Source organism: Xenopus laevis, chromosome 2S (genome assembly GCF_017654675.1).
Source record: "Xenopus laevis strain J_2021 chromosome 2S, Xenopus_laevis_v10.1, whole genome shotgun sequence".
NCBI lineage: Eukaryota > Metazoa > Chordata > Amphibia > Anura > Pipidae > Xenopus > Xenopus laevis.
Window position 1 is genome coordinate 38,629,747 of NC_054374.1, and position 141,940 is coordinate 38,771,686.

Genomic DNA, 141,940 nt, shown 5'->3' on the forward strand with positions numbered 1-141,940 from the left:
AGCATCATGTGACATGTGAAGTGTGTTAGTTGCAGCTGCAAATAAACTGTTAGATTTACAAATTCACAGATAAATCATTAAGTAATCATTAATAAATCATTAATTAAACAAAAGAAAAAAATAACGATTATTTATGACAGATTATAGCCTACTGGATTGTTGATCATTTTTGATAGTTTCTCTTTGAAGAGCTACTATAAAGTATATGTTGCTGCAGAATTTTGCATAGTAGTGTGGATTATATGCACTGCCATTGTTTTATGGTATCTCTGAGAACAAACTTTATGAAAATTCAGGGAATTGTGTCTGCTATGGAGTAATTAAAATATGAACCATAAAGGGACCACATCCTCTCCTGCCATATCAACTTGTTCTGCCAGGAGGATTGGGGACAGAAAGGATAAAATAGGTCAGCACTAAGAAGTCGATGAGATAAAAGACTAGAGAGGTGTTTTATTTCAGATGGTTGAGGTTTTTATTCTATATCCCTACCCCATTTTTTTTACCTCTGTGGTAATCATTGACCTATTTTTCCACTTTCTGTATCCATCATCAAAATATGGTCAGGTCTTCAGCAACAGGAATCAATACCCCCTGGGTTGGCCTTACTGCTAGGGGATCATAAAATTTTGATTTCGCCGAATCCAAAATAGCAGTCCTTCTTGAATGTAGCCTGAAGAAAATGGCACTGAAGAAAGGCAGCTCAAGTATCCCAAAAAAGTTCCACCCGGGCGGGAAACAGGCGTTTTAGTAGCTGTTGCAGTGAATGAGGGAGAAAAGTCCCAGCTGCCTGCCCCAGGGTTGATCTCTGGGATTGCCAAGGTGGGGGTGAAAGCAGCCTGTCTGTGATGTAATGAGGGATCATGTTGAAAAATATGACTGTTGGCTGCATCCTTTTCTGAAAGGCCATCTCAATGAAACTCTTTTTGGCTGCCCTTTGTTTTACAGGGGTTGGCCTTTTATACTACCCAGGTAGTATAGAAGGCTTCAGAGCTGGGGATCTCCACCTAGTACCTTGCTAGAAGCTTGAACTTACTAGATGCTAGAACTTTGGGGGGGGGGGTCCCCATATAGCATCCCCACCCTGCTGCCCTTTTCAGGGCTTGCCTAGCATCAGTCCACGCTTGACCTTGGTAAATCTTTTACTGTGGAAAGTGTTCTATACAAAGCTTGAAAAAAAATATTTGGGTAGCAAATTAGCAAAGGCAGATTTGGCGCTTTACCAAACCCTAAATATCAGTTATTCGTTAATGTAGCCTGACGTCCACTTGCTTGTCTTGCTGGGTGACCTATGATTTGTGGCTCAGTTTCTGGCACTATGAGGCCAATATTGTCCTCTAAAATTCATTTTATAATCTTCTGATTTTGTAATGCCATGCACACACAGCTGCTGGAGTGCCAAATATGGGGTGTGATTGGTTTTTGGTAGCCCCTATGTGGGCTGGCAGCCTACTACTAGCTTTGTTTGGCAGTACACTTTTTATTTCTTATGCAAAAAATGCCTTCAAACCAAGAATTCCAAAATAAGCACCTGCTTTGAGGGCACTGGGAACAAAATCCAGTAAGGTGGTGAGCAAGTTATTGCTCATGAGACGCTGGTTGGGGACCACTATGCCTAAAGCATAGAAAACCCTTTCACTTAAAGGACCAGTAATATAAAACACATTTAAAAAAAAATTTGTTTGTACTTAATGAAAAAAAACCCACGAAGACACTTAACTTCGCAAAGTCTTTATTAAGAAATAACTTACCGATTCTCTGCTTGCACTTGCATGCAGCAATTCATTCAGGCAGGTTGCAAAAGGCAAACATGGATTGCTTGTTAAATCCTGCCTTCCTAGTCTTAATAACACATTGGGGCAAATTTACTAAAGCGTAAAGTGGCTAACCCTAGCGTAAACTCGCCAGTGTGACGTCATTTTGTTACTTCGCTGATTTACTAACGGGTGTTGGCGTAAATTCGCTAGCGAAGTGGACCCTTACGCCAGGCGAAGTTGTGCTATGGCGAAGGGACGTAACTACGCTAATTCACTAACTTGTGCATTTTACTGAACGTTACCTCTTGCGCCAGACTTTACTTCGCCAGGTCAGACCAGGAGAAGTTCAATACAATTGAGTTTGTCCAAAAATAGTTGAAATTTTTTGGGGGATACCTTCCCCCCTACATTTCCTAACATATGGCAACTCAAGGATACAGTGGGCACATGTGTAGGGCAATAGAACAGCTTTATTTTATTTTTTAAAGGTTTCATGGACTTGTGTAGTGTAATGTAGTTGCTGCACCATATACATCCATTATATTTTAACTTCGCGCCGTATTCAAATTAGCCATGCTAGCGTAATTTCGCTTTGACGAAGTAACGGTAGCGCAACTTCACTACCAAATTATGGAATCGAGAAAACCCCAGGTCCAGAGCATTCTGGATAACAGGTGCCATACCTGTACCAACAAAATTATGTGAACAAAATGCAAAGCAGCTGCAGATGAGATGACCTCGATGATCCAGGGCTTAAGTCCTTTATCAGGAGGAGAAAAGACTTTAAAACTTCAGGGTATTCTCTACATTACCAACGTGTCTGCTTTGCATACATTTATTTATTTATAAATATAGATTTTTGCCATAGCAATTTTCTTTATTGTGGGTCTATATTATGGATGTGCATTGGATTTTGAACAAATATTTTGTTCCTCAGAACTGAATCTGATTTATAGGATGACCATTACCCGCACAGCCACTCCTGCCATGAGGTAAGGTGAGAACTTTGAGTTAGGCGGCATGGAGCGGACAGTTACCAGGAGCGGTAAAAAAAAAAAAAACCTCCGCTGGTAAAGAGCCGAATTTCTGTTTTTTAATACGAAAATTTGACTCTGCTAGTGCAGCAAGCACAATAGCGCTCACTGGACTTGTGATGTGGCCCCTCTCCGACGCTAAAAGTGGAAAGTTTGGAGCATGGTGGGGCGTAGCCTCTGAAACACTGCTGATTACCCATAGACTGCATTTTAATTAAGTAATTCTAATTTTTAAAAAAATTGATTTCCTTTACAATGGTATGACACAGAAATCCTAAAAGAACACCCACTTCTCATGGAAACATCTCACAGTGTCAACAGATTGTTGGCTACTCACCTACACTGAAAATCCAGCTCTCTGTAAAGTCTCTTTTGATAGAATTGGACAGATTTCCTCTTTTTCTGTAATAATAAAACAGTACCTTGTACTTGATCCCACCTAAGATATAATTAATCCTTACTGGAAGCAAAACCAACTTGATCGGTTTAAAACCACATAAGGACAGTGTCGGAGTGGCCCACCATGATACCAGGAAAACTCCCGGTGGGCCCAGGTGTCAGTGGGCCTCTTGCTTCTAAACATTTGGCCTATTTCATGGTCATTCCCTATTTCTTAGGCTTAATAATGGAAGAATAGAGTATAGTAAGTAGACTAGGAGAATAAAAAGGTTAAGTGAGGAGAGGAGAAATAATAGTTTGGAAAGTGGGCCCATGGTCTAAGGTTTTCTGTTGAGCCCCTGGTATCCCATAAGGATAATTGGGCATGGAGAGAGCACGGCTTTCCTGTCCAGTCATTGTCCAGTTTAACACATTTTGAATAAGGTTTGCAGCAAGTTTGATTGATCTGCTTTCGAGATTGTCGGCAGAGGATCCAGTGTGCGTATTTGAAGCTTCAGAAATTTTCCCCAGGAGCCAGAAGGGGAGTATTGTGATTCCGGCTGCTATGGCGAGCTCTTGTTTTTGCCATGCAACGTTTACCTTTGTTTTGTGAATTAAATGTTTTTTAATAGACTACGGTTTGAAGATCCAAATTACAGAAATATCCTTTATTCATTCTGATTCTGGAGAACAGGTCCCATACCTGTACCAACCTGCAATTCCTTTACAAGCTATTTGCTCTGTACTAGTAGCAGCAACACCACTGAATATGTTAAGGATGTTTTCCTTTAAAATAAGAGGGAAGGTGACAGTAAGGAAATGTTAAACTGCCTGTCTCAATCGTCCCTCGAATGAATCAATGTATATGATTTATTACACAATAAAGCAATTATTTTAGTCCTTTAAATAGGCACCAATGAATACATTAATATATTAAAGAAGTGAATAAATCACCTTATAAATAATACAATTTCTCCTAGCCTTTAAAGGGGTGTTTCACCTTTAAGGTCATTTTTAATATGTTATAGAATGACTATTTCTAAGCCGCTTTTTTCATTATTTATTCTTTATAGTTTTATAAATTGTCGTTCTCTCCTATTTACATTCTAGCCCCTTCTTTAAATCCATACATGGTTGCTAGGGTAATTTGGACATGGAGAGCTGCTGAATAAAAATCTAAAAAAACACAAATAAAAAAAATGAAAACCAATTGCAAACAATCTCTAGATCATACTAAAAGTTAACTTAAAGGTGAACAACCCCTTTAAAGAGTCAATAACAAGTACTATGATCTTAATGTTAAATCTATTTAAATGTATCTGTTGATGCAGAACTATTTTTTTTTGTCAGCAAAATTCCAATATGAAATTCTGTAGAGAGCATTTGGCACATTTATCTTCCTGTGTAAGATCTAAAACCATTGTATTTAACAGAGTGTGTCTATCTGCGTGTTCCTTTTTGCCATTATCAGTCTGAATGGCTGCCCCCATGGCTACACAGCAGCCTATACACTATATTAGAGCTTCTGAGCCAAACATATAATTTTTACCAATGCAGGGTACACGCTATGCAACAGTACATTCTATTTAAATGCATATAAAACTTTTTTGGTGTTACTGGCCTTTTAACGGATTTGCATCAACCATACGCCTCAGTCAGTTGCAATAATTCTTTCCTATTAATTGCAAGGTGCACTTGGCAAAAAGGCTCTATCTGTCAACATGTCGTGCATATATTTATATGGTGATCCATTATATTACACAAAGGCATGTGTGACCTGCCCTCAAAACAGGTTAGTTTACTATTATTGGAGGATATCACTGCAAATTTAAATTTTAGCCTCTACAAGTATAAGACTAATGACTTTTGGTTCAGTACAAAATACATTTATTTTTCTTTTCTAATTTTAAGTTCCTAAACTTGTAAGTTGAAACCTTCTGCTTCATCCACCATGTCACCACTTTGCCAGACTCACTTTTTAGAATCAGTAATGTCACGGCGGGTGGAGAAACAAATGCTGAATACTTTCTTATGTTTCAAGAAGAACCAAATGCAGAGTGTCCTTTACTTTGTGCTTGCCATATTTACAACCACTTCATTGTTTTTGCTATAAAGAGGCTGGGAATGCAATACATCATTGTGTGACTGCCCTACTGAATATGCGCTTTGTAAAGCTGGCCATAGATGCAAAGATAATGTTTATTTTAAGAACCATGTGTGGACCGTCCTTACATTTTTTGTCCCATTGTGATCCGTCTTTTAGTCGATCGGACAGGTTAAAATATTTATGTCGGCTGAAAAGAACATCTCTGCATGTATTGCATCAATGTGTGACTGTCACTGTGATTTGTCGGATATAACTTTCGTGCAATTGTTGTCACGGCCAGAACATCATCTGATTTGTTCTTTTACTACTTTATTTATTCTGAATGATTAGGGACAGGTCGGAAGATTGCGGAATACAATCGTTCATCGGATACAAAGGTGAAATCTGCACGTCTATGGCCTGCTTGAGTGTGCCTGAAAAATGATAACCAGTGTTTACTGGCCTATTAACAGTTTCTCTCATCCGGACAATGTTCCTTTTGCAATTTAAATGTTTCATCTACATAAAGTATTGAACTGATTTAGGATGTCAGCTTTCAGTTTAAAGAGGGTTAGATTAAGGGGGTTATTTATGAAAATCCAAATTTTTCTATTTCAATTTAGGAAAGGAAAGTCCGACCGTGCCACAATTTGACCTTATTTATTATTAATAAGCTCGATTTAATTGGATCGGGGGAAAAGTCGACAAAAATCGAGCGAGAATCATATGATTTTTCATGGTTTTTTTTCCCCCCAATTGTACAATTTTTTCGGCCTTTCCCCCTCCCCCAAAAATATTTTGTCCCGAAAAGACAGAGATAGTCGGATTTTCCGGCTAATTCCAGCGCAGACCACAGAAACTTCCTATAAATCAATATAATACTCCAATTGACTTATGTACAACATCGGCAGGTCTGGGTTGCCGGATTTTCAGATTGACTTTTTCCATCCTCGGAGTATAATACATCTATAAAAATTATAGGTTTTTTTCCACTAAAAATTTGGATTTTATAGTAAAAAAACCCCCCTCAAATTTTCACGATTTTGGCATTCGGACTTTAATAAATAACACCCTCAATTGAAGTTCTGATTAAACAACAAAATTCGAAAAGAAGCTCCTCTCGCACTCCCTGGCCTACGTGTTGATTGCCCAGTGCAAGGTGACGAAGGGATCGATCGGCACCCTCCAACTGTAGGTAAGAAAAGTAGGTAAGAAATCACTGGCACTCAAAGGGCAGGTGCATGAAGGGACAGTCCCTTGCGTTTTATTCGGTGTCAGGCCCTTGATAAACGTCGCATTTTCTGCTCATAAAACGCAAGGGACTGTCCCTGCTTGCACCTGCTCTTTAAATGCCAGTAATTTCTTACCTGATTAAACAACAAGCCATTTAGCTGGCAAATTACACAAGTGGCTTTGCATGAAATGTGCAAACTAAAAGTGTCAGCGACAGGCCCACTTAGAATCTCACTTTAATAATTCAATTCTAACCAGCTGTTAATAATGGACTTCAGACAGAAACGGATGATAAAACGTGACAATAAGAAATGGCAGAAAACAAACAAAAAAAAGTCAAAATAAATGGAAAGCTTGTTAAATAAATAAAGTGTTCATTATTTTTTTTTTTTTAAAGTAAGCACAATAAGCTTTTTGTACAGACAGTGGAAACTGAATTGTTGGTAAATTCATAGCAGTGATTACCCTGGCGCCCACCATTTTATTGACAGTAATGTTTCTCTATATCATTAGAACAAAATCACAGTGATTGTATTCTGTTACAATGATGCACAGGAATGTTTAACAAAATATATTTATACCTATAAATAAATAGCCTATATTTTTACATACATATGTATATACACATATATGTAAATGGATAATATCTAGTTATGGTTTTTCAATGAAAAAATAAACTTAATGTTTTTGGGGGTTTTTTTTTTGGAGTTAAATGTAAAAAATCAGAAGCTAAGAAGTGACTCGATGATTAACACACAAGTGGAACTGAAATATGGGTTGCATTATTTGATACTAGTTTAAACACCAGTAAAGTGAATGTTGACACAGAAAGGATGCACACATTAACCCACGGATTCATTCCGAATGGATGCAAGCTCTGGTAATTAGCTATATGAATGGTGGACACTCCAAAAGCAAAGACACAAATTAGAGTTTCAAAGCAATGACATTTTCTAGCTGAAGCGCAGTTTGTGGAGGGAAGATGCAACATTGTTTGGGTAAAAACCTGGCTGCCATTACCAATGCCAAGCCCCTGCTATCATGCATACAGCAACTTGTGTCCTGATAAACAAAGCGTCTGCGGATAACTTGTCTGGCCCAGTGCAAACACAGGGAAACCATCATGGAGAAAAGGTCATGGGCTGCAAATTGCGATGACTTTACTGAAACTAATTGTGTGTTTGTGTCCTTCCCCTTTTGGCTTATGTATAACATTTGTTAAGACAGCAGGGAACAGTTGGGTCAAACAGTGGTAGTTATACTCGGGCCAGACAAGTCGGATCTTGGCCTGTGGAAAAACGTGGGACAAAAATCCACTCCTCCGCTGCTGCCCTTCTGCCTGTACCCGGAAACATTACCCCCGCTCTGGTGGCGAAATGCAAAATCTCATGTTTTGGCAGCTAAATTCCCCAAATCTACCTGCAACCGAGTGTCAGTGTTCCCAGGTGCATGCACATCAGCAGACAAGTTGATTCTGGATCTGTGTTTCTCCACAGGCCAAGATCCAACTCGTGTGTCCCTAGCCTTGGGCTCTTATGTAGATTCTACTACTCAACTTGGTCACAATTCGCAACAAAACTAACCAAAAAAACAAAACCTCATACAGGAAAAAGCTAGTCTAGTCAGTTAGCGAGATCTTAAAGGATCAGTAACATAAATTTTTTGATTCGTTAGTATATAATAGAAAAAAAACCCACACAAATGAAACTTTGAAATCGCTAAGTCTTTATTAAGAAGTAACTTACCGAAACTCTGCTTGCGCTTCTCTTCAGAAAATGCGTCGGGGCAACGATCCATTGTGCGGCGCTCAATTTCTCCTCCCTGGCTATCTCCTATAAGGAAGACAGGGAGGAGAAATCGAGCGCCAACCGATGGATCGCCCTTTCTGAAGAAGAGCGCAAGCGGAAGTTATTTCTTAATAAAGTCTTCAAAGTTTCATTTGTCATTGTGTTTTTTTTTCATTGTATACCAACGAATTTTAAAAGAAAAAAATTTGATGTTACTGGTCCTTCTAAGCAGCAGCTTGGTTCATATTCATAAATGAGTAAACTGGCCTCAGGCCCTCAAGACTGAGCATGTTTATAAATGAACATAGAATTATGCAGATGAATGAATCACTAATCCACTTGATACGGTTTAATCTTCAAGGGTCTGAGCAGACTGATTGACCACTATTTGGCATTGACTGATATTCTGGTGTTTCCTAACCTGACCAGTGTGAAATCAGGAGATTTTAGGCCCTATTTCTTTTTCCTATTGAAACAGACTAAATATTGGACAACTGAAGGGACCAGTTTTGCATTCACAGATGATGCCGTTTAGTCCGTTGTCCTCACTTGGTAATATATTTTGTGAAGGATTCGGTATTAAACCCAATCATAGTACATTCCTAAACATATAAATATGACATGTCATTTAAAAGCACTGGTGGCTTTTGTACTTCACAGAGGTATAGGACTACATCAAAATCAAGGTGGAATTCTATGCTATAAAGCACACAAAATCTTTAAACTAGAACAAATAAATTTTGTCAGAAGCCAGCAAATAAGTTGTCTATATTGCATAGTAATTGAATCTAAATTTTACTATGACTTTTCCTAAATAAAGAAACAGTATTTCATAATGGAGATACTGGTATGCGTTGAGTTTTAATTTACACCGAAAGAGCATGTGGATTATAGCTTTGTGTCAATATTTTGTACAGGGGATGAAGATAGAATTTTAGTCATGAGATCTAATCAGTAAAAAGAAGTCTAAGGGCAAACTCAGCTGGACATAACAAAAATGCATTAAAAAAAACAAATCATATTAACAAAAATTAACAGGCATCAAAAGGAAAAAAAAAGATCAACTTTTTTTTAGGAATCAAATCAAATAAACAATAAATAAAGATTTTTCCCAAAATGGCATGACATGATACAATTATTCCACTTTGAAAGAGGAATTTTTAGTGCTTGTAGTTAATATTTTATGCTGGCTTCCCAGACTTCAATCCGGGGGTTCCAAAGAGAATATCAATGTGTTCATCTCAGTACAGTGCACTCCACCTTAACAAAATTATCTTTTCACATGGACAAATGGTAACATATGATGGAGCAAGGTAGGATCTAGTCTGTGTTACTAAATAAACAAAGATCCCTTTTGCTATGTAATCCTATGGGCATTGGTGCTAGATCCAAATTTGCATAAAGATGATTTTTGATGAACAGGAGAAAAGTTATAATCATCCATATTTAATAAAGTGTGCCCAGGTACGGTAGCCCATAACAACCAATATGATTTTTGCTTTTGAATGCAGCTTGCTGACTGGTTGCTCTAGGTGACTAAACTTTGCACAGTTTATTACATTTCCCCACAAGGTTTCAACATTAACACTCATTGCTTTCCTATAAATCAATATAATACTTAAGCCACACTACATCCCTTTATAAAAGGACCCTTTTACAGAGACATGGGGTGAAGGACGCAATCATCTTTGTAACCACCAATGTAAAAAGCACTAGCTTATGTCATCCCTTGATAACCTTTTGAAGCTGTTTTGCCGTTTAATACACAGTGTTCTAACATAGTAAACTGTGGGGATTTTATAATTTAAGAAATGAGTGGATTGACCACAGCCACTTGACATTACACCAGAAGGATAATTGCAAGGGAGGAGAGCACTAGCTAGAATACTGATGTTTCTGCTCCATTCTGATAGCATAGTCAGTGTGAATAGGATCATGCACTAGACTTTATTTTAAAAAATATATATTTTTATTTAAATGGTAAATAAGTATGGCCACTGGTTACTTAATTCAGTGATACTGCAAACTATGCATTCTGATAGCTGAAACATGTTAGGAACTGTTTTTTCTAGTACTTCATGAGGATGAGAAGTATAACAATAAGGTCCCATGATAAGCAGGCTGAAGGAGTCTTCTAGTATCCTCTGGAACTGTATGAAGGGATATGTGTTTGTATATATAATGTAGACTAGGCATAAACATGCGTGTAGTAGTTGTGCCCAACCCACTAGAGCAAAAGCATTTCATCTAAACCCTCTTAACAATGCTCTAGCAATTAATACTCACAGAGTAAAATAAGGACAGTCAACCTTTAGCCCTCCAGCTCTTACTGAGCTACAACTCCCAGCACCGAACAAAAGAATAATGCTGGAGTTTCATTTAAACAACAGCTGGAAGGCCACAGTTTGACTACCCCTTTGAAAAAAACGTTGAAAAGTTGTTTTTGTTTTCTTTCTCAGAGCCAATATGTTCATCCTTTCCATAAGACATTCTATAAAAGGAATAATGCACTGGTCCACCAAACCATATAACAGACCACTTTTTTCTGCAACATTCCACTTACTACCACAAAAGCCTGTACATTGTTTGCAAATTTTATTGACTTTTGTGGCAGCAAAGAAATCAGTTTTTCTGTGTTATCATGCTTACATCCACTGTTTGCTTAGGCTACCACAACAAAGATGGTGGTAATGCTTATTTTTATTGGTAAATGTTCCCTGTAGCGGTCACGGTTATGAAGATGTTCAACAACACTATGCATACGTTACCCACTTCATGCCTTACTTCTTTAAGAGATCATCAATTTGTATTCTACAAAGCAACATGTTTTAAAAAAAAAAAAAACAAAAGCAAAAAATTAAAAGTTTATGTTAAGTAAAAGAAATAAATGTCCCGTTCATATTTACTGATTACAAGTAAAAAGGAGAAAAATGAGACGTCACCACGAGTGGCTGCCACGGAGACAATGAAGAACCATAAAACTTCCAGCGCACTGGGCCCTTTAATGTCTGTTAAAGAGAAGGGAATGAGTCTTTTTCCAAAAGCCAATGACAGTGTGGGTGTAAAACCCTGTTTACAGAAATCTGCGCTTCTCTTCCTTGGAACATGACTTGGTAGGAATGTATGGAGTTTCAGGAGAAGTTGCTCGTCAGATAATTTACTTTGTTAATTAATTCTTACTTTATTAATTTGAGTATTTAGGCTAGCTTCAAAGTGCTGACAGGGAATGATGGCATGGTTACCATAGTCACCGGGTTTAGGACTGTTTGCCCAACTAACTGGGGGTGGTGGATGACTTGGGTCCCCACAGTTGGCTTTGTCATGACAGCCTGCTGACCCAGGTTTGTGGTTCCGTTAACTTGTGGGTGAGAGATGGTGTGAGCAATGTGGCTCATCATGGGTTGACTTACTGCAACTGATTGAGGATAAATGGGTAATTGCTGACCCAGATGGGTCATGTGATTAATGGTTGCTGGGTGCACAGTGATGTGGCCAATTGGCTGAGCAGCAGTGGTTAGCTGTACAGGGCTTGACGTGGAAGGTGCAATATGAGCAATGTGCTTGGTCTGCGGCCCTGGTATGACATGATTTAGAGTCTGAATGACTGACGCATGAGTAGTGGCCGTGTGAGCTATCACTGTCGACTGCACCGTAGATGCAGCCATAATATGAGTCTGCGCTGGAACCATGGCCTGTGTTGGAACCAGTGCTTGACTGGAGATCTGAGGCTGTGTGTGGTATGAAGGGACTTGTTTCTGCTGAATGGACACATGTTGAGGCAAAACAGTGGAATGGGGATTGTGGACTGCTGCACTTGATGGTACCATCTTCAGAAGACCAGGCTGCTGACGTTTTGCGTTTACGGGCCTGTCGTCATCCATGTCGTCATCAATATTGTCTTCACCTTCTGCAAAGTAAAATGGAATATTATTATTAACATTATTAAGTGCCAACATATCCTGCAGCACTGTGCAACTGTGTAAATGGGTCTACATAGTGAGAGTACAGTTTAAATATAAAAAAACAACTAATGTAAAGAGGGTCCAGCTCAAAAGAGCCTTCAATCTATGTAATTAAAGGCACATGTTTTGTCCCGGTGTAGTAACCAGATTTATGTTTTTAAATAGGTGATCATTAAATGCTACCTGCTGATTTGTTGCTCTAGGTGACTACACTTATAGTAAACGTTGCACCTTATAATGCATGAGCCCAACAGTACATTGTACTAGAGAGCAGAAGCAGACATCAGTGCCTACAATATAATATTTTATACACTGCAATGTATTTAAAAGAGAATTAAACCCTAAAAGTTAATATAGCTAAAAATGACATATTTTAAATATTGAACTTATTGTGCCAGCCTAAAGTTTCAGCTTGTCAATAGCAGCAATGATCCAGGACTTCAAACTTGTCACAGGGGGTCACCATCTTGTAAATTGTCTGTGACACTCACATGCTCAGTGGGCTCTGAGCAGCTGTTGAGAAGCTAAGCTTAGGTGTCGTTGCAAATTATCAAGCACAAACTGAGGTTGGCCTATAATATAAGATGATGCTACAAGACGAATTATTAAAATCTTATGCTAGTTGGTTTCTGTGCTGCTATGTAGTTATTTTCTGTATTACTAATCAGCCTTATATTGTGACATTTATATTCTATGTGTACTATATATTCTGAGTGGATCCCTACGCTCAGTAAGCAACAGCAACACAGAGCATGTGAAGTGAATCAGCAGAGAAGAAGACGGGGAGCTACTGGGGCATCTTTGGAGACAGATCTTTACTGCTAAAGGGCTGTTGCCTTGGGCTGGTACAGAAGAAAAAAACATAATGTACCACATTTCTATTTCTAGCCTAGTTCATTAGGCTTTAGTTGTCCTTTAAGGAGTGGCTCTATGGTCCGTTTTATAGGATTCATTCAGTATTCCACTATGCATTTTTACAGGGGCTGAGGGGCAAATTTATTTGCTCTTTATCAAAATTTTTCTGACGAGAAGGATTATAAGAAATTGGCACATGTATCAAAGCTGAAACCTGCACAGTCACAATATACTCTACTGCTCTGAACAATCAAATGTCAATTTGCTCTATGGCACAGAGATATATCGCTTTCCTCTTTGAAACAAATGACAATAATTTCAGCAAGGAAAATAATTTGAGAGAACAAAAACCTTTCAGTATTTTTTTTGTCAAAGGGTTACTATGGATATTGCTTAGGGATGATGGCTTAGCCCATAAGCTTTACCAAGGTCAAAGCTTATTAAAGGTTGCCACTTTGTTATGTACACAAAAGGGATCACCCAACAGATGTTGGGAATTAGGATGCACAAGAAGACGTTGACCACTGATGACTTACATATATTCAAAGAGTAAAAGTTATATTCACCAATAGGCATTCTCATTTGTAGCTTTTGGCAATAATGTATAGCAAGTAACACAGTTACATATGAAAAATAACATAAAAAAAAAACAATATTTGGAAAGAAACTACTACAAACATAATATTTATTTTTTGCCCGTGGTCTAACAAATTGTTTTACAGTGGCCCATGTCTACTTATTGGTTCCTGATGTGTTGTATCAAACATGTTTTTGCACACAGACATAAATATTAACCATAAATTCAAGATTTTTCTGCTGTTACCTTCCCCATATGTAATATTTCTCTTTAGATATATTTTTATTCTTATGAGTTTACAAAGTTGGCTGTTATTTTATTTTAAGTCACATGATTTTATTATAAAGAGTAACCAAGATAGAACCAGTCAACCTTTCTTGCAAAACCAGTTAATATTCTATAACTAGACAGCAGGGGGCAGCAGGTGTAGATATTAAATATTCTTAAAATGGACTCATACAAAATATGCATTTTATAGATGTTACAGCCAGGATTGGTCACAAGGTAAAACGCTTCATGTACAGTGTATTGGTCATGTGTGTACAAAATAAAATACAGTGTACAAAGCACAGTTGTCTTTTTACCTCCTGCCTGTTTGAAATATGGCTACAATCTTACCTTTCAGTGCACAGTTTGAGGCTGATATAAAAAAATATAAAAATATCAGAAATAATGGTCAGACTCGTCCCTACCCTACCTATAGCACTTTGTGTGACTGCATAGTCTGAATATCCCAAAGGCTGGCCATGAATTCAATGTCAGCTGTAATGTATTAAGAGTCCCATATTTCCAAATCCTCATATTTAATCAGCCTAGATAGGCTATTGTTTTCTTCTCCTCACTGGCTAAGGAGGAGAGCAGAGAAAAATAAAAAAATGATAAAGAGGAAATTAAACTGATTTCCTCAGTCAACTGGACAAGCACTGCTACATATATTAATGCCCATCAGAATAGAAATAATTTTAAAATCACATCTATAAACAGTACTGATGAGGTAGGGTTTAAAGCTGTGGAACAATTTCCGTGTTAGTATTATACACCAAAATGTACTATTAGTGCCAACACATATGCTAACCAATGATGTATGAGAAGAGCCATATACAAAAACTGCCAGCGTTATGTATGATATACCTGAGGCTGTCGAGGTAGAGGCCTGGTCGTCCTCTGGCTGAACTGTCTGACGAACAATTCGATCAATCTCCATGATGTCCATCCACTGACTGAGCTCATTCTTCAGATCTGCTAGCCGCTGTTGTGTGGCAATCTTCTCCCTTGCTAAGCGCTCCATTTCGTGCTCATATTCTTTCTCCTTCCTCTTCAAACTCTAAAAACACAAGATCAAAGTAGAAAACGAAGTTGTCACGTGGAAGAGCTTTCTACAACTTGTTTGCCTGGTTTCTAAAATTGATCAGATGACAAAGAAATTCAACAAAATGTATTTTTATTTTCTGCTCTCGTTGCTTTTAATTACTGAAAAGGGGGCACTTATAGATAGTTACATTATGACCACTAAGCATGTTATATATTTAATTCATTATACTTCTCTCTCGGACCAATTCTTTTGAATGTTGCACATACCCAACATTAAATGGTCCCTAGAAATCATATTCAGATGTTGACAATGATGCACCAAATATTTTTCTATTTTTTTCCTCGTATGTTAGATTTAACTGCACAGAATATATATCCTGGGGCATAAGATATAGATTATAAAGTTGGCTAACAAAAACATTTTTTTGCATCTCCATAACGAAAATTTGGCTGATCCACTAGCCACCAAAGCTGGCTGGCTAACTTATTTTCAATCTTGTTTGGCCAGTGTGGTTGCTCAGACACATGGTCCCTCGCTTGATGTGATGGATCAGCCCCAGGGAGTGTGGAAAAAAAATGCAATTTAGCCATTCCTGTGTCTCAAAACTGCACGAACATCCAGTTAACCTTCCTGCAGGACACTCTGTGATATTGGTTTACGAAACAGCGATGTGCTCTAAAATCATTGCGATGTCCCAAATACGCAAACATACCCATTTACTTAACGTTAAAGGAGAAGGAAAGGCAAATGTAAATACTTATCTCCCAGTAATGTACACCCCAATTCCTCTGAAATTGCTAAGGTAGCGAGTCACATATTCCACTCTAATCATCAGTAATCCTTGTCATCGTTCAGACAGGCGCCATCTTGGAAAGATAAAGGACGCTTCCTTCACCTCCTTCTCCGTATTTCGCATGCGCTAAAAAAAAAAAACAACTTGACCCCAGGAGCGCATCACTACAGACGTAGCGCTCATTAGGAATCAGCGCCAGCAGATCAGTAGTGGCAGCACGAAGGACTTGCACAGTAGATGTATATTACAGCAGGATACAAGAAGACTGTGTGCAGCGTGACGTCACCCGAGTCCACCGCTGCAGTCTGCCTATGAGCGCTACCCTTCCACATCATACTAGGGAGAAAACTTTTAAAAGGCTACGTAAGTTCCTTTTCCACAAGCCTTTGATTAGAAGCGTATTTATAATTTGCCTTTCCTTCTCCTTTAATTTCAGCGAGTTTCAAATTTTCTGGCGATCAGAATAAGTTTGCAGATATTTTTGCTATAAAATAGTGTTAATCTTTGCAAATTTTTTTGCGATACAATGGACTTATTTTATGTCAATTTTTAATGACAGAAATGTGGTTCTTCATTGAGAAAACTTTATTGAACATGCTGTATTGACAGCAATACTAGACAATAGAAATTTGATATGCTTTTTCAAAACTTGATAGATTGGTATGGCCTAGTATGATAGAAAGTATGGCCTGCCTATTCAATCAGAATAACTCTTGACATCACTGTCACGACTGACGAATCCTTCCATCCCTCCTGCAAATTATTCCCCTCTGAGCTGAAAAAACCTGCTGTAGCAGCAGACAATAGCAGGAACCACATCACTTCTCTCTCTTCGCCTGTCACGTCTCTCTCTTCTCCTGTCAGCAATGGTAACAGGAACAGGAAAGAATGATGGGTAAAACAAAGTGTGATATTTCCTGCCCCTTGAGAATTTTCTGGCGAAAAAAATACTTTTTCGCCACTACATAGGTGGCGGTAAAATTTTGCGAATATTCTTGTGTAAATTTTGTCTTTAAAAATATAAATCAGTGGAGTGCACTCCAATTTTCTCTCAAAAAAAGAGCGTTTTTTTAGCTACAATTAAATAGGTGCAATAAGCCCCAACACAGGCCTCCATATAAGAATGAGAATTACCCCAACGTTTCGGCAAAAAGGGGAAATCCCCTTGAGAAAGGCTTTTAGCCAAAACGTTGGGGTAATTCTCATTCTTTGGTCAGTATATCCGCTTCCTTAGCTTGTGATTGCGCCAAGGTGGTATGTACCTGTATTACAATACTTATCACATTGAATTGATTTTCATGATATTACTTGCCAAATCGACTTTCATATGTATTGTAATGTTATAATATTTTTGCATTATTGTCTTAATACAATCTTTTTAAAAATACCAACTTGTATGTTAATTTTTTTTTTGAGTGCAAACCCGTATTTCAATATTCTGTCAATTTTGTCTTTCGCACAGTTCGCTGTTTAGTAAACCCGGCATTAATATGTACATAGCGTTATTTTCAGCGGATTCGCTAACATGCGATCACATATTCTTAGGCAAAATAATTTGCAACTTAATATTTAACGCAAGTTAGTAAACCCGCGATAACATATTTGGCGAATATTCGGTCAATAATTCATGTGCATATATTTACTGCGCTTATATTGGCTAAATATATTATCTCCATCCAAAGGTGCGGGCTAATACAGTGCTAGCGCTAGGCCTCCCGCACCTGGAGTGAGCCGCTATTGTGTGGCAGTGTAGCCAACCATGAATACCATACACCAGGGCCAGGAACTAGGGGTAGCCAGAGTAGGCATGTGACTAGGGCACAAAGCTGGGGGGGGTGCAAGGCACGTACCTTCCCTAGTCCGGTCCCCTCTCTCATGCCAGACATTACCCTGCTGCAGGGCCGGACTGGCAATCTCTGGGTTCTGGCAAATGCCAGAGGGGCTGCCATAAGGTCCCATATAAAGTCAGTATTTAGTGGGCTGGTGGGGGCTGTTTGGGCCTCTATGTGGGCCGATTGGGCCTCTGTGTCCCTGAAATGCCAGGGCCCATTTTAATTCTCAGTCCGGACTTGCCCTGCTGTGAAGGACTAACGCCTGTCAGCGCGTACACGAGAGTGCGCCTGTTCGTGTGTCAGCGTGTGAGACTCTGCATGACCAGCCAGGTTGCCTAGTGTGCCTGGCCCAATGCCGGTATACACCTACAGATCTGCTTGTTTGGGGAGGTTGGGAGCTTTTATTAGGCCGTGTATGGCTACTGACAATATTCATATGTCGGCAAGAATTTTTTAAAACCAAATGGCATCTTGTTGAGGCTGCATAGTCACACAGGGGGGCAATGCAGCATACCTCCCAACTGTCCCGTTTTTAGAGGGACAGTCCCTCTTTTAACAGATCAACCCGCAGTCCCTCGTTTGTACTGGAAAGTCCAGATTTTCTCTGCGAAAGAAAGTTTCTAACTTAATTGGCTTTTGGCAGAGAGCCCAGAACAGCCACAGCTGCAGATAAGATACTTTTGTAACAATTTCGAGATAAGCAAATATGTAATTGTAACAATATAAGATAACAGGTCCCTTAGGAAAAGTTGGACTCACAGCTTAAAGGTCAATTCACTTTCATTAGCAAAATTGTAATAAATAAATATGGTCAAACTTTCATAACTGGACAAATTTTGTAAAATAAACATGGTAATTAGGGGATGTGGCCACAACAATGGGCGTGGTCAAAGAAAGATTTCTCCGTGCTACGCGCTGCAACTTTTTTGTCTCTCTTTTTATTTCCAAAATGTTGGTAGGTATGATGCAGCGACATTCTGGGGTAGTTCTAAATTTTGGGGCATGTGCATTTACCTGAGAACATACCAGAGCAAGACTGAAATAGGTAGGGAAACTTTGTTCCACATCAGTAACTGACATTGTCCAATGTGATTATGTGAGGAATGGTTGAGGTGATAAATGATTTACGAGGGAGAGGAAACCCACACGGACAAGATGGCAACATTCTAACCGGCTCGAAGCCCTAAGTGGGATTAAATCAAACAGTTCCGCAACTTCCGCTGTTTACTGCTGTCAAATATAGTTTATTGCCAAATAATGGACCGGCCTCAAATATGTGTTATTATTACGCAAGTGTCAGTGAGAAACACACACAGCGCTTGAAAGACTGGCGGCTTGCCGCTTTAAGAGCCTCCTCCCCTTTCCACGCCCCCCCCCCTTTGCTTTCACAGAAGTCACACACGTGTCCGCAGACACGTCAGGCTCTCCTAGTCCCTCCTCCCCCTTACTCCCTTTTTGCCGGGAAATGAACTGGAAGGCAGCCAGCTCCACAGCCGCCCCTGCTGCCAGCGTGCATTCCATTTAAGGCTCTCACACACAGCCTGCCACAACCCGTCACCCATGTGCTCGTAGAACAGATAGAGGGAGGGGACAGGCTGCTGCCAGGCTTCTCTATCTAATGGTAGCTGCCTACAATTCATACAATGAACGTGGAAGGTCACGAGATGGGTTAACCCTGCTGTTGCCGGGGAGTGGACTAGTTCACTGCAGAGAGAGGGAAACGCTGGGTTTGTGCTGCACCAGTGATGTAAAATAAAGTACAAACAAAGCCCGGGTAACGCAGTCTACAATAGAGTTGCGAGGTCTACTTTTCAAAATCAGCTGCAAAACCAGCCCAAAACTAGCCAAGAGTCACTTCAAAAGTAGCCCACAATTAGCCCATATGCAGTGGAAAAATCTAAAATAAATAAATATGTGAAAATTCACCTTTTTCAAATTTTCACTGATTTGCAAATTTTCCCATGAAGTAAAATGGGACAGATTCGCCCGTCACTAGGGGCTGCGTAAATACATAGGGAGGCCCAGGAGGTATAGGGACCCCACGAGGCCCTAATTCATGTACAATTTCAATAAATATTGGCAAAACAGGTCAACTTATAGACATTTTAGTGGCCAGCAGATTTTTGCCCCAAAATTGTCTGAAAAGTCACCAGAAAATGCCAGAATACTTAAGAGCGACGGGAGACTGAGGTACAGAGCCCAAAATCTGGTAACTCCCGACTTCTACACAAGTCAGTCCCATTGCATGCTGGGTATTGTAGTCTTACATTAAACTTGGCAGTCAGCAAATTGTTAAACAAAGACGACATTACCCAACATGCATTGGGAGACACAGGCTTGGCACATTAGGGCAAGAAAATAAAACTAAAAAAAAGTTGGTTGGTTTCCAAAGTACAAACTAGCCAAAGGCCCAAAAAGTAGCCCAAATATGTACCTTGGCTAGTTTGTACTTCCAAACCGTGTCTGGGCTTTAAATTTGGCTGGAAAGCCGCCAAACCCTGGCATGTGTTAGGAAATCTCAAGCAGCTCCTCGTCTGCTAAACTACACATTGTAGTATTATGAGCCGTTCTTATATGCTGCCACAGAATATGAGGTGTATTTCAGTTTGAGAGCTGCTGCACACTGGAATTGCTTGCTCTTAAGCACTCAGCACACTCCCCAAGGCCTGCTACACTATGTGCCTGGCCTGTGCTTCTCCATCACACCTCACTTGCTGCTGCACTCAACCATAATGCTGTTGGAACCTGATATATGGTATCCCTGTTGCTGTTTTTGCTCTCCCTACACTTGACTTGCTCTTTGCTGCTATTTCAGTTTAGAGGTGAAGGTACATTCTGTACGTGTGAGGCCTAATGCTAATTCTAGCGGGAATGAAGCAGCGGCGCAAAGGCATCTTGTTCAGGGGCAGATTCTGAAGGGTAGAATGAGAATAGAGGGCACATACAAGTAACATGTCAGCTCTAATGTGTGTTGCCTGTTAGAGGAACTAGGTCACACTCCCACTACACAAAGAAAGAGTAACATAATGGAAAGAAGCTCTGTATACAATAGTGTCTCCTACTCCTTTCTTCATGACGCCCTGCCCCATCTCCACTACAAGGCCTCTGCCATTATTATTCAGCGTAACATTTTGCGTGACAGTGAATATACATATTTGCATGCGGCACCGAACACAATGGGGGTCATTAAACAAGGCACCTGGGTAAAGTTTGCAACCTGGCCAGTATTTTACCGGCCTGGCCGGTAAAAATAACGGTTGATCCCAATGTTATTCATAGGGAAAAAAGATAAATACTGTATATAGGAAGGCCTGCAGCAGCACTAGAACTGTACTGCTCCGATCCTGGGATTCACTGGTGTCCTGACAATCTTAGACATCCAGAACTCCAGTGACAGAGCAAAATGATGTGAGTTATTGACAAGATTTTAGTTTTTATATAATCACTAATTTTATACAAAATGTATGCTATTTTATTACACTGAATTTTTCACTGGATGCAAAATTTTTATCACACTGGATGGACTATTTAGTATGAAGAGCTTTTGAGAAACTCATTTTATGGACACAATATTTCACGGATATTTCACTGAGACTGCTGGGAATTGTGTCTCATGATTGGGAGGTGGTGACTAATTGGTAAACCCTCCCCTTAATAACCTATTTGATCACGTTTATTACACGGTACACTTGGCTTGATAGTGGGCTGGTATAGCCCGAAACGTTGCCCCGTGTTAGTGGCACGAATAAAATCAATGATTGGAGTGCTGCTGCAGTTATTATTTTCATGTGGATTGAACCTGTGCAGAGAGGAGTGCATTGCACACCCGATGCTCCAAACAGCGGATTAGTGTGAGTGTGGCACTTTACTTTGACTTTTTACACATATAGGAAGGCTGGTATTTTTTTCCAGAAAAGGTGACAACCCTAACGCAGGGAGAAGTGCAAGCCAATAATAGTTTTCCCTGCCAGAGGTGAGGGCTAATACACTACATTTGGGGGAGGCAATAGCTTTTTCTCCACAAAAAAAAAGAAAAAAAACCCGTGAGTGCAACACTATTTTTACCTCTGGTGAGGGAAACAATTTTTGGGTGACAAATGGTCAGCCCAGTTATATAAATTCATAGCAGAAGTAGGGATACAACACTATTCATTTCAGGATAAGTAGCCCACAGGAATCAATCACTTTCCTTTCTTTATTCTGAATTCAGTAGAGTAGAAACAACTGCCAATTGCTTAGAATCATGTCCACAACTTCTCCAACCATCCTACCGCCTGCTTCTAGATGGATGCCTACATGCAACCAATGCCAGTGAAATACAAGATTAAGAAAATATACTATACAAATACATCATGGAGTGGTATGAAGAGGTACGAAAACACCAGCATTTGTATCAGGATTTTCATTTGTGCACATCTTTATAAGGCTTGCATGTAACAACACAATTAAAGAATAATCCAGGAGCTGACAAGGAACACAGAAGTCAAGAAATACAGAATCTGGCAACAAGTACAAATCAAACAGTTCTCATATTCTCTAGCCCAGATTTATTCATGCTATGAGTTTGGGTTTTTAATTCTCCTTTTAAAGCAATCACTGTTTCTCCAAATCCCCCCAACTAATTCTAGTTTTTCCCTATTCTCTGAAAAATGCTTGATAAAATCCTAGATGTACTTTCCTACAACATTACTCCTCCCTTCCACACACACAGAGGTTATTCCAAGAATGTTGTTTCGCAAACACCCTGTAATGCCAAAGAGAACTTCCTTGAAACGGCTCCACTTTATGTGGAACTGGAGATGCAGTGTGATGAAACAAACAGTGTACTATATATGAAGCAGAATTATCTGCAGGATTGATGAAGCATTATGGCCCCATAAATCAGTCTAATAATTACAATTTTAAAAAATGCATACAAGTACTGAACACATACAGATGTGTTTAGAATAATAGAAGCCGGACATCACTATACAGATCAATGTTTTTGGTAGAAATTATATTTTATATAAGATGTAGAATGGATAGAAGAATAGCCAAAAAAGGCAAAGACTCTGCCAATGATCAGTTCCAGGAAGATTTTAAAAGGTCTAAAGTTACCTGTGAGTACTGTTAAAATTAAAAGACGCCCAGCTGAAGCCAAGCTATTGGCAAGAAGCCCCTGCAAAGTCCCATTGTTGAGGGGAAAAAAGGTGCTGAAGAGGTTACAATTTGCCAAAGATCACATTGATTGGCCTAAAGAGAAATGGCACAACATTTTGTGGGTTGATTAAATCAAAATTGTTCTTTTTGGGTCTAGGAGCCGCAGACAGTTTGTCAGGCGACCCCCAAATACTGAATTCAAGTCACAGTACAGTGTGAAGACAGTGAAACATGGTGAGACAAGCATCATGATATGGGGATGTTTCTCATACTATGGCGTTGGGCCTATTTATCACATACCAGGGATCATGGATCCATTTCAATACATCAAAATATGTTGCCTTATACCAAAGAGGAAATGTCCTTGAAATGGACAACAAGACAATGACCCCAAACACACCAGTAAATGAGCAACATCTTGGTTCCAGACCAACAAGATTGACGTTATGGAGTGGCCAAACCAATTCCCGGACCTTAATCCAATAGAAAACTTGTGGGTGTCATCAAAAATGCTGTTTCTAAAGTAAAACCAAGAAATGCAAATGAATTGTGGAATGTAACAGGTGCCAGAAGTCGGTGGACTCCATACAACACAGATGAGCAGCAGTTCTCAGAAACACTGCTTATACAACTAAATATAAGTTCAGTGATTCAAAAGAAAGCAAAATCTAAAAAAAAAACTAGCATTCCCTTTTCTTCACTTTCTGTAAAGGAATAACACTAATTTGATACTTTTTTTGATTTGGAATAGAATGTGCAATGTTTGTAATGCATTTGCGTCTATGGAAATAAGTTATTATAAGGATTGTGAGCTTTATTCACTTTTTTAAATACACTGCTAGTATTCTGCTAGTATTCTGAACACAACAGTACATTTTATATGTAAAGAGCTAGGAAGTAACCCAATCCCCTACCAATACTTGTATATAGTGTTTTCCAAGCATCCTTTTAACTTTAAAGGCCCCCATACATGGGCCAATAAAAGCTGGCAACAGACCGAGTCGGCAGCTTAATGGCCCGTGTGTGGGGCCATCCGACAGGCTTCGGCAATCGATATCTGGCAAAAAGTTGCCAGATCTTGATCGGGCAGGTTAAAAAATCCATCTGTGCGTTTATGCGACCGTCCGTATTGGAATGCATTACGATCCGATCATTGGGCCCTAGGGCCTATGATTGGATCAGCCCAATATTGCCCACTTCAATGTGGCATATTTTATATTATTTTTTTTATTATTTTATATTATTAGAATAATAACACATTCTATGTTAAACAATGTAAAAACATGCATGAAATTGTATTTTGTTAGTTTTAGCAGGGACAAAATTCCCTGGAGTAAACCACATTAGGCTGTGAAAGAGTGTTGGATTGTCAAACTAATTCCAGTGTGCTGCCGCAGAACTTGGATATAATGTCTCACGTTCTTCTGGACTGAAGACGTAACAGTCCAACTAATAAAAGCTAGCCCTGTGGCCTGCCCATTGGTCAAGGTCAGATGAGGACAGTACACTGTAAAAGCTTTTAGACACGTGTGGGGGGAACTCGCGGTTCTCTCTAACCTGCATTCTTTTGGCATAAATAGGATAATCTGGTCTGTATTAAGGGGATTTGCCAAACTTGTTGCGCGTTCAGTATACTGCAATCGGTGTGCTGTCTCCCAAACACCAGTGTGTCCCTAGTGCAAGAATGTAACATTCTGTGAGAGATACAAACATCATATCTACAACGTTAAATTTAATTTAAAATCAATCCAAAAAGAGTGAATCTATAGTGAGATCATCATTGTTAATATCATTCTTTATTTAGTGTATATATGCCAAATGGTGAGAGTATGCGGGCTGATTTGGAATTATGTGCTAAAATAGATCAAGAGCCCATGACTAAGCACCCTGAAGGGTGTGAAACGCGTAGGGTGGATGGAGATGAAGCTATAATTTTAATTTTTCTACTCTACCAATAAATTAATTTTTTAACTGAATATCTCTGGTCTTGTGGATCCGTTTGAGTGCCGGTCAGCCCTGCTTCCGGCACTATGCAGTATAGCCCTATGTTTGTAAATTAGCTCTTAAGGTGGCCATACACGGGCAGATTTTTTACTTCCATGCGACTGATTCCAGAACGTTCCGATAATATCGATAACCAATCAGATGGTTGAAGGTGTACGAACGATCGTCTCGACATTATCGTTCGTAAAATTGATCGGATGAGTTTAAAAATTTTAGTCGTTCAGGGATAAAATCCCTCTTTGCGCATGTCAGGATTGTAGCACAAGCCAACGAACATATACAGAACAACGAACATATTTGGAAGGACCTGAACGTTCTTTGCTGAAAGCTTCATTTGTAACCATATGAACTATGTAAAGAAATAAATTGGTGCTGACTGCAGGAATATCACCCTATCACCTCATATGTGAAAGAAGTTTATTATGCCATAACAAGACATAAATCCATATGTCTGCATGGAGCAGGGAAGGGGAAACTGACTATATACTACAGACAGTGACACAATGCTAGCACCACTCCTCGTTTTTTGAACAACGTTCGTCCGTACACGAAGCAAACGATATGGTTATATCTGTTCATATAATCGTTCTCTGTGGATGGCATATCATATGGTAAAATAATCTTCAGACGATCCTTTAACGATAAAAGTATGCCCGTGTATGGCCATAAAGTATGCCAGTTAATGGACACCTTTATCCAGCAAACTTGTGGGTTAAACCGAAAAGGCATATCTTTGAAAAATCCAGTTGCACACATGAAATTTCTCTTCACATTTCCCCAAAAGACTTCAGAACCTTGGCCAGAAACCAAAATGGTCAAGCAAAAGCACCTCTGCATGTGGGAACAGAATCGCTGGCCAACTAGATTTCTGTATGGAGAGACATACTTATGCTTGCCAAAAATGAATGTGATGGAACGCCTAAAATAAAATTATTCATAAAGAAAGAAAATTTAATTTTAGGCACCTTTTGCATTTACATTAGTTAAAAAGTTAAATGCAGTGGCAATTGACAGCAGTGTCTTTCTAACCCTTTCTTCAGTGCTAATTGTGTCTCTTGTAGAAATCAACCATGTACAATTATTTACTAGACTGTTACATCACAGAAGGGGGCGGGGCACATCAAGCGCAAGTGTGTAAAATTGTGCGCAGTATCTCTGCCTAAAAGGCCTGAAAGTTAATAAGTGTTTCTATAAGCAGTCTGGCTGCTTAAGAGCATGCTCCTAAAATTCACAAAACTCACAGGGGCTTCACATATAAGTTTGTTGGCAGAGAAATTATTTGCTCTTAGAGTTGATGAACCTAAATGTCACATATAACATCAATATTTGTCATGGTGATTTACACCCTTGAGGGTTTGAAAAAAAAAAAAGGGAAAAAGAGGATTCCTAGAAATCTGTTTCCTGGAGGTATGAAAGGAAACAGGAAAGAAAGAACATTACTTTTATATTTCAAAGAGCTGAAGCACTAAATGAAAATAAAAAAGTTTCCACAAAAAGTAAAAAAAAATCTACCTGAATAAACATGCAAAACAGTGTGTAACTTTGCCAAAAGCCAGAAAAGGGTGTTTTTACGAAAAAGCCCCATTACATAGGATACTACAAACCATTTCCTATACAGGTTTGGGATCAATTATCCAGAGTGCTCTAGACCTGGGGTTTTCCTTATAACGGATATTTTCGTAATATCTAAATAGCTTAAAAAATACCTTAAATTCACAAAAAATTACAAATTGTAAGGGTTTTTTTTTTTTTATCAAAATCCAAATTTGTCTGGATCTTTTTCCCCGAATCGCCAGATTTTTTTTAGTTTTTTCCCGAAAAGCCAGAAGTTTTCAGATTTTTACCCGAAAAGGCTGAAATAGTTGGAGTTTTGGACTAAATGCAGTGCAGACCACACAAACTTCCAAATAAGATATGGACCTCTCCCATTAACTTATATACAACCTCAGCAGGTCTGAGATGATGGATTTTTGGATTCGAGTTACTGCAGCCTCGGGGTATAAAGTTGAGGGTTTTTTTCACCAAAATAGTGAATAATAGATAACCCCCTAAATAGTATGATTTAACTAAATAAAATATAGCAGTTTGGGTTGGGTGGTTATATACTTTAGTAGGATAAAGGTATAGAGGGAAGATATTTTAGGTTTTCTTCTCCTTTAAAACAGTCCTCATCACAGAGTGTGAAGGGTTTCCATATAGTTGGCCAATTATTCACTATATCTACACATTTATGGGCAAATTTACTAAAGGGCGAAGTCACTAACGATGGCGAAAATTCGCCAGCGTGACGTCATTTTGGAACTTCGCAGATTTATGGCCACCGGCGTAACTTCGCAAGCGAAGGTGATAGACTCTAGCAGTACTTCGCTCTGGTGAATGGACGTAACTACGCAAATTCACTAAGATGCGGATTTTACTGAATGTTACCTCTTGTGCCAGACTTGCCTTCGTCACTTCAGACCAGGCGAAGTGCAATAGATTAGATAGGTCTTCCTTAAAATATTGTTGAAAAAACGCTAGCGTCTTTTCATTTTTCAGGGTGATAGGCTTAAAAAGAGCATACATTTTTTTTTTTTGGGGTAAAATGAGTGCTAGATCAAGTGCTAGATATTATTAGGACTGCTTCCAATCTTAGTTATGAACCAAGATATGCCTTATTTACAACTGTAAATCCACCTGTGGTACTATCTGGAAATAGGAATGTACAATGTCTAGCACATACTCCTACAGAACCAGCCCACGCCACACACAAAGCAAAGGTTGCATTTTCAACAAGTCAGCTATTAACCACATTATAGTGACAAAGGTCTGGGGTTTCAATATTACTGGAAAGCATCAAGATTAAAATATGCCTTGTGGGAATACTATGATATAGTTTAGATAAGTTTAGCTTTTCTTTGATATTTTGTGTGTGTGCAAGCAGCACTTTAAGTTAACTTTTATCATAATGTAGACTATTTGCAAGTGGTTTTATTTTACATATTGTTGTGTTTTTTTAATTATTTAGCTTAAACCCAACTGATCTGTACCTGAAAACAGAAAGCAGCTTCTCTCTTCCAAAATTCCAGCAGCAACTAGTCCTTCTGGAATCTACATTAGTGTGGTATGGAAAACATGGAAAATAACCACAATGTGACAGTTCTAAAACATTATCTACTAAACATAAATCGGGCTGCTCCTTATTACAATACACAAAGGGGCAAAAGGGAAGCATTTGTTTATTTAGAGGGGTTCTTAGTGGACTGCTAATTTATTTTTGTGCCCTATTCATTGAAAAGAGGGGTTATACTGCCCGCTGGATGCAAGGTGCAATGCCTCTGAGCGGATAGCTCTTAATATCTCAGTATTTTTAACCAAGATCTCCTTGTCACTTGGTAATGAGTAATGGAGCCAAACTAAATTTTAGGGTTGATGGAACCATAGCTCTTTGTAATAGTGTATACACATGCTGGGAAAGATACAGTAACCATGAAAATATTTTTTTTGGTGTGCAGATTATTTCTTGGCATTTTAAATCAGGAAAGCAATTGTAATGCCATTCACTAACGGCAGCTCTGCAGTTTTCATCCGCCGAAATACTATAAGTGTAGAAATGCAAATCATTAAAATGCAAGCACTCAGGACATGCTTTGCGTTTCATATTCCATCAGCGACATCCCAGCTCGTTTCCACGGAGACTGAACTAGATGTCACCGTGGTAACTGCCTCGGCTGAGTTGCTTCTCACAGACAGAATAAATATGCCCCAATTTGGGCTTCCTTCGTTTATTTTCATAGGGTCACAATAAGCCCTTCTTCCACGTAACTGTGATACTACAGGTTTGGGATACATGTTTGGGATCTGGAATGCTTGGGACCTGGCTTTTTTTGGATAATAGGTAATTTGGATCATAATGCCACAGTCTACTAAAAAAAACCTGCAAGGCTCCTAGCTATGTCTCCCCTGGGCAGGCACATGAGCTGTAAAGAACTTTAATGGAGAAATATTCAATGAGGTTTCTAGCACATTGTGAGAGATAATAAAGCACTGTGTCATGCAGAAAACCCCCTTCCATGTTTGCTTCCCCTTACATTCCACATGACCCCCAGTGAGTCACTGAAAGGTTAACAGGAACGTAATGGCCAGTTTGAGGGAGAAAAAAATGTGCAGCACGAAAAAAGCAATATTTCCACTACCTAATGATTCTGAAGGTAAAACTATTCCTTAAAAGCACAAGATATGCAGAATATGACACCGCAAGAAAATTAAACAGTCACAACTATCCCCAATCAAAGCATCAATCAAATAAATAAGCCTCTCTTGTGAGTTTACTGAGAAATGTGGTATAGGCCTTTCAGTGCAAACATGGGATTTCAGCATAAAAAGGCACAGTTTAAGGTTTCTGTGCCAAAATCTGCCGTGTGTGGCATTATCAAACTTATTCCATGATTATCAGTGTGCAAACAAGATGGGGCGGACAGGAGCAGATCTTTTCCCATGCTTTCTGTTGCAACTATTTTTTTCTGTGCAACACCATTGCAATGGCAATTGTATGGCACATTAGCATAACTTTCAATCAGATACTTTTTTTATGTTACCAATCCAGAAAAAAACAACAGGCGCGGGGGGGGAGGGGTGTTGGTGGTTATTTACAGCCATAACTGCAACTGCCACCTCCGAACCATGCAGCAGCTTTGGAGTTCCCACAGCACCAGATGAAGATGTGACAAAAGAATCAGAGACAAGCATCACTGATACCAAATGCCAAAAATGCAAAATTGCTACATTGTGGCAAAAAAAACAAAAACCCCATCAATTGTGCTTGGAATTGCGCTTGCAGCCATTAAATGACCACTCATGTTCGTGGTATTAAGCTGGCTGGAGACGCTCTGATTGTTATTCTTTGTACGACAAAATATTGTTCATTTCAACGAACGATCTACAACTAACTATTCAGATTAAAATATGGTGGAAAAATAACTGATCAGTCAATGTTCTGTCTGAAAATTTACAGACAGCAACCAATCGCCATGGTATGAAAAATGTCGGTACGAATATTCTGAGCCCACAGACAATCCGAAAACTGCAAGAAACAAAGTTTTGTACGACTATATCCTTTGCATCTATGGCCAGCTTTAGTTTAAAGCAAATCCATGAGTAGGCGGCTGCATCAAACCTTACCTGCCAGAATAAGAGCTGATCATTGACTCCGTTTAGCCTGTGTATGAGAATATTCTATGGCACTTGCTTGAAGCTCTAAGCCTCAGATGTAGCCCATGGCAAATTCAATTTACTACAAAATTTTATACTATAATGTAATAATGCAATTATTATTTAAATCATGCATATGCAATTTATATCTTTGTCTCTCTCTATTTAAATAAACAAATACCTTCTCTTTTCATCCCACAAATATCTAAGATACTACAGATATGGGACCTTTTTTTCAGAATGCTCAATACCTGAGGCTTTTAGTATAATTTGGCTCTTCATACCTTAAGTCTAGTGAAAAATCATGTAATATAACATATACATTCAATAAGATGGTTCTGCTTTCAATAAGGATTAATTATATCTTAGTTTGGACCAAGTACAAGGTACTGTTTATTAGAAAGAAAAAGGAAATAATTTTTAAAAATTTGGATAAAATGGGAGATGGCCTTTCCATAATTCAGGGCTTTCTGCATAAAGGGTCTCTGGGTAATGGGGATTTCCTACACTGGGGGCAGGTAGCTGTACATCACTCACAGAATAATACACCCAATTCCACCCTTTTCATTCATAAATAAGACCTACATTACTGTTTGATTAGTTATAGAAAAAGAGAAAGTTCCCCGGTTATAAATATGACTAGAATGCCTGATGCTCCTCTTCATAACACAACAATAAACAGCATCACCTAGTAGTTGTGCAAATGTGCACTGCCAGTCAAGGTGTTGGATAACCTGCTACATATTCCAATCAGGTCACACAACGGGTAGGATTAATTTAGGCTGTAACCATATACATATTTATTAACTTCTAACAAATACTGTAAAGCGTTTCAGGAGGAAAAACAGGTGAAGAGAAGCAGGAGTTATTATGCAGAGCTAGACCTTCTACAATCCTCCAGGCTCAGTGACCCCTAAAACTTGAATTTGCAGCAGGCTAAAAACAGAGTAATTGAAAAAAAAAAAACAACCGGTAAAGGTGTTGGTTCATTATTAGGGATGGGCGAATTTGACCCGTTTCATTTCGCCAAAAATTCGCCACGGGCGAAATGTCGCAGACGCCCATTAAAGTCTATGGGCGTCAAAAAAACTTTGACACGTGGCAAAATTGTTTTGACGCGCGTCTTTTTTTTTTTGACGCACGGCGCCATACAAGTCTATGGGCGTCATTTTTTCGGCGAAACAAGGTGAAAAAATTCACCCATTCCTATTCATTATAAGTATCATTGTTCAAAACTGCACAGATCATAGCTTTCCACTGCTGCAAGTCTGGTTGCTGCTACAGAATGTGATCCATAGACCTTAGAGCTGCCATTGCTACACAATCACTTTATGAGGAGAACCATAGGCGGCATTTGCATGTAACTGAAATCGGAAATGAGTGTTGCTTGTCACTACTTTTAACAACAATCCAGTTGATCATTTATCAGGGCATATTTTGGCACCTTTTCAGCAGAAAAAAAAACTAATATTCTGAACTTTTTGCTACTTTGCACTAGCAGAAAGGGACAGGGGTTTCACACTATGCTTTGAAGCAGTGCTTAGTCAAGTACACTTTTATATTTCCATATAGCATACAAATAAGGGGAAGTAAAGTTTCATAACAACTATGTAAAAAAACAACATATAAATATCTTATTTTTAGTTTTGTGTCCTATGTCATATTTCTGTGATTAATTCAAGTCTGCTTTGGCAAGTGCCATGTTGCTATATTTATGCAATAATACACACGTATTATCATATTACAGTGGAACCTCAATTACATCCCCTGATTTTAAGTTTTCCCTCATTTTACATTGTTGTTTTGTGGTCCCACCTATATATTATGCATAATACATTTCACTGATTTTACATTTTCATGGATTTTACACCATTATTTTTCTGGTCCCCTGAAAAACGTAAAATGGGGGTTTTACTGTATATATACTGTACAAGTGGGGAGGCATATTTTGCTTTCTTCCCATACTGATGGCCACAGGAGAGAGATCATTGTGTAAGTGGCCTGCTGAGCTTTGTAATTGTCTTCCATTGTCTGCTAAACATTTCCAATTAAAGTAATAAAGAGAGTCAGCATAAAACCCACTTTTATAACTTCTACTGCATATCTTATGAACCCTGAGCATAAAGCCAACTTGCTACGGAGGGTTGATCGTCAGTTAACCCCTTCACAGTGACTGTTTTCCAGCCAACCTCACATGTACTTTGATTTATATCAAAGCTGCTTTATAATATCGAACAACCCTAAAGCATCTCGGAGAAGCCCACAGCACAGTATGGGCAGTATTGCTTATACTGGACAAACAAGATCAGGAAGAGCTGCTGTGGACAACTATGAAGGCATGGCCATTAAAGTTAAAGGGCTGTTAAACCTCTGTGCTGTTGATTCAGTGAACACAAGTTGCAATTTAGAAAACCCCTAGTTGATTTAGCAATAAGATTTTAATTCTATCGATTTAAATTAAGATGTTTATTTTGTTTTAACCGTCATTTGGCTTCTTAAATGTTTTTCACTGGTGGCTGAAAAAAAAAAAAGGGTAAACTATCTTCTTCAATGTTATTTTTGTATTTGTTGGGCCCAATCTCTGGGCAGGAGGAGAGAAAGGACAACATGTAATGCTAATACAACGTACACATTGGTAATGGGTATAGCCTACATTATTACATTTTGATAGGCATCTTGCTGATGTGTAATAAAACGTTCAAAGTTTGATACTGGTCTAATCACATAGTCGCAGGAAGCATTTATTGGCCAGCAAATTGGTTGCTGTGGAATATTGCAACTTTCCAACCCGAGTGCCCTTTGTTACCTGTTGAGGATCAAGTTGAAAAAAATGCATAAATTAACCAGTTTTAGCAAACTTAAAAAATAAAATGTGCATGCCTTTGGACTTAAAACATCAACCTAGACTTACAAGGGAGAGGTGAACCAAATTACCAGTTCCTACAGCTATAGCTTTCACTACCCACATCCCCAGTCTTGCATCCCAAACTGCTTATAGTAACATGTTCCAAAGAATGCTTTCCTTTAGGAGCCATGCTTTTTATTCCAACCTATTACACAAATTTTAAGTTGCCATCAAAAAATGGAAGACACGTAAGCTTCTTGAGACACTTTTGATCATGTTGATGAAGCAATGATACTGGAAAAGAGCATGCTGTTTATGAAACAGGCCCAAATTGTCAGTGCAAAGATAAATAATTGTGCTGCTCTTTAACATACTTTGCAATTTAGGTCATTGTTCAGATCTAAATGACACCGTGAATTATTTTTTGAAAGTAAAAGAACAATTCCCTAAGAAAAAAAAGATGCTAATTTTTCTGCTGAGCGCTTATGGGTGAGACTAGGAGGATCACTGGAGATGCACGTCTACTACATCACACATGCACCATCATCATAACTGCCCAGAGGATCAGTGTGCATGCACATGTCTTGTAACAAGGTAGTAGAACAATGGTAGGGAGCAATGAGTAGGGGTGATGGCACATTCTATTCTTCTCCAGAAGTGCATATGACAACGAGAGTCTAAAGGCATAGCCCAAAACCATCATGAGAATTAACATAACACTTTTATAAACATATAGCACAGAAATAGCCCATTATCACCTCTTCCCTTTACTACTGCTCCACTTTAAAACAAGGTTACCAACATACACATACATTTGTTAACATACCTGAATATACCGCAGGGCACTCCGTAATACACTGAGGTTGGATGTCTTTTTTTCATCTACATTAGGGATGTTCCTCTTTAGTGTCTCAAAACATTCTTTCAGGTGTGCTCTTCTGTGGAAACAGGGAGAAAATACTTCAGCTTGTAATAGTGAAAAATGGCCACAATTGTAGATCAGTGCTACATATCGGTAATAATTTCTGTTATGAGTCGCTTATTTATTCCCCCACCATAAACACACCCACAAACATTGTTATCGATTGTGACACGCAGAACAGGCATACATACACTGATTACAGACTCACAAGTTGACAGGGCCTTTAGCTACACTGTGCAGAGAAATGCACTTTAAATGAAGAAAAAAAACACTGCTTCATCATCCACACTCAAATGAGAAGAATAAAATGCATTTTAAGGGCCAAGTTCTTTACTAACATTATCTCATGGTATGTTACATTACTGGGCCTATGTAACAACGCAGTACGAATTTGCCCCAGTCCAGCAACCAAGAAGAAATTAGTTTTGAGTCACTGAGTGTATTTCTAGTAGAGACTGCATGTCATTCCCAAGAGAAGCTGGCCATTGCTCACATCTCTTTAACATAAGATCTTTTGGGCAGGGCTCCATTTACCTCTTGTATTGGATATCATTTGTTTTTGTATATATTCTTCTGTGTTCAATATATACACCAATTTATAGTCCAAAGCTGTGAAATACGTTAGTGTTTTATAAAAAAGTGTCAATAATAATGTCCAGCACTGATTACAGGTCAGTCAGGAACATCAGAACCTTACAGGAGTTCACCTTTGAGTTAACTTTTAGTATTATGCAGAGAGTAATATTCTGAGACAATCTGCAGTTGGGCTTAATTTTTATTGTTTGCGTTTTTTTTTTTTTAATAATTGCACTTTTTGTTCAATGGCGCTCCAGTTTGGAGTTTTGGCAGCAATCTTGTTGCTAGGGTCAAAATAACTCAGCAACCAGGGAGTGGAATGAATGAGAGACTGGTTTATGAATACTAGAGGACCTGAATAGAAAATAAGTTAAAAACAGAAATAATAACAAAATTGTAGCCCCACAGAACAATAGGTTTTGACTGCTAGGGTCATTGACCCAATTTGAATGCTGGAAAGAGCCAGAAGAAAAATGCAGATTATTGTAAAAAAAAAAAAAAAACATACAAAAATATTGAAGACCAATTGAAAAGTTGTTTATAACTGTCCATTCTATAACATACTAAAATTGTAAAGGTAAACCACCCCTTAATGCTCCCTTGTCTGTAACAAGGTAGGAGGATATAGTAAATGTAGATAAGGTGTGCTTCAAAAGCGGATCAAGCTCTTTGCAGCCCCGGGTGCACGCCGTACCCCCTGCCAGGGCAAAGTATACATGTAGTAAATAAAGCAGCAGCACTCCGGTATTTTTGAAAAATTTGTAAACCTTTACTTAAATGCCATAGGCAACGTTTTCGGGCTACGCAGGCCCTTTGTCAAGAATGGCTTGACAAAGGGCCTGCGTAGCCCGAAACGTTGCCTATGGCATTTAAGTAAAGGTTTACAAATTTTTCAAAAATACCGGAGTGCTGCTGCTTTATTTACTAAAGGTAGGAGGATATGCTCCCTTGTCTGTAACAAGGTAGGAGGATAGACTGTTATTTTGTTGTAGCCATGGACTAATCCTGCAGAGTATTTATGTAGCCTGTCCCCCTCCTTAGAATAACTACTGTAAATAATATTTTGGTTGCTCTGAATTAGTTGACTTCAGAAATTCATACCATGTTGCTAGTTAAGCCCAAAAGCATGTGAAAACTACCTCTACGGTGTTGAGATATCAATGCTTTTCCCATGAATGAGGAATAACTTTTATTCCGCATTCATAAATTGGGACATTAACCAGGTCAAATCGGCAGTCCACCAACAACTTCTAGCACCATAGGAAAGCATTTCGCTACCCATGGGATGCTGGGAGATGTTGAATAAATGCTGTATGGCTACAGGGTGGACATATAAAGTCTTATGTAACCCTAATCAGTGTAGAAAGTGCATCCCAGGTTCTACTACGAGAGCAGTGTTTGTGTAATACACAGAGGGCTAGTCCATTACTAGACATGGAGTCCAGCAACACTGCACAGCAATTAATTATAAGTGCCCTGCAGCAATTAATGGATTTAAACTCCAGCACAAGAAAAGCGTAGGTCAAGGTCACATGCATTTCTGCACGCAATCTGTTGAGAGAGGTAATTTAAGAGCAGGCAGAAAGATATGCTGAAATTGAATAGGAAGCTTAAACCAGAGACTAAACAAAACAGGGCCTGGCTTAAATACACACCTGTTCTTCTCCAGTTTATTATGGACTTCCCGGGTGCCTGCCCTGCACACAAAAGAAAAAAAAAATTTAGGACTTTATCAAATCTGAATTTGATGCTTTTCTTTTAATGAATTTATGCCCATAAGGAAGAGAAGCAAAGTCTTCTCTATATAATCTAAACTACTGAACTGATGGGAAAAAAAGAACCTCTTCCTTGTCAACAAATGAGAGTTAAAATAAACTATATAGACAGAATATGTTGCAACTCTGTATTATGTGACATTCATGAATATGAAAAAATATATATATGTATATATATTTTATGAGTTGTCTAGCTGGCTAAGTGGGATCAGTCTTTATGTTCCACAGCAATATGGTCTCTCTCACGGTAATGGCCTGCATTGCACTTTCTTAGGTTTACAATGGTTGAACTACAGCAATTCCATGTTCCTAAAACAAATGAGGAAAAAGCACTAACATATGTTGAAAGAAAATGAGCCCAATTCAAAAATTACAGGTTATATTCACTTTTGAGTGATATAGATATATATATATATATATATAGATATATATATATATATATATATATATATATATATACATATACACACACACACATATATATATATATATTGCATAATATCATCTCTGCAGCAACTAAAATTTCTGGTATTCTTCTTCAATAGAATTAAACCTAGCAATTGCCTTTGTGTTGCACTGAGCAGTCCCACTGTGTGCCCAAACAGCTAAATAGTGAACCCAAACCAGAGTGAAACAGACCCAGTACCACTGCATTGTTCATGCAGCTCTCCATCACATGATATAAACGAGTTACATCCTCAACAAATCCAGTGTTTTCCTATCAATTCTTAATACACACAGCCCCTTTCCCTTTATCAACAGCAGGTCCGGACTGAGAATTAAAATAGGCACTGGCATTTTAGGTACACAGAGGCCCAATCAGTCCACAGATAGGCCCAAACATCTCCCACCAGCCCACTAAATACTGACTTTCTATGGCACCTTATAGCAGCCCCTCTGGCCATTTGCCAGAACCCACAGATTGCCAGTCCGGGCCTGATCAACAGTACTAATTTGGAAGCAACAAAGTATAAGTCAGTAGAAGATCTATTACAACTGGTCTTTTCCTATACTTTTCCAGGGACATGGGGGGGGGCAGTTTGGGATATTGATTGTCTGGAGTAGGGATGCACCGAATCCAGGATTCGGCCTTTTTCAGCAGGATTTGGCCGAATCCTTCTGCCCAGCTGAACCGAATCTGAATCCTAATTTGCATATGAAAATTAGGGTGGGGAGGGAAATTGTGTGACTTTTTGTCACAAAACAAGGAAGTTAAAGATGTTTCCCCTTCCCACCCCTAATTAGCATATGCAAATTAGGGGCTGGATTCAGTTCGGTATTCGGCGAATCTTTCGTGAAGGATTCGAGGGTTTGGCCAAATCCAAAATAGTGGATTCGGTGCATCCCTAGTCTGCAGTAAGTATACTTCTTTATTCAGGATTCAGTAACCTCCTAAATTGTCAGGGTATTTGTAACATCACTATAAAAGTGAGTCAGCAAACGATTATACACACAAAAAACACTGTTTGCTAAGCACAATCACTCCCATCCAATATATGAAGTTCACTCTAGCACCAAGAAGGTGCATGCTGTATGAAAGCTAACTAATATGTGCTTTGCCCACACAGAATTTGGTACCTCTACAACCATCTTCAGCTCCATCAATACCTTAGGAATGTGCAGTTCCAAATCCTGCAAATCTGAATGGGTATGACATGTTTAATCTAAAGTGTAGATAAGGATTGCTTGCTTTATTTCTGTCAATCAGACTTGTCACTGCACAAACGTGGAACTGCTATAGATCTATTCTCTTTATGTGGGCTCAAACCAGGAGCCTTTGCTAAATATATGTAGATGGTATTATAGACAGCCAACCCTTACCAAATGTTCATCTTCAAGCAAGAATGCACGAAATAGTGGTCAAAAATCTGAAGTGCACCTTAGCAGGTTCTATGTTATATGTTATTATGCCATGTCAGTAAGTGTGTCCGTCTGTACCAGCAATAGTAAATGTATGTTTGAGATTTAGCTGTAGTAAAAATATTTGGTTTTTTTCTGTCATAGGCTAAATACAAGGAATGACTACTAGAAGTTTATATCAATGAGTTTTTCAAGAGACTCATCATGCTCAGTTCAGCTTTTCACAGCCGCAAAGTAGTTTTCCTTGTCAGTACAATAAAATAAATGATACGAAGCCCTGCCAAGGCATTCAACCCGAGGGCTACAGAAATAGGACACAAGTTAAATTTTATTAGAAGTAGAACTAAAGCCTTAACACAAAAAAATATTCTCTCCAAGCTGTTTAAATCAGATGCTCTAACCCAGCATTTTTTATCTGCCCACCCATGATGCACCTTAAAGACAGCCTTGCCTGTAGTAATAGAATACTTTCACCGTTGCCGGTAGGACTGTAAAACATTTTGTATTATTCCAGGCGAGGCTGGGAAAGGCTTTAGAGCAGAGACATATGCTCAGACTCGGGGGGGATTAGTCGCCCATGGACAAATCTCCTCTTCTTTGGGGCGACTAATCTCCCCGAACTGCCTCCCGCCAGCTAGAATGTAAATCGCCGGCGGGGTGGCAATTGGTGCGCTTCGTTTTCCAAAATCGCCCGAAGTTGCCTCACGAGGAAACTTCGGGCAACTTCGGAAAACTAATCGCTCCGAGTGCCGTCCTGCTGGCGATTTTGCTTCTAGCCGGCGGGAGGCAGTTCAGGGAGATTAGTCGCCCTGAAGACGAGGCTATTTATTGCCGGGCAACTAAATCTCCCTGAATCTGAGCATGTGTCTCTGCCCTTAAGGTGCATGGTGCATTTTTTCTCCAAACAAGGCGGGAACTGAAGGGGGGCATTGCTAATAAAGTTAGAAAAGCACTGAACTTAAGGTAGTAGTTATGTTCAGCAGCCCCATAACATTAATGACCTGTGTCTTTAGGCCTGAATTCCTCTTCGCACTAAATAACAACATGAAATAATGCCTCAAAAAAGCCTGATGAAAAAGGCCAGATCATGATCTATTGTCTTAGGGTTTGTAGACAGCTCTGTATATACATATATAGGGAGAGTTAGTTACTATGCTCAAGTAATTGGTAGCAGCACAGAGCATTTACTATGAATCTGCAGAAAAGAAGACAGGGAGTTACTGGGGCATCTTAAAGGGATCCTGTCATCGGAAAACATGTTTTTTTTCAAAACTCACTGAAATCCATTTCTCAAAAGAGCAAACAGATTTTTTTTTATTCAAATTTTGAAATCTGACATGGGGCTAGACATTTTGTCAATTTCCCAGCTGCCCCTGGTCATGTGACTTGTGCCTGCACTTTAGGAGAGAAATGCTTTCTGGCAGGTTGCTGTTTTTTCTTGTTAATGTAACTGAATGTGTCTCAGTGGGACATGGGTTTTTACTATTGAGTGCTGTTCTTAGATCTACCAGGCAGCTGTTATATTGTGTTAGGGAGCTGCTATCTGGTTACCTTCCCATTGTTCTTTTGTTTGGCTGCTGGGGGAAAAGGGGATGGGGTGATATCACTCCAACTTGCAGTACAGCAGTAAAGAGTGATTGAAGTTTATCAGAGCACAAGTCACATGGCTTGGGGCAGCTGGGAAATTGACACTATGTCTAGCCCCATGTCAGATTTCCAAATTGAATATAAATAAATCTGTTTGCTCTTTTGAGAAATGGATTTCAGTGCAGAATTCTGCTGGAGCAGCACTATTAACAGATTCATTTAACTGTCCCATGACAGTATCCCTTTAAGAGGCTCAGATCTTATTTTTAAAGGCCAGTGGTAGTCCCACCAAAAAAGTTAATCATTGACTAGTTGCTATGGGTAACTGCCAATTTTTAATTTTAATGTTAATGAATGAGTCCCAGCTGTTTTGTTCAGTACCATGGCACTGCCACTAGGCATGGGGCTGTACTACAGGTGTCACAGAAACCTAGGACCCTCTTTTAGTCCACCCCATTCTTTTTTCACGTTTTTTCTTATGTAATAAATATGTTATTTAATTTCATTAAATTGAGTGCGCAATACTTTCCTGATTTTCTATATGTGAGATTTGGAGACCCACATGGGGAGTCTACCAATGGATTAGCACCTCAAATTATATTTTTAAGAGTGTGCATCTTCTTTTTCAAATTCTAGTCAATGCTGGTCTGGCTGGCAGTGTAAAGAGGATACATCTTTGGTCATCTGCTCGGTATATAAGCAAAGCTTTACTTTTTATCTAGGTATTATTTATTTTCCATGATTTTTAGGATATGAATTCTAGACCTTTCACTTCTTCCTCCTTTTGTAGACTGGAAAAAAACTTTCACTCTGTACGGACGTGGATTCAAGTCTATACATTTTATATATCATGGGATACATATACTTTTAGGAGTAATTTTCTTACAGTTTTCTTTCTAGTATCAAACACAAGAAACACCTCCATTTTAAGAGCCTCCCTGGAATTTTCTTAGTATTTCATAGTTACACAGATATGGTTTTCTGTATAAATATATTTAGTGTCAACAAAAGACATTTCTCTAATGATATACAATACAATTTTATAGCCACACTTACCTACTGCCACAAAGAGTTTATGAGTCCCTGCCAGAAGATCTTACACAATCATTTTGCAATTTGTGATGAGTTGGAAAGGGATGCAATGCAGCTAGGTGACTAATGTGAAAAATAAAAAACAAATCACCCCTACATCTACTTCCCAACCTTTAAACCTTGTTGGAACATTTTTAGAACTAGAGTTAGAAAGGGTGTAGGTTGGTCTTGCTATGTAAATATTTAAAAAAAACAAAAAAAAAAACTTGTAAACAACGGTATTACCACGGATATTTTGTGTTCAAAGTGCTGCTAGAATTACCCTCTCATACATTATGTGGGTTGAGGAGCTTAGATATTGTGTTGTTGTATCTCACTAAGAGGTCCTTACCCTCCAGGCCTCCGCCGCTGCTCATTGGGCCTTCCATCATCTGTTACTGGAAGTCTAAGGGCACCCAGGGGTTGAGGATGAGGCTGTGGTGAAGGCTGTAGAGCTGTAGGCTGAGGCTGTATATGCTGCTGCTGTTGTTGTTGCGGTTGCATAAGGTGATGATGTGTAATGGCCAATACGGGAGCTTGATAATGATGTATTGGCTTGGGGCTTCCCATGCACAGAGGGGTAGTTTTGATTTCAGGTAGCACTGTGCTTGGTGGCCTCTGAATGACAGGTGGCAGGGACACTTCCTTGTTGAGCACAGGAGGACTAACAATGGGTGCATAATGCTGTACAACAGGAGGTGACACTGATGTCTGAACTATTGGCTGAGGAGTGCTGCTTACTACAGAAAGGGGGATGACAGTCACAGGAGCAGATGGGGGAGGTGGTGGTGGAGGTGCAGGAGCTGGGGGGGATACAGGATCAGGAGGGAGCTGTTTTATAAGTTCTTCAGTTCTTGATACACTTTTAACTTCCTCTACATCTTCTTCCTCCTCCTCTTCTTCCTCTTGTTCCACCAAAATCTTATCATTTTCCTCTGCAATAAACCAAAAAAACAGCATGAAATAACAGGCAGTATTCTTCATATATTCTTTTTTTCAGGTCTTTTTCAGCTATTTTCCCTCAGTAATAACCTACTTCAGTATTGTGCAAGAGAACACAGGCAGTACAAATCATAATCAGAACATTCTATTCAATAATTACAACTCACTGCCAACACAAGGCCATTAAATACGTATCTACAGATACCATGACATTTATTTGTATTATTTCCTATTTATTGTTTATGCTGAATATGGGCTTACACTTAACATACCGGTATGTCTTTATAGTTTTTCATTAAGGAAATATCTCCTGATGGCTTCTTGGAGCTTTAACCGTACATCTTTTACCTGTGTTTTCCTATTAAAGTATCAGACAAATGTTGCTTTTTAAATGAGTATAACACACTTGTACATTCTTGTTTTTTTACGCATATGGGGATCCAAATTATGGAAAGACTCCTTATCCAGAAAACCCAGGTAACTATTCCAGATAATAAATCCTGCAACTGATTAACAATCAGCCTTTTCCTGCTTATGATACAGGTAAGCAGTGTTACAAAAAGAGCAACATAAATACCACTAAGTTTAATTCAAGGGATTTTCACCATCACAATACTGCTGCCGACCCAATGTATTTCTAGCTATGCCTTGCACACACTATTGGAGGGGCGTAACTACAGAGGAAGCAGACCCTGCGGCTGCAGTGGGCCCAGGAGGTATAGGGGCCCCATAAGGCACTAATCATTTACAATTTCAATAAATATTGGTAAAACAGGTCATCCTTTAGACATTTTAGGGGCCAGAAAAATAATTTGCTGTGGAGCCACTGCTGGGATGAATTGGTGTGAATATGACCAACAGAGAAGACTAGTTAATTATACTTTAATAAAGCAGATTGCCCCAAGGCCCCTTTCTGCTCTTATAAAATGACTAATGGAAAAGAATAGTTAAGAGGGTCCCATGGGAAGTACACACACTATAGGTTCTGGCACCATTACAGCATTGGATGTCAATACGACTGTTTCATTACAGATCTGAATCGTTACAATGCACTGTTTTGTCTCATTGTTAAGGTAAACTATTCATTCTATACAGTTTTTTCTTCCTCACAAGCACTCTTTTAGCCAACAGAAACTGTGCCTCTACTCTTCTGCAACCCTGGCAAGCGGCTCCCTGCCAATCACACAAAACCGGATGATTCTCATGTGCCAGTCTAGTGATTCATGGTCACGTTAAAGAGTTTCAGTGGAGAACAAAACACACATTCTTTCTGTACTTTGAAGGGGAAGTAAATCTATTAAAGCAGTTGTTCCCAAACTCTTGATCTGTCCTACAGGGACTAGAGCAATAGCTGGGCAGGTCAAGTTAGGGTGAGATTTGTGGAGAATAACTGCGCTAAATTAAAATCAGCAGCGAATACATTTGCTGCCCTAGATTTTGTTGAAACCATAAATATGATGGTGTTTATATATATCCATAACACAGCCTGAAGGTGGCCATAGACATAGAGATCACCAGACAAGCGGATCTCCCCAATATGCCCACATTGAAGTGGGCAATATCGGGCTGATCTGATTGTGGGCCCTAGGGCCCAACAATCGGATCATAATTCATTTGATACAGGCGGTCGGATCGCAGCCGCATCTGTTGGTTTATGCCGTCCCGTGATCCGACCGCCTGTATCGAATGCATTATGATCTGGAATTTTTTTTTTTTTAGACAGGATTTTTTAACCTGCCCGTCGCCGGATGGCCCCACACACGGGCCAATAAGCTGCCACCTCGGTCTGTCGGCAGCTTTTATTGGCCTGTGTATGGGGGCCTTTACAGTAGTAAAGTACAGAGTAAAGTTTTAAAAAAAAATCATTTAAACCTTAAATCATTTAGACCTACAATCCTCCAGCATTTGTTAAACTGCAACTGCATGTTCCACAAACCTTGCTATATACAAACACATGGGCTCAATATATGCATTTTAAACAAGGCCCAAAACTACTATGGGCAGCTCAGCACATGAATGGAGGAAGAGGAAGACATCTTGTTGCAATATTATATAGTTCAGTCTGGGAATACTTTAATTCACTCGAATCATTCATTTATAACCTCCAGCAGTCCAGAGAAGGCTAAATGATGTAAATGACGCTGGGTTCCATTCATCTATAAACACTAAGGGCAGGATTACACGGCCGATTCCACCCCGATCTGCCGTGCTGAACAAAATCGCAGGCGTCACATCGGATGCAACGGAAATAAGGTAAGTAATTCAATTGTCAGATCGTGTCGCAGAAGCTGCATGCTGCGTCTGCATCCGACAGTCGTGTTGCATCAACAATGAGACAGGATCCGACACTGGCATTACTTACCTTATTTCCGTCGCATCCGATGTGATGCCTGCAATTTTACATTTGGGGTGTGCAAAAAATTGCATATATTGCATATATGCATTTTTTTTTTATATTCAACGAAGTTCACCAATGTGGTTCTCACCTAAAAGGATTTTCAGACCTGATATCTATCGGGTAGGCTATCGGGGTGGGCCCATACATGGGCAGAGAAGTTGCCTGCTCAGTTCGAATGGGCCAAAATGCCAGCTTGATTTAGCCTGTGTATAACCTACCTAAAATCTGATATATATTTTCCAAGCAAACAGAAGGATAATCAATTAGATTTGGTTTCACAAGACATTTAAGTACCGTGCACAGTAGATTTGCATTAATATAACATTAAAGCTATGCTTAAACTAAATGTATACTAAAAAGCAAATCAAATTAGCTAATAAGCATAATAAAGAGACACCCGAAGCTTCATTTACAAATTACAGTGCAATTTCTGGCAGCAAATCAACATGTTTTATTTTTTTTTACCCACAATGAAGGATTTTCACCCAGAATTCCAATGTAAAAGCAGCCTGTGAACAAAGTTGCATCTGGTGCAACTAGGAAACATTGCAACAATACATGCACTATCTAGCCCTTGCATTTTGTAAGTAGTGCACAACTTGTAGCAACAATTTTTGGCTGAGAAATGGCGCACATTGTTAAGGACAGCATTAGTAGTCAATTAGCTTGGAGCATACCAGTAGCAGCTATTGATGCTACCCACTACAACTTCTAGACCAATCATGGTAACTATACTTCCCAACATTTGAAAAACAAAAAGAGGGACAAAAACGTGTGCCCCGAGACAAACATTTTTGGTCACGCCCATTTTATGGCCCCATCCCCTAATTACAGTGAACTATTTTACAAAATTTGTCAGGTTATGAAAGTTTGAACACATTTCTAGGAGTTTTAGTTCAATGTTTTATGTGTTTTAATAGTTTTGCTAATGAAATTGAATTGCCCTTTAAGCTTAGTCTCAGTTCTCCCAAGAGACCTGCTTATCTTAAAGCTACAATTGTTTCTTTGCTTATCTTAAATTGTTACAAAAGATCTAAGTGCAGCTGCTGGCTGTTCTGGGCTCTCTGCTAAAAAGCCTCTTATTTTAATCAAGAAACGTATCTTTTTCTGGCGTCAGTGCAGGAGATCAAAGAGAAAGTCAGGATATTTCAGTAACAAACCCTGGGACTGCGGGCTGAGTTTTCAAAATCGGGACTGTCCTGCAGAAAATGGGACAGTTGGGAGGTATGCAAATGTATTCAGATCCTTGGCCAGCAATTTTTTTTTTTTACCGAATAAAAAATCCAGCATGGAGACTCTAGTCTGTGATTTATTTCAAATCCCTGAAATTCCAGTTTGTTTTTAATGTAACATTTTATTATAAAAAAAAATCTTAGGAAAAAATTTAATATGATTAATCCTTTACTAAAAGGGGCAGTGTACCCCTTTGTTCAACATAAGCGCAATAAATAGTGCTTGTAGAGAACAGAGTTTTTTGCCTATTGTTTTAAATCACAAAGCATTTGTTGAGCTAAACAGGAATATTGTAGCAAGGTAATTACCGGTCTCGCAAAAACCAGGAGTAGCTTCAATTTTCCGATTTGCTCCAGAAATAACACAAATCCTATATTTTAAATTAAATAAAATAAAATAAAACAATAAGCCTTTAATATGTTCTGCACAAGCCATAGCCATTACATTCAGTTAAAGTAGTTGATATACTGTCCTTTTCGGCCTACATACACCCACTGTCAGCCGACTGTTACCTACTCTTGTTATGGAAACTGACACAGGCAGGTTTTTTTTTTGTTTTGTTTTTTTTACATCAAAACACACACATTTCAGCATTGTAGGGCTTACTTACACCATTGCTAACAGGCAGTTTCCATAAATGTCAATGAGAGGTGGCGTGGGCAGTTTGGGAATTTCTCCATCTAAGGAAATTTACAAGCAGAAAAACTACCTTTCTGTGATATTAGCCCAATCCTATTTTAATCAGAATCTTGAAACTTTCTGATAATTTTCGGAAAAATAGTCCGACCAAATCCGCAGTTTTTTTCCCCTTATCAATACATTTCTCCACAAATTTCCTGTGCGGGAAAAACAATCAAATCATGAAAAATTCTAATCATATGAATTTTTCGGAGTTTACACCCAAAAACTTTTTTTGGATTTTTGCCCAAAAACCACTAAATCTTCGGATTGGTAGGTCTGACTTGGAGTACTTTTTTTTTTTCTTTTTCCTTTTAACACCCTCAGGGTTTAATAAATTTTCCACCCAAAATTCAGATTTTATAGTAAAAAAAAAAAAAACTAAACTCGGGACAGCAGAAGTAAATGATGTATAGGGATATGTCATAATTGCACTGACCCAGATGGATACATCTGAATTGGTTAAAGATGCAAGAGTACCTGTTGAGCATCTCCCGGCGTCCTCCCTCTGTCTTATTTTCATCGGGCCACGCCTGCGCTTTTCTAGGGCACAGGGACATGAAGAGGCGTGGGGGAGGGGGGGATTAGCTGTTCAACAGGCACGTGGATACCCAAACACTCGGCATTGAAATGTTTAAAGAACTAGAATTGTGCATATTCATCTAAGTAAACACTCTGTGCCTAAGTCATATTATGTGCACATAGCAGTTTTGTTTTTAAATATTTGTAAGTTGCTCAAGGACACCAAGTAAAAGTTAAAACAAATTAATATTTGGAGGGTTTAAATTCCCTTTACTATGTCAATATTATTGAAATTATCACATACTTTTACTGAGCAGTACAGCAGGTTGGTAGGTAGCACTTCTGCACTGCAAACTCGATGGTCCAACGTTTGATTCCTGTTTGGCCGCTAGCTGCACAAAATTGGTATGTTGTCAGGGTTTCCTCCAGGTACTTCAGCTCCCTCCCACACCCAAAAAATATACAGGCCTCTGATAAAATTGACACGATTATAAAAGAATGTGATGGGGACATCAGACTGTAATGGGGAAGGACTGATGTGAATACTGTATTACTTAACAGTATTGAATTACTGTATTGAATTACTGTTGTAAAAATGTGCCGGAGCTACCTAAATAACAGATAATAGATGAAAGAAATTGTGGGAAATATAGTAGATTGAGCTAGAGCTTTCGCCCAACAACATATTTTGTTATTACATAGATTTTAATTAAATCTCCCCTTTGCTATGATATAATCATTGAATGGAAACACTGTCTCTCAGCAGCAATTTGCATAAATATTTCCAAGACTCCATACAACATGGTTGCAACTTTGGCCAAAATTGGTAGCCTATTGGCAAATCTTGGGAGACACATGATGGCCTCAAAATTACTTTATCAAAAGAGAGCTGGAAATGCTCCAAATTACGCAAAGGCAGTCTCCCATAGACTCCATTTTATCCAAATAATCCACTTTTTTTTTAAAAAAAATGTTTTCCTTTTTCTCTATAATGATAAAACAGTACATTGTGCATGATCCAAACTAATATATAATTAATCCTTATTGGAAGCAGAACCATCCTATTGGGTTTATTTAATATTTACATGTTTTTTTTGAAGATCCAAATTAAGGAAAGATCCATTATCCGGAAAGCCCCAGGGCCTGAGCATTCTGGATAACAGGTCCCATACCTGTACATGAGGAGGTGCTTTGTCAAGGTCTGCATAAGCCCCCTTTAAATATCCATTTTTTTTTTTTTTAAAAATCAGAATCAAGGTTACAAATTATACCGGGTTATTAATTATTTGTTTCTCTTAGAGCTGTTGCTGAACTGAAAACTCTAGAATCCAAAAGTTGCTAGAGGATCCTGAAAATTATAGTTCAACCAGGAAGGGCTGCAGGTAGGATATTGCTCATCCCCAACTTTGTACTTTTGCAGTTGTGATCAGAATATCACTGTGTTTTAAAAAACAAATAAAGCTTAAAATCCTTATAATAGCTTTTATTTCCATACACGCAAATGCAATGGGAATAGTGAAAATTTTTATGAATTTCCTGTGAAATCTGCGAAGCGGCGGATATATTCACGAAACGCCGCCGGCATCTCGTTTTTGACGCCGGCAAATTTTCGCAACAGATTGCGGATTTATTCACTGGCGGCAAAACGCGGGAATTTGCGCCTGGCGAATAAATTCGCCCATCACTAATTGGAAACACTGCATATTCTATTCCAAATCAAAAAATGAAGAAAAATGTATGAAATTTGTGTTGTTCCTTCAGTGAAGAAAAGGGAATATTAACATTCACTGTATAAACTGTTAAATGCTTTGAATCCTTTGAATCACTGAACTAATATTTAGTTGTATAATCAGTGTTTCTGAGAACTGCTGCACAACTGTGTTGTATGGAGTCCACCAACTTTTGTCACTTGTTACATTCCACAATTCTTCTGCATTTCTTGGTTTTGCCTCAGATACAGCATTTTTGATGTCAACTTACAATTTTCTATTCGATTAAAGGAGAAGGAAAGTCATTAACCACTTGGGGGTGCCAAATGTTAGCAGTAATGTAACTAGAGGGGGCTGGGCCCTGGCGCGGGACGTGCAGCCGGGCCCCAAGCCCCCTCCGTACGCCCGGAACTCCGTCGAAGTCAGTGGCGCGTGACCCGGGGTTATTCCAGCGAGCACCATGGAGCGATCCTCTTCCGGCTTCTTCTGTCATCTCGTGGCTGCGCATTAGAGCAAAAAGCCGAACTTTAACTACAAATTCGGCTTTTTCATTTTACTGCGCATGCATCTGCCCCGGGAGATTTGAAGACAGAAGAAGCCGGAAGAGAAGTGCTCCATGGTGTTCGCTGGAATAACCCCAGGTAAGTAAATACATTCACTTGGGGGTTCCTAACATTTGGCACCCCCAAGTGGTTAAGACTTTCCTTCTCCTTTAAGGTCCCATGGATCGGGCTGGCCACTCCATAACTTAAATCTTGTTGGTCTGGAACCAAGATGTTGCATAGTTAAATTGGGTTGAAAAAAGACAAAGTCCATCAAGTTCAACCCCTCCAAATGAAAACCCAGCATCCATACACACACCCCTCCTTACTTTTACATAAATTCTATATACCCATACCTATACTAAATATAGAGTTCACAATAGAGTATCACAATAGCCTTTGATATTATGTCTGTCCAAAAATCATCCAAGCCATTCTTAAAGGCATTAACTGAAACAGCCATCACAACATCACCCGGCAGTGCATTCCACAACCTTACTGTCCTGACTGTGAAGAACCCCCTACGTTGCTTCAAATCAAAGTTTGCACTGCCGGGTGATGTTGCTCATTTATTGGTGTGTTTGGGGTCGTTGTCTTGTTGAAACCCCCATTTCAAGGGCATTTCCTCTTCAGCATAACCTCTTGATGTATTGAAACGAACCATAACCCCTGGTATGCAATAAATAGGCCCAACACCACAGTATGAGAAACATCCCCAAATCATGATACTTGCGCCACCATGCGTCACGGTCTTCACAGTGTATTGTGACTTGAATTCAGTGTTTGGGGTTCGACAAACTGTCTGCGGCCCCTAGACCAACAGTAGTCCACAAAATCCGGGACTTTTGTGGACTATCCGGGAGATGGTCGAAGGGGTATGTGAGAGTCATTGGTGTAAGACAGCTTTTACTAGCTGCTGCGGCTAATTGTTCACCCAGTGCATTTTCTGTTTTTGTAGTATGTGTGTTAGAGGAACATTTCCTGAGGACAGCCCAAGGAGCTGTGATGTGTAGGTGTTTGCCTGATAGATCCTTCCAGTAACTAATGATTTATCCACAAAAGTGTTGTATTTGTGAACAAGATCAAAGGCAGTGTGCAATAACTGCTCTTACCACATTTTAGACATGTGTCCAAATGATTGTTTTTTTTTAAATGGGAATGAAGTAATCCGGGGTCTGTGTGTTGTAATCGTAGGGCTTCTCCTAGGTTTATTTGAAAACCCGCTGTGTTACCAAAGTCTTATTTTCTTTAGAATCATTGGTAGCCCATTCTTTAGTTTGTTAACAAAGAGGAGGATATCATCAACATATGCTATATGTTTTTGATAGTAGCCACCTATCGTTATACCATTTAATGTTTTGTCAGATAGGATATGTCTAAATAGAGAATCTAGTGCCACATTGAAGAGTACGGGTGAAAGCGGACAACTGTCTGGTTCTGTGTTTTATTATGAATCTTTCTGCGTTAGGGCCATTAGCTGTGACTTGAGTGTGTGGTTGTGTATAGAGGGCACAAAATAGGTTGAGCATTTGTATTTGTAAGGACCAGGACTGAGTGCCGTTGCTTCAAGAAGCTTACTTGATGTGTGTTCTATACGTGCGGGAGAATGTTTTACAGTCCGGCTGCCATTATTTTGGTTTGATTTTTAGATGTTGATTAAGTAGGGAGATGGGCCTATATGATGATAAGGTTGGCCACCAAAATGGCACAGTGGCTGATTTTTGGTAATTGACCAAACTGTAAAAATTATAATTAGCCCAACAAAAATCCCTACAGTTAGAAATATGACTGCATCAGGCAAACAATGTCAACTGGCAGACAACAGACAAAGAATTCACTCTGAAAATCATTTTAAATCTTGAGTTGAAGAAACTAATAACGGAAACTTGTTACACCAAGAAAAGGTGAACTATGTTGGCAGCAAGCAAAATTCAATAGTTGTAAAATGGCTTTTAAAAATCAATATAAAAAGAGACACCAAATTGTTAGAGGCCATCTTTTATGAACTGTTGCTTTATTAATTGCCACAGGTTTGTCCCCACTTGTCCTGCCTGCCATTGACTTGAATGTCAACTGCCTTTCACCAGTTTGGTGTCATAAGTAAAATGTTGCATGATGCTGCCACTTTTCCAATTGCCATATGGGTATAACCACAATGGCTTTGAAAATCCATGAAGAGATTGACAGAGTGTTCTCCTGCAGAGCTAGCATTTACCTGATCCTGAATTGCTATCTGCGCACATGTGGCATTGAGATACAAAGAGCAAAAATAAATAAGGCTGTACCAGTTCAGGACAGGTAAAGCCAATGCAAGCTTACATACTGTAGCTATAACCTAATATGTGCTGATGTCCATGGCACATAACTAAGCTGCAGGGCAATTGCTCACCACAATAGGTGTGACTTAAGAGCTGTTTTTGAAAAAAAAGCAAAAAAAAAAAAATGTTGTTTCGTCTGAAACAATTCTCAGGAATCAATGAGTAGCCAAAGCCCAATACAAGATCAAATTGATGGCTAACATGCATTACAAACACACACAATGCCACCAGGAATCAATATGTTGCTACTGATGAAGCAGGAGTTGCCCTGGTTGACCTTCCTAGTACAAGTGCCAAGGCTTTGCCTAAAGAGGAAGAAGCTTTCAAGCTGAAAAACACATGACAAGGTCTTTGCTGTAGGTGAACGTGAAATTTACCTTGCCCATCTATGAGGTGTGATTCAATACAATCACTATTAGAATAGCAGCATTCACTAACCAGTTGGGAAGCAATGTATCTACATTTTAATTGCTCCTACTTGTAAATTTTTTAGAAGTACCAGTAAAGCCAAATAATACCCCTAATTTGAAGCAATTATGCCTTTAAAACCACAGTCTTTTTTTGCATGACAAAGGGTTTTCATCATATACTGGTGTGTAAGGGCACTGGTACATATGGCTAATTTGGACACTTTAATCAAGGTGTGCCCATACTTTACTAATGAGAGGTCTACTTTTAGTGATGTTGTCCCATTATGATCTACATCCATAAAAACATTGTTGTCATTCTGTTCTAATGAAAACAGTTAAATATTGTATTGATTTATGAGCAAATGTATTTTGCTAGGTTTAACTAACAACTATTTATTATGTAACTTTAATAAATAAACTGTAATACAAATTTTAATGAAAATAATTAAACTAGTAATTAAGGGTAATTAAGTCAAGCTGTTTGTTGACAGTGCCTTAGATCTACTCATCACCAGCTAAAAGTCTACTGGTAGATCCCAATCTACCTTTTGGGCACCCCTGCTTTAATCTTTAACCAGGCTGAAAATGTGGCATTAAAGCATGAACAGTGGCATCTATAGTCTTGAACTAAAATCATCTGTGTTTGTGTTAGGAAATAGTAGGTTTAAGTTCAAGACTGTGGGATGTCGCTTTGTGATTTGGTGCCATGTTTTTAGGTTTATAATAGCAGTTGGAAACACTCACAAACGCAGCATAACTGCAATTAGGCTTTTTATTCCATTACCACACAACATGTTTCGGGCACCTGGCCCTTTCTCATGTTTTTAGGTTAACCTGGCACTTCAATCACTCAAAACAGAAGTATGAACCACTGATCTAAGGGAACAATAAATTAACATGTCATCATTATTACTATTAACACATATTTATATAGCATCAACATATTCAGCAGTGCTGTACAATAAATGGTTGCATATAGATGAAGTACAAAATAGCGGATTACCGATACAAGAAGCAAAGAGGGTACCCAAAAGCACTTACAATAAGAAAGGGGTATGAGAAACAGGGTGTGGGGTTGGGCAAGATCAGGAGTCGTAAAGTGAGATTAACAGGATACAGTGCACATTGTGGCTATGCTAAGCATCTCTAAAGCAATGCTTTTTAAGAGATCCTCTGAAGGCAGAATAATTGTGAGAAGTGACACTTGACCCCTGTTTAATATTGACTAATGAACTGAAACAATTCCATTCAAAAGAGTTTACCATGTCCTATGCAAACATGGGCCATACGGTCCTTCTAAAATTGTAGAAGACAGCACCATCAAAAGACATACGTTGAAAAAGCCTTTATTAACTTTACATAGCTTTGATCTGAAAAATGCAACTTTTCAGGCCAGAACTCAGCCCTTTATCAATACAAAGAGCCGTCTCAAACTCAAACACAGATGCTTACTTAAATAAACTACGTTTAAGCCTCTGGGGCACACACAACTTTAAACACTGCAGGGCAGTAGACAGTTCTAATATACTTATAAGTTTTGGATAATAAAAGCAAAGCTTTTCTGCCATAGGGGTTATTGGGTTATTCTGACAAATTAAGCAACCTCTTCTTTCACTCAAGCAACTGCTTGAATAGGCATTTTTTCAGGTTAAATTGGAACTTTCTGGCATTTTCTCTATCTAATTAAGTTTTATTAGCACTAATTATGTTGCCCTTTCCTCAGTCAGCAATGTTTAATAATTGGCTCATTTATCAAGCACTTCCCCCTTTTCCCAATGTGATCATTCGTCTAAGTGTTTGTCACCCAAAAGGAGTTGAATTCCACTGTTTCATATGAGCTGTCACCTTTGAAGGCAGTTCAGAAGTAACTCCATAGTAATCATCAGCTGAGATACCCACCTACTTTAACCTCCCTATGACATGTGTCACTTCCAGCCAGAAGGTTTCTATGTTAGAGGTCACATTGTGGTGTCAAATCTCCCACCGGACATTACTCCAGGCATATACCAGCATCAGCACATTTGCAATAAATCAACTGACTCCTTTCCTCAATCCTCTGTGCAGAATATGGATCCAGTGCAGATAATGAATGCTAGCTCTTCTCTTCACCAAGTTGCACAAAGAACAAAAATTCACTTATTGAACATTAAAGTAGTCATTTATCTACTTGGAGATCTTGCCATAAAACCAGTCTTCCTGAGAATCACTACAGAGTTTGCCCCAGGTTTAGAATACATAAATCCTAGAGATTATCTGTATGGATTGTTTGGGAGCAATTAGCCCCAGCAGCTGACATGCAAATCCGTATGCACATTTTCATTCATTAGATAATAATCAGCTGCTTCAAAGAGATGAATTTGAGCCCAAATATGAATTATTTAATCTTATTTAATGCCGACAAGAACAGCTGGATACACTGCACAGACTGCTGTGGATTGTGTATGCATTTCAAGCAGTTACGCTGTGCGCAAAAGTGATGGATCACTTGAAACCACACGGCAGATTTACTACGAAATTACAGAACTCAAAAAAAAAAAAAAAAAAATTATATATATATATATATATATATATATATATATATATATATATATATATATATATATATATATATATATATATATATATATATATATATATATATATTCCTGTGCAGCTTTTAGTGATATAATCTTAAGGAAAATGATGTTGTCATATAGTTCCCCACCAGGAAATTCCACTTTAAATGAATTACAATTTGTGGCATAAATAAGATTAGCATTTAGCACACCTAAACTAAAGGGGCTGCAGAAGCCAGGTTCAGATGTGTTTTTACAGCTCTTGGAGGCTCTTTCATACATTAAAACGCAAGTAAATGCACGAGTTACTGCATCCCATTCTTTGCACCGACTGTGTCACAATGAAGAGCTAAACAGGTGGGGTACATCAAGTTGCGAGCTTAGGCTACTGCTGCATGTCTTTTTTTTTTTTTCAGCTGACCTATATGTGTGTGTGAACCAATAGGACTATATTCTGCATGCACATGGAGCAGATTCTGGCCAGGAATGCATATTTGAAGGTTCTGGATGGAATTGGCTCCTTATGCACTCTGACAGGCAGACTACAGTCTTGTCCGTGGCCACACATGGAGCAAATGGAGCTTAAACCAGGTATATAAACAGCAATAATTTGCCTGCGACTGGGTATTTAGGCATAACAAAAGAACGTAATGTGATAAAAGTCCCCAAATTTGCACGGGGTCTAGAGAGCCATAACAAACATCTGATTGGTTACTATTAATTACAAGATCTGGCATAAAACCTGACAACTTTTATCAAAGGTGCAGCAATCGTCTTCCAATCACTGAAACAAATCTTAAACTTGCTCTGTGTAATATATAGCAAAATTAAAGGGGTTGTTCGCCTTCCAAACACTTTTTTTCAGTTCAGCTGTTTTCAGACTTGTTTCAATTACTTTCCATTGTTTATTCTTTACAGTTTTTCCAAAATCTAAGTTTAAAGTTGAATGTTCCTGTCTCTGTTACAATTTTGCAACATTTAGTTGATACATTTATCAGCAGCATCTCTGGAGTATTAGCAACTATTGTTTCAATTCTGACAGTTGCCTGTAATGAAACCCAAAGATTCTGCTCAGCAGTGACAACGATATTTAATATTTAGAACAGTTTACAGGGTCAGCAACCCCCCCCCCCTTCCCAGAGCTGCTTTAGGGAGCTAGCACACGGGCACATTCGGGGAGATTTAGTCGCCTGGCGACCACGGCCGGATTTACATAGTGTGCGCCCCTAGGCCCACTGCCGTTTGTCATCCCTGTCCCCTCCCCTTTATTCGTGCAAATTTTCATCATGTAGACAGGAGCAATGGGGATTTAAAAAATTATTGTATCTCCAGCGCATCCCCAGTGTTTTTGAACCAATGTGGCTGTGGTTGGGCAGCATACCGCCCCCCTAAAATCCTGCCACCCTAGGCCTGGGCCTAGATGGTCTTTCCACAAATCCAGGCCTGCTGGCACCTAATTGCCTTTTCTGCTGGGCGACAATCTCCCTGAACTGCCTTCCCCCTGCTATAATGAAAAAACAATCCTACACTTCGATTTCCGAAGTCACCTGAAGTTGCCCCACGAGGAAACTTTGGGCGACTTAGGAAACCGAAGCGTCGCGAGTGCATTGGCGCTGGAGTTTTCTCATTATAGCAGGCGGAAGGCAGTTTGTGGAGATTGTCGCCCCGCAGAAGAGGCTATTAGTCACCAGGCGACTAAATCGCCCAGAATCTGCCCGTGTGCTTCAACCCTTAGGGTAGAGACACATGGTCAGATTCGGGGAGATTAGTCGCCCAGCGACAAATCTTCTCTTCTTCGGTGCAACTAATCTCCCCGCACTGCCTTCCCTTGGCTATAATGAAAATCGCAGCTGGGATGGCTCTCTGAGCACTTTGTTTTCCGAAGTTGCCTCCTCGGAAAACGAAATGCTCCAAGTGCCATCCCGCTGGCGATTTTCATTATAGCCAGTGGGAAGGCAGGGGAAGGCAGTTCAGGGAGATTCGTTGCCCCAAAGAAGAGGAGATTTGTCGCCGGGCGAATAATCTCCCCGAATCTGACCATGTGTCTCTGCACTTAGAAGATGAAAAATGACACTTTACACTTCAATATTAGAAAAACGCTGACACATAGAAAATTGGAAGTTACATAGAAGTAATTGGAAAAAGCCGTTATTTCTGGTGATCTATCTGAAAACAACTTGTCATGAGGTTGTACTACATGACAAAAAACTTCTAAGACTCTTGTCTGCTCAGGTCAGCAGCAGAATAACATGCTCAGAGGGACGGAAAAAAAGAGGCGATTTTATCAGCACTGTACAATAGTCGAAACTTTGAAGCCGCCATAATCACAGCACAAAATAAGCATATACTGAGGAAAACCTGTGCTTGAATCCTGTTCTTTCCAATCAGTGTTAAGTGCTGTAGGAATCTGGCGCCTATCTGTATTACAGAGTGTGCATCACTAAGCACCAGCAAGTGGTAATAGCTCCGATTTCTACACTCAGTTTGAGCAGAAAGCTGGTTCAGAAGGATTGCCCTATACTGTCTGCCCTTCCCCCATCTGTGTACTCAGGAGGGCTCTCCCAAGAACCAGACACAGCATCCGTATAGGACAGAAGGGGAAATAAAAATCTCCTCCCACTTTTACACGCCACCCCCAACACATCTGTACATGGAGGGGGGGGCAGCATGATTAAGCATTGTCTGGAAGGTGAAAATATATACACAACCCCCTCCCCTGTATGCAGCAATGCGTCTGCATGAAAAATAAAAAGTATTATGCTGGCTTAACAGAAAATGTAATAAAGGCAGAGCTGTTCTGCAGGGGGGCGGCACGGAGTGAGCAGCACACGGGATTAGCAAGCACATGCTGAGAATGTGTTGTGTTAGGCTGTCAACACAAGTTCACGCTGCCTGTCCTGATGACATACAGAGAGGATGAGCGTGAGATAATGATCAGGCAAGTGTCTGTGTGCTTCTGTGGAATATATATATGATCCTCCTCTGGAGTGTGCCCAACACCAGTTATCGATTCGTTTCCCGAAGTTTCCTTGTGAGGCAACTTCAGGCGACTGAAAACCGAAGGCATTTGGGGAGATTAGTCGTCTGCAGTGGAGAAGACTTATTGCTTGGCGACTAATCTACCCGTGTGCCAACACATTAATGGTGGTCATACACTGGCAGATTAAAGCTGTTGATAGTTAGACTGATTTGGCAGCTTATCTGCCAGTGTATGGGGGCTTCCGATGGGTCCTCCCCGATAGATATCTGGCCGAGCGTTTGCGTGTCTACTCCCACTGCAGGCAGCATAGCTCTATATAGGCATTACATGAAATACTGGCGATACAGTTGCATAGTAACCATCACCTGGATACCATCTTATATGTATGCATACGTAAAAGGAGAAGGAAAGCTACAGCTATAGCTAGACGCTATATATTATTCCGTGGAATGCTTTTCCATACATGATTAAACAGCTTTAGACACGGTCTCTGTTTGTTTAGGATTGCAGATGCCATATTAGCTTGGTGTGACATCACTTCCTGCCAGAGGGGGAGAGGAGCAAACTGAGCATGCTCAAGTCCAAGCCCTGGAGGTTTAAGCTGAAAACAGGAAGCTCATGTGTAGAAGGAAAGAAATGCTGTGATTCTTTTGACAGAGGACTCAGAGCAGCATTACGTTGAGGGTTTTCTAGTGTATTTATATAGACCTTTCTGATATAGCTTACTTAGTTTTCGCCTTTCCTTCTCCTTTAAAGAAGTGCCCTGAAAGGCATATGTGCACATAGCTATCCTCACTGAAAGAAAGTACCCTGTGTGAGCCACCACAATACCTGGCATGGGGTGCACTGCAGTTTCAATTGCCCCATGTTGAGTGCAGCCCACAGCTGCAGTGGAGGAAACCATTTTTATAAATAGTTGCTCATTAAGTTCTATCTAATAAAACCTTGTTAAAATAAATGAAAAATGGAGGCCCATGCGAGTAACTGGAGCAAACCAGAGGTAACATGTATGAGCCAAAACCATTCCAATACAGTGTGCAAACCCATACACAGTGACCCAGCATGCGTAAATGAAAACATCTAAAGCAGGTAGTGAATATATAAAACAACTCCTGGTGCATGTAATTAATAGCAGTGGCAATTCTGATCACTTGATCTCTGATGAAGCGCCCAACAGCACGAAACGCGTCAGGAGTGGCTGACACAAGGTAGGCATAGACACTGCACTGTGGTGTGTTTTTGAATGTATTAACATGAATTTTTGTTGTGGATAAAATGCACAAGTAAATGATTTAAGTAAGAAGCTGTGCATGTCTCTAATTTATATGTAGCATTTGGAAGTGCACAGTTCTTACTATAAAGGTAGCATATACCCCAAAACTTTATAATTAAAATTCTGATCACTTGCACTGTTGGAGCTCCTTGCACACTCCGGTTTTGACAGGCCCTTCATTATTGATTTGTCCATTCCTGCCCTTTTGATCAATGGTTATCAACGGGCACTTCTGCGTGTATATTAACAAATCACAGATGCCAAAAGGGTGGAGCCAAGTGACATTAGTAAGATAGAACTTCCTGGTGTTTTCCCCAGTCAGCCTCGTCCAGTAACCAGCAGTACTACGTGACACAATAATCACACTGTGCCCCACTGAAGCATAAAGACACAGAGCTAGTATTGTGTAAATATACACAGCTTAAAATATTCTCAGCAGCACTAGAGCAAGGAGAATGGTATCATTAAAGTGCTATGTTCTATGCTGCTGTCCCTGTTATAACAAAACAGGAATATTGTGACAAGCAATTGAAGCAAAGCCTAAAGTCACAATAGCCAGAGAATTAGAGGCTTGTGCTAGAGTCAATGGCTGAGCCGTACAAACAGCAGCAGCGCTGCGGGGGTGGCGTGTAAATGAACGTAAACGCTGCACAACACATGCAAATTAAAGCACTATAAAGGACGCTTATACAAAACAAGTCACTAATAAAGAGCTTAAAGGGGAACTTTCACAAAAATGTAACATTAGCTTCAGCATATCAATCAATCAATTAAAAATTCTGTACCATTTCTGAAATAATCAAATTTGTCTTCATACTGTTTCTCTTTAGTGATGGGTGAATTTATTCGCGGGAAATTCCCGAAAATTCGCATAAAATATTTTGCGGGAAATTCGCTAATTTTTCTGCAAAACGGGACAAATTCGCCCATCACTATTTCTCTTCATTCTCTCTTCATGTAGCAGTTGGGTGTCCGATAATCATTGACAGTTAGATCCAATATATCTTATAGGGGGGCTCCTTTTGCCTAGAAGATATATTACAGCACACTCTATTAATATCACCTGACATTAGTGATGTGCGGGTCGGGCTTTTTCCCAACCCGCACCCATCCGCCCTCCCCCCGCGCCCAACTTCCGGTCTCTTTTATAGACCGGCGCCAACCCACCCCGCTGATGGCATCACAAAAGGGGTGGGGCGAGAGGCTTGAGTCTATAAAAACGCAACCCGGAAGACGGAAGTGAGATGTGAGGTTGGCCCAAACCGCGGATATCGGGTCGGCCTGCACATCACTACCAGACATCATGTCTCTCTACATGCAGAATTTGTGCAAAAGGCAGTTATTTTGTTAGATTTTGTTTGTACTGGAATCAGTTATGTGAATGATCTCTAATACATCTGCTAGGAAAGGAAGCTCCCTATAAGATATATTGGATCATTCATCTGACCCCCAGCTGCTGCATGAAGACAGAACGAAGAGAAACAGACGCTGAGAGAGGAATAGTAAAGATGAACTTGATTATATCAGATGCAGAATATTTAATTGATTGTATTCAGAAAGTTTATTATTTTCATAGGACGAAGCTTATATAAAATTTTCATTTTTGCGATATATATGGATACTATTGCCCATATAATCCATAAACAGAAGTGTCACTGCTAACTGGATTGTGTGAGTCAGGGGAAGAGTATTCCATAGACTCTATTGAAATAATACTGTGTTCCACATTATATGAAACCCCCCCCCCCCCCCAATACCCAACCATTAGCCAGTGCCCTAAGCTTCAATGTAAAGGCATTATGTTGGCATGTGCAGCTCTCCGCCTATCATATTGTTTTTTTACCCCTTCCCATCAGGGTGTGAACGCCATAGGTCATGCTGTGTGCGTGCAGTCACGCCTCCTTCCCCCCACGTCACCGCCCTGTCTGCCTCAGTCCCGCTCAACCCCAACCTCTCCCGCTGAGGGCGTGTCCTCAGTGCACGTGGGGGGAGGGGCGGAGCCTGACACGTCACCAACGCAGAGTAACCCGCGGACTGCCAGCCTTTTCCAAGCAAACCCCTCTCTCAGATTGATAGAACTCGTAGCGATATCGGCAGTCCCTATTAGCACCAATCGCACCAACGTAAAAAAGGGGAAAATGTCATTTGGAAACCTTAGGCTGTGTGAAAAGCTCCAGCAGTGGCACTAAAGCGGTTAAGGGGCGGTGCTACTGCGGGAAGTCATATGACGGGCCATGTCAGGGTATTAGCAAAGGCTGGAGGATTGCCACCGCCCTGATTATGGACAGCTCAAGGCTCAGACCCAAAGGGGAAAATCTATCCTCGACCCGGCATCGATTTTAGCGAGATAACTGACATATATATACCTTACAGTCACTCACAATGAACAACCGATTCAGGCAGCGCCAATAGATGCTCAGAATGCAGAGGGAACGTACTAAACACCTAAGTTAAAGCCAAACGAGAGTCTGAATGATCCTGTAGCAGTAGGAGGATATTGGAGGATAACAGGAGGTGTAGTTTATCTGCAGCAGCACATGAGTGTGATGAAAAAAACATAAACAGGCAACACGTCCCCCTGTCACTTATGGATCGCCCCTGCTAAGCCCCATCATCCCCAAAAAGCTTCCTTACCACGTGTTCTCTGCTGTTGTTGCTGGGCTTGCCATTCCAGGAACAGGGCTGCTTGCAACAGTGTCTCCAGGCTCATTTCTCAGCAGCTCCCCTAAAATCTTTCGCTTTAATTCTTTATCTTCCCCCCCTCCCCCCCAGTCCAGCAAAATAAAAAGATCCAAAAACAGAGGATGGCTGCGCGATTCTCCTCAACCTCCGGGAATTGTTGGGGGGGGGAAATTGACTGAATCAATGAAATGCAATGGGAAAAAATAAATCCAACCCAGGTTCCCCCCCACGGATCCTCCAGACAAGAAAAGGGTTGCAACAAGATGGCGATGAGTAACAGAAACACAACAAGAAAAAAAGGGACTCACAGAGCCCTCGGCTACTCTCGGCTGGAAGGAAAAGCCGGTGTGTGGACTGACTGGCCCTGGTGTGTGACTCACAGGGAGGGGGAGGAGAAGGGGGAGGATGTGGGGCTTCTGCTCTGCTTTTGCTTTCTGCTCACTCACTAATAGGAATCACACCCTGCTCTGCTGCACAGGAACCTGAAGGGACGGACTGACTAAGCAGCCAAAACACTGGCACTACTGGGAATCAAAATAGGCCCTGGCATTCCAAGTACACAGAGAGGCCCAAATAGTACTCAACCAGCCCACTAATTAGTGATTGTCTATGGGACCTTACAGCATTTGCCTGAACCCACAGATTGCCAGTCTGGGCCTGGGCACTGCCATAAGTACAGCTATTCATTTTCTTGCGTTGTGACAGGGAGTCCAAAATGGCTGTACATTATAAGATACACACACACACACACAAGGTGCTCCCATCCACACCACATTTTGATCTGCATGCGCATTAGGGTTGCCACCTTTTCTGGAAAAAAATACCAGCCTTCTTATGTATTTATCTATATTTAACATTTGGGATCAACCATCCTTTTTACCAGCCAGGTGGCAACCCTACTGCTCATATAACCACGCAAGCATTTGGGGGATTTTCATGCTATAGAAAAAACTGACCCCATGGTCTGAGCTCCCCTTTTTTCCCTGCGTGTTGCCTCAATGATCGCGGGGGTCGGCTACCTCTATAGTTCCGCAGATGGTTTTAACCAATATGTCCACCTTGAGGTCAGAAATATTGGGTTGATCCGATTGTTTGGCATTATTGTCTGCAGCTGCAAACCTCGATCTGAAGGGATCAAAGCCCAATCAACATCTGGACAATTTTCGTTTAGATATTGGTCAATGGGCCCATCCAGGCCTGGATTTCTAAGGCCAGCACTCAGTACCCACTCCGCCCCCCTTCCCCACAAGTGTATTAGTGATGTGCAGGTTGGGATTTCCCCGACACTCACCTGACCCTAACCAGCCCTCCCTTAGCGCGCGCCCACCAACATTCACGCTTCTGGTTGCTCTTAAAGACCCGCGTGACCCGCCCAGCCGCCGTCATAAAAGGGGCAGGACAAGCAGGCGCATCGTGTCTAAAACTCAAACGTGGAATTAGGAAGCCCATGATTCATACTGCGGGCAGAAGCACTCCCCACCTCCCTCTTGGCTGCTGCTGGCACAGGTAAACAGATGATTAGGGGCAATATGATGGATTTTTGGCTGCTGCTGGCACAGATAAATATTTGGGGGCAATATGATGGATTTTTGGCTCCTGCTGGCACAAGTATATATTTGGGGGCAATATTGCGGATTTTTCGGCTGCTGCTGGCATAGGTACAGATTGGGGGTAACAATATGATGGATGTTTTGTCTTATGCTGGCACAATGTACAGATTGGGGGCAATCTGAGGGATTGACTGCCGGTGGCACAGGTACACAAATAGGGGCAATATGATAGGTGCTGGTACAGGTACATGGGGCAATATGATTGGCAAAGTGGGAAATGGTAATGCAGGACCGGGCGGGGGGCACTGATTGAAGCCCTTGCTTAGGGTGCCAAAATACCTTGGCCCGGCCCTGGTATCAAGGCTGAGACAACTGTCTTCTTGAGTGCCAAAGCATGCTGGGCATGCTGGGAAAGCAGGAAATGGAGTGACTTGTCCAGACACACAGGAAATTAACATGGGGAAATGACTCTGACAGTGGTTTAACTAGCAGGGTCCCTCCTGCAGTGAGGCAAGGTGAAACCCTACGGCAACAGCCCCATAAACATTGCCGTTATATAGATGTTACAGGGCCCCCTGAACCCCAAGAATAAAACAGTTATCATAAATTGCAAGTGCTTATTAGTTAGTGCCCTCCAGCTGTCACAGGTAGAGATGCAAAGCTTATCCCGCTCTCACCCAGCCCAACCTGCTGTGCCCTGATTCTTTATATACCCGTCCATGACTGATGTCACTGAAGGGGCACACAGGTTATAAATAACAACCAGCAGATACTTATCACTGTTTGCATAAAGTCAGGCCACCAAGGAACTAGTTGGTGGTACCAAACCCTCCTGATCTACAGACAAACTCGTGGGCCCACCCGTGTACACTAGTCACAGAGTCTGCAGCCTCTATAGTTACATCCTTGAACTCTGGTTTGAGAGGCAAACTAAATGTGAACAACAGAAATGTACAAAACAAAGCTTTCAGTTTGTACATGTATGGCACCACTCTAATCCGATCTCCATGTATTGTGGTTTGGGGATCAGACATTGTACTGGGATGCACTGCATCCAGATATATGAGCCTCTTTACGCAGGATTCAGTCAAATTCAAGCGCTGGGCTGAGCTCAATCCAAATCTCAGGCTTGGATTTATGGAAAGTTACAAAGGCTCAGGCCTAGGGCTGCAAGCAGGTCACTAGTACTGTGGTAGCACAAGCCCAGGGGACAAGAAAGGTAAGTTAGTGTGCTGTGCATTGGCAAAAGTGGAGCTGCATCTTCTATTCACTGCTAATCTTTCAGCAGTGGTTTAACTACCAGGGGTGCAACTACACCTGGGGCGCAAGTCCTTGTGGTCAACCGGAGCTGTGATAAAGCTTATAGCGGGCATCAGAACATGGGAAACATTTCGGTGTGCCCCTCAGAACAGCGTGTGTGATTCCAGGATAGGGGGGATAGATGACTTGTAGACAACAACATAGATACAGTATATTAGATTATATAGACAGACAGAATTTGCAGTTCAATCACAGTATTGGGTCAGCAGGTATGAGATTCCAGTACCTAAATAGGGCAGACATATATGGGAGGGGGCGGGCAGAAATCTGATATAGAGAAGCTATGCCTTCATGACATTCCCAGGGAAGCCGACACCTCACCGTCCACTGTTTATTCCACAGCAGACAAATGACAATTAGAATATATGAAGCATGGTGCTATTGCCTCTGTAAGTCTTGCCTACAGCTTCTTGTACTACTTGCGTGTAGGGTCGCCACCTTTTCTGGAAAAAATACAGGCCTACCTATATATTTATCTTTTTTCCCCTATTAATAACATTGGGATCAACCATCATTTTTACTGGCCAGGCTGGTAAAATACTGGCCAGGCAGCAACCCTACTTGCGTGCCGCGTAAAAAGAACAAGCAGCACAAGGACTTGGGGGCGGTTAGAGGAGAGACAGGCAGAGGCTTGTACCTCTCCCCCTCCCCAGCCCTACACAATATGCTGCTATTCTCTGTGCATTTCCTCCCAGCAGACGTGACTACTCCTCCTCCAAATCCAGTCCGCATGTTCCACTTGCACCGCCCCTCCTGCAATGGGTTTGCATCTCATTAAAATATGTCATTCCTAGTTCATCCAATGAGATACTGGCACAACAAGGCATGGAGCTGCTCCACATGTGCACCCTGCGCTACCTGACACCGACAGCCGGCCATTTAAAGAGATAGGAGCAGTGAATCACCAGACACTGATTTCAGTCACTCTCCCTGCTCTTAGCCTTATTTACCTTTTTAGTAGTTGGCTGATTACGGAGGACACGTGCTTGTAAACAATAATTAACCAAAGCCCCAAGTTGAATAACGCTTGCTTGGCAGCACACTGCAGCACCTTAAATGGGTTGTTCACCTTTGAATTAACTTTTAATATGATGTAGAGAGTGATATTCTTGCAATTGGTTTTCATTTTTGATCATTTGTGGTTTTATTTAGCTTTTTATTCAGTAGCTCTCCAGTTTGCAATTTCAGCAATCTGGTTGCTAGGATCCAAATAACCCTAACAACCATGCACTGATTTGAATAAGACTGAAATATGAATAAGAGAGGACCCCAATAAAAAAATCAGCGATAAAAAGAAGCAAAAAAATAAAATAAAATTGTAGCTTTATGGAGCATTTGCTTTTAGATGAGGTCAGTGACCCCCATTTGAAAGCTGGAAAATTGTCAGAAGAAGGCGGCAAATAATTAAAAAAACTATAGAAAATAAAGAATGAAGACCAATTGAAAAGTTGCAGAATTGGCCATTCTATGACATACTAAAAGTTAACTTATGGAGGCGCATGCGTGTGCAACCCAAGATGGTCGCACCTTGAGGCTGCTCCGCACACAACCAGGGACTTTTAAGATATCGGCAGCGGATCACCTGGATATTTACCGGCGTTTGGATTGACGGGCGGTCACAGATTGTTCGGGGAGGCGTGGAGGTAGCAGCGGTCGACGGGCGGCAGTCGGACGCCGCACTGCCAGAGATCGTGAGGCGGCTCCGGATCCCGGATGTGCTCGGGTCCTGGGCGAGGAGTGGAAGTCGGTGGCGTCTGGGTCCTTGGCTTCGCGAAAGTAGCCCCCAGAGGTAGGAGAGAAAGGAGAGGTTTTCTCCCTTTAGTAGCTGTGAGCGTTCTTGTCCAGCTCTATGGCGAGTCGAAAGCCACGTGGGATGCGAGCAGGTCATCCTGCTGCATCGCCGACTACAGTTACACAACAGCAGCGCTCGGTAGTAGAGCTGCTTAATACACCTAAAAGTAGTATGCCTTCTCCTGAAGCTAGCGTCTTGGACTCTCAACCGGATATATTTGATAGCCAACCCCCAGGACAAAGTACGCAAACCCAGCAGGAGTTTTCTCCAGAGGAAGCTTTACTGGGCAAATTTAAGATACTATTGCAGGGGGAATTAGACTTAATGGCAAATAAAATCTCGGTTGATCTGTCTAAACAGGTGGCGGATTTGGGCCAAAGGATTGCGGAAACTGAATCTAAAATGGATGATTGTATTACAGTCATTGACGCTCATGAACAGGATATTATTACACTCCAAACTCAATTAAAGGAGGTCCAAGACCAGATTGAGGACTCTGATAACAGATCTAGACGAAACAATATTCGGATCAGGGGCCTTCCAGAAAGTATCCTGGACATAAAAACGGCCGCTCTGGATCTATTGCAAACTTTAGTCCCTGATTTGTCTGTGGCTAGGTTTGAGATGGACAGAATCCACCGGGCCCTCCGGCCTCGTCGACCAGAGGATCCTCCGCGAGATATTATTATCCGCTTTCACTATCATCAAACCCAGGTGGCGGTTTTGGTGGCGGCCCGAGCTCAGAGCAAGTTATCTTACCAATCCTATCCTCTCCAGCTCTATGCCGACTTGTCCCCAACTACTTTGCAAAAAAGGAGGAATATGGGGCCTATTACTAAAATTCTGCAGCAGCGTAAAATACCATATCGTTGGCTGTTTCCGTTCCGCCTGCAGTTCACTCATAATAACAAGCAACATTCAGTTACCTCCCCAGAAGAGGGTAGAGATTTATTTATTAAATTGGGGCTAGCGGATGTTTCCCTGAAAGAAATTCCCAGAGTATCCGAATCTGCTCGCAAAATTTTGCCGATGTGGGAAAAAGTAAAATCCTTCTCCCAGAGGTCCTCACTTTCCATGCCCCAGGGTTCGAGAGCCTGATAGAACTATGGCTTTGCGGGGCCTAGGGAGATGAATGTGACTGCTTTAAAATGTACCTATTTTTATAGGTCACTTACTTGGACTATCTCATTTTTTTTTTAAGTTAACTTAAAGGTGAACCACCCTTTCAATTCTTATTATTACAGAGGGAAAGGGAAACTCCAAAATATATAGACCAGTGGCTTGTCCTTTCTGTAACAGCATTACTCTATATTGCATACCTCCTAACATTTGAAAAATGTAAAGAGGGACAAAAAAATTCTGGCATACTACATGCGGCGAAAGCTTTTTGACCGTGTCCATTTATGGGATATACCAAATAATTACCATGTCCATTTTACTAAATCTGGCAGGTGTCTGAACACATGAGTTTTAGTGCAATGTTTTATGTGTTATAACAGTTTTGAAATAGGCATCCCATTAAAAAGCATTAAAGAAGAAGGAAAGGCTTGGTGCACTTTGGGGTGCCAAATGTTAGGCACCCCAAGTGATTGTATTGACTTACCAGAAATCCCAGGTCGATGCTCCTATCAGCAGAAAACGGCACCAGGCCGTGGTTATACCAGTGAGCACCACAGAGTGATCCTCTTCCGTCTACCTCTTTGTTCGTGAGGCTGCGCATGCACAGTAGAGCGAAAAGCCAAACTTTAACTAAAAAGTCGGCTATTTTGTTCAACTGTGCATGCGTCAGCCCCGGGAAATTTGAAGAAAGAGGAAGCAGGAAGAGGATCAATCCGTGCTGCTCACTGGTATAACCCCAAGGCCGGTGCAGTTTTCTGCTGATAGGAACACCTGCCCGGGGTTTCAGGTAAGTCAATACAATCACTTGGGGGGTGGTTAACATTTGGCACCCCCAAGTGCACAAAGCCTTTCCTTCTCCTTTAAGCACAAGGTTGCCTTGCATCATCCAGTACTGAACTCTTTACCTTGTGTCTGTTTATTACAATGGCCCAAGTCTTACTTTAATTAACACTTTGAATTCCTTGCATCATTAATGATCACTAATGTGTTGCCAGGGTCAGTGACCCAGACAACCAGGTAAAAGTTTTACAGCATTATTTGAAATGCAGGTCAGAAGAACAATTTCATCAGCTTCTTGTGCTCTCCACAGATTATTATTAATATTTTAATGGTTTGATTTAAGGAAAATGTACTTTTGAACACTTTGCAACCTGTGGAGATGGCACATTTCCACTGGCGCCATCAATCTTGGGGCGAGTTTTGGAAATAATGCATATTTTGTGCTCCTAGATACCCCAGCATGAAGGTTAGGGTAAACTCTTATTTGCAGGCCTATGGCTGATACACCAATGATTTCCTTTATCTGTATCTTTGTTATAAGTTAAGGGGGCATGGGTAAAGGTTGGCCCTCCAAGGGGAGCTTGATACCACAAATGTCTCTTATAGGCACCATACTGCATTGCTGGTGCTCCTCTTCCTCAAAACATGCACCATCCCTTGATACTGTTTTGTTGTATGCCACAACACCATCTTCTTATGCTCGTCCGGGCATCTTGAGCAAAGCATACAACTTTTTACAAGATTTCTTTACTGCACATGGACCCTCCTATATCTTGCACAGAGGTCATCTGGGAGAATAATAAGAATATGGTGTCGCAACTCTCGGCAAACTGTACCCAAAACTGGTGCATTTTTACAAAAAAAAAAGTACCTCGGCTCAGGGAAGTAAGTAAGCAACTAAAATCAGCCAAGGACGACTAACACCTTGGCAAGTTCGTGGGATGCACTAATTGTATTTAAAGATATTCTGTCACTTGAAAACATGTTTTTTTAAAATGTTAATAGTACTGGTCCAGCAGAAATCTGCACTGAAATCAGTTTTTCAAAAGAGCAAACAGATTATTAAAGGGGTTGTTCACCTTTGAGATAACTTTGAGTATGATGTAGAGGCTGATATTCTGAGACAACTTGCAATTGGTTTAAATTTTTTTATTATTATTGTATAATAAATTATTATTGAAGGTTTTTGAGTTATTTAGCTTTTTATTCAGCAGCTCTTCAATTTGCATCTTAAGCAATCTGGTAACCAGGGTTCTAAATTACCCTAGCAACCATGCATTTGAATAAGAGACTGGAAAATGAATAGGAGAGGACATGAATAGAAAGATTCGGAATAGAAGGAGTCAGCGTCGACCATTTGAAAGCTGCAAAGAGTCCGAAGAAAAAGGCAAATAACTATAAAAAATAAATATTGAAAACCAATTGAAAAGTTGCTTAGAATTGGCTGTACTATAACATAATAAAAGTTACCTTAAAGGTGAACCACCCTTCTAAATATTTTTTATTTTGAAATCTGACATGGTCTAGACATATTGGGGCGAATTCACCGAAGCACCTAACGCTAGCGTTAATTCGTTAGCGTAGCGCATTTTTGTTAATTCGCCGATTCACTAACGGACACTGGCGTAAATTCGCTAGTGTTACTTCGCACCCTTATGGCTGGCTAATTTGCGAACCGGACGAAACTACGCAAATTCACTCACGTGCGCATTTTTCTGAACGCTACCTTTTACGCCAGACTTCCTTCGCCACCTCAGACCAGGAGAAGTGCAATAGAGTAGATAGGGATTGCTTCAAAAAAGTAAAAATATTTTCTAAGTCCCGAAAAACGCTGGCGTTTTTTCTTTTTTTATGGATGATAGGCTGAAAAAGATCGAAAAATTTTTGGGGGCTACCCTCCTTCCACCCTACATTTCCTAACTCATGGCACCTTAACTATACAGTGGGCACATGTGTAAGGCAAAATAAAAATTTTATTTGCTGTTTTGAAGGTTTCCCAGGCTTGTGTAGTGATGCTTCATATACCACCATTGTAACTTCAATTTTTGCGCCGTATGCAAATTAAGCATTGCTAGCGTAACTTCGCTTTGCTTGGTGAATTAACGCTAGCGCAACTTCGCAACCTTACACTTCCCCTGAGCGCAACTTCGGATTTTAGTGAATTTGCGTAGCGCTGGCGAAAATACGCCTGGCGAAGCGGACGCTGGCGCAACTACGAATCTTAGTGAATTTGCCCCATTGTGCATTACCCATGTTCCCGCAGTCATGTGACATGCCACATGTGATAAACTTCAGTCACTCTTTACTGCTGCACTGCAAGTTGAAGTGATATCACAGCCTCCCTCCCCCCCCCCCAGCAGCCCATCAGCAGAACAATGGGAAGGTAACCAGATAACAGCTCCCGGAAAAAAGATAACAGCATCTTGACGCATATGGGAATAGCACTGAATATTAAAAATCCATGTGACTCCTTCAGTTACATTGAGTAGGAAAAGCAACAGCCTGCCAGAAAGCAGTTCCATCCTAAAGTGCTGGCTCTTTCTGAAAGCACATGACCAGGCAAAATGACCTGAGATGCCTGCCTACACTCCAATATTACAACCAAGGGTCTGGCCACACGAGCAGATTCAGGGAAATTAATCGCCCCAGCGACAAATCTCCTCTTCTTCGGGGCGACAATTTCCACAAACTGCCTTCCCCCTCCCCTCCGCAAGCTAAAATGAAAATCGCCTGTGGCAATTCACATGCGTCGCTTCGTTTTCCGCAGTCGCCCGAAGCTTCCTCATGAGGCGACTTTGAAAAACTGAGCGCCGTGTGTGCATTGCCGCAGGCGATTTTCATTTTAGCTGGCAGGAAGGCAGTTCGGGGAGATTGTCGCCCCGAAGAAGAGGAGATTTGTCGACTAATCTCCCCAAATCTGCCCGTGTGGCGTGACCCTAAAAAATATATATTTTGCAGTGTAAACAATGTAATTTAGAAATAAAAACTACACCATGAAAAGCATGATAGTATCCCTTTAAATTAAAAACTGTGTAGCCTTTATAGTTGAGTATCTACAAGTCTCCCCACATCATTTGGTAAGCTTATCAGGTCCTCGTGTTCTATATATATATTTTTTTTTAACATAGCCAATATATGGCCTTTAGTATGTATCTGATACTGTGAGGAACAATGTAACTGTATACAGGCATGGAATCTGTTATCCAGAAAGCTCAAAATGACATGAAGGCCATTTCCCATAAACTCCATTTTAAAATTTTAATAAATAATACATTTTAATAAATTAAGTCACATTTTTTAAAATGATTTCCTTTTTCTCTGTAATAATAAAAGAGTAGCTTTTGCTTGATTCAGACTAAGATATAATTTGTATTGCCTCTAATAACCCTTATTTAGTTTAATTAATGATATTTTAGTAGACCTAAGGTATGGAGATTCGAATTACAGAGAGATCCCTTTTTCAGAAATTCCCAGGTCCTGAGCATTCATGGATAGCAGGTCCCATACATGTATTTCTTTGCAGATTTGTTTTGTAGAAATTAAACAAAATAAAAACACATATACATGCTCAACAATAGTCAAGAGAGAGTTCCTGCGTGACACCAATATTTTCAGTGGAGATTTGTGATCAGAACCCCACCATTTCCTGAGAGAATATTGAGGATTTGGGGTATAGCTTGATGGCAGCAGTTAAATGCACAGCCAATATACAAGGGATTGAGAGCCGGACCATCAATCACTGCTGCATCACGTTGTCATGCACACCAGCAGTACAGCAATGGATACCTGTTTCCTAGGATGGTCTGCACAAAGTGAGCTCTTACTTTCTCAAGTCACATCTAATTTCAGTCAATGGCCAGTAGCACCAGTGCAACTGTCACAGTACTCTGTGGGCTAAAATAGATTAATCATTTTATTACCTGGAATGCAAGGTTTCTGTAAATCTGTCTTTTAAAAATCTCTCTTTATTTAATTGTCTATTAGAAATAGGCTATTGGATATATTTGAGGTTTCTTTTTTAGCATGTTGATTGTAAGCCATTTTGCTAGTAACATCCTGCTGTGTCCTATATACACATATACTCTATGGGCTCTTACACAAGAGCTTTTTTTCATGTGATGCCATGTGATGGCTTTGTAGTCTGTTGTGGTGGGTACTGTCACAAAAAGCTTCAAATATACCAACTCATTCATTCCCCGCTGGTTAAAACACATTAAAAATCCACCATATCATAAAGAAACACATTTTTATGCATACATGGGCTAATATAAGATAGTCACTGCAGGGCCGCCATTAGAAATAATGTGGCCCCGTACAACAAAATTTTCAAGGTCCCCTGTGCCCCGCCCAGATCCCACCCACTCTACATCACAGTTGAAAGACCACACAGACATCAGCGCTAAAAAAGGTAACCCCAACACACACACAAGTTCTAAAAAGTTATTGGTGACCAGGGCCCCCCTATAAGTGAAAAAGAAACCATTGGCGCCAGGGCCCCCCTTACAAGTTAAAAAAAATTGGGGACCCAAAGAATATTTTTAAAAAAAAGATTGGTATAGAGTATTAAAATCATACATTGGTGGGCAGGGGATTAAAAAAAATAAAAAAACACACATTGGTGTTCAGAGGAATTGAACTTGTGGCTTCAGGACATCAACTTCGCCTCCTTTCGTGACTTTGGGTCTTTTCGCCGCTTCAGGACTTCAATTTCAGATGTTTTCGTGACTTCGGGTCTTTTCGCCTCTTCGGGACTTAAATTCCGGCTGTTTTCATGACTTCGGGTATTTTCACTGCTTCGGGACTTCGGCTGTTTTCGTGACTTTGGGTCTTTTCGCCACTTCCGCATTCAGGACTTCGGAAAGGAGGCGGCACATCTTCGGCGCTGTCAAGGGGGGCCCGGCTCTTTCAAAATTTCAGCACTGCCAGGCCCCCCTTCAGGCCTGGGCCAGGTACACTCGTACCCCCTGCGCCCCCCGGATGGTGGCCCTGGGCCCATGTATGAGACCCTCCCAACCACCCGTGCTTCATTCATTCACACAAAGACTACCCTCTCCCAATAGGCCTTCATTATCATTATATTGCTGGTCCAAGGCATCTGTGTCGGTACCTGGGGGACTGCCCCCACCCACAAAATGTTGCCTGCCCTGCCCACAACATCCCCTCCAAGCCCAAAATTCACTGTTTCAAAAGGTGACACCCCACCTGGTCCCCCCTGCCAAAAGTAGGGTTGCCACCTTTTAGCAGTTTATTTCTAAAAGTGTCTCTGATATATCACTAAATGTGGTGAGTTTAGGAATAGCTACAAAGATCTCAGGGATAAAAGTGTAAACAGCATATAGTGAGGCTGTGTTGCTGAGTTAAACCAACTAAAGACCAACGGATATCAAATTATGGTCTCGTTCACACTATAATATTGGCACACATAGAGTGATTTTCAGCTGGCTGGAAAGTACCGTATTTACCATAAGATTTATGTTTGATAAATATTTTTTCTAAAATCAGGCAGCCACAAAACAGATATTTGCAGTGGAAAGCATGAAAGCTCTATTGCAAAAAATTGCAGGAGCAAACATCCTTACTAGGGATGCACCGAATCCAGGATTCGGTTCGGGATTCGGCCAGGATTCGGCCTTTTTCAGCAGGATTCGGATTCGGCCAAATCCTTCTGCCCGGCCGAATCCGAATCCTAATTTGCATATGCAAATTAGGGGCAGGGAGGGAAATTGCGTGACTTTTTGTCAGAAAACAAGGAAGTAAAAAATGTTTTCCCCTTCCCACCCCTAATTTGCATATGCAAATTAGGGTTCGGATTCGGTTCGGTATTCGGCCGTATCCTTTGTGAAGGATTCAGGGGTTCGGCCGAATCCAAAAAGGTGGATTCGGTGCATCCCTAATCCTTACACACAAGCTTTAACTCTTCTGTTTATGTTCTGTAAATCGATGTGCTTTCCTGGGGTCCTGTATAAAGGGGACGACGGTGAAGTTCTGAATAGACAAGATGCTGCATTAAGTGCTGAACATACATGAGACACATTGGTCCTGTTGCTACAGACATAATTGAGAATGGGTCCTGTTGGGAGATGTTGTCACACAAGGTGTATTCTCCACCTGCATACCTACACGGGGTGGGGGGAATTGGGGTGTCGAATTGGGGTGCATGGGCCACTGGAGCTACTAACTCAGTCGCCAAGTCTGCAGTGTACACACGTGGTGAACATCCATCGCCCCACACGTCAGCCACCACACAGAAATGCAGAAATGGCCACTCATGTGCAAGGGCCCTAATATTAGACGAAATCAACATACTGAATGTATAAATTCAGGGGCAAGAAAGCAGACCCTTTGGCTGCAGGGGGCCACAAAAGGTATAGGGGGCCCCATGAAGCCCCCTATAATTAATGAGCAAGTTTAATATACAGTATATTGGTGAAATAGGACAACCTCTGGATATATTGTGTGGCCTTAAGTTAATTTGCTGTGAGGCACAGCATACCTCCCAACATATGAAAAATGAAACGAGGGACAAAAAGACCTGCTGCGCACAGCGTGGCCAAATTTTATTGACCAAGCCAATTTTGTGACCACACCCCTAATTGTAAATTTTAAAAAATTTGGCAGGTTATAAAAGTTTAAACACATTTCTGGGAGTTTTAGGGCAATGTTTTATGTGTTATGACAATTTTGCTAATGAAGATTAAATTGGGAAGATTAAATTGGTGGGACATGGGGTGTTTAGGCATAAGCGATAAATCATCACTATTTTGGGCTACTAATCTCCCCGAAATGCCTTCCCACCAGCAAGAATGTGAATCACGGTGGGATGGTATAAATGTTGCTTCGATTTTCAAAAGTCGCCTCACAAGGAAACTTCAGGCGATTTCGGAAAAAGAAGTGGTGGTGTGCATGTCATCTTCCGGCAATTCACATTTTTGTATCTTTGCTTATTTTAATTTATTACAAATGTATCTAAGTGCAGGTTCTGAGCATTCTCAGCTCTCCAAAGCCTCTTCATTTAATTAAGTTTCAGAAACTTTGTATCTTTTTCTGGCGTCAGTGCAGGAGGTCAACAAGGACTTTTAATAAAAATCCAGGACTGCTGGTTGAGCAAAATTGGGGACTATCCCAAAGAAAATGGAACAGTGGGGAGGAATGGCCTGGTAACATCTAGTTATGTCAATGTATAAATAACAGGCAATTTAAATGAATACTGGGTGGCTGCACAATAACCAGTGCCATGTGAAGATAAGTTAAGGGTGCCTACACACATTTGAAATTGTTTTTTTGTGTGTTACACCACAGAGGAGTAGATAACTGACCCCAGTCTTGTCTATACCACCTGTACTCTTTCCATGTCCTTTAAGCATTTATATCAGTATGTAAGAAATAGCCATTTTGGGCATTCCGCTATTTTATGTGATATTTATGCGTTTGTGTCATATTCATATTTATGTGTCGTCCACTGTATATACAAGTACAGTAGGTGGGTTTTATATGTGTATAGTAAATAATATATATTCACAATCAGAGAATACAGTGCACCACATACAACTTTTTTTTGCAATGAAATTACAAAGTGGTAGGTTACACGTTATGTAGCTTTGTGCTGTAAGCAAATGCAATCACCAACATACAGTTTGGTCCATAAAGATCTGGACAGAGAGAATTTTTTTCTAATTTTGGTTCTGTACGTTACCACAATGAATTTTAAATGAAACAACTCAGATGCAGTTGAACTGCAGACTTTCAGCTTTAATTCAGTGGGTTGAACAAAAAGATTGCATAAAAATGTGAGGAACTAAAGCCTTTTTTTTTTTTTTAACACAATCACTTCATTTCAGGGGCTCAAAAGCAATTGGACAATTTACTCAAAGGCCATTTCATGGGCAGGTGTGGGCAATTCCTAAAGCTGGCCATAGATGTTGAGATTTTTAAAAGATCAGATCCTGATCGTGAGACCACGATCTTCTCAGAACGATCGTACGATCGTACGAATCTACCATCAACTAAAAAGACCAATTTACCAGGAAAACAAAGGGGAGCTGCCTGCTTGGCCCTGCAAACATAGAGAGATTGCACTGGGACCGACAAAGATTTTTTGACCTGGCCGATCAATTTCCCGACAGATGTCGGCCGAAAAATCGTAAGATGTACGATCGTTTGAATACCACTAACTGCAACGATAATTCCGAAGGATTGGTCGGGCTTCTCTAAAATCGGTCGTTCGGCAAGAAGAATCGTCGCGTCTATGGGGACCTTTAGTCATAATGTCATTATCAATGAAGCAGATAAAAGCCCTGGAGTTGATTTGAGGGGAGGGGGATGCTTGTATGTAGTAGATTTTGCTGTAAATAGACAACATGTGGGCAAAGGAGCTCTCCATGCAGGTGAAACAAGCCATCCATAAGCTGCAAAACAGAAAAAAAAACATCCGAGAAAATGCTACAATATAAGGAGTGGCAAAATCTACAGTTTGGTACATCCTGAGAAAGAAAAAAAGCACTGGTGAACTCAGCAACGCAAAAAGACCTGGACGTCCACGGAAGACAACAGTGGTGGATGATCGCAGAATCATTTCCATGGTGAAGAGAAACCCCTTCATAACATTGAAACAAGTGAACAACACTCTCCAGGAGGCAGGTGTATCGATATTCAAGTCTACCATAAAGAGAAGACTGCATGAAAGTAAATACAGCGGGAGCACTGCAAGGTGCAAGCCACTCATAAGCATCAAGAATAGAAAGGCTACATTGGACTTTGCTAAAAAAACATCTAAAAAAGCCAGCACAGTTCTGGAAAAACATTCTTTGGAAAGATGAAACCAAGATCAACCGCTACCAGAATGATGGCAAGAAAAAAGTATGGAAAAGGCGTGGAACAGCTCATGATCCAAAGCATACCACATCATCTATAAAACATGGCGGAGGCAGTGTGATGGCTTGGGCGTGCATGGCTGCCAGTGGCACTGGGACACTAGTGTTTATCCATGATGTGACACAGGACAGAAGACACTGTCTGCTCAAATCCAACTAAATGCAGTCAAATTGATTGGGAGGCGTTTCATAAAACAGATGGACAATGACCCAAAACATACAGCCAAAGCAACCCAGTAGTTTATTAAAGCAAAGAAGTGGAATATTCTTGAATGGCCAAGTCAGTCACCTGATCTGAACCCAATTGAGCTGCATTTCACTTGTTGAAGTCTAAACTTCGGACAGAAAGGCTACAAACAAACAGCAACTGAAAGCCGCTGCAGTAAAGGCCTGGCAGAGCATTAAAAAGGAGGAAACCCAGAATCTGGTGATGTTCATGAGTTCAAGACTTCAGGCTGTCATTGCCAGCAAAGGGGTTTCAAACAAGTATTAGAAATTAAGTGATTGTGTTAAAAAAAGACTTTAGTTCCTCACATTTTTATGCAATCTTTTTGTTCAACCCCACCAAAATTCATTGGTAATGTAGAGAACCAAAATTATAAAAAAGTTGTCTCTGTCCAAAGATTTATGGACCTAACTGTATGTCAGTATATGTAACAATACTATGTCCTACCATGATGCAATATTTAGGGATCCTGGGTTCCATTCCTGCCAGGGCAATATTTGCAAGGAGTTAGTATGTTCTACCTGTGTCCTTGGGTTTCCTTCAACTATACAAAAACATACAGGCAGATTAACTGACCTTTTCTAAAATTGATTATAGTGTATTTGAAGGAACTTAGGGCTGTCATATATGAGCATTTTTTTTGTATTCATAAACACATGCTTTAGACAACTAAATGTGTTTTTATAAGTCCAAACACGTCTCTATTCTAATGTATTATGAATGCATGTCAATCGCACAAAAATGCAGCATGTTACATGTAGGAGACTTGAAGGCAGTTCTGAATGTACGTGAGTAAAAACACCCAGCTTACATGTGTTTTAATGTTCTCAAATCTGTGTGTTAAGCACACATAAAACACTCAAAATAAAAAATGTCTGTGTGTTAGAGACTGCCGTCAACTCCACTGAGGAAAGGACTGATGTGAATTATATCTAATATCTGTAAAGCTCTGCAGTATACAACAGTGATATATATATATATATATATATATATATATATATATATATATATATATATATAAAATGTACTCAAAATACCTAATCAAGGTTGCATTCCGGCACTGAAAGGGTTACAGTTACAGCTAGGAGGGTGCGTCCCCTTCTCTGCTGGATCAGTGTGTTTTCCCCACATGCTGTTGGCTAGGGGTGTGTGGGGGTGAGGCCACGTTTCACAATAATCCAGGGGGAGGAGGTACAAGGATGGCTGAAAAAAACAACGTGGAGGGGGAGGAGCCTGGGGATTACACAAACGCGTGATGTGAGGAGGGAGATCCTGCCTAATGACTGCTGCTGTTTTTTGGCTCCTTAAAGGGGCAACGCGTGAGCCGCTCTGGCTCATTTCTTTCTTTTCCACTAGGGTTTGGTTGGATATTTAGAGTTTGGAGCTGGCTCTGTGTACAGGACTGCATTGCATAGATTGTGGGCCTTTTTACCTCCTGTATTGGTCAGTATCTTATTTAATGTTATTGTCGGACTGGCCCACCAGGATACCAGGAAAACTCCCGGTGGCCCAGGTGTCAGTGGGTCCTCCTGCTTCTAAACATTTGGCCTATTTCATGGCCATCCCCTATTTTTATGAGTACAAAGAAGCTAAATAGATGGGATAATAGATTATAGTATGTAAAGAAAAGAGACTAGGAGAATAGAGGTTGAGGTGAATGTATACACCCATATCTCCTCCGGGTTTGTTTGTTTTTGTTGTTGAGTGACCCAGTTTTGGACTTCCTTTCATCACTATATGTCATTTCCATGGGTTTTCCAGTTTTTTTCCAGCTACATTGAAGGAGCGTGTGGGCATGTGCATTGGCTGGAACATGGAAAATATTTGCAGCAGCATACACAGTTTCCCCCAAAATTGTAGGCCTTGGAGTTGACGTCTCTGCACACATTCCTATTAAACAGCTCTGCAGAATATGCTGGCACTTAAAATCAGAACTAGGGGTAGGCAGAAGAAGCACGTACCAAGGACACAAATCTTGGTGGGAGCCAGGCACGTACCTATCCTGTTGCCAGTACCAGTGTTGATTGTGCAACATAATATTTAGGATGTGGGGCCCCTCATAGTACTTGCATTGTCTTACGTTTTTACGGCTTAGGTTTTTTTTAACTGTGCCAGCAGAATTATTTTGGTAATAAATAATGTCTTTTTATATGATATTTTGAGTAATTGAGTATAATACAATATCACATTTTCTCAGCGCTATATGTCCTCTTTTATTTCCCTATAACACAGCGAAGTAACATTTCACACAGCAGTGTAACACTGTACTCAAAGTAGACCCTGCCTCAATACGTTTGAGCGCCCCTGCTTTTAATCAACCCTGTCCAGTCTTGCTTGTGTGTATTGGTTACTATCAGCAGTTATCCGGTAATCTCTAATTATTATAGACATGGAGTTGATGTGGGTGAGGCTGATGCAAACCTGAAAAGCAGGAACAGTGCTACACTGTCTATAAAGCTCTGCCAAAAGCCCCTCCTTTATTACGTCTTGTCAACAAGTTTGTGCTCTCAGCCAAAGAACGGTGGATTTTACAAACGTGTGTATATTATTTCAACAGTACAGAATATGTTTAAAGCTCTAACTATCAGGGAAATCGGTAAGGCACCAAATAGTTCAAATTATTATTAGTATTTTTAAATAAGGTGCCAACATATTCCATGTTTGGAGTTGGTTTAACTTCAACGAAAATTAATGAATATTACATAGGTTTTGGAAAAATAAACATTGGGTCTGAAATATCCTGCTGATAACATGAAAAGGACTTCTAATCTTACATTTGGGAGGGTCTGTTTAAATTTACACTATTGATTAATGGCCTGAATCTGTACAAACTGCTCTGTGGAGATGGAAGAGGAAAAACTGCACCCCACCTCATCCCAGCTGAACAACTGTGGAATGAACTGTAATGCCGACTAAGTGCCAGGTCTGATCACCCAATATCAGTGCCCAACTTCACTAATCTATCCATACTAATGAAAACAAATCCCACCAACAGCATCCCAACGTCTAGTGGAAGGTTTTCTAGAGCAGAGGCTGGGAAAGCAAAGGGAGCACCGAGTTAAATATCCTTGGTTTGCAAGCCAGATTGGTGTTAGAGAGTTATCCCCTCGAGTTCCAGTGAGCAGCAAACTGATGTTAGAGTGTTCAATGGCTCTGCACAATTCATATTGGTCATTTTAGTAGATTCAACCACACCTCTGGTTTCCTGGTTCAGCAATCTGACATAAATATTAATTATGTAATAATACATTGTCTTATGTTTATTGTACTTTTACATTTGCATAATCAATGTGTCACTTGCTGCTATTTGAATTGTCTGCACCTATGTACAAAGAGGTTAGACAGGTTATTTGTGCTCCATTTGCACTTGCCTCTCCTAGGTTCATTTCTAAGTTGGTTGTACACAGACAAACCACCAGAAGACAGGAACACAAACCTAAGGGCAGCCTTTGAAAAAGAATCTTTAAATGTATATGTTGTTTTAAATAAAAACACCTCAGGAGGTAATACATATCTAGATATTTTTTCTGTAGCTCAACAATCTACGGCAAAAGCTTGGAAAACACCTGCATTAGACAAACAGTCGGTAAACACCTTGGATAACTTACATATATAATTCAGTGGTAAGCTGGCACAGAAACTGGACTTCACCTCCTCACATCTCAGAGGGTGTCCTTATGCGTTTCGTGCCTTATGGGTACTTAGTCATAGGCCTATGGCTAAGTGCCCATAAGGCGTAAAGCCATCCTCAGAGATGTTCCTTTTTGCGTAATAAAAACGTTTTATTTGTATCTATTTTGGAGTGAAGTCCAGTTTCTGTGCCAGCTTACCACTGAATTCCATATGTCTGATATTACCTCCCCAAGCTGAAGGTCTGGTGCTTGAGCACCTGCACCCCCTGTTAGCATTGGTAAGGTGATTAAACATGTCATAGAGTAGGAAGTACATCTGTAACTAATGCCTGCTTGTTATTTTAATATTATTAAAATAAAGTCTTCTTTGATTTTAACTTCCACTTGCGGAATATTTTCTCATCCACTAAATCCCAATAGCATTGTTAAGTGTACCTTACTGCTCACAAGTTTTGCAATACTGGATATTTATCCTTACTGCCCATCCCATGTTACCCTTGCAAAATTTACCTTGGATAACTGTCAGGCTTTGTTGGAATTCGAGACAGGGACCTTTGGGTTTCTGGCTCTGCACCTTAACCATTGGGCCAGGTGAGTAGCCTGCAGAGTTGCTCACTGTATGTTACCTGGCCTTTGCAACCCCAGCCCAGCAGCAGAATGATTGGTTTGCAGTCAGCCAATCAGGGCTGCTCTGCCCTATATAAACCCAGCCCTCCTAACTTGAGCATTGGCTACCCATACTAGGCATCGTCCCTAACTAAGGGTTCCTGCTCTTGCCTTACCTTGAACCTTGACTTGTTACCTTGCCTTATTCTGATCCTGTCTTGCCCTAACCTATTTCTGCCTTGTCCTGACCTTGCCTGTTCCTGATTCCAGTCTTGTCCTTCTGGTTCACAAGTCATCCAGAGAGTTTTATCTGGAGAGTACAAGTAGCTCTTCCAAATTCAGGCTTCCCTTAGACAAGCTGCCATATGGACATCTATGGACAATTACTATACAGATATCCCTAGCAGTACAAGAGCATCACCACTCCCAGCATTCCAGAGGCCACCATTCACATCTGCTGGAGTGCTCCAAGTGTGACATCCCAGGTATGAAATGCAGGTTCATTCTTTGTATAGTGTAAACCAGCGCCACGTGCTTTGTACTGTATTAGTGATCACATGCCATCTAGTGGGCAGAATCCAAATACTGTTCTTCATCCTTTTTTTAAGCAAAATATAGGTTTTCAGCCATGGGCACCCGGAGGGTAATGGAAAAGCTGCAGATACCAGGCCTGTTTCGAATACTCACAGAAGGTGAATATGTGTTTAGGCTGCAAGTGCAAGTCTTAAGTCACTGATTGCTTCTCTACATACAGGTATGGGATCCATTATCTGGAAACCCGTTACCTAGAAAGTTCTGTATTACAGAGAGTCCATATCCCATAGACTCCAATTTATCAAAATAATCCAAATGTATACAAATAATTGCCTTTTTCTCTGTAATAATAAAACAATACCTTGTACTTGATCCAAACAAAGATCTTTAGTGAAAGCAAAACCAACCTACTGAGTTTATTAAATGTTTAAATGATTTTCTAGTAGACTTCAGGTATGAAGAGCCAAATTACAGAAAGCTCCATTATCTGGAAAACCCCCAGGTCTTGAGCAATCTGGATAACAGGTTTCATACCTGTATAGATGTATATTTGTATAACTGTATTTAGATATTGCTACTAGGATATACAGTGCTAATGTAGAAATGTACACAACCCTTGTATTTGTGTGCTAATAAGCTGGTGCTGGGAGATCAGGTGACTGTTGAGTTGCCTGCTGGGAAGCAGTGACGCATGAAAGTAGCCGGGCTAATGAGTCACACTTCACAGGAATCAGCAGAGAGAAGCTAAACTGGGTCACAGAGCCCAGCGTGCAGCAATGTAACAAATATTTATTGGAAAGAGTCACTGAAAATGTATTGTGCCGAACTGGAAAACACAAGTGAGTGGTTCTGTTCTGTTTAAATGGGAAATAGACCTGTTAATTTGTGTGGCTTCCCTTCACTTTAATTTCTGTAGGTAGCCATTAGCTCTATCCCCTCCAGTGAAGTTACTTCTTCTTAATGGCAGACATGGTGTAGCCTTTGCAGCCTTTGAAAAACAATCTTTAAATGTCTATGTTGTCTTAAATAAAAACACCTAAGGAGGTAATACATATCTATATTTTTTTTTTTGTAGCTAAACAATCTACGGCAAAAGCTTGGAAAACACCTGCATTAGACAAACAGTCGGTAAACACCTTGGATAACTGACATAAGGAATTCAGTAGTAAGCTGGCACAGAAACTGGACTTCACTCCAAAATAGATGCAAATAAAAAGTTTTTATTACGCAAAAAGGAACATCTCAGAGAGTGGCCTTACGCGTTTCGTGCCTTATGGGCACTTAGTCATAGGCCCATAGTCATAGTCATAATTTGTGTGGCTTCCCTTCACTTTAATTTCTATATGTGGCCATTAGCTCTATCCCCTCCAGTGAAGTTATTTCTGCTTAATGGCAGATATGGTGTAAACAGAGACACATTTCAGATCAAGTGGTTGAAATGCAGTAGTGCAACTACAATTCAATGGTTTGGCTACATGAGTGTTACAGCCTGCCCCAACTGCCTCCCCATCTTTTTCAACCTCCCATAAGCCCCTATCACTTCACACACATAGCCGTAGAAGGCTTTTCAATATAGACAAAACAGTTTGTTGTGCTTTCTGTTGGGCCTCAGGTCTGTCATCTTCCCAGCATGCTTACTTCTTAGGATACTGTACTGCCCCAAGCCATTAATGACAGTTGTATAATGATTGTATAGAATAGTTTGTACATCTTGCTATGGCACATTACCAGCAAGGGCAATGGAAATTATATTCCATCAAAAACAGACAAATGTCATACCATGTAGACAAACCAATAGAAGTAGAACTGACAGTTGGTGTCCCACCTCTGTCATTATTGCACACAAAATACTCACTAACAACATTAGAGCAATTAAGCGTTGTTAGTGCACACTAAGGGGGTATTTTGGATTTAGACTTTTAGCAGCTCCAGGGCATAAGAAATCTTGAAAAATTCTAATTTTTTTCCTCTTAAAAGTTTTTTTTTGTGAAAAAACTCAAATTAGTAGGGGGGAGAAAAATCAAGTTTTAATAAATATCCCCTAATAGTCAAAATCTGAAAATACTCCATATAAAACCTGCTAAATTCATGTAAAAGTCAAAGGCAGCTGCCCCTTTTATTTAATGGGTTTAAGCCTATAAACTTGAAAAATTAGACATATTCATAAAAAACTAGTTTTTAATTAATTTAATTATTAGTAAATTAGAGTTTTAGTAAATTATTAATCAGATGAACTTGTGTATGAATATATGTTTAAAGGAGAAGGAAAGCTACCAAGGCAGTTTATTGCCAATAGATTAGCCACAACAGTCCAAGCTAGAATGCCAATTTTAATCTTTAGAATGCTTTTCCATACCTGAGTAAACAGTTCTAGACATTGACTCTATTTAGGATAGCAGCTGCCATATTAGCTTGCTGTGACATCACTTCCTGCCTGAGTCTCCCTGCTCCTTATAACTCTGGGATTACAGCAGGGAGGGGAGGAGGGAGAGGAGCAAACTGAGCATGCTCATGCCCTGGAGGTTTAAAGGAACAGTTCAGTGTAAAAATAACTGGGTAAATAGACAGGCTGTGCAAAATAAAACATGTTTCTAATATAGTTAGTTAGCCAAAAATGTAATATATAAAGACTGGAGTGACTCTAACATAACAGCCAAAATCCTGCTTTCCAGCTCTCTAACTCTGAGTTAGTCAGTGACTTGAAGGGGGGCCACATGGACATAACTGTTCAGTGAGTTTGTAATTGATCCTCAGCATTCAGCTCAGATTCAAAAGCAACAGATATGGCCCATGTGCCCCCCCTCAAGTCACGGATTGGTTACTGCTTGGTCACCAGGGTAACCAATCAGTGGAAACCAAGAGAGCTGCATAGCAGGAAGTAGTGTTCTGGCTATTATGCTAGACATCCTTTCACTCCAGCCTTTATACATTACAACTAAAGCTCCCCATAGATGCAACGATTCTTCTTGCCGAACGACCGATTTTAAGGAAGCCCGACCAATCCTTTGAAATTCTCTTGCGGTTAATGGGATTCGAATGATCGTACATCTTACGATTTTTCGGCCGACATCTGTCAGGAAATTGATCGCCAGGTTAAAAAAATCTTTGTCGGTCCCAGTGCAATCTATATATGTTTGCAGGGCCAAGCAGGCAGCTCCCCTTTGTTTTCCTGGCAAATTGGTCTTTTTAGTTGATGGTAAATTCGTACGATCGTTCTGAGAAGATCGTGGTCTCACGATCAGGATCTGATCTTTTAAAAATCTCAACATCTATGGCCAGCTTAACTATATTAGAAACATTTTTTATTTTGCACAGCCTATTTAGCCAGTTTTTATTTTTGTACTGAACAATTCCTTTAAGCTTAAAGTAGGAAGTCTGATATAGAAGCCCGTGTGTACACAATAGAAGGAAAGAAATGTGGTGTTTCTTTTGACAGAGGACTCAGAGCAGCATTACTTTGAAGGTTTACTGGTATATTTATAAAGACCTTTCTGATAAAGCTTACTTAGTTTTAACCTTTCCTTCTCCTTTAAGCTTTGGAGCACGTGATCTTTAGGCGACTTCCTAACATTACATTGGACATGTTTTAATTTCTAGCTATAGTTAAAATGCAATGCCCAGAGCCCCCTGATATCTTATGTTAAGAACAGGGCCGGATTTACATAGTGGGCGCATCTAGGCCCACTGCCGTTCGTCGCCCCTCTCCCCTCCAGGGGGACAGAAGCAATGGGGATTGGCGCATGGGAAATTTAAAAAATGGTTGTATCTCCAGCGCATCCCCAGTGTTTTTGAACCAATGTGGGTGTGGTTGGGCAGCATGCCGCCCCCCTAAAATCCTGGCCCGGGCCTAGATGGCCTTTCCACAAATCCGGGCCTGGTTAAGAACCACAATGGTAATTGCACCAGGTACAGTAGCAACTAGGATTATTGAGTACAAGTGTGATACTACAATTGGACTGGCCGACTGCAGTTATTTTTATAATCTATAGCAAAGGAATTTTTTTACAGTTTGACTTTATTCCTACAGATTAATCCCAGTTCAACATAACAGTGCAAAGGTTGTTGGTTTTCTAAGCATCGTAGCAGCTACTGATACCCAAACCCCACATTTCTATACAGCCCCTTTCAATCAATGTTCCAAAGCATCTAAAAACCCGACTACTAAAGTGCAGTGTCAATCATCTCTTTCAATAAATTGTCACTGACACATTTGCACTCACGACTCTCTTAGACAGTGGAAAATGGATTAAAATGGGAGGAATCCATCTTGCACACACTCCGTTATCATTACAGTATGTGTATGTGCAGCTCCGTAAATGTAAAATTACTATTAGCCTCTTTTTGATACAATTCTTTTTTTTTTTCCCACCATAATGCACTGCAGGTACAAGTCCACTTAAATAGTTTTAAAGAAACAATGAAATAAAAAAGAATATCCTAACCACGCCCGTCCCCCAAAACAAATAGAAAATACCAGTACCCTGTCAACTCAATGCTGCTGCTCTTCTCATCACCGTATACCCAACAGTCTAGAACTGTGTCATACTGATCCCCTGAACAACATCTGCCGCTGCCTGACAATCTTCTTGGAACCCATAATGCCAACAGAATCTCTAAAATTCCACCAGGCAGTAGGACATGGGGATCAGTGTTGATTCCGCTGCCTAAAACTGGAAGGCTATGTACATGCAATAGACTCACTGGCTGCAACTACTTCTAGGTGCTACAGATACTTATCATTGAACTCCCCATGTATGCAGTGCAACGTCACTGACTGGCATAGATTTTAGACTTGATGTACATAATATTTGGTCATTATACTGGATCTGTCAAGTACATACAGTAGCTTGGCTTATGTCAGTTAATGTTCTTGATTATACAACCAGGTACTGAAAGTTTTTCCAGGGACCCTTTGTTCCAGAGGAATCTCCACCTGCTAGTCAACCAACCAGATTTGGAGAAACTGCATCACTCCTCCACTGATTCCCTTTTTTCCATTAAACTTAATACTCCCCTTAAGAAAAAAAAAAGCACACACCTACCACTGTACTCTACATACCATTCTGGCTACTAAGGGACTGGAAGACTGGCCCACTTAGGTATGTACCATTGCTCTGTGATTAGAGAGGGATATTACTGACAGCTGTATAGTACATCCAACATCTCCACAGGAGTGATCAAGCACTAGGACTGCTCCCAGAGATATTGGCAGGTGTTTTAGCTATTTTAAATGGCAATTCTTATAATAAATTTGTTTCTTGCCTTACAGGAGTGGTTCACCTATAAGTAAACATTTAAGTTGTTATAGAATGCAGTATTCCTAGCAACTTTGCAATTGGTTTTCATTATAGTTTATTTTATAGTTTTTTAATTATTTGCCTTCTTCTTCTGCCTCTTTCCATCTTTTGAATGGGGGTCACTGACCCCCAGCAGCCAAAAAACTATTGCTCTGTGAGGCTACAATTTTATTGTTAGTTTTATTATTTATCTCTACTATTCATAATCCTGTTTCTCACTGAGACCACTCCCTGCTGGTTGCTAAAGGTTATTTGGACCCTACCAACCAGTTAGCTGCTAAAATACCAAAATGAAGAGCTGCTGAACAGAAAGATAAATAACTGAAAAAACAAAATATTGAAGATAAATTGCATATAGTTTTAATATATCAATGTCTGCCTCATACTAAAATGCAAACTACCCCTTTAATAGTAATTGGAGCACAAATGAATAATAAACAGCGCCAATGCTTCACATTTTGCAGGCTTTTCCATAAGATTTTAGATTTAGAGGTTTCATGTTTTAAATACTTATTCATTTAGCTATTCTACTGTTTAAAGAGGTTGCAAATATGATTCCATATTTTAACTAAAGGAATATTGCTAAACAAAACTGCCACCTGCTGGCTGAGAGGGGAACAATGCTGTTAAAATGAAAAGATATTTGGGTGCCTGGTTGCTAGTCACTTTCCCTGTGTACCAGGAATTTGTGTGAAGGTCAGAAGAAAGATGCACAGGAGTGGGCCTGAACATAGAGGAAAATAATAATATAGATCTTACTTTACGATTGTTTGCTGGTTACTGAATGTGAGGGGTCACACACTCTAGCAACCAATGTCCTAAGAAAATGAAGAGGTATCAGAACTGCTTAGTTTACAACATAACAGAATTTAATCTTAAAGTATATATCTGTGATACATATTGAAATTGCAGGTAAAATTCACCTATACAACTACTTTGCCCAACCAAAAGTAGAAGGTATTTCCCTATAGAACAGAGAGCAATGTACAATTACATGGGTGCAGAGCTCAGCATTTGCTGTCTATGATATAATGGTGGTTGCGCATCTATTGTCAGCCCCTTTTCAGACTTAAAATGGTACGAAGAAAGTTTTTGGAGGAAACATTTATGTTCGTGGATAAATACACAAAGTGACAAGTATTCTGAGTGAGCAGCAGCAACATACTGATTTGAAAGTCCTATAGGGACTGATACATTGGGTGACCTAGCCTGAGTGCTGACATTAAGTCAGGCATGTCCAAACTCTAGCCTGCAGCCAATTGCAGTCTGTTTTCAATTTCAGACTGGCCCGCAGCCTTAAACAAGAATACGTCCATTCAAGGGCAGGCCTGGATAAAAATTAGCACCCAACTGGGCAGCCCGAGCAGAGATGAGTAGAGGCCTCTATCTTCTTTTCGCGCCGGCTGCGCACAGTGACGCAATCGCACGTGCTTATGACATCACTGGATTAGACGTCATCCAAGGGGGCCCAGTACCGCACGCTGACTATGCCGGCTAACTAAACACCTAAATACAGCGGAACAAGTTCTTTGAAGCTGGGAATACCCACGGAGTGACTGATATACATGCAAACTTCAAGAATTTTATTGTGAGTGTAATTTTAAACTTGTAAAGATTTAATCAAACTGTTTTACACAATGTCAAGCATATTTTCCTACAGAAAATTTCCAGACAGAGGGGAGTGAACTACAGAACCTGGACATTTTTTTATGTTTTGATCACTGGATTAGGCGCTAGTTTTCGCCAGAGGCTGCGACGAAGCAGTGCGCAAGCTGTTCATCCAGTTTTGCTGCAGGACTTGTCTCCTAACAGGATGACTCCCCCCACCATGACAGACTGCTGGCAGCTTACTACTTTGGATGGCTGGTCTCAACATTTGAAGAACCCAGAATGTACAACATGCCCACTCTATTTACAGTGTAAAGCTTGTCTGAATGTTTTGGAGCCAGATACATCTCTGGTGATGAAAACGTATCTTTATTTTAAGTACATGTTATGTCACCTATTTGCTTTTATCAGCGCCATTGTCTCCTATGACTAAATATGTCAAGACCGACTTGGAGTGATTTCATTCTAGAGAAAGTATCAGAATATAATGCCATTTCACCTACTCCCTCTAGAACCCAATGCATTGGCCACTTTGCTGCCATCTCATGATGGATATCCATGGTCAGTCGTTTCATTTCAACGCTAGTGGGTAAAGAACACCTGAAGGGCACCCATCCCCCTGGGAACTTGGAAAGCCTTGAATAGTTTCCTATACGGGAGCTTGGGGCAGTCCTAGATATATTAACATGGCCAAATGCTTCCAGGGGTTAGTCACAAAACTACTCAGTAACAAAGAATGTCACGCTGAATGGTCGGCCCACAAATTTTCACCTCACCAAATCTGGCCCTCAATGCAAAAAGTTTGGACACCTCTGAATTAAGTGAAAAACATACCAGACAAGGTCAAATGTAAAGTAATTGAAATTTTTTATTAAAAGATAGATTACATTAGTTCATAAAAAGAATCACTGCTCTGGTTAAGAGAACAAACTATAGAGAAAAACTGCAATAGCATGTCAGTTTCTGCAATAAATTTTACATTTGAAGCAAAGTGAGCTTTATATGCTTGATTTAGCCCTTTAAGATTCCTCTGCTCCTTTTCTATCCACTGTCACTTAGCTAAGGCTTTTGCCAAAATCATTTCAGCCCTGTTGCCACTTTAAAGTAAAATGCTTTGGCTGTAGTTATACAAAAAGCCACACAAGTGGTATAACAAGCTATAGCTATAGATCCCATCAAAAGAACCGTTATTCCAAAGATGGCTATTCCCAAATGATACACGAGGAGGGAATGGAGAACCTTAAAAGGGAAGAAAAAAAATGTATTTTAATTTTTGCAATTTCCCAAGAGAGATCTTGGTTGTGGGCAATATATCAGATTTTGGGAGGCTAGCTGGTAGCAAGTTTGCAGATGTGGTTGCGAAGGTATGTGCAGAGTTGGTTCATTAAGTCTCTGTTCTGACCCTCAACATAGTGCATCTCAACCAGCATATCAGATTTCTCCTTCTTAACAGTCAACACACACTTGAAAAGGAAAGGAACGCTGCTTTGGGGAGCTGAGGATGCTTCTCCACAAGACTGTTTCATATCTTCCCCCAAGTCTTGTTCCTCTTCATCAAGTGAAGGGACCTCATCTGGTTTGGAAGCTGCACCTTCAGCTTCCATAAGTTCACAGTGAGAAGGAGTGGTACCAGCAGAACTGGATAATGTATGTAGCACACAAGTCTCACTCTGGGTAACAGACTCACTCTCCTTTGTGGTTTGTTGTTCAGAAGAGTTTTGCCCTTGTAGTGCAGTCTCCTTGTGGAGTGCAGTCTTCTTGTGGAGTGTAGTCTCCTTGTTAATTGCACTTTCAAGCTTGTTTGACTGTAGGAAATCATCCGGGGCACGGGGAAGCTCTCTTAGTTGCCTCGTCCTGTCCCTTTTCTTCCTGCGAATATGAATCCATGAGTTTTCAACTGCTGTTAGGAACAGGCTCTCTTCGTCCCTCCCACATGGGACAATTTTATGCAGAACCTGGTCAGACATAATATATTATATAAGCCATCCAAGAGCAGTAATTCAGCAGAGCAGGTCAGTCCTATTGCCTACTTCATTTGTCACTTTACTAACGTCTCAGTTGGCTTCACATCTCCATCAATCAGATTACTGTGTTTACAGATAGCATTATCACTCAGCCAATAAACTGAGGTCACAGGAATAGCCAGTGTCCAGAAAGTACAGGTATGGGACCTGTTATACAGAATGCCCGGAACATTGGGTTTTCTGGATAATGGATCATTCCTTAAAGAGCACCAATCATAACTAAAATAATTTACTATACATTATGTGAAAGTTCAAGAAATCCGATTTTTAAAACAGAATTGTTTGTATAATGTAAATCATCAGCTCACTATACCTTCTGCAAGATCTCCCCTATCTTCACTGCAGTTCTAGCTGAGGCAGGCATCTTAGATTTCACTGGCTCCTCCTACCTATATCTTCCCAGCCAACACCAGCTCTGAAATCTCGCACATGCTCAGTTGAAATTTCTTGCTTGCTTATCAACCCTTCTAAGCTATTTACAAATCAGCCAAACCTCTGTGTTAGCTGCTGTTCAGTAGTGCTGCCACCTGCTGGAAGTTAGTGTGTCCTTCATTTGCATAATAACTTTACCAGCGGGACAGATAGGGAAATCTCGTGATACTTCTAGTGGAGGAGTTTACTAAAACAAGGCATTCTGGGTAGAATACTCAAGGCAGTGCTACAATCTGAGCATGCTCCTGAAATTTGCATGTTATGGTCACTGTTATAGTCACTGTATGGACTCCCTCAGTGAAAGAACCCATTTGACAAAGTAAGGGATTTTTTTAAAACCTGCCGTTTTTTTCAAAAAATATATATATGTAGTTTGAGTAAACGTGTTTAGGTTGTACTGGTCAGATTGTTAATGTGTGTTTGATTTTGTCTGTGATAGGTGCCCTATAACTCTACTATAAAATCATGTAAACATTAAATAAACCCAATAGGCTGGATTTGCTTCCAATAAGGATTAATTATATCTTAGTTAGGATCATGTACAAGGTACTGTTTTATTATTACAGAGAAAAAGGATTTTTTTCTTTTTAAATTTGGCTTAGTTAAAGAAAATGGAGTTTAGGTGAGACATCCTTTCTGTAATTCGGAGCTTTCTAGATAATGGATCCCATAGCTACTATGTAAGATTAGTGATGGGCGAATATTGCGTGAAATTCGCGAAACGGCGAAAAATTCGCAAAATGGCGCCGGTGTCTCGTTTTTGACGCCGAAACCCGTTTTTTTGATGCCGGCTCCCGTTTTTGACGCCGGCGTCCGTTTTTTCGGAATTTTTTTTTCCGATGCCGGCGAATTTTTTACGCGATTTTCGCGGGCGTTTCGCGAATTTATTCGCTGCCGGTGAATCGCGCAAATTCGCCATGAATTCGCACCTGCCGAATAAATTCGCCCATCACTATGTAAGATAACACAAAAGAAACTTTGCACAATGTTGTCATCTAGCAGAAAACCTCACGGTTCCTTATGCTATTTAATGGCAAGGCACATGGAGCTCTGACAAGTGAACTTCACAGTGTTTGCACTGAAATCTGCCTGTCACCGCTTCATGTCACCAATCAATAACACCAGGAACAGTGACAGGCAGACAGGGGAGTTTTATCTTTTGCTGTTTTCTGCTTCCAGTTATTATGCTCCATGTGCCATTGGCCTTAGCGCAGTTCATTAGATAAAGTACACTAGATAAAGTAAATTAGATAAAGTAGGCTATGAACACAATCTTCTAGTAAAAGATCTAACAACTAAATGGGTTATTTATTTTCATCGGAAGGACAGTAACAAATAATATATTAATGCATTTGCGTTTGGGGAAATAAAAGCTATAATAAGGATTTTGAGTTTTATTCAAAATTTTTAAACACAACTATATGTATATGTTATTTATATAGCACTCTTTATGTAGGCGGCACTGTACAGCAGAGCAATACATTAATAGAACAAACAGGGGTCATTAAAATAATAAATACAAATAAATGCAAAGTACACTAAAGATTAAAGGGATCCTGTAATCGGAAAACATGTTTTTTTTTCAAAACACATCAGTTCATAGTGCTACTCCAGCAGAATTCTGCACTGAAATCCATTTCTCAAAAGAGCAAAGATTTTTTTATATTCAATTTTGAAATCTGACATGGGGCTAGACATTTTGTCAATTTCCCAGCTGCCCCCAGTCATGTGACTTGTGCCTGCACTTTAGGAGAGAAATGCTTTCTGGCAGGCTGCTGTTTTTCCTTCTCAATGTAACTGAATGTGTCTCAGTGGGACATGGATTTTTACTATTGAGTGTTGTTCTTACATCTACCAGGCAGCTGGTATCTTGTGTTAGGGAGCTGCTATCTGGTTACCTTCCCATTGTTCTTTTGTTTGGCTGCTGGGGGGGGGGAATAGGGAGGGGGTGATATCACTCTAACTTGCAGTACAGCAGTAAAGTGATTGAAGTTTATCAGAGCACAAGTCACATGACTTGGGGCAGCTGGGAAATTGACAATATGTCTAGCCCCATGTCAAAATTCAAAATTGAATATAAAAAAATCTGTTTGCTCTTTTGAGAAATGGATTTCAGTGCAGAATTCTGCTGGAGCAGCAATATTGACTGGTTAATTTTGAGAATTTTTTTTTTTTTTCCCATGATAGTATCGCTTTAACCTTTAGGCTGGTTCAATAAGTTCAGTATATTGAATGTTTCTAGCCATATTCATTTTTAGGGTTTAGCTCTCCTTTAAGCCATAGCTCAAAATAGTCTGGCAAATTAGCTTTTTGTAGTTCCAGTGAATACTGAAGAAGCTGTTCATTGTTCCCATTGCCCTGAACTCAACACCATTCTTGATTTCATCCAACAGTGATGGAGCCTACAAATCAAGCACCTTTTAATTGCTGTACGAGATCTTAGAAAGTCAGCTGGATTTAGCCACTTGGCAAACAACGTCAGATGATACGTGATGCCCCAGCAGTCTAACAGCCACTGCTTGTTGAACTTGAAACAATTCATATTTTATATGTTTCCTACTGATTTAATGACAACAGAACAAATCTTTAAGGTGGCAGTTGAGTGTTGTGATGTGCCTTTGTCTCCTAACATTTCCTCCTGAGCTGCTCATCTCTGTCCCTATGTCAGGTTTCCATTTGTGCTTCTACAACCATACCTTTAAATCCGTAAGTATTTTCTTTATGCAGTCTGTAACCACAGTGATGCTTTCTGGGACTTCAGAACCACTTGGTAACTTGTCTGTCAACAGTTTTATCACTGATTCCAGCACAGTGAATACCACTGGTTTATGGGGTTTTTCCAGCTCTTTTTTTCTGAGGATTCTGATTAAGATTAAAGAAAAGTAGTCCATTAATAGGTTAACAGTTGAAAATAAAATGTGTTGTTTTAAGCTTAGATCATTAGGAATTTGAAATATTGCATATTTCTGTATACATTCACTATAACATTTTCTGAAGGTTTCGTTTAAAACAAAAAAATAAACTTCCCAGTGTTTTTACATATAAAATATATAGTATGGTACTGTATATAAATATAGGGAAGGCAAACATTGTGCGAATTGATTATACTGCTGGCTACCACTTAAAAGGAAGTAAAGCTTTATGATGAGATACACATACATAATTATCTGTACCAGCCCAACCTGAACCCCTTTCTGGTGCAGCACATTCAATAAAAATCTATTAGTATTCTAGCCCACAGCTTCCAGCATCTGCAGAAGATTTTCCAGCTAGTGCTCTAATCTCCCTTTTCTACTCAAAGCATAATGCACAAGCATAAGTGTATAGCATAAGCACAAAAGTCTTTAAAGAAAACATAACTTTCTGTCACTGGAACTCCAACCACTAATATCATAGGCAGAGCTACAATCTAAGAGGTAATAAAAGTGAGCAACATCATCTACAGTCATATGAAAAAGTTTGCGAACCACTCTTAATTCTTTGGAGTTTTGTTTATCATTGGCTGAGCAACTTCCTTTTAATATATAACATGCCTTATGGAAACAGTAGTATTTCAGCAGTGACATAAACCTTATTGGATTAACAGAAAATATGCAATATGCATCATAACAAAATTAGACAGGTGCAAACATTTGGGCACCCCAACAGAGATATTACATCAATATTTAGTTGAGCCTCTTTTTGCAAATGTAACAGCCTCTAGACGCCTCCTATAGCCTTTGATGAATGTCTGGATTCTGGATGGCGGTATTTTTGAACTTTTGTCCATGCAAATTCTCTCCAGTTCAGTTAAATTTGATGGCTGCTGAGCATGGACAACCTGCTTCAAATCATCCCATAGATTTTCCAAGTAATTCAAGTCGACGGACTTTGATGGCCATTCCAGAATATTGAACTTCACCCTCTGCATAAATGCCTTTGTAGATTTCGAAGTGTGTTTAGGGTCATTGTCTTGTTGGAATATCCAACCCCTGCGTAACTTCAACTTTGTGACTGATGCTTGAACATTATCCTGAAGAGTTTGTTGATATTGGGTTGAATTCATCCGACCCTCGACTTTAACAAGGGCCCCAGTCCCTGAACTAGCCACAAAGCCCCACAGCTTGATGGAACCTCCACCAAATTTGACAGTAGGTAGCAGGTGTTTTTCTTGGAATGCTGTGTTCTTCTTCCGCCATGTAAAGCGCTTTTTGTTATGACCAAATAATAAATTTTTTGTCTCATCAGTTCCAAAATGACTGAGGCTTATCTAAATGAGCTTTTGCATACAAGTGACTGTTTGTGGTGTGATTGCAGAAAGGGCTTCTTTCACCCTGCCATCCAGATGTTCTTTGTGCAAATTGCGCTTAATTGTAAAACGATGTGCAGATACTCCATCTGCAGCAAGAAGATCTTGCAGGTCTTTGGAGCTGATCTTTGGGTTGTCTGTAACCATTCTCACAATCCTCCGCATATGCTGCTCCTGTATTTTTCTTGGCCTGCCAGACCTGGGTTTTACAGCAACTGTGCCTGTGGCCTTCCATTTCCTTTTTACATTCCTTCCTTACAGATAAAACTTGACAGTTTAAACCTCTGAGATAGCTTTTTGTAGCCATCCCCTAAACCATGATACTGAACAATCTTTGTTTTCAGATCTTTTGAGAGTTGCTTTGAGGATCCAATGCTGTCACTCTTCAGAGGAGAGTCAAACAGAAGTACAACTTGCAATTGGCCACCTTAAATACCTTTTCTCGTGATTGGACACACCTGCCTATGAAGTTCAAGGCTTAACGAGCTAATACAATCAATTTGGTGTTGCCAGTAATCAGTATTGAGCAGTTACATGAATTCAAATTAGCAAAATTACAAGGGTACCCAATTTTTTGCACAGCCAGTTTTTCACATAAAAAGCTGTATAATAAATATCCTTTTCAAATTAAACCCAATTTTTTTTGTTATTAAAACATCCATACCAGCTATAAACTTGTCTGAAAGTCTCAGCTGTGCCTCAGGCATAGAGGCGGGGTAGGCAATTACTTTCGCTTTCCATTCTGCACTTTCTAGACTTCACTGTACTCCCATACACCCCCGCCCTATTTACCATCTAATTGTGTAGCCAGTGCATGGACATGGGTATCAGGTCTCCCATTCTGGACATAAACAAGATTTTGGGATGATGCAGAGCTTGACTTATTAACAGCGTCTTCAAAATGGCACCTGCCTGTCTGCTGTGATTATGAATACCAAGACTAAAAAACACAAGATTTCATTAATTTTTATAGAGGAAGTGAAATGTATTTTGCTTGACTAACATCATAGAAAAGGATTTGGGATTATTTCTAAGGCGACCTGTGCTATTTAAGAAAGAGGCTGAAATTTTGCACAAGTGCCTAATCTGCTCTAGTATACTAGTGACCTGAACCACATGTAAACAATTCTAATCAATGTCATCCAACAGTTTTGAAGAAGTGGCCCAATTTCTTCTATACTAGCCCAAGGATTTCCACGTTGTGGGCCTGATTACTATAAAAACATGACATAGTAGTGTTCTATACAACATCTGATAATTAAACAATAATATCAAATATAAATCAATTGTGTCGCTGGGCAGGTAGTATGCATTAAAAATCTCTAATTGATCTTGTAAATCTCCAGTTGTGCTCCCTAGAAAGAAATATTTATTCCCATTGTAGTATTGATTTTTAAGAACCGTACTAGTAATTCACCACTAGGTGGATTCCTATAACTGCAGGAAATGTTCATTGAGCTGTAGCACACTCTTCTACCAAATACCAGATATGAGGAAGATATAAAAGGAGCTTTTAAATTCTGCCAATGTCTCCTGTGTGAGTTTATTCTGGTTTATTGCCACCATCCAAAAGCATACAGCAGGTTAAAGCGGTAAAAATTACCATAATGTGTGTGTGAATATGATAGGGGCCTTTATCCCAAACTTCATATGGGCAACATCATTTTAAATAACAGGAGATAAATTAAAAAATAATAAAATCCACTAATGCAGGGTAACATATATACAATAACAAGTGTGCTTCTTTTCATTATTCACCTTTCTATTCAGGCCTCTACTATCCATATGCCAGTCTCTTATTCAAATCAATATTTGGTTACTAGGGTAATGTGGACCCTAGCAACCAAATTACATCATACTACATCATACTAAGGGGCAGATTTATCAAGGGTCGAAGTGAATTCGAGGGAATTTTCAAAGTAAAAAAATTCGAAGTAATTTTTTGGATACTTCGACCATCGAATAGGATACTACGACTTCGAATTTACTTCGGCTTCAATTCGAAGTACAAATCGTTCCAATATTCAACCATTCGATAATCTAATCTAAGTACTGTCTCTTTGAGAAAAACTTTGATTTCAATACTTCGCAAAATTAAACCTGCCGAATTGCTATGTTAGCCTATGGGGACCTTCTACAAACTTTTTCTAAGTCTTTACACATCGAATAAGAATCCTTCGATCGTACTCTAAAACCGTTCGGTTCAAACGATTTAATTGTTCGTTCAAACTATTTTTATTTGATCGCAGGATTGCCAAATTCGGTGAAAAAACGTCGAATTCGATATTCGAAATTTTTCAAATCGATGTTCGGATTTTGAAGTTTTTTGTACTTCGAAATTCGACCCTTGATAAATCTACCCCTAAAAGTTAAAGGTGAACTAGAATTATCGCCAATAAGAGATGACAGTATGTTAATCTTTGATGAACAGTGACTTTCTCAAATGTGACTCAATTATAATTTCCAACTATTTTAAAGTGTGGCCATGGTTGATTGCAGCTCCTTGTTTCAATTCTTCACTCCTACTCTACAACCATTAAGGTCAGTTACTATATTGATGGAGGAGAGGAGGGAAAATCAACCAAACTGTGATGTCTATAGAACGTTGGAATTTATTATCTACAGGATTAGTAACAAATGGACCCAGGTTTGACTGGCTGCAATGGAGCAAAAAGTAATTTGCCAAAATGCTTAAAATTGCCTTTGACTACAACTGCATGAAAGTGCTAGTCCAAGCTCTTGTAATATAATAAGAATGCAATATCACTAATTTGTATACACCATGATAGCAATTGAGGTGTTTTTGATTTGTAAGGGCCTTAACATACAGGACTAATAATTCCTAACATTTAATTTATTGTCCATGTGGCATTCTCAGCCATAAGGAACATGAAAGATTTCAAATGGAAAACATGCACAAAGGCAAATCCACCATCGCATCTTATTTGAACACAAACTCCCAGGTTAGGATGCCTGAATATTGAATATTTTCAGTGTTACTATTTAAAGTTATTAGGGGTCGACTCCAGATACCCCAAATATGCTTAGACTCCGACTCCACAGCTCTGGCTATAAGTCAGTGCTATTAAAATGATTCTACATAGTGGGTTGTGTATGGACTAGGGATGCACCGAATCCACTATTTTGGATTCGGCCGAACCCCCGAATCCTTTGTTAAAGATTTGGCCGAATACTGAACCGAACCCTAATTTGTATATGCAAATTAGGGGTGGAAAGGGGAAAAAAATTACTTCCTTGTTCGGTGGCAAAAAGTTATGTAATTTCCCTCCCCGCCCCTTATTTGCATATGCAAATTAGGATTCATTTCGGCCTGGCAGAAGTATTCGGCCGAATCCGAATCCTGCTGAAAAAGGCCGAATCCCGAACCGAATCCTGGATTCGGTGCATCCCTAGTGTGGACCCAAAACTATAAATGAGATCAGGACTTGATAACTTATATGTAGTACTAGAGGCACAAATCCTCAGAACACCCCGAGTTTACTTACTAGGTATTTGATTTAAAGAACTATTCACACTAGACCAATGTATTTTCGTAGACATTTTTATTATTGACTAAAAAAATGTATTACACAAAAAGTAAAACTTTCACTACCTCCATCACCTGCTCAATAGATCTCAGAGGGTTAAACACCTTGTTATACCAGAGAGCTTAATATCTAATACAGGTATGGGACCTGTTATCCAGAATGCTCGGGACCTGGGGTTTTCCAGATAACGGATGTTTCCGTAATTTGGGTCTTCATGCCTTAAGTCTACTAGAAATTAATTTAAACATTAAATAAACCCAATAGGCTGGTTTTGCTTCCAATAAGGATTCATTATATCTTAGTTGGGATCAAGTACAAGCTACCGTTTTATTATTACAGAGAAAAAGGAAATCATTTTAAAAAATTTGGATTATTTGGATAAAATGAAGTCTATGGGAGACAGCCATTCCGTAATTCGGAGTTTTCTGGATATCAGGTTTCCGGATAAGGGATCCTATACCTGTACAAAAAAATATTGCTTGTTTGTTCACCACTGCTTCCATATTTCCTGTTTTCAACAGATTCATAGTCAGTCAACTGATTCATAGTTAATCAACTGATTCATAGTCAATCAACTGATCCAGGGACTGGTCTAATGGGTTTTATTGCCTTTCTCTAGATCAACTAGCAGTTAAGCAGGTTATATGTAGATTTAAAAGGTTGAACTTGATGGACGTGTCTTTTTTCAATTTAACTTGCTACGTTAATACATAACTGCCCATGGCTGTAGTATCTATATAATATCTGTGTCAATACCTTTGTATTTATAATCTCAAAAAACTGATGAACTACCCCTTAAACAAAAAATATGAACACTTTCCTTTGTTCATATAAAAATAGTCACTACAAAACGGACAAATTCCTTCAGTCAACATGACTCCCCCCTCTGGAACAAAGTAGAGCACAAGTTATCTGTTTACTTTCCTAGAACACACAAAATAGTCTTCATGACACTAGGAGACATCACTTGGTGCTAAGTGTGTATGTAGTTATGAAAAGCCAAATATGACTGCTACAAATTCAGTTTTTGGGTTGCACCTAAATCCTCTATTCTCTCCATTACACTACATCTATAGCAGATAGTTAAAAAGGAATATTAAAGGGCAGATTTTTTAACGGTCGAATGGTAATTTCGAATTTAAAGTTGGATTTTTGGTCAAAACTCACAAATTGGAGTTGGGAATAATCCAAACTCAAATTTAAATTTATCATACCTGGATCCTGGGAACAACTTGATTTCGACTATTTGCCACCTAAAACCTGTCGAGTTCATGTAGAAGTCAATGGCAGAGGTCGAGGGACCCATTTAAAGATGTTAATAGGCTTCCTTATATTCACCTTTTTTTTCGGAGTTGAATTCGATTTCAGTTTCGAGTTTTCGGTAATATTCGTAATATTCGTTTGAGGTTTTTCTTAAATAACGTCCCATTTGAGTTGTGAGTATATTCTAATTTATTAGAGAAAAAAATTCACACAAATTCAAAATTCAACAAAATCTGCCCGTAAGTGTCTACAGAACAAAGTGCTTAAATTTACTGGGGATACATATGATATCCAGTACTACTGCTAGCTAAGCAGAAGTCTATACCAAAAGATACATACAGTATTAGTCCATGTCTGGGACCAGGCTACACTGGTGATTTTCTTCTGCTACAGATATGTGCCCATACTGTTATTGACTTGTGTAGAGCTAAGGAAGCATTTAGCAGAGGTGGCTTAACGCATTTTGAACACAGCCAAAATTATTATCTGTCTCATGCAGTGAGAACTGCACCGCTAAGCCGAGAGGGACAACAGCGTTTCTTTTCATTGCTTGCAGCCAATATACTGATAATGGAATGCAATAACTGCAAAGCTGCAATTGTACCTTTTTAAAAATCAATTTTTCACATAAAAATGAGCCTGAAAAATCCCTACTAACAACTTATTCCTTTTATTGAAACCTGCAGGGGACAAACTCATGGCGTGCAGCTTTGTCTCAGTACTGGCTGCCTTAATAACAAGTGGTGCTGCACTGCACAAGCTTAACATAGCCACAATATTTTATATTAAGCACTTTTCTTTTTTTTCCCTGTGTTTAAATATCAATTTGTATTCTTAAACCCGAAGCAATAATAAGAACATATTTATTCTGAGGAAGCGAAGGAGCAAAAATAAGACACTGGCCCTTTAAGTGGGGAAAAGCTTGAAAGCGAATCAATTCTCTCCAGCCACGCTCAGCTTGATATCACAGTTAGTCATCATTTAAGACCTTTCAGTGGCTGCTTACAATCATACCTATATAATTCTAGCCCTCTGCATTGTAATTGCCAGGCGAGACTTCAGTATTTAGCCCCCGGCCTCTGGCAAAGGGAGGGGAAAGGCAAATCGATAGAAAACTATTTTGACAGCCTAAACCAAGAGGGGAAACAGGTTCAATTGGTTAAAATAATACAAAAGTAATATCAAGCGCATGCCACACATTTCAAGTCAAGATCTTACTTTTCAATGCCAATCACTTGATGGGAGATGTCAGCTGATGCCTCTTTAATTTGTTAAGCCCAGAGAAATCAGTGTGCATGTCTAATCCTTCAGACAAATGGGCATTAGCAGGCTGGTCTGTCGCATGGAGGCTGCAATAGAGATATTTATCATGGGCAGGGCAAGGAGCTTGTTTCCCTACAGGGTACAGCTTTGAAACTCTAACCCTCATCAGCTACATGCATGTCTCCTGTATTTTATATATTAGCTTGTCTACAAATCTATTGTGTGGTTGCGAAGGATTGAGATAACATTGGATGGAGCAACCTGTGTCCTTTCCAATAAATTAATAATAATCATAATAGTAATATTAGAAATGTAATGCTGCTTTTGGAGGAGAACTAGTCTGTTCATGAAACGCTAAAACTTTCTAATCAAACACGACATCTATGCAGCAAGTGGTCTATCCTGTGGATTGGTTTTATCGGTTAGTCTTATTTTATATACCGTGATTTAGGTTTTCCCTCACTTTCCACTGTTTTTTGCAGCCCCATTGATATACAAAGCATACTGCACTTCCCCAATTTTACACCATTTTTTTCTACTGTACATGTTTCATATTCAGATATTTGCACTGCAATTTTAAACCAGGCCTTCAACTAAGATGAAAATCAGCAACCCTAGGGTTCATTGAATACAAGAAGTGAATAGATAGGGTCAATGACATTATGGCCTTTAATGACAGCTGTTGATTTAAAATGCCTAGTAGTCGCCTAAAAATGGAATAAAACTGCCAATATCTCAAACCACTAAAGACAGAAAATGAATGTAACTTGCACAATTGCAAGACAATCACTGTGAGAAGTTTTCACTAATTCATTGTTTGGATTTAGATCCTTTCTACAGAACTGATCACAAAAATCTTTTTATATACAGTCTATAATTCCCCTTAGCCTTTCTGTATCCCAGACTAGCCATTATTTTGGCTAAAATAACAGCTGAAGATTCAGGTAATGATACTTGCAAATGTTGTTTGGATCTAAAAAAACTGGCATATTCATCCTATTTGCCAGCAGGATTGATTCTACTACCGAAAGAATTCATTTTCATCAATAAACTTTATCTAATTTATCTGTCTATTCAGCAATAAGCATTTTATGAACTCCCCTAGAGAATATCACTTTTACAAAACGGACATCTTTACTCCAGGTTGTATACATTTTAAAACAACTATTGCCTCACACAATCTGGCACACTTGCAGGCAATTCACATGCAAATGAAACGTTTTGGGCATCGTGTTTTTGACGTTTTTAAAAAGTGCTTAAAGGAGAACTATTAAAGTTTATTAAAGTTATTGAACCAGCCTAAGAGTTTGGCATCTCTATAGCAGTAATGATTCAAGCCTTCAAAATTGTCACAGGATTTTCCCATCTTGGATTTTGTTAGTGTCTACGACATGCACATGCTCAGTAGGCTTTGAGCAGATGAGAGAAGCTAAGCTTAGGGGTTGTTGCAAATCATCAAGTAGAAAATGAGGTTTGCCTATCATATATGCTCATGCCACAGGGCTGATTATTACATTCTAATGTTAATTGTGCTGGTTTCTAAGCTGCCATGTACCAATAGAGGAAGCAGACCCTGCGGCTGCAAGGCAGCTCAAGAGGTACCGGGGGCTCCAGGATGTCCTAATTAATGTGTAATTTCAATACATATTTGTAAAACATGACAACCTCTGGATATTTTGAGGCTCTAAAATGATTTTGCTATGGGGCCTAGTAAGACCTGGTTACTCCACTGTACCAATAATTGTTTTGCAATCAGCCTCAGGCTTATCTTGTGTCACCCCTAAATGAGACAACAGCACAGAGCACATGTAGTAAAACAGCAGAAAAGAAGATGGGGAGCTACAGGGTCACCTCTGGTGGACCAGATCTTTGCTGCTAAAGGGCTGTGGTTTCCTTGGGCTGGTACAGAAGTCCAAATCATAATGTACAACATTTTTGCCCTACCTTTTTAGTTAGAGGGGTTGTTCATCTTCAAACACTTTTTAGTTCAGTTGGTTTACGATAGTTCATCAGAAATAAAGACTTTTGCCAATTACTTTGTATTTGTTACTGTTTTTCTAATATTGAAGTGTAACGTTTTATTTTACACCTTCAAAAGCAGCTCTGGGAGGGTCACCGACTCTTTAACTGTTCTAATTTGATACATTTAGTTGATACATTTGTTATCTTTGTCCCTGCTGAGCAGAATCCCTGAGCTTCATTAAAGGCAGCTGTTAGAATTGATACAATAGTTGCTAATATTCCACAGATACTGATGAGAAATGTATCAACTAATTGTATCAACTAATTGTATCAACTAATTGTATCAACTAATTGTATCAACTAATTGTATCAACTAATGTAGCAAATAGTAACAGTTCAGATGCTCCTGGATCACTGAGCAGCCAGACTGAAACACCAGAGACTGGAACATTGGAACTTTTAACGTACATTTTGAGAAAACAGTAAAAAAATAATAAATAGAAAGCAATTGAATAAGTCTTTGTTTATGGTGAACTATGTGAAAACAAATTCAAATGAAAAAAATGTTTGGAATGTGAAGAATCCCTTTAAACTTTAGTTCTCCTTTTTGTCCCAGTATGCAGAGGGAAGCTGCAGTAGTTTTATAGAGCATGTAAAGGCAAACAAAATAAAATCCCATTTTTACTTTCTTTAATGAAAAAGAAACCTATCTCCAATATACTTAAATTAAAAAATGTGTACCGTTTTTATAAGAAACCTGACTGTTTGCAGTGAAATTCTCCCTTCATTTACTGCTGTGGATAGGAATTGTCAGATGGTTCCTAACTGCTGAGCAGGGAAACAATCATACTTATGAACAGCAGGGGGAGCCCCCGCCTTACTTCCCAGCCATCCAGAACTCAAGCAGCTTTGTTTATGATGATCCCTAAGCAGCCCAGACCACACTGAGAATGTGCACAGTCTTAGTCTTGCAAAGATGTGTAACAAAGTTACAAGATCGTGACTCCCTGTAGCCAGTTTTGAAAGCATAAATTATTTGTTTGATTAGACTTGTGGTGCAGTAAGTTTATATTTAGTATACAAAATACAGCATTTCTAGCCTTATTCTATTGTAGACTTTATATGCCCTTTAAAATGTTGAAAACTGAGAAATAAAGTAGAATCATTTTATTTCAAGCATAAATTATACCTTTTGATACTGGTATCAGCTCCATTATGAACAACATACAATAATGTATCCTAAAGTAGTTTAATTTGACAAAATACGCTGGGATTAGGCACATTAACAGAGATCAAGAAAGCGAAGCAAACTGGAGTTAAGTGCACTACACTACAGATGTACCAGGTTTACTTTGGTGTCATAGTTTTAGGTATGTGCAATAAGCTAGTTAAGCTTTTAGGAAATGTGGCTGATAAAGTTTTATAGGCATTCTAGACTCTGATAATATGGGAAAAACTGCAGAACAGCAGTTTCTAGGAGCAAAAGTATTGTATTGAATTTATTCCCTAGAGGCTTTTATATAAACAGGTAGCTGTGCAAGGAATGTTCATACTACAGGTATGGAATCGGTTATCCAGAAACCCACCTTCTCCTTTAAAGTCCATTTCAATTAAATGTCAAATTTTTTCTCTGTAACTATAAAAGAGTGCCTATGTGCTTCATGTTATATCAGAAAGAATCCTCAATGTAAAAGCCTGCTCTGTGTCAGAAATCTGAGAGGGAGGCAGCAATCCAGGCATCTGTTTAGGGAACCTTGCTTCAGTTGTATCTTTGTGATGTTATACTTTTTTATACTTACTGGAATGATAAGCTCTTTATAGAAACTCCAGGCCAAACTCCAACGCATTGTGCGTCCCTGGTAAAACTCTGTGTGTGCAACTTTAGGAACCTGCAGTAACAAATATAAATATAATTCAATATCACACAATATTGTTTAAACCCAATCCTGCCCCGAAAATGTGTTCTGTAACAAAAGTAGTTCAGAATGATGTCCACAAATTTGGCATGACATCTGTGCATACAAAGTACAAATCTTACCCCTTGTATTCGTAATTCCTCCTTCAAGGGAGCCAAACTGCATTTCTTCCCCAGCATGCAACTGTACCATCTGGAATGAAAAGATCAATAGGTGAGTTAGCTGTAATTGCAGGCAAGTATTTTGTGATTTCACAACTGGTAACAGTAAAGGAAAATGTGTAAACAAGTACAAAGGAAAAACAAAAGACTGTAATCCAATGATAAGTGACATCTGAGCTACAGATATTCACATACTGTTCTTCAGATAAGCTGACAGGCCAATGCAAAAAGGTTAAAATCTCATACCAATTGAAAAACTAAAAGCTACTAATACCTCCTATGAGGTACTGGGCAAAGTCCTCTACGTATTACAGCACTCCCTAGCCCTACTTGTCTCAAGCAGTCTTTGATAGGATTAAAAAGCTGAGTCCCCTTTTCATCTGCCACAATAGATAAATGGTTTTATGTAGAAGAGACTGACTTCATGAGGATGGAGGGCTTGATCTTCTGAACATGCAGGTCTACTTCTTGTCTCCCTAATAAAAATATCTGGGACAGTGGCTTAGCTCTTACCTTGAAAAACAAAATACCACCCTTGTGGACATGAATGTGGCTCAATGCTGTGACTTGTAATTGTAGGGACCTATTTAACAGCCATTATAATCCAAAGCGGAGCTTGATATTCATCAATTAAAGTGTTACAACTATTTTACTATGAGATCACTCCTATTTCTCACACTTCACGCACCACCTGACAAAAAATATTGTGGAATTTAGCCTTTAAATTTGGGTCTATTAACAAGGAATTCTAGCTGGTGGTGACATCATCTTTGGTACACTAGTGGAGTAATTCAAAGCAGACCTAATAATTAAATAAAAATAAAGAATTGGCTGTCCCAATATAGAAGCCAAGTATTCATAATCTAGAGCAAAAGAAATAGATATAATCAAGACAAAGTTACCAGGGTCAATAAATATATCAACATTAATAGTTGGTCAATACATTGCTGCTATAGATCAAGACCAAAGCAAAAAAAATGACTCAGTGGCAGCACAAAATGCGCGCAGTAAACCCATGTGAAAATAAAATCCATTATCTTAGTTCCCAAAAGTACTGCCGATTGATTCTACACGTTCTGAGTAGTGTGTTTTTCTTTACTCTACTGGATATCTTTTTTGAACTGCACCCATGCTCAACTGATCTACTATATGCAGGGGTGCTTGCCTACCTGTGACTGTTACATTGTAGTAGTACATATATGGAATACCCAATGTACCTAAAGCAGTGTGGATTCTGCATCTGAAACTTTATGGGGCACATTTACTATTGGTCGAATATCGAGGGTTAATTAACCCTCGATATTCGACCCTCGAAGTTATATCCTTCGACTTCGAATATCGAAAGATTTAGTTCGATCGAACGATTAAATCCTTAGAATCAACCGTTTAGAAGGATTTTAATCCATCGATCGAACGATTTTCCTTCGATCAGAAATTGGTTAGAAAGCCTATGGGGACCTTCCCCATAGGCTAACATTGGTGATCGGTAGTTTTTAGTTGGCGAAGTAGGTGGTCAAAGTTTTTTTTAAAGAGACAGTACATCGAATGGTCGAATAGTCGAACGTTTTTTAGTTCGAATCGTTCAATTCGAAGGTCGAAGTAGCCAATTCCTTGGTCGAAGTAGCCAAAAAAACTTTTGAAATTCGAAATATTTTTTATTCTAATCCTTCACTCGAGCTAAGTAAATGTGCCCCTATGTGTCAGTGTAAATAAGTCAGTTGGTTTATATCAAATGTTTCTATCACTCTCTAAATAAGATCATTTATCACCCAAGATACTGCCAAAATTCTTATTCACTCATATCGTCATATCACGTCTAGACTACTGTAACTCTCTTTTAATTGGTCTTCCCCTACAGAGACTGTCACCTCTCCAGTCCATAATGAATACTGCTGCGAGGCTCATACACCTCACTACTCCTCCTCTGCCTCGCCATTCTGTCAATCCCTGCACTGGCTTCCACTACCTCTCAGAATTAAATTCAAATTAATGACCCTGACATTCAAAGCACTTCATAACTCTGCCCCACCCTACATCTCTGAACTCATCTCTATATACTCACCCAACCACTTACTACGCTCCTCTACTGACCTGCTACTCAACTCTTCTCTCATTACCTTCTCACATGCTCGCATTCAAGATTTTGCATGGGCTGCAACCCTCCTCTGAAATTCTCTCCCACGGTCTGTCCGACTTTCTCCCAACCTTTCTGCTTTCAAGAAATCTCTTAAAACACACTTCTTTCAAGAAGCCTACCCTCACTCTGCTTAACTACCAAATGCAACACCACATACAGTACCACATTTCTCACCCACTTAATAGACCTTGCCCACTCCCACACCTTGTGTATTAATCACTTCACTTTAGAGTGTAAGCTCTTTCTGCATAGGGCCTTCCTCACCTTTTGTACCGGTGTTGATTGTGATGTATGTAACTCCATATGTTCTATGTATATAATTCATGTGATTTAGTTGTATAAACACATTTACTTTACAGCGCTATGCAATTTGTTGGCGCTATATAAATACATGTTAATAATAATAATATCACACTGATGAAGAGGTTTCAGTGAAAAGTGAAAGACAATCTGTTCAAATCTGCTCATCACAGGTAGGCAGTGTGAAATAATTAGCTCTCAAATGCAGATGCCCTAAAATCCTCATGGAATGTGGTTAGTTTTGTTGGTTTCCCTTGATCAAGCTTTTGACAGCTCCATGTTCTTGTACCTGGTTGTGTTGTCTAGGCTCTTACCAAAATGACAGGAACCAGTTGAGGATTTATCCCTTGGTGCAGACATGCTCAGGAGAGCCAGTGGCCCCATCTGTTAACTAATAACAAAACATCTGAATGTGTTGTGCTTGCCGTCATGGAAAGGCTGTGTCAGGAGGAAGACACCCTTCCCAATTCTCGCTTTAAATAGTAGTTGATTACTATGATTGAACATAGATTAGGGGAGATCAGGAAGGCTCTAAATATTTTAAAGGTTATATATTGTCCTGCTATTAGACTAGCAAAAAGAACTTTAGACATTTCCTTCAGCTCTCAAAGCAACAGCATTTCTGTCAGATTCTGACATATAGTATATACTTTTTATGAAGGTCATTATTTATGCTCCCACAAAAAGGTGGAAGAAATCGAAAAACGACCATCCATATGGATAGAAAAATATCCAAAACGGCAAAGATTAGCACCAGGAAGATCAAAGAAGTTGTAAAGTTACCTGTGAGTACTGTTACAATTAGAAGACGCCTATGTAAGGTCAAGCTATTGGCAAGAAGCCCCTGCAAAGTCCCATTGTTGGAAAAAGACATGTGCTGAAGATCTTACAATCTGCCAAAGATCACATTGACTGGCCTAAAGAGAAATGGTGCAAGATTGTTCTTTTTTAGCACCCAAGTTGGACTGAAAGGATCTTGTTAATAAAGCCCTCCCTTACTATAAAGCATATATATGCTATATATATATATGTCTAGAGGATGCACCGACAAATTTATAGCTATATGGATGATATGGGTTTTGAACTCTGACACTAATAGCCCGCATGTGTTTTAAAAGCTGATATATGCTAGCACCACTAGATTCATGTCTAATGCTCACTCCCTCCTCACTCCACACCTTACTTAGCTTTCTCTCTCTCTCTTCTCCTTCCTTTCTTCTTTCCTTTATTGCTTTTATTGTTTATGTATGGTTTTTTTTCTGGAACGCTATGTGTTCTATTTTCTTTTGTGTGACGAAAACCAATAACACTTTAAAAAAAAAAAAAGATTGTTCTTTTTGGGTCTAGAGGCCGCAGACGGTTTGTCAGACCACTCCCAAACATTGAATTCAAGTCAAAATACACTGTGAAGACAGTGAAACATGGTGACACAAGTATAATGATATGGGGATGTTTCTCACACTATGGTGTTGGGCCTATTTATCACAAATCAGGGATCATGGATCAGTTTCAGTTAATCAGAATATTTGAAGAAGTCATGTTGCCTTATGCTGAAGAGGAAATGACCTTGAAATGGGGGTTACAACAAGACAATGACCCCAAACACACCAGTAAACAAGCAACATCTTGGTTCCAGACCAACAAGATTGACGTGAGTGGCCAGCCCATTCCCAGGACCTTAATCCAATAGAAAACTTATGGGGTGACATTAAAAGTGCTGTTTCTGAGGCAAAACCAAGAAATGCAGAAGAATTGTGGAATGTATCAGATGCCAGAAGTTGGTGGACTCCATACAACACAGATGTGCAGCAGTTCTCAGAAACACTGATTATACAACTAAAAATTAGTTCAGTGATTCCAAGGAAAGCAAAATCTTGAAACATTTTTCAGTTGATACAGTGAATGTTTGAGTTGGTAAAGAAGGATGCAGACACTGCTATTTTTTGTAACGAAGGTCAACTTAAAACGAAGGTCAACTTAAAACTTACAGAACTTTTCTTCCTTCCAACCCCTAGCATGAATTCAATTTTGCTCTTTCTATTTCCTAGAATAAGCTGTATTAGATAGGTAAACTAAATGGAAAGCTAAATTGCCATGGGTGTGGGCTTCAACCCAATCTATGCAAAATTGTAGTTTACTCACCTTAATCTTTTCTTTAGTTTAAGACTATCATGGATGATTCTCTTGACAAACTCCAACTCTCCCCCCTCAGCCATAATCTCTGTAATGCCTCCAGTGGTCACTGAGCTCGGGGGAGGCTGATGAGGGTTTGCGAGAGTTAACTCCCTAGGGGGAAAATTCAGTTCTTGAAATAAATAAAACAATAGGGTTGAAATTTATGCTTTTTAGAGGAAACCCAGTGCCCATAAAGCTCTGTATATATTCCCATTGCACCATTAATGGGCATTATATTTCCAAGCATTAGGCTATGGACACACAGGCTGGTTTCAGCGGCTGTTGTCAGCCTGCATATTTGGGCTGATCCCAGCCTGTGTGTGACTGCACACAGGTTGATCAGATTCAAATCAATGGAGCAGGGGCACTAAGCAGATCTGCTTCTCTCAGCTGAGAACAGCCACTCAAAACAGCCTATGTGTCCCGAAGCCTTAGGGTAAGGCCAAACGTGGCGTTTTTGCAGCGTTTTTACGTTGCGTTTTTAAAAAAGAACAGCCAGGCATAAATACGCTACTGAAACCACACGCAACCGTCAACACGCGTTTTTCAGCACGTACGATTATTTTCCCAACATGCACTTCTCATTGAATTTGGACACAATATTTAAAATACGCTGCGTATTTATGTACAGTGTGGTTTCAAACGTGCAGATCCCATAGAGTCTACTGATTTGGTAGTTTCTTGACGTATTGGCGTTTCTGCTAAAAAACGCCAATACTGGCGTCCTGTGGCGGATTTCAGCTTGCAAGCGCCCTGTGTGAATTGCCATTGTGCGTTTTCCATTAGTTTCAGTGGTAGTGCAGTTTATGCGTATTTACGACTGGCTGTTGCTTTTTAAAAACTCAACGTAAAAACGCCACGTCTGGCCTTGCCCTTAAATTGGAAGATTCAGTTTTAGTTGATGAGCAAAACTAGGGTGTTTACTTATATGTTCACTTATATGGCATTATCCTTCAAGGAATCAGCAGTTAGCACTTTGCAGTTTCCTACAACAATACTGATTCTTGACTAGCATTAGAGCAAATATTTTTCACAACTCCCCAGGCATACAAATAGTGCTTACAACTTTAACATTGCTCAGTCTTTTACCTAAAGAAATTATTATTCCTCCTACTGAGTACAAAGAACAGTGCTTTGGGCAGAGCAATCCCACCCTCTCAAATTGGTCACTTACATATAAAGCTGAAAGAACAATAATATCAATTATTCTTCATACTAAAAGACTCCTGTACCTTCAGAGCAGTTAGGATAATTTCCCCCGATCCTGTAAATCTCATTTTAAACAGATATTAAACACAACACAATTAAAAGCCACCAAAGAAGCTTTAAACCATCAAACTGTAAGCAGTTCAAACAAACTGTATACATAGTCTTGCACACATATAATACTGAACCTGGGCTTCCAACTGGTTGGAAAAAAATGGAGGGTTGCACATGCAAAAATCATAGATGATTTCAGATTCTTCTTTCAGTGCATCCATCAACAAAGTTTTCTGGGGCACCTTAACCACTGCAAAGAGAGAGATCGAATGGCATACAGTTATGCAACGATAAAAAGTGCGCTAATAAACAGGAATGTAACATTCACAAGTAGCTTAGGGGAGTAACTGTATTTCAGATGTATTTACACACTTTACAAAGATTATACAGCATTTGATTAAGGCCTTTAATACAATATAGTTATTACATTTGTAAGCTCACTTTGAAAACTTTTTTTTTTTTAAAAGGTAAATCTGTGGCGTGCCCAGATCATTTGCTAGGGTCTCCATTATTTTAGATGAGAATTTCTGTATGGGAGGACAGGACCAGGTTATATGGATACAATTGTTCCCCAGAAGATTTGCATTGTGGGCAGAGGTCATCGTGTCTCCTGCCAAAATTCTTCAACTTCAGGGAGTTATGTAGGTTTGGTGGATGTTGTGATGAAGTTGTACTGGATGAGTCTAACTTTTATTGAGATGAGAAAATTATAGGTATTGTCTGTGGCTTCCTCCCATAGTTCATAGTCAAGTCCTGTGATCCAGTTTGTTTTTTTAAACAGATTCTGTGAAACTGTTTTATACAGGCCTTAAATTACTATGGCCCACATACATTGTGGCACATTACTCTGCAAGGGAAAATGATCAGCTCAGAAAACCCATTATTTAACCATAATGTGTTTCACCTTTCTTTTACTTATGTTAAGTTGGCCATACATGAACTGATAAAAGCTGCCAACTGGGCTCTTCAGACCAAGTAAATCACTCATTGGCTTGTGGATGGGGCTCTGCGCGGGTCCATTTTTTGGAACCTGTACCCGACCTGTAACCTACAACCCAGACCCGCAACCCGAATTCTTACTCACTTGGACCCGCTACCCGACACGCAAGTACCTTTTCCGCAACCCAGACCCGCTGACCATCAAGAATCAGGTCAAGTGCTGTCATTGTAAACCAGAAGTGACATTATCGGAAGTAGGCATGATCAGAAAAAAGGAGTAAAAATCGCTATTGAGAAGACCCACGGCCCGACCCGCGACCCACAAACCCGCGTCTATACCCGCAGGGTACCACAGGTTTCTGCGGGTAACCCGCGGGTACCTGACCCGCTGCAGGACTCTAATACAGGTGCAGACTGTGAACTGTTACAATTTGCTGCATTAGTGGATACATTTCTCAGCAACATCTGTGGAATATTAGCAATTGTATCAATTCTAACGGCTGCTGTTCATGAAATTTAGGGATTCGGCTCAGCAGGGCCAAAAGATAAGGACTTAATGAATCAGTTTAGTGTGTCAACTTAACGTAACAGTTTAGAACATTTTACCGTGTCGGCGACCCTCCCCTCACAGAGCTGCTGCAGAACAACATATGGTGAAAAATGAAACTTTACACTTCAATAACAGTCACAAATAGAATATAAAACATCATTTAAAAAAATCTTTATTTCTAGTGAACAATCTGAAACCAACTAAACTAAAAAAAAGTGTTGGAAGGTGAACAACCCCTTTAAAAAAATTTACAGGTAAAATGGAGCAAAAGGGGAAAACCATGCTTTGTGTTTTGTCATGTAATCCGAGGAATCCCTCCAGGCTGACCTGCTATGGACCTGCCTGTTTTTCTTTGAATTGGACAAATGGAGTGTGACAAATATAGACACTATTGTGCCAAACCACGCAAGTAACCTTAGTATCTGAAGTACCTTTGGCTTTCTCAAATGTCTCCCTTTGTATGGCCTTTACTATATGTTAGGCTGCCAGACACAATTCTGTGTAAATAGGACACAGCTTTTTAGGAAAGACATGCACAACTGCAAAAATAATTTTGCACATTCTATAATTGAGCCAAGAAAAAGCAGCAGAATACACTCAATGCTAAAGTTATGCTAACCTATTTATAAACTTTAAATTTAAACTGCATTGTCACAGAGAGGTGCTGCCCAAAGGCATATTACATTGGAGATAACTATTTATGGGAACAAAAGATACAATTTCTGTAAGTGTATTCATAAAGACAACCATACAGAAGCCATCTAGTGTTACCAAACCAACTGACCTGAGGCTGTCTGCCTAGAAAAAAGAAAAGACTTGGGCATGTGCTCACATTTAGGTGACTGCCTAGCAAGAAGAATATACTTCTATAAAAAAAGAAGAATATACTTAAAGATTGGAACATGTCTCCAACATCCAGTCATGCCCATGCTGTGTGTGTAGTATACAAAGATGAATGTAAAAGTTTTGCCTCACCTCTCAAATTACATATTCAGTCAAAAGTCAGTGGGGCTCATTTATCAACACTGGGCAAATTTGCCCATGGGCAGTTATCTATAGCAACCATTCAGTGATTAGCTTTCTAAAGCCAGCTGCAAGTAGAACAATGAATGCAGCAATTTGATTGGTTGCCATGGGATACAGCCCATGGGCAATTTTGCCCAGTGTTGATAAATGACCCCCATTGACTGGAATTATCGCATTAGGCCTTGATAGCCATTAGGAGTTCTCACCTACTGAAAATTGCTGGGCTTAAAATCTCTGACACCCCAAACTTTGGGGTGTCACTCAATAAACATGGGCTCATCCAAGAAGTGAGCAGTGAGGATGAAACTAACTGATGCCTACAAAGTAGGCTATGAATTTTTTGTCTGTAATGTCATCAGGAAATGGGAGTTAAAGGAGAATTAAAGCATAACTAAAAGAGTAGCTAGAAATGTTGTACATTATGTTTTGGGCTTTTGTACCAGCCCAAGGCACCCACAACCCTTTAGCAGTAAAGATCTGTGCCTCCAAAAATGCCCCAGTAGCTCCCCATCTTCTTTTCTGCCGATTCACTGCACATGCTCTCGGCTGCTGTCAATTATTGAGCTTAGGGACCCACTCACAATATACAGTACACATAGAATATAAATGTCACAATATAAGGCTGATTATTAATTAATAAAGATAATTACTATGGCAGCACAGAAACCAGTGCAATTAGCATCAGAATTTAATAATCAGCCCTGTAGCATCATCTTATATTACAGACAAACCTCATTTTCCGCTTGATAATTTGCAACGACCCCTAAGCTTAGCTTCTCAACAGCTGCTCAGAGCCCACTGAGCATGTGAGTGTCGCAGACACTTTCCAAGATGGTGACCCCCTGTGACAAGTTTGAAGTCCTGGATCATTGCTGCTATTGACAAGCTGAAACTTTAGGCTGGTGCAATAAGTTCACTAAGTGAAATAAGGCATTTTTAACCATATTCATTTTTAGGGTTTAGTTCTCCTTTAAGGGGAACTGTGGAAGTCAAGGCAAAATCTGAGACAACTGCTCATATGCTGGACAGAAATGCAAAGGAAAACTCTCAAGAAACAGCAAGGGACCGTTCTAGGTTTGGCTGAATAAGGAGTGGTGCTGCACTGTTCTTTGAATATACACAAGCTAGGGGTCTTTTGGAACAAGTGATTGAGTACAAATGTAACTCTTTAGCCACAATCAACCAAAGCTTTTACTAGAGAAAACAGGAGCAGCATTTGATGAATAAACACCTTGCCAACTATTAAACATGGGGGCAGATCCATTCTGAATTGAGGCGGTATGGCAGCTGTTTGTTGCACGCTTTAGAATATCAGTAGAACTGCTACCTATATAACAAAGGCATAACGAATAATATAATCAGAAGCCACGCATGAAACAAAATGTTTGGCAACTTGTTAAGAAAAAACACCATAGCCCTGCTTGATACCTAGATAACAACTCATATATATTTTGCCAATACCAGACATGGAAGTTCTTTGCTAGCGGATAAATTCTGCACCTACACCAAAAATCAGCACTTACTTTGCCTGTACCAGGAACCCCTGCATCAGCCGGGGTGCAGGCACATGCAGTAGCAAGTAGATTCAATTATTGCCAGAAAGGCTACTAGGCTGCTGTCCGGGGACATCTATTGCAATTTTAGCTATAGTTGTGTAAAGGAATAATGTGTCATGGCACAGCTAATAACTTGCAGGAAAAGATTCAAAATGTTAAAATCTACCTACAGTGACTATTGTTCCCTAATAACAATTGTGTGAAATAAATGATGCAGTTATAAAACAAAACAGTGATATGATTATATGATTAATATAATAAATATGATTATTACGGTACATTTGTGGGAAATTTGCAATCTATTAGATGACAAGTCTGTTGACGTCATGTTATCTTGAGCAACAATTAAATGACCAAAAATAAATTTATATTACAGTACATTTATGGGCAGCCCTCTATATTATTACATTTGTTTTAGTCTGTGATTTCAAGCCAAAAAAAAAACTTATAGTACATTTGAGGTTAGGTAATGATTTATTTAGTGTGCAGCTATAAATATTTGAATATGTTAATGTAGGACGTAGATTGTTGTGCAGTAATTACTGCATTCCTTTTCTGCAGAGGGATGGGTAAAAAGGAAAGGTTATACACAAGAAGGAAAGTTTTACTTGCAACCACGGTGTACAAAATAAAGCATTTGCAAGATTTCCATAGATAACTAGGTATAGGTGTACCTTTAACATTACTCCACAAGTATCACCACTGATGTAAGATATGAATGCAGCGATAATGCCCCTCTTAGAAACAAAGCATTTTCGTTTGCAATAACAATACTTGTCACAGAAACACCCACTGTACCTTTTATGAGGTCTGACAGATTATTTTGTTCCACATTTTTCTTGGCATAATTATAGCAGATGTCATCCACTTCAGTAGCAAGGAAATACCAGCCATTGAGAGTTGCCCCAAGCAATGGATAAATGCATGATGCGCCTGTACCTAGGGAAATCAGAGAACGAGATGTTGTTATTCCTGGAGCACTGAACTGTGCAGGTGCAGCATAGGAAACGTAATCACAATGATCAGCTGAAAGGCTAAGAAAAAAAAGGGCATCAGATTGAAAAATAATTCTATACCTTAAAAAGTGGCACAGTATAACAAAATAAAAGTCCAACAGAAATACATGTACATTTTTATGGTGCTTCTATAATAATAATAACCACTTGATGACGGCTGCATTCATAAATGTTAGTGTGTCCCACAAACAAAGCACCATAAAGATGTAGTGTTGCACTTCCGTATATACTTGGGCTAAATAAAGAAGACATGGAAAAATTCTGTTTGGAATATGCTTGGAATCAAGTAGATTCCATCTTAAAGGAACAGTAACACCAAAAAATGAAAGTGTTATAAAGGAATGATAAAGCAATGTACAGTTGTCCGGTGCTGGTAAAACTGTTACTTTTGCTTCAGAAACACAACTATATTTTATATAAACAATCTGCTATGTAGCCATGGGGGCAGCCATTCAAATCAGCAACATCCGATGGCACACAGGACTACAGGAATTCTTCCAAAAATTCTTTATTTACGGATTGCAAATGCAACGTTTCGGGGAAGAGAAATCCCCTTTGTCATGCTTCACTAAAATCCGAAGTTGCGCTCAGGGGTAGAGTAAGGTTGCGAAGTCGCGCTAGCGTTGATTCGCCAAGCAAACCGAAGTTACGCTAGCGATGGATAATTTGCATATGGCGCCAAATTAAAATTTCAATGGAAGTATTCGTAGCAGCACTACACAAGCCTGGGAAACCTTCAAAACATCAAATAAAAATGTTATTTTGCCCTACACATGTGCCCACTGTATAGTTAAGTTGCCAGGAGTTAGGAAATGTAGGGGGGAAGGATGGGGCAAAAAAATTTTCATCCTTTTTCAGCCTATCACCCATAATAAAGAAAAAACGCCAGCGTTTTTGGGACTTAGAAAATGTTTTAACTTTTTTTAAAGCAATCCCTATCTACTCTATTGCACTTTGCCTGGTCTGAGGTGGCGAAGGAAGTCTGGCATAAAAGGTAGCGTTCAGAACAGTGTGCGCATTAGTGAATTTGCGTAGTTACGTCCGTTGCGCAAATTCGCCAGGCGTAAGGGTGCGAAGTAACACTAGCGAAGTTACGCCAGCGTCCGTTAGTGAATTTGCGAAGTAACGAAAATGCCCAACGCTAGCGTTAGGCGCTTCGGCGCTTAGTGAATTTGCCCCCTGGAATTTCAGCCAGCTTTGTGGTGCAGCATTGCTCCCCTGTAGAACTGGCATCCTGAGTTCAATTTCAACCACTGAATAAGTAGGAGTAAATTATACCTTATCCCCATGGCTGTGACAATTTCATCCCATATTTGTGTTCAGGTCAGTGGCTGCCAATGTGGATGTTTTACCAACATGGATATTTTAAACAGAAACCTCATATGAAGAGAGTAGAAAGTATTTCAACATCTCGGTTACATAGAAATATAATTGGGCCAGATTCAACTGGAGGAGAAAAACATAGCACGGTGTAGCATGTGAATTGTATGGGGAAATTCAGAAAGAAATTACATTTTTTTTTCTTAATAAACTGAATTTAGCCCAAAACAAGGGGCACAAGTATTAAAATACCAAGTCCAGTCCTTTACAACTTTGCCCTGAACCTATTATCACATCTCTGTTGGCCCTCTTATGGTTTAACCTTTTTCTGACATTAAAATGATTGATCTGTCTTGGGATACAGCACATCAGCTTGGTGAAGGTGTAAATACTTGCTCATACCTTCTCTAAGGCAAGGGCACACAGATTGAAGATTCCGACTGTTGTCACCCTGCGTATTTTTTCAGGCTGAGAGAAGTAGATCTGCTCAGTGCACCTTCCTCCATTGATTTGGAGGCATCTCCTGGTTGCTTCTCTCGGCCTGCAAGAAAATGCTAGCTGACAACAGCCAGAGCATTCAGCCTGTACGCCCATAGCCTAACAAGTAACCTTATTTCAGTCTTTATAAAAAAATTAATTAATTAAAAAAAAAAAAAAAAAGTATAGTCAACTGCCCTGTAAAACAAGAAGAAAGGATTTTCCCACAATTAAAATGAAATCAATATAGACAAGCAGTATGAACAAGAACAAAATAGCCTAAGCTACAGACGTGTCCTTGGAAAGCTAAAGAAAGATATGATTAGTTAATGCAGAAAGATTTACATAGTTCTAATTGTCTAAAATACCTGCAAGTGGATAAGAATGGCATTAACTTGTACTTAAGAGTATGCCATGGCCTTGTTTACTTTTCCAGTCAAGCAGACTTTTATTATTCAATCCATACGACCATAGCACACTGACAGTAAGCTTTTGTTGCGTTTCATATGTTTATTGGCTCATTTCAGTAGACAAAAGGCAACATTTCGGGCCGCACAGGGCCCTTTATCAAGCCAACAGAAGCTTACTGTCAGTGTGCTATGGTCGTATGGATTGAATATATGATTTCAACCCTTGGCAGAGAGGGTAATTGACTACTAAGCACCTGGTCTGACGAGACAGAACACAAGGGTTGAGCACTTCATTATCGTGTGAAGCAGACTTTTATTATGTCAGTCTACTTTTTATATATACTTTTTTTTTATACTCACTTGGGTATGTAAAACATCATTTGTTCATAAGATTCTGCCCAGTTATACCTTCTAAGCATTCTACCATTTTCAAGGAAATGCGGCCACGTGAAAAACTTCAGTTTAGGAATCCGTCAAAGGAGAAGGAAAGTTTTCTTGCACTTGGGGGTGCCAAATGTTAGGCATTCCCAAGTGAATGTATTTACTTACCTGAAACCCTGGAGCCGGTGCTCCTATCAGCAGAAAACTGCACCAGCCTGGGTTTATACCAGTGAGCACCACGGAGCGTTCCTCTTCAGTTTTCCGTCCTTCGTGCAGCTGCGCGTGCCTAATACAGCGAAAAGCTGAACCTTAACAAAATAAATTGGCTATTTCTTTCTACTGTGCATTCGTCTGCCCCGGGAAATTTGAAGAACGAAGAAGCTGGAAGAGGATCGCTCAGTGGTGCTCACTGGTATAACCCCAGGCTGGTGCCGTTTTCTGCTGATAGGAGCACCGGCTCCGGGGTTTCAGGTAAGTAAATACATTCACTTGGGGGTGCCTAACATTTGCCACCCCTTCATTCTCCTTTAACCGCTGGCTTTGTATTTTGCTAAATAATTAAAGCCAATGAAATCCTCCATATATGAATGCCTTTTTAAAAAAATATTTTATCAAATACAAATTATACAGATGAAATTCAATTCCACTTGGAATGCTGCATGCTTGGCCCAGTTTACCCTTGGATGGCAGCATCTCCCATTCTAAGCTATTAGGCACCACTATTTATGGTTTTATTTCCAAATAGCAGACATTACAATGTCCATGAACATACTGAAAGCCTGTTTATTTCCATTCAAGGAACATTTGCCAACGTCAAAAAGTTTCCACAGAGGCTTCATAACTACTTCTGTGCTGTTGTCATATAAGAATCAAGGCAAAAAAAACACGTTATGTACATCAAATGGTCATGTTTATTACATATTCTATTGCGATGGGAGACATTTTTGGCAGGTTTTGCCATGAAAAAAAGCCCATAGACTCTATAAAAAAGTTTTGCAGTTTAGAAAAAGTCACTTGAAAAAAGCCCATTGGCTTTGATGAGTTTGGCAAATTCTCACAAAGTTTCCCGAATTTTCAGTGAAGTAAAATGATCAGATTCACCCATTGCTAATATTCTTCTATTTTCAGCATACAGGGACTCTTTGTGGAAATCGGGCAAGACTGGTAATTGGATTTTCCCACAAATGATCTGATATTGCTCTCCTATTAGTTAATTCAGACACAGTTGATTATGAGAAGGGGATCTGTTTATTGCAGTCCTAATATTCAGAACAGACTAAATTTTTAGTAAAAGTAAGATATGGAAAGATTCCTTACAGAAAGATCCTTTATCCAGAAAAGCCCAGGTCCCAAGCATTTTAGCAGGTCAAGTGTATTTATGTGTGATTCATCTGACCATTCCACACATTTATTTAGAGAAGCATACCCTCATTCTGTTTAGCTACCAAATGCAATACCATATCCTACACCATCATTGCTTATTTCTGGTCTTGCCCACTCCCACACCTTGTGTCTCAATTCCATCTCCTTTTAAATTGTAAGTTCTTATGCACAGGGCCTTCATCATCTTTTGTATCCATTACTAGTCGCTATGTATGTAATTCTGTATGTTCTATGTATAAATACATTTATTTTACAGCACTGCAAAATATGTTGACCCTCTAAAAATACGTTAATAATAATGGTTATAATTTTGCAAAACTACATTTGTCTCTGTAAATAAGTTCTTGTGTTTTTTTCAACACAGTACATAGAAGAGCTAAAGGGGCAAATTCACTAAGATTCGTAGTTGCGCCAGGCGTAACTTCACGGCACTTCGCCAGGCGTAGTTTCACCAGCGCTCCGCAAATTCACTAAAATCCAAAGTTGCCCTCAGGGGTAGCGTAAGGTTGCGAAGTTGCGCTAGCGTTGATTCGCTAAGCGAAGGTACGCTAGCGATGGTTAATTTGCATACGGCGCCAAATTCAAATTTCAATGGAGGAATACGTACAATCACTACAAATGCCTGGGAAACCTTCAAAACATCAAATAAAATTTTTATTTTGCCCTACACATGTGCTCCCTGTATAGTTAAGTTGCCATGAGTTAGGAAATGTAGGGGGGAAGGAGGGGAGACCCAAAAAAATTTTCGATCTTTTTCAGCCTATCACACATAATATAGAAAAAACGCCAGCGTTTTTTGGGACTTAGAAAAAATTTGAACTTTTTTTGAAGCAATCCCTATCTACTCTATTGCGCTTCGCCTGGTCTGGGGTGGCGAAGGAAGTCTAGCGTAAAAGGTAGCGTTCAGTACAATGCGCGTGTTAGTGAATTTGCGTAGTTACGTCCGTTGCGCAAATTCGGCAGGCGTAAGGGTGCGAAGTAACACTAGCAAATTTACACCAGCGTTCGTTAGTGAATTAGCGAAGTAACGAAAATGACCAACGCTAGCGAATTGATGCTAGCATTAGGCACTTCGGCGCATAGTGAATTTGCCCCAAAATGAGCTATGGTCAATAGCTTGGCACAGACAAATAACCAATACTGAATTGAGGATCTATAATCACAAAGTAATAGTAAGCCCTATCATAAAATTATTTCCTGCTTATTATTTACATGTGGAGTGCAGGAGCCATAATTTTAGCAATCACTAATGTACGGTATGTAGAAATTGTCATGAATCATAGTGGATCTCTGGTTATTTACACAAAGCCCAAAATGCTGATAAACAAACACACTCTATCCAGGGGTCCATGGAAAACATGTGGCCCTCTATAAAATATTTATATATTCCCAGACTTCAATAAATCATATTGCAACTTGAATATTATACATCAGTCAAATATATGGTAAACAAAGGATTTGGTTCACTTTTGCAGAAAAGGTTTGGCAGAACTGCTCCTCATTAGGGATGTGAAACCTGCTGCCTTCCAAATGTCACTGAACTGCAGCCCCTGCCAGTTCAGTTGTAAGGGGAATGCTAGGAGCTAAAGTGAATCAATTTCGGGAGGGCTGAAAGTTTCTCATAACTGCTCTTAAGGGAACCAACCCAACAGACCATAAAAAAATTACAATATAACTTCTAATGAAAAACTCCCTGTACAGCCACCAGAAGAGGAGCATGACTGATAAACAGAAGAAGATTCGTCGAGGATGCAACCATGCACAAACAGGATAGAACAAATAAAAAACATCTCCATATAGGAAAAATCACTGTGGATTAATATAATAAATGGCTCCCAATTTCAGTTCTGAGAAAAGAAGCAGTGCATATCCCCAGTACTCAGCAAGACAAATGAAAAGTAGTGTATTTTCCTAATGGGATTTGCCACTTATCATAAACATCACAGAAGCATTTTCATTAAATGAAATGTCTGTGGAGTTCTCTAATCATTTGGCAAAAGCTCCTTTTCCCTGCACTACAGGCAGCACTTGTACAGTGTATATTGTGCTGCCATTGTCAGAGACCAGGATTGGCTGGAGTGCAAATCTTATCACTCTGCAAATTACTTAAGTGCATAACACACACACACACACACACACAACACTGGGTCTCTTATACTGTTTTTTTCTCTCACACACACATGTAATTTTATTATTAAATCCCTATTGCATTGGCAGCAGTTTCCTTTCCCAGCCAGACAGACAGTAAGGGATGTTTTCCACTCACTGGCTAGTGATAGAAATCTCTATAATATTGGCAAGAGTGGATTCTCCCTTTGAAACCAGCAATTCTACTGCCATTCTGATGCAGTCACAATCAGTAGCCAAGTAAATGAGAGTTATCACAGTTCATACAAGTAGCTTTGCCAATTCTGGAAAAAATGACCATCCTTCCCATATTTTTTATGTTTCCTCCCTATTGATTTCATGCTGTACAAACATCAGAACATCAACTCTTACATACATAGTTATTAGTTACAGACAATTAAATCGGGTTAAAAAAAGACAAAAGTTAAACCCCTCCAAATGAAACCCAGCATCCATACACACACCATCCATACCTTAAATGATATATACTATATATCTATACTAACTATAGAGTTAAGTATCACAATAGCCTTTGATTATTAACATGTATTTATAGAGCACCAACACATTGTGCAGCGCTGATATTACAGTATGTCTGTCCAAGAAATCATCCAAGCCATTCTTAACCTTTTAAATGCCACAGATCGTAGAATCTACGTTCTGTGGCAAAGGTACTTGAAATGCCACAGAACGTAGATTCTACGTTCTGCAGCATTTCCTGTTTCAGGAGCGGAGGAGCGGCTGTTAGAGCCGCTCGCTCCGTTCCTGCTCGATCCCCTGCCCCTAGGCAACGAGCAGAGCAGGGGATCGAGTGGCCCCTGGGGCGCGATCGCCCAGGGGCCCAAAAACAGCAGCAGGCACGTGTTACTTACGTGTCCTGCTGCTGCAGCCTGCACCGGATCGTCGATCTCCGCCCCCACAGCACACAGACAGGAACCACGAGGCAGATGTCTTCCAGGGGCTCTTCCTGATCGCCTGCAACAGTCTCCAGCGATTTTTTCAGGTTAGTGCAACAATTACACACACAAACACACCAACACACACTTATTACAGTAATACACACTTAGATTCACACTTACACACACTTACACATACATTTTTGGGGATTGGGGGGGTCACTTACACTCACTGCACTTACACACACGTGCACACGCACACACGCGCACATAACATGTAATTTACCATTTGTACACACGCACACGCACATACATGGCATTGTGGCCTTTTTTTTTTTTTCTTATCGCATCGTTTCTTTTTTTGGCTGAAAAAAATGTTTTATTGCCATTACGCATAGCGTATTCGCTAACCGTACTGTGCAATACCTTTTGTATGTTATTTCGGTGATTATATTGCAATTTTGGGTATTTTGGTGCATTTTTAGCCATTTTATTGAATTTTTAGCCATTTTATTGCATTTTCAGCTCTGCATATATTGTGTTCACTTGTTTCTAGCCGTATAACCTGTTTGGCCCATCTAAAATATTCAAACTGTGATTCTGACAGCCGATAACACTAGTCTGGAAAAAAAACATTGATTTTTGTGGTTTTATTGGATTTTTTTGCATTTCACCCTTTACTGCCTTATTTTGTTTTGCCTTGTAAATTTTATCTACTATATATCCATTTGGGGGTCTCTGTGCGCCACATAGTTTAGTATATCTATGCATATTGGGCATCAAAGTGTTCAGTAGACCTCTGGCGTTCATATTTAGGATGTTTTATGCTGATACGTTACAAAATGTGGGGCATATAATGGGGTAAAATTCAAGCTTTCTGACAATTTTCAGAAATTTGATAAAAACCGTTATGTTCAGCATTGCTTTGCAGTTTGGCAGTTTGCAGTAGAAACACTTATTTACCCATATTGGATTCGTCAGAATGTGTACTTTCTGAAAATATATGGTTTTCTGGGGTCTCTGTACTGTTAGGGGGGTCTAATGTCGCATAATACACACACCAGGTGCTTATATTGCAGCAGCCAGCGCGTCAGCTGTGAAAATGTATATACACTATTGTCATTTGGGGGTCTCTGTGCGCCACATAGTTTGGTATATCTATGCATATTGGGCATCAAAGTGTTCAGTAGACCCCTGGCGTTCATATTTAGGATGTTTTATGCTGATAAGTTACGAAATGTGGGGCATATAATGGGGTAAAATTCAAGCTTTGTGACGATTTTCAGAAATTTGATAAAAACGGTTACGTTCAGCATTGATTTGCAGTCTGGCAGTTTGCAGTAGAAACACTTATTTACCCATATTGGATTCGTCAGAATGTGTACTTTCTGAAAATATATGGTTTTCTGGGGTCTCTGTACTTTTAGGGGGGTCTAATGTCGCATAATACACACACCAGGTGCTCATATTGCAGCAGCCAGCGCGTCAGCCGTGAAAATGTATATACACTATTGTCATTTGGGGGTCTCTGTGCGCCACATAGTTTAGTATATCTATGCAAATTGGGCATCAAAGTGTTCAGTAGACCCCTGGCGTTCATATTTAGGATGTTTTATGCTGATACGTTACGAAATGTGTGGCATATAATGGGGTAAAATTCAAGCTTTCTGACAATTTTCAGAAATTTGATAAAAACCGTTATGTTCAGCATTGCTTTGCAGTTTGGCAGTTTGCAGTAGAAACACTTATTTACCCATATTGGATTCGTCAGAATGTGTACTTTCTGAAAATATATGGTTTTCTGGGGTCTTTGTACTGTTAGGGGGGTCTAATGTCGCATAATACACACACCAGGTGCTTATATTGCAGCAGCCAGCGCGTCAGCTGTGAAAATGTATATACACTATTGTCATTTGGGGGTCTCTGTGCGCCACATAGTTTGGTATATCTATGCATATTGGGCATCAAAGTGTTCAGTAGACCCCTGGCGTTCATATTTAGGATGTTTTATGCTGATAAGTTACGAAAATGTGGGGCATATAATGGGGTAAAATTCAAGCTTTGTGACGATTTTCAGAAATTTGATAAAAACGGTTACGTTCAGCATTGATTTGCAGTCTGGCAGTTTGCAGTAGAAACACTTATTTACCCATATTGGATTCGTCAGAATGTGTACTTTCTGAAAATATATGGTTTTCTGGGGTCTCTGTACTTTTAGGGGGGTCTAATCTCGCATAATACACACACCAGGTGCTCATATTGCAGCAGCCAGCGCGTCAGCCGTGAAAATGTATATACACTATTGTCATTTGGGGGTCTCTGTGCGCCACATAGTTTAGTATATCTATGCAAATTGGGCATCAAAGTGTTCAGTAGACCCCTGGCGTTCATATTTAGGATGTTTTATGCTGATACGTTACGAAATGTGTGGCATATAATGGGGTAAAATTCAAGCTTTCTGACAATTTTCAGAAATTTGATAAAAACCGTTATGTTCAGCATTGCTTTGCAGTTTGGCAGTTTGCAGTAGAAACACTTATTTACCCATATTGGATTCGTCAGAATGTGTACTTTCTGAAAATATATGGTTTTCTGGGGTCTCTGTACTGTTAGGGGGGTCTAATGTCGCATAATACACACACCAGGTGCTTATATTGCAGCTGCCAGTGCGTCAGCCGTGAAAATGTATATACACTATTGTCATTTGGGGGTCTCTGTGCGCCACATAGTTTGGTATATCTATGCATACTGGGCATCAAAGTGTTCAGTAGACCCCTGGCGTTCATATTTGGGATGTTTTATGCTGATAAGTTACGAAATGTGGGGCATATAATGGGGTAAAATTCAAGCTTTGTGACGATTTTCAGAAATTTGATAAAAACCGTTACGTTCAGCATTGCTTTGCAGTTTGGCAGTTTGCAGTAGGAACACATATTTACCCATATTGGATTCGTCAGAATGTGTACTTTCTGAAAATATATGGTTTTCTGGGGTCTCTGTACTGTTAGGGGGGTCTAATGTCGCATATTACACACACCAGGTGCTCATATTGCAGCAGCCAGCGCGCGTCAGCCGTGAAAATGTATATACACTATTGTCATTTGGTGGTCTCTGTGCGCCACATAGTTTGGTATATCTATGCATATTGGGCATCAAAGTGTTTAGTAGACCCCTGGCGTTCATATTTAGGATGTTTTATGCTGATAAGTTACGAAATGTGGGGCATATAATGGGGTAAAATTCAAGGTTTGTGACGATTTTCAGAAATTTGATAAAAACCGTTATGTTCAGCATTGCTTTTCAGTTTGGCAGTTTGCAGTAGAAACACTTATTTACCCATATTAGATTCGTCAGAATCTGTACTTTCTGAAAATATATGGTTTTCTGGGGTCTCTGTACTGTTAGGTGGTCTAATGTCGCATAATACACACACCGAGTGGTTATATTGCAGCAGCCAGCGCGTCAGCCGTGAAAATGTCTATACATATTGTCATTTGGGGGTCTCTGTGCGCCACATAGTTTGGTATATCTATGCATATTGGGCATCAAACTGTTTAGTAGACCCCTATGTTTATATTTAGGATGCTTTATGCTGGTAATGATACATGGACAATACGATGCTGGAAAGTTGAAGCTTTGAGGCAATTTCCAGATATTTCACCAAAACCGCCAAATTTGGCAAAGCCTTGCGACTCAGTAGTTTGGAGCAGAAAGGCATGGGTACCCATTTTAGATTCCGTAGAATGTGTACTTTCCAAAAATATATGGGTTTGGGGGGTAAACATATATTTCTGTGTTTTTACCCCGCAAAAATGCAGTCAATGTGTTGATTTTTCATTAGCTGAAGTTACCCACGGGACTGTTTGTATGCGCTAACTTCATTTTGGGGCCTCTAAATGCCAGATACTTTGGTAAACTTATGAACAATGGCCACCAAAATGTTCAGAGGAACCCTGGCAATCATATTTAGGGTGCTTTTTCTTAGTACGTAATGACACATGGGTGATATGGTGCTGGGAAGTTGAAGCTTTGAGGCAATTTTCAGATATTTCACCAAAACCGGCAACTTTGGGAAAGCCTTGCGACTCGGTAGTTTGGAGCAATAAGGCATGGGTACCCATTTTAGATTCTGTAGAATGTGTACTTTCCAAAAATGTATGGGTTTGGGGGGTAAACATATATTTCTGTGTTTTTACCCCACAAAAATGCAGTCAATGTGTTGATCTTTCATTAGCTGAAGTTACCCACAGGACTATTTGTATGCGCTAACTTCATTTTGGGGCCTCTAAATGCCAGATACTTTGGTAAACCTATGAACAATGGCCACCAAACTGTTCGGAGGAACCCTGGCAATCATATTTAGGGTGCTTTTTCTTGGTGCATAACGATACATGGGTGATATGGTGCTGGGAAGTTGAAGCTTTGAGGCAATTTTCATATATTTCACCAAAACCGACAAATGTGGGAAAGCCTTGCGACTCAGTAGTTTGGAGCAGAAAGGCATGGGTACCCATTTTAGATTCTGTAGAATGTGTACTTTCCAAAAATGTATGGGTTTGGGGGGTAAACATATATTTCTGTGTTTTTACCCCACAAAAATGCAGTCAATGTGTTGATTTTTCATTAGCTGAAGTTACCCACGGGACTGTTTGTATGCGCTAACTTCATTTTGGGGCCTCTAAATGCCAGATACTTTGGTAAACTTATGAACAATGGCCACCAAAATGTTCAGAGGAACCCTGGCAATCATATTTAGGGTGCTTTTTCTTAGTACGTAATGACACATGGGTGATATGGTGCTGGGAAGTTGAAGCTTTGAGGCAATTTTCAGATATTTCACCAAAACCGACAACTTTGGGAAAGCCTTGCGACTCAGTAGTTTGGAGCAGAAAGGCATGGGTACCCATTTTAGATTCAGTAGAATGTGTACTTTCCAAAAATATATGGGTTTGGGGGGTAAACATATATTTCTGTGTTTTTACCCCACAAAAATGCAGTCAATGTGTTGATTTTTCATTAGATGAAGTTACCCACGGGACTGTTTGTATGCGCTAAACTTCATTTTGGGGCCTCTAAATGCCAGATACTTTGGTAAAACTTATGAACAATGGCCATCAAAATGTTCAGAGGAACCCTGGCAATCATATTTAGGGTGCTTTTTCTTAGTACGTAATGACACATGGGTGATATGGTGCTGGGAAGTTGAAGCTTTGAGGCAATTTTCAGATATTTCACCAAAACCGACAACTTTGGGAAAGCCTTGCGACTCAGTAGTTTGGAGCAGAAAGGCATGGGTACCCATTTTAGATTCAGTAGAATGTGTACTTTCCAAAATATATGGGTTTGGGGGGTAAACATATATTTCTGTGTTTTTACCCCACAAAAATGCAGTCAATGTGTTGATTTTTCATTAGATGAAGTTACCCACAGGACTATTTGTATACGCTAACTTCATTTTGAGGCCTCTAAATGCCAGATACTTTGGTAAACCTATGAACAATGGCCACCAAATTGTTTGGAGGAACCCTGGCAATCATATTTAGGGTGCTTTTCTTGGTGGCGTAACGATACATGGGTGATATGGTGCTGGGAAGTTGAAGCTTTGAGGCAATTTTCAGATATTTCACCAAAACCGGACAATTTTGGGAAAGCCTTGCGACTCAGTAGTTTGGAGGCAGAAAGGCATGGGTACCCATTTTAGATTCAGTAGAATGTGTACTTTCCAAAAATATATGGGTTTTGGGGGGTAAACATATATTTCTGTGTTTTTACCCCACAAAAATGCAGTCAATGTGTTGATCTTTCATTAGCTGAAGTTACCCACGGGACTGTTTGTATGCGCTAACTTCATTTTGGGGCCTCTAAATGCCAGATACTTTGGTAAACTTATGAACAATGACCACCAAAATGTTCAGAGGAACCCTGGCAATCATATTTAGGGTGCTTTTTCTTAGTACGTAATGATACATGGGCGATATGGTGCTGGAAGTTGAAGGTTTGAGGCAATTTTCAGATATTTCACCAAAACCGACAATTTTGGGAAAGCCTTGCGACTCAGTAGTTTGGAGCAGAAAGGCATGGGTACCCATTTTAGATTCAGTAGAATGTGTACTTTCCAAAAATATATGGGTTTGGGGGGTAAACATATATTTCTGTGTTTTTACCCCACAAAAAATGCAGTCAATGTGTTGATTTCTCAGTAGCTGAAGTAAAGTCCTGATCAATTTGGATGTGCTAACTTCATATTGGTGTCTCTAAATGCCAGATACTTTGGTAAACCTATGCATAATGGGTATCAAACTGTTCAGTGGACCCCTGGCAATCATATTTCAGGTGCTTTTTCTTGGTACCTAATATAGTTTGGGATATGCGGAGCAGCAAAATAAAACCTTTGAAATGATTTTTCAGAATTTTGAATTTTTTTTTGAAAAAACCGCTATTTTCAGACAAGCTTTTATGTTTGGTAGTTGGGAGTAGAGAGACATAGTTACCCATTTTGTAATCGGCAGAATGTGTACTTTTCAAAAATGTATGGTTTTCTGGGGTAAACCTACGGTTTCAGGATTTTTGCCTTGGAATCTAAAGCATGCCGTTTTCTGCCTTAGTGCTTTCAAAATTTGGTAATATACTGCCGGGAGTTTTTGCTGTACAGAAATCCTAAATCTCCCTAAAACTATACATATCTGGTATTGGCACGTTCGAGAGACATAAGGCTTTCCAAATCAGTTGGATTATCATCCCTAAAATGAAATATTTTTCTGGTATAAATTGATATACGATGAAAAATGGTAATTTTTCATTTTTTTTTGGTATTTAGCACTATAAATTTTTTTGCACAGGTGGAAATACATGAAAACTCCGGCAGATTTAGAAAGCTCAGTTTCTACCGAAAAAAACAATGTATAGTTTTCCTAGGTAAACTATAGGTTTCCCCTCAGAAAATGCCCCTAAAGTGAGAGAGCACAAAATGTTTCAAAAACGGCTGGCATTTCGCGTAACCAAAATGTGAAATTCTGCTGGCACTTAAAGGGTTAAAGGCATTAACTGAATCAGCCATCACAACATCACCCGGCAGTGCATTCCACAACCTCACTGTCCTGACTGTGAAGAACCCCCTACGTTGCTTCAAATGAAAGTTCTTTTCTTCTAGTCTAAAGGGGTGGCTTCTGGTACGGTGATCCACTTTATGGGTAAAAAGGTCCCCAGCTATTTGTCTTATGAATGGCTTTTCTGGATATAGCACATGTAACCAATGCACTCAGCATAAAAGCACGTCCCAGAAGGATACAAAAAAACAATAGCCTGGAGCATTCAAGTCTTATTAAATGAGAATTAAAGCAAATTATAAACCATAGGGACCCTGCACAATCCCCTTAAATGAGAACTAAAGCTTAACTAAAGAAGTAAGCTATAAATATTGTACATTATATTTTGGGCTTCTGTACCAGTCCAATGCAACCACAGCCCTTTAACAGGGAAGATCTGTGCCTCCAAAGATGCCCCAGTAGCTCCCCAACTTTTCTGCTAATTCACTGCACATGCTCTGTGCTGTTGTCACTTACTGAGTTTAGGGACCGACTAAACATATACAGTGCACATACAATATAAATGTCATAATATAAGGCTGTTTAGTACTTAATACAGATAATTACTACATGGCAGCACAGAAACCAGTGCAGCTAGCATCTGAATTTAATAATCAGCCCTGTAGCATCAGCTTATATTACAGACAAACCTAATTTTCTGCTGGATAATTTGTGACGACCCCTAAGCTTAGCTTCTCAACAGCTGCTCAGAGCCCACTGAGCATGTGAGTGTTGCAGACACTTTCCAAGATGGTGACCCCCTGTGATAAGTTTGAAGACCTCCTATGGCAGAGCTGCTTATAGGGGTTTTGCAGCAGTAGTCTTTAGTAGTCTCACTTCTGGTCCCTGGTGCTGATCTCCAAGCAGGAGAAATATTGACTCACTTGTTCCTAAGCAGTGCAATGCTCCTTTTTCAACCATCATTTGTGCATTATTATACATAATTATACAAGAGCTTGCACTACTCTTTGCTGTTTTTAATATTAACATGTATTCATAAAGCACCAATATACAGAGTATATTATAAATAATAACCAGTACAGTAGATCCAGCAACAAAGCAAGCTATCTGCTATGTTTAATGATAATTTGACTTTTTTTGGGGGGGGGGCAGTTTAATTTCAGTGAATGCATAAGATTACATGCCAGGAGAAGATCATCTTCGGGAGCTCCCACACAAATGTACAAATATGTAGACAAGATGGTTTAGTGCAGTCAATACAAACAAATGTCTGAATCCCTAAGGCAGAGTGGCCTGAGTCTAATTGAAAATAAATAATATGTGCATAGGGTATCTGCTCTATACACTAGCAACTACCCTATGTTTCCACGTAGTGTGCGAAAGGCATCCAATGTCATAGTTTATGTCAGCATCCTTCATGTTGCTAAGCAATGTAAAATCAATCCATGCGGTTGCCAAGTAACAAATCTAGTTTCTGGCTTCAAGTCTCTGTCAATTACCTGTAGCATCTCCATTCATTTTTTTTATCATAATGCAGAAAAGGGTCAAAAAATAATCTATATATATACACATACATGTGTCACATCCATTTTGGGTACTATATGAAATTGGATATAAGCCGGGACAAATCATACCAATGAGAATGTGGTGCCACTGATCACGTTAGTTTGCTGTTGGGCACCAAGCTTCTCAGAGATTCAATGGTTCACTGTACACATGCGAAGGATAAACAGATATGCGCATATACATTATAAAAAGGTATTATGATATAACAGTATAAATTTGACTTTAAATTTATAGCTATATATCAGTTATACATGTGACCATGACATGACCTGTATTAAAGCATTAACAAGGCAGCCTCCTTACGTCATGAGAACTCCTCAGTGACTTTTCCTACTTTTAAAGCACCCATATTCATGTGGGATATTGCTTTTATCAGTATAAGGCTATAGCCACCCCAGATTGATTCTCAGCCTGCGGATAAACACAGGCCAAGAATTATCCCCTACACTCCGACCAGCCTACACCTGTGCCTGCACCCGCAGCCACTGTCTGCGGTGCAGGCACATGGAACAGAATTTTATTTTTTCCAACAAAAATACACAGTTATGCTCAGGTTACACAATGTATCATTGACATTCCAATGGTTAATCAAAGTGTCCTATTAAACAAGGCAAGAAGTATAATTGTACGTGCATTATCCCTTTGAATGAGCGCCTTATACATTTGGTATATGTCTGTCCTGGTAGCTGGAATATAAATGAGTAACCATATTCGAGTATTTTACTGCTATTTATAAACTGATTTTCCCAGCCTTCGAGCAGATTTTGATGCAGAATTCCGTTCTGTGAGCCTTCACCCATGCCACAAAGTGTTCTTTTGCCTTTTTTATGGTATGGGATTTATTTGAAATGGCATCATGGCAGGCAAGGTAAGTGTCAAAACACATGCTAACGTTCCTCTTACCAATATTTAATGGTCTGTAGACATCAAAGTGAAGTTTCTGCAGAACTACCGGAAACCTATAGTATTCTCATTACAATTCCCTATATGACTCAGCAGAGCTGAAATATTCAAAAAGCATTGCATTATACCACTATGATTAGCTATTACTATTGCCATCAAGTGAAATATATGTATATTCTCATAGGGAAACGGAGGCACATCCCTCCATCCACCTGTATAAGGTGCCCCAGGCCTCAACCATTTCAAAACATCACAACAAAGAGAGGGGATGTGCAAATAATAGTAACAAAGTGTTTTATTAGCTCAACTAAAAAAAGTGTAACCAAGACAATGTTCTGACCAGAACTGAAAGTGAAGTTAGCCTTTACCTATGTCAAAGAACTGTTTTGGCAGTTGGTAGTATAACATAAAAAGGCAGTGTTGGCACAGACTGTATTAGGATTTTGGTGAAAGGTTCAAAGAGTAAATGATTCAAAGACAAGAGTAGTCGGCAAAGGGGCTTTTAGCTATCATATTAACAGAAGATATGACTAATAAATAATGCAGCAAGCTTTGTGCTACTGTTAAAACCAACTGCAGAATGCCCAACATATGACATTGTTTAGCAGTTTTATAATTAGTGGAGGACATGGCCTAGTGTTTAGTTCAATGCTAGAGGAGTATTAAGCTGGCCATAGATGCAAAGATCCGATCACACGAATCATCGTACAATCGGACTTTCCCATCTCCCGACCCGCCACTAACCATAAAGATCAAAGTCTTGCCAGTCAGATTAGTTAAAGAACAGATCAGCAATGTTCTGCCCCTGACAGCAATCGTACGATATCTATGTCCAACCAAAGCCAGTGACAGTCTCCCACTGAAAATCGTACGATCGGCAATACACGCAGAGATATTATCGGCAGCCGACAGAAATTTTCTAACCTGTCCGATCGACCAAACGACCGATCTCGCCGAACAAAAAATGTCGGGACTTTCCACACACGGTTCGAAAATCGTACGAATCCTCGATTCGTACGATCAGATCTTTGCGTCTATGGCCAGCTTTATTTGGCTACCAGGAACATAGAATCAATTACACATGAAATGCTAATCCTATGTTGACCTGGGGTCATTGATGGAGGATGTCAATCTCTGACACAAGATATTGAACAACATTTCTAGCACTATGAAATCTAAAAACTTGTGGCCAGTGCACAGGGCTCGGAAGTGATATAAACAACATAGAATCTATTTATATATATATACACAATACAGCAGGAGTGGCCATACTTTACTAATGCGAGGTCTACTTTTATTGATGTTGTGCCAATATGATCTACATCCATAAAAGCATAGTTAGCATTCTGTAACATAAAAAATATTACTTAAATATAGATTTATGAGAAAATTGCTATATTTAACAAATAACTATTTCTTATGTAACCTTAATGTAATAAATATCTGAATGAAAAGCATGAGACAGGAGGGTGATTTAGACAAGCCATTTGTTGTCAGTGTCTTGAGATCTACGGATCATCAGCCAGGGGTACCTTTTGGGCACCCCTGGAATACAGGGTTGGGTGGGACAATCTATTAAATTACTGAAAAAGTTATCACAGTGCATTCGTTTGCACAGTAGGTTATGGTACCATAGGGAAAGGCAAGGTCAAAAGTACAGGTATGGGACCTGTTATCTAGAATATTTAGGACCTGGGGTTTTCCAGATAACAGATGTTTCCATAATTTGGATCTTCATCCCTTAGGTATAGCAGAAAATAATTTAAACATTAAAGAAATCCAATAGTTTGGTTTTGCCTCCAATAAGGATTAATTACATCTGAGTTTGGATCAAGAACAAGGTATTGTTTTATTACTACAGAGAAAAAAGAAAACAGTTTTTTTAAAAATATGGATTATTTGGATAAAATGTAGTCTATAGGAGACGACCATACCATGATTCGGATCTTTCTGGATAATGGATCCCATACCTGTATTTAAAAATGCACCAACTTTGCACATTTAAAAAATAAAATGTCAACAAGTGATAACATAAAAAAGGTAATGTTGCCAAAAAAGGTAATGTTTCCTTTCCTCTTACCTTGGGGTCTGCTTCCAGGTAAATAAATGTTCCTTATACACAGTCATAGTGCAAGTCAAGGCTCTGACAGCACAAGGGTCCTTGAAGTTCAAACTGAAATGAGAAAGTGTAACGCACAATGAAAGGATATTGCTTTGATTAACGCAATGTTATAACTTTGAACGCATCTGGGGAAGTAAACACACAATACATCCCTATGTCAAAATACGAAAAAAAAAAGTTCTGCAAATTATTCTCAAAATAATTCATTGGATTGTACTGCATCCACAAGTGAAAGTCAGATCTGCATGATTAAATATAAAACAGCCATGTCCAGGAATATAGTTAAATGCCTGCCAGACACATTTATTGTATTTTTACAATGCGCATCACATCAAACCACACATAAATAGACATAAATCGCCCTCAGCCTTGAGCAGAATTGGAATTGGCTGAGAATTTCTTTATTTATAAGAGCTGCTCCTGAATACAAATTTAAAAACAATAAAAGGGGAAACACATGCATTTTAAGTGTTCCGATACTTTGTGACATTAAAAGGTTATTCTCTGGAAGTGGAGCGATGTATCGAGGTATCAACTGACTGGCTCAATTTCCTTTTAACCTACCATGACTCTCCTATTGTGTCATACAAACTGTACTGTGAGATAGCTGGGGAGAATGATCCACTGGTCAGGAGTGAGATCTGACACAATTTACAATGTGACCTACTGGTGAATGCCGTAAAAAATAAAGGTAAGGGTGATATTTGGGATTCAAGATAGCCCTAAGACTGTAGTAAGATGGCAACATTTTAAATTTTGAGTTTGAATCTTGCCATGAGTTAAGAGCATTGGCTCAAGTATGTAGCATGGAGGGCAGTCATTAGTTTGATTCTAGCTTGGGAGCTACATGCAAATAGATTGTATGTTCTTCCTGTGTCTGTTTTCTTCAGGTTCTCCCATTTCCCCCTCATTCTAAAAACATACAAGCAGATTAATTGGCTAAAACTGACCCTACTGAGTATTTATGTGATCTGCACATCAGAATGTAAGATCCACTGCAAAAACCTCAATAAATAAATGTGTGGAATATAGAACACTTTTAATCATTGGATCCATAAAACAACAATTTGCACAGTTAAGGTGGCTATAGACGTAACAATTACGATCTTGCTTGGAAAAAGATTATTTTTAATACACACGTGTAGAGCTGAATGGAGGATGTTGGGGTGCCTTCAAAGGCACCCGGTCAAAATTTTCCGTCCATCCCGATGCCCGACAAGCCGACCGATATCCAAGTGTTCTGCCGATATCGGTCGGCTCTTTTCCCAACATACATGCACTGAATATCGTACGTAAATTCGTTATCTGTGCTGTAATTATCTGTGCGTCTATAGGCACCTTTAATCAGTGACGGGCCAGTCTACGAAGCATTAAAACATATTTTTTAAAAAGAAAACTTTCAAGGTTCATTTCTAATTTCAGATGAAGAATTCATTCATTATAAAATCAATTGATTCTGTGCTTATCATCTACGTGTCAACTGGTTTTTATAGTGACTGGAATATTACGTGTTGGTTTGAGCCATCAACAAAGAGAATTAAAAGAAGTGCCTATGTAATACTGGGATGGGATATAATACTGAAAGTTGGTATATCTTTATATCTATGTATAATAGCTAGAGTGGTGGAACTGAAGTAAGTGCCTATGTAATACAGGTATATAATACTGAAAGTTGGTATATCTATATATTTATGTGTAATCTCTAGAGTACTGGAACTGAAGTGCTTGTGTAATAATGCAGTTGGAATAGACTGTGTAGTCTGCAGAAAATTTGAAAATTTAAAGGAACAGTAACACCAAAAAATGTAAGTGTTTTAAATTAATGAAAATATCATGTACTGTTGCCCTGCACTGGTAAAAATGATCTGTTTGCTTCAGAAACACTACTATAGTTCATATAAACAAGCTGCTGTGGAGCAATGGCGGAAATTGAAAAACGGCTATATGGCACAGGTTAACTTAACTAATGTATAACAGATAACACCATTAGACAGACAGAGCTTATCTGCTATCTGCTGTGTAACTTGAGCTTTTTCTCCTTTGAATGGCTGCCCCCATTGCTACACAGCAGCTTATTTATATAAACAATAGTAGTGTTTCTTAAGCAAACACAGCAGTTTTACCAGTGCAGGGCAACACTGCATTATATTTTCATTACTTTAAAACACTTTTATTTTTTGACGTTACTGTTCCTTTAAGTTAACCTATTCACTTCCTCCTCAGTATTCACTGTAATAATGTAGTTTTTCAAGCTGTAGTACTTTGCACTTCAGCAAATACACGTCATAGTCCTACCAGATTCTACTAAGTTGTTTCTATTAGTAGAAGTGAAGTGCAGGTGGGAGAAGACTAGAGCATCTGGTGATCAGCCTGGCAAAAATTCCCTGGGGAGAACACTGAGGATCACAGACAGAAATGGTGGCTATATAAAACTATAAAAATAAAAAACTGGGATGGAATTTTTCCAGAACTTGTGATGGAACTGAAAGAGGCACCCATAAATCCTAAACTAAATTTATTGCTGAGCAGGAATGCACTCTCCATAAAAGCATGCAAATTCTCACCCCCCCCCACCCAAAGGCTTCAATATACATGCAACGGGAAAGGCTTCAGTATACATGTGTCACGATCGCCGCCCGGAGCAGGTCCAAGAGCTCCGGTCGGCGCGTCCCTCCTTGCCGGCGTCGCTCCCAAAATGGCGGTGCCCGACGTCGGCGCAAGTGCGTCAATGACGTCACAATGGCGCCAAATTCAAAATAAAAACGCCAACTAGACGCCAGAATGGCGCCCAAGTATAGGACTACTTTCCTTATAGTATCCTGGGTTTCCTGTGAAGCTTTATTTGCTAAAATCTTGTTCCTGATCGATTTCCTGACCCTTTGCCTGGACTTTGGACTTTGCTGAATTCTGCCTGCCTGTGAACTCTTGCCTGGATCCTGACTACTCTTTGAATTTACCCTTTGGACACCGCGACCTTGCTCCCTCAAGAGGGCTTCCTCCTCGATCCTGACTACCTCCCTGGAGGGAGCTCTCGGCTCCCTGACATTATACTTGGGCCATGGATCCTACTGAGGAAGCTACGCCTGATGTTGGTCGAGCGCTCCGCGGACTGGCATCCCGCATGGAGGAATATGAAGCCCAGCAGTACCGCATAGGACAGGCACTCGATACCCTTCTCTCCCGAGTGCCTCCAGCGCCTCCTGCTTCCCAAGCGGCTGCAAATCCTCCCATGGCGGACGTCTCGTCTAGCACAGGTTTCTCGTCTGGTGAGCCTCGTATTCCGCCTCCTCCTCGCTTCAGTGGGGACCCACAGGCCTGCAGAGGTTTCGCTACTCAGTGCCAGATCCAGTTCGAGTTTCAACCCTCGCACTTCCCCAATGAACGTTCCAAGGTGGGGTATGTGATATCTCGTTTGGTGGGCAAACCGCTTGAGTGGGCAACATCTCTCTGGGAGAAGAATTCTCCACTGACTTTTGATGCCAAGGCTTTTCTTCAAGCATTTCGTACTGTGTTTGATGCCCCGGGTCGGGTCACTAATGCCCCTTCTCGTCTTCTGCAACTCCGACAGGGTAACCGCAGTGTCAGTGACTATGCTATTGACTTTAGAACTTTGATGGCTGAAACTTCCTGGAATGACGATGCCTATAAGGCCGTATTCTATCAAGGTCTGTCTATCCGCATTAAAGATGATCTTGTCTCCAGGGAGTTCCCTGATCTGCTGGAAGATCTGATTGCACTATCCATCAAGGTGGACACTCGTCTTAGAGAGCATCAAGTAGAGAAGGAGCGTTGTAAACGATTTCAACCCGTGTTGGCACCTCGCTTCCAGAGACCTCTCTTGCAAACTCCGGCTGCTCAAGCTTCTCTTTCCCCTCCGGAGGAACCGATGCAAGTTGGAAGGGCTCGTCTCTCCGAACAAGAAAGACTCCGTAGACGAATGGCTGGCTTATGTCTGTATTGTGGCGGACAGTCTCATTTTGCGAACTCTTGTCCGGTGAAGCCCACGAGTTCTGTTCCCCGAGGTATATCTAGGGTAACTCATGTAGGGGGCACTACTCCGAAGTCTCAAGAGAACACTCACAGGTTTCTACTTCCTTTACAGATTCGCCTAGCCACTAAGACCATTGTCGGCTCAGCTTTCATTGACTCTGGAGCTGCTGGGAACTTCATGGACGCTCTTTTCGCCAAACACATGGAAGTTCCCTTATTCCCATTGTCCACTCCGCTTCGTGTCACTGCCATTGACGACAGACCCCTGGAGGCTGAATTTATCTCTAAGACGACTGGGGAATTGCCTGTGCAGGTTGGGACGCTGCATAAAGAAAGACTATCGTTCCTAATTATTTCCTGCCCATCCGTTCCTGTTGTCTTGGGTCTCCCTTGGCTGCGCCTGCATAATCCCACCATTGACTGGTCCGCAGGACAGATTTCCCGTTGGAGCCCATTTTGTCAGCAGCATTGTCTTCCTGCTAAACCCCTCCAGAGGGTGAATATCTCTATGTCTGATCTGAAGACTCTACCTTCCTTCTACAGGGAATTCTCTGATGTATTCTGTAAGAAATCTGCAGAATTCCTTCCTCCACATCGGCCATACGATTGTCCTGTCGATCTCCTGCCAGGAACCATGCCTCCTAGAGGTCGCACTTATCCTCTCTCCCCAGCAGAGACCGCTGCCATGAAGGAATATATCCAAGAAAATCTCCAGTGGGGGTTTATTCGCCCTTCTACTTCTCCTGCCGGGGCAGGTTTCTTCTTCGTGGAAAAGAAGGATGGAGGCCTACGTCCTTGCATTGACTACCGGGGCCTTAATAAAATCACTGTTAAAAACCGGTACCCCTTACCCTTGATTGCTGAACTCTTTGACCAATTGAAAGGGGCTAAGATTTTCTCTAAGTTAGATCTCCGTGGGGCGTACAACCTCATCCGCGAAGGGGATGAATGGAAAACGGCATTCAACACTCGGGATGGGCACTATGAATATCTCGTGATGCCCTTTGGCCTCTGTAATGCCCCCGCTGTCTTTCAGGAGCTTGTGAATGACATTTTCCGGGACCTCTTGGGAAAGTCTGTGGTCGTGTACCTGGATGACATCCTAATCTTCTCGAAAGACCTCGAATCTCACCGCTCCCAGGTGAAAGAAGTACTCTCTCGTTTGAGGAAGAACTCTCTCTTCGCCAAGTTGGAGAAATGTGTCTTTGAAGTGTCTAAGATTCCTTTTTTGGGTTATATCATCTCCCCAGAAGGTTTCGAGATGGATCCCGTTAAGGTGTCAGCAATCCAAGAATGGCCCCTTCCCTTGAGCACCAAGGCTATACAAAGGTTCATCGGATTTGCCAACTACTACCGGCAATTCATCAGGGGGTTTTCTTCCCGCATTGCACCTATCCTTACTCTCATCTGAAAAGGGGGCAATCCCAGGTCCTGGCCTCCAGTTGCCGTAGAAGCTTTTCAGTCCCTAAAAGACGCATTTTCTTCTGCCCCAGTCCTCCGTCATCCGGATCCTAAGTTGCCCTTTTGCATTGAGGTGGATGCATCTGAGGTAGGTGCAGGGGCTATCCTATCCCAGAGACATTCTACCGATGGGAAATTGCACCCTTGTGCCTTTTTCTCCAGAAAGTTTTCTCCTGCAGAACAGAATTACGATGTAGGAAATCGAGAACTCCTGGCTGTCAAACTTGCTCTCGAAGAGTGGCGTCACCTCCTAGACGGTTCTTCAATTCCGGTCACGATTTACACTGATCATAAGAACTTGGAGTTCATACATTCTCTCAAGAGACTGAATCCTCGTCAGGCCAGGTGGGCTCTGTTCTTCTCCCGCTTCAACTTTGTCTTGACCTTTCGTCCTGGCTCCAAAAATCGGAAAGCTGACGCTCTGTCTCGAAGTTTCACTCCGGTGGATCGTACTCCTGAAAGACAAGAGCCTATTATTCCTCCTGTCAAGATCATCGCTTCACTGTACCCTCAGTTTGCTGATCAAATCCTGGCTGGTCAATCTTCTGCCCCTCCTGATACCCCCATCGGATTGGCTTTTGTACCTCCTGAGCTTCGTCTGCCTATTCTGCAACAGACTCATAGTTCCAAACAAGCGGGACATCCTGGTCCTGTTAAAACTCTTGAACTTTTACGGCGTCTTGTCTGGTGGCCGACAATCCGTAAAGATGTCAAAGACTTTGTTTCTGCCTGTACTGTTTGTGCCACTTCCAAGTCCAGCCATTCTCGCCCCAGTGGGTTACTACAGCCGTTGCCTGTTCCCTCTCGTCCTTGGACGCATTTGGCAATGGACTTCATTGTTGAACTTCCTCCCTCCTGTGGGAACACCGTGATTTGGGTTGTCATTGACCGCTTCAGCAAGATGGCCCACTTCATTCCTCTACGGAAGCTTCCATCTGCAGTGGAGTTGTCACAGTTGTTCATCCAGTTCATTTTTCGCCTGCATGGCTTCCCGGCTGAGATCGTTTCTGACAGAGGGTCCCAATTCACGGCAAAGTTCTGGCGTTCCCTGTGCAAAGATCTGGGTATTAATCTTCAGTTCTCCTCAGCTTATCATCCCCAGACCAATGGAGCGGCTGAGCGAGTGAACCAAGCCTTGGAACAGTTCTTGAGGAACCACGTTTCCCTTTGTCAAGATGATTGGTCTGATCTCCTCCCGTGGGCGGAATTTGCTCATAACAATGCCTGCCACACTTCCACTGGAAGGTCCCCTTTTATGTCGGTCTATGGTCAACATCCTCAAGCCTTCCCACAAGACTTTGTGTTGTCTGATGTTCCGGCCGCTGATGACCATGCAGCCCACATGTCTGCTATTTGGGCTGCAACCAAGTCAAACCTGGAGAAGAGTGCTCTGGTTCATAAGACGTTTGCAGATCGTAGACGTAGACCCTCTCCTCCCTACAAGGTCGGCGATAAAGTCTGGTTGTCTTCCAGGAACATTCGGTTGAAGGTACCATCTCCTAAGTTGGGTCCGAGGTTCGTAGGTCCGTTCTCCATCTCGGAGGTGATCAACCCTGTGGCTGTCAGACTTCAGCTTCCCCCTGAGATGCGAATTCCCAACGTGTTTCATGTCTCCTTGGTGAAACCCGCTACCTCCAACCGCTTTTCCGTTATCCAGCCTCCCCCTCCTACCATCTCTGTGGATGGTCAACAAGAATATGAGGTGGAGAAGATCCTCGACTCCAGGATCTCCAGGGGCTCTCTTCAGTACCTCATCAAGTGGAAAGGCTTCGGCCCTGAAGAATGCTCCTGGGAAGGACGCTCTGATGTCCATGCTCCTCGTCTGGTGAGGGAGTTCCACTCCAAATTTCCCCAGAAGCCAAGTCCTGGTGGTCCGGAGGCCCCCCGTGAG

General features: G+C 40.1%; 2 protein-coding genes across 3 annotated transcripts; both read right to left on the reverse strand.

Moving 5' to 3' along the window:
- Positions 1-6,830: 6,830 nt before the first annotated feature.
- mnt.S (MAX network transcriptional repressor S homeolog) lies at positions 6,831-61,574 on the reverse strand. 2 transcript variants are annotated; one of them, XM_018249112.2, is made up of 6 exons: positions 60,770-61,250; positions 40,928-41,510; positions 35,938-35,979; positions 33,611-33,722; positions 14,801-14,993; positions 6,831-12,182 (listed from the first exon to the last, which is right to left on the reverse strand). In XM_018249112.2, exons 1-6 carry the CDS (start codon positions 60,843-60,845, stop codon positions 11,473-11,475), a joined length of 1,716 nt encoding a protein of 571 aa, XP_018104601.1. In that variant the 5' UTR covers positions 60,846-61,250; the 3' UTR covers positions 6,831-11,472. The 2 variants fall into 2 exon arrangements, with proteins under 2 accessions (XP_018104601.1, XP_018104602.1); XM_018249113.2 differs by lacking the exon at positions 35,938-35,979 and having other exon boundaries at positions 60,770-61,574.
- Positions 61,575-88,967: 27,393 nt separating this feature from the next.
- LOC108709350 (RNA N6-adenosine-methyltransferase mettl16-like) lies at positions 88,968-98,989 on the reverse strand. The gene is made up of 3 exons (XM_018249114.2): positions 98,904-98,989; positions 93,304-93,469; positions 88,968-90,106 (listed from the first exon to the last, which is right to left on the reverse strand). The coding sequence occupies exons 1-3, from the start codon at positions 98,987-98,989 to the stop codon at positions 89,480-89,482; spliced, it is 879 nt and encodes a 292-aa protein (XP_018104603.2). The 3' UTR covers positions 88,968-89,479.
- Between the last annotated feature and the right edge of the window lie 42,951 nt (positions 98,990-141,940).

What these genes read in the sequence shown, in the direction of transcription:
- LOC108709350 (XM_018249114.2), bottom strand. Translation starts at nt 98,989, where the DNA reads ATGAATCAGTTGACTGACTATGAATCTGTTGAAAACAGGAAATATGGA. An exon ending in AGCAATATTTTTTTGTACAG is followed by an intron (nt 93,470 to 98,903) that starts GTATAGGATCCC and finishes AATCTTAATCAG; the next exon opens with AATCCTCAGAAAAAAAGAGC. An exon ending in AAATACTTACGGATTTAAAG is followed by an intron (nt 90,107 to 93,303) that starts GTATGGTTGTAG and finishes ATGTCTGACCAG; the next exon opens with GTTCTGCATAAAATTGTCCC.
- mnt.S (XM_018249112.2), bottom strand. Translation starts at nt 60,845, where the DNA reads ATGAGCCTGGAGACACTGTTGCAAGCAGCCCTGTTCCTGGAATGGCAA. An exon ending in GTGCCCTGCGGTATATTCAG is followed by an intron (nt 14,994 to 33,610) that starts GTATGTTAACAA and finishes TTGTGTTTTTAG; the next exon opens with AGTTTGAAGAGGAAGGAGAA. An exon ending in CTCTACCTCGACAGCCTCAG is followed by an intron (nt 12,183 to 14,800) that starts GTATATCATACA and finishes TTTACTTTGCAG; the next exon opens with AAGGTGAAGACAATATTGAT.